We start from the raw sequence: 144,179 nt of genomic DNA, 5'->3' as shown, positions 1-144,179 counted from the left end.
AAAGAAATACAAACAATTATAAGAACATATTATGAGCAACTCTATGCCAGCAAATTAAATAACCTGGAAGAAATGGATGCATTCCTAGAGATGTACCAACTACCAAAACTGAACCAGGATGAAATAGAACACCTGAACAGACCTATAACCACTAAGGAAATTGAAGCAGTCATCAAAAATCTCCCAACAAACAAAAGCCCAGGGCCAGATGGCTTCCCAGGGGAATTCTACCAAACATTTCAAGAAGAATTAATACCTATTCTTCTGAAACTGTTCCAAAAAATAGAAATGGAAGGAAAACTTCCAAACTCGTTTTATGAGGCCAGCATTACCTTGATCCCAAAACCAAAGACCCCATCAAAAAGGAGAATTACAGACCAATATCCCTGATGAACATGGATGCAAAAATTCTCACCAAAATACTAGCCAATAGGATCCAACAGTATTTTAATAGGATTATTCACAATGACCAAGTGGGATTTATCCCTGGGCTGCAAGGTTGGTTCAACATCCGCAAATCAATCAATGTGATACAATACATTAACAAAAGAAAGAACAAGAATCATATGATCCTCTCAATAGATGCAGGAAAAGCATTTGACAAAGTACAGCATCCTTTCTTGATCAAAACTCTTCAGAGTATAGGGATAGAGGGTACATACCTCAATATCATAAAAGCCATCTATGAAAAACCCACAGCAAATATCATTCTCAATGGGGAAAAACTGAGAGCTTTCCCCCTAAGGTCAGGAACGCGGCAGGGATGTCCACTATCACCACTGCTATTCAACATAGTATTGGAAGTCCTAGCCACAGCAATCAGACAACAAAAAGAAATCAAAGGCATCCAAATTGGCAAGGAAGAAGTCAAACTCTCACTCTTTGCAGATGATATGATACTTTATGTGGAAAACCCAAAAGACTCCACCCCAAAACTGCTAGAACTCATACAGGAATTCAGTCAAGTGGCAGGATATAAAATCAATGCACAGAAGTCAGTGGCATTCCTATACACCAACAACAAGACAGAAGAAAGAGAAATTAAGGAGTCGATCCCATTTACAATTGCACCCAAAACCATAAGATACCTAGGAATAAATCTAACCAAAGAGGCAAAGGATCTGTACTCAGAAAACTATAAAATACTCATGAAAGAAATTGAGGAAGACACAAAGAAATGGAAAAACGTTCCATGCTCATGGATTGGAAGAACAAATATTGTGAAGATGTCAATGCTACCTAGAGCAATCTACACATTCAATGCAATCCCCATCAAAATACCATCCACTTTTTTCAAAGAAATGGAACAAATAATCCTAAAATTTGTATGGAACCAGAAAAGACCCCGCATAGCCAGAGGAATGTTGAAAAAGAAAAGCAAAGCCGGCGGCATCACAATTCCGGACTTCCAGCTCTATTACAAAGCTGTCATCATCAAGACAGCATGGTACTGGCACAAAAACAGACACATAGATCAATGGAACAGAATAGAGAGCCCAAAAATGGACCCTCAACTCTATGGTCAACTCATCTTTGACAAAGCAGGAAAGAATGTCCAATGGAACAAAGACAGTCTCTTCAACAAATGGTGTTGGGAAAATTGGATAGCCACATGCAGAAGAATGAAACTGGACCATTTCCTTACACCACACACAAAAATAGACTCCAAATGGTTGAAAGACCTCAATGTGAGACAGGAGTCCATCAAAATCCTAAAGGAGAACACAGGCAGCAACCTCTTTGACCTCAGCCGAAGCAACTTCTTCCTAGAAACATCGCCAAAGGCAAGGGAGGCAAGGGCAAAAATGAACTATTGAGACTTCATCAAGATAAAAAGCTTTTGCAAAGCAAAGGAAACAGTCAACAAAACCAAAAGACAACCGACAGAATGGGAGAAGATATTTGCAAATGACATATCAGATAAAGGGCTAGTATCCAAAATCTATAAAGAACTCATCAAACTCAACACCCAAAGAACAAAGAATCCAATCAAGAAATGGGCAGAAGACATGAACAGACATTTTTCCAAAGAAGACATCCAAATGGCCAACAGACACATGAAAAAGTGGTCAATATCGCTCGGCATCAAGGAAATCCAAATCAAAACCTCAATGAGATACCACCTCACACCAGTCAGAATGGCTAAAATTAACAAGTCAGGAAATGACAGATGTTGGCGGGGATGCGGAGAAAGGGGAACCCTCCTACACTGTTGGTGGGAATGCAAGCAGGTGCAGCCACTCTGGAAAACTGTATGGAGGTTCCTCAAAAAGTTGAAAATAGAGCTACCATATGATCCAGCAATTGCACTACTGGGTATTTACCCCAAAGATACAAAAGTAGGGATCCGAAGGGGTATGCGCACCCCGATGTTTATAGCAGCAATGTCTACAATAGCCAAACTGTGGAAAGAGCCAAGATGTCCATCAACATATAAATGGATAAAGAAGAGGTGGTATATATATACAATGGAATATTATGCAGCCATCAAAAGGAATGAGATCTTGCCATTTGCAACGATGTGGATGGAACTGGAGGGTATTATGTTGAGTGAAATAAGTCAAACAGAGAAAGACATGTATCATATGATCTCACTGATATGAGGAATTCTTAATCTCAGGAAACAAACTGAGGGTTGCTGGAGTGGGGGGTGGGGTGGGAAGGATGGGGTGACTGGGTGATAGACACTGGGGAGGGTATGTGCTCTGGTAAGCGCTGTGAATTGTGCAAGACTGTTGAATCTCAGATCTGTACCTCTGAAACAAATAATGCAATATATGTTAAGAAAAAAAAAGAAGAAGAAGAAGAAGGTAGCGGGAGGGGAAGAATGAAGTGGGGGAAATCGGAGGGGTAGACGAACCATGAGAGACGATGGACTCTGAAAAACAAACTGAGGGTTCTAGAGGGGAGGGGGGTGGGAGGATGGGTTAGCCTGGTGGTGGGTATTGAGGAGGGCACATTCTGCATGGAGCACTGGGTGTTATGCACAAACAATGAATCATGGAACACTTCATCTAAAACTAATGATGTAATGTATGGGGATTAACATAAGAATAAAAATAAAATAAAAAATAAAATAATAAAATAAAATCAGTTAAAAAAAAAAAAAAAAGTAATCCATACGTGATGCCTCCAGGCTCTGAAGTCCTGTCCTGCTTGGTTAGATCCCGGGACAGCTGTGTTCAGGGTCTGTATTCTTGAGCCCTACCGAAACCATCTTCCCTGAGTTACCTCTGAAATTCATGACCTCTACTTATTTAGGGCGTTTTTTGTAAATAATCACCACAGAGAAGACATTTTTGTCTGTTGTATAAAATTTTCAGGATAGATGTTACCCTGGTAGCCAAGGTGGGCAGAATAACATAATGACTAGGAACAACGGATCAGAGTTGTGATGACCGTTCGTGGTCATGTACACATTGACCAGCACTGAATGAACTTGAGACAAGGCACAGAACCTCGCTAAGCTTCAGTGTCTTTTTCATTACACGACGGTAATCAGAATTACCTCTGTTATTGTGAAGACCAAGTGAAAATAAGGTACGATACTATGTATGGCCAGAGTGAGTTAAAAATAAATTTTTATTATGCTTTTGTTCAGTGCCAATGTACATTATCTTTCTAGTCACTATTTAGTAGCAGATAATAAAGTAAAATTTTAAAAATGCAAAAAAAAAAAAAAGAAACTGGAGTATTTTTTTCCCATGTCTTTTCATTTTCCTTCTAAAATAATTCATTAATATTTCCCATTGACAGTTCATTGACCTGGACCCATTTAATGGGTTCTATCTATTAGGAACAGAGTTCTCCATTTAATGAGATGTAGGAAGGATGGCAGTGTGATTGAAGGAGAAGGTTTCCTCTCAGAGTTTTCCTCGGAAGAGATGGGAAACTTGTGGTCCCTCAGTTTCCTAATGTGTAAGAACACAGAAGGTGAAATGAACTCGAGGATGGCTTTCTCCCTCAAGTGACCTTATCCTTGGACCTAAGAGCCTCCTTTCCTCTCATCCCATGGAAGCTCCTTGAATGCTATTCCAAAACATTCAGTGTCATGGAAACACTGAAATATATTTCAAATACATGTATATGTGCATCACCATGTTTCTTTTCTAGGTTATAAAAGTTTTATTTCAGTGGATTCCAAAAAGAGTTCATGACAACAGCCCCCCTGCTATAGCTGAAGAGACACTGTCTACTTCCTAGCTGTACCTAGAAAAGGTTATATCTTAGAGTAGTGAAGAGAACATATTCTGGATTTAAACTCTTGGATTTCATTTCTACTATTTTTATTTATTTATATTTATTATGTTCAGTTAGCCACTGTATAGTACATCATTAGTTATTGATGCAGTGTTCAATGATCATTACACCCAGTGCTCATCACAACATGTGCTTTTAAAACACTAATTTTCTGACCTTGCACAAGTTACAAAATGTCTTTGTCTATCAGTTCTCTTATCAATTAAAAAGGACTAAAATAAAGAAAATTCTGTTTAAGGTTCTTTCTAAGGTTTAAGTGAGATTCTGTAGGAAAATGTTTGGCACATGCTGAACACTCAATACTATTTTTATTTATGTTTTAAAATAAAATGGCCATATGGATCACATCATGTGTTTACCTTTTGAATATGTAAGTAGAAAATAGACCTTCAATAAATATGTGTGAAATGCATAAATGAATGAATAGACAAACTAAGGCTTTTGATTAGGTCAGTAAATATCTAACTTTGATCAAAATCAGAGATGAACCATCTAGTCCCAAGTTGTGCTGACGAGTGAAGGATTGTTAGAGAGAAAACTGAAAATTCTCAGTCATTTTCTCTTTTTCCCATTTCTTTCCCTAGTACCAAAACTCTCAGGCAATCTTACCATGTAAACAAACAGCCAGCTAAAAATCATGTTTTATTTCTTTGCACTCACAAATATAATTTCTCCCAAACCACTAACCCAAATGGACTGTCTAGGTAATGTTTTTTATATGAAAACAATCGTGGATCACTACATCAAAAACTAATGATGTATGGTGATTAACATAACATAATCAAATAAAATTAAAAAATAAATAGCTTAGACTAATGTCCCTAGTACATACTCTATTTTGAAGCTTTCTTCCTCAATTTTCTCATTCAGAATGTTCATTCAAGGTGCTACCCTGATGCATTAATACCTGTAAAAATGAGGATTAAAAAAAGTGTGTGTTTTGTTCTTGTAGACTAATTGAGCACTGTTACTATTTCAATTATTAGTAGTAAGTGCTTAGCAGACATCTGTTAATGCTGGAGTTTTCAGTAGCCTTGTTCTGTAACAGCTGGAGATCTGAAATAATGATCTCTGAATACTAAATTCACCTTTGAAGTGCATTTTGTACTCATCCAATTTGAGGCATTTTTTACACATCTTAATTATTCCAGACTTGAGACATGGTTTGGGTACATTAGAAAGAGCCAGACTCAAGGTGGTCATAGCTCTAGTAACTGTTCCTCTTCTAATTAGCAGTGAGATTTCTGAACAACTCTTACAATTCCCAGACCTTGGTTTCTTCATTTGTAAAATTAAGGGTGGGAGTAGTTGCCTAGATGATCTCTATGTTGTTGGCCAAATAATCCTGTGATCCTACCTCTGTAACTTAGTGACAAGAAGTTAATAACTTGAGTATTTTTTTAAAAATAAGTCCCATAGAGTTCCTGTTAAAATCAGCCTGGGGCACCTGGGTGGCTCAGATGGTTAAGCGTCTGCCTTCAGCTCGGGTCATGATCCCACGGTCCTGGGATCGAGTCCCACATCGGGCTCCCGCCTCAGTGGGGAGCCTGCTTCTCCCTCTGACCCTCGCCCCTCTCATGCTGTTTCTCTCTCGCTCGCTCTCTAAAAAATAAATAAAATCTTTAAAATCAGCCTGAAGACATCCACATGTTTTCTTTTGTTTTTTTAATTCATGGATGCATTTCCATGAAATAGCTTAACACTGACAAATGTTACTTTTAAGTAGTTACTCAAAGGAAGCCTCATGTTATCCAAGTCAGGAAAGTATGCCAATGGTAGGTATGCAACCATTTTATACCTAGCTTGATACACTTTATATTCCTCCATCAAGCATTTGAGGAACACTTACTACATAGCAGCCATAGAAAAGAGAAGTAAGTCTCATATAGTCTCAGCCCTTAACAACCCAGAACACTGGGGATTTAGGATAAAGCTCTCAGGTTGAAAACAGTAAGACGGTGAACTAGGAAGACCCAGACCCTCTTTTTCTCTACAGAGACATCAATTCAACAATAGTTAGGGACCAGTTCCCTTTAAGCAAAGTTCAGAGAATAGTTAAGAAGCTCCTGAACGCCCAGATGAATGTGAAACCAGCCACACTGAAACCAGGAGGAAAACTTGTGGTACTCACCATGGACCACCCTCCCAACTCAGCACGACATAATTAGGAGGTAACACCCTAGCTTCCAGGTTCTCTCTGTGGAAGTAAAGAGAAGACCGAAACAAATGTGTAATGTTCTGGCTTCTCAGGAGGATTCCTGAAGGACTGGCTTGTGTTTTATCTGAATCTAAATTCTAAAAGGAAAGGGGCTGTAGAGAACAAGCATGAAGGTTTGGACTAGCATATCCTCACTCATCCTGAAGGTTTGGACCAGCATATCCTCACGCATCATAGCACCTACCATTGACTCAGTATGGAATGAGCTTCAGAAAACCTCCAACTCCAAAGATTTGGAACAGACGTCCAACGTTCCAGCTTTTAGGAGGAGTGCCCAAAGGACTGGTTTCTACCTCACTTCTTTTGGATGCTGACTGGGCCAGGCATATTCTCACCACCTGGAGGCTGCTGAGAACAAGAGAGCAGGGCAGCTTGCTGATGCTCCAGAAACCCTGTGGTTCCATGGAAAGAGAATGATATAGTTCAGGAGCCTATCACTGGGGTAAAAAAAGAGTGGATCACATGTCCAATTTTCCAAGGGCGGAGGAGTGTGCTGACAGACTGGTGTTTGTCTCACCTGTCGGAGCACTGAGGGAGCCTGGCATAATCAAGTATCATGGGACCACTGAGAACAAGGGGGCTATGTGGCAGCTCCAGGGAAGGTGCAGTACTACAAACGGATACGAGAGAGAAGAGGAGATTATGAACTCCTGAAAAAAGAAAACAACTAATCTCTCTAATTGGGAATATACATGTATGATTCCAGAATAGACACATCAACAGAAAAGATCTGAAAGGCCCCCAGAATCTCTAGCCTGGATGAATGGTAAAAATCTTTCCCTGTTCAAAGCCAGTCCATAATGACTTGAAGAGGTGGCTGTTTTTTCAAAAGCACAGATCTCAACAAAATGTTACAAAACACATGAAGAAAGAGGGAGACAGGGCCCAGTCAAAGGAGTAAAATAAATCTCTGGAAACCAACACTATAGAAATGGAAGTATATGAATTATCTGACAAATAATTAAAAATAACCATCATAAAGTTACTCAAAGAGCTCAGAAAAATGATACATGCACAAAATGAGAGTATCAATAAGGAGAAAATATTTTTTTTGAAAAACAAACATTGGACCTTAAGAATATAATAACTGAGTTGAAAAATTCACTACCAGGCATTCAACAATGGACCTTGATCAATCACAAGAAATAATCAACAAACTCAAAGACAGGTCATTTAAATTATTCATCAGAAGAGTAAAAAGAAAAAAAGAAAGAAAAAGTGTAAGAAAGCCTAAGGGAATTCTGGGATACCATCTAAAGGACCATGATAAAGATTGTAGGAGAAGAGAGACAGTAAGGGAAAAAACACTTATTTGGAGAAGTAATAGCTGCCAATTTTCCAAATCTGGGGAAGTAACAAGCCATTCAGATTCAAGAAACTCAGTAAACTCCAATTGGAATGTACCTAAAGTAGTCCACTCAGAGACACATTAAAATCAAATGGCATGGAGGACATTAGGAGAAGGAAGGGAAAAATTAAGGGGGGGGGATATCGGAGGGGGAGACAAACCATTAGAGACTATGGACTCCAAGAAACAAACTGAGGGTTTTAGAGGGGAGGGGGGTGGGGGGATGGGTTAGCCCAGTGATGGGTATTAAGGAGGGCACGTATTGCATGGAGCACTGGCTGTTATATGCAAACAATGAATCACGGAACACTACATCAAAAACTAATGATGTACTATAATGGTGACTAACATAATAAAAAAAAAATACAAAAAAATTTTTTTTAAAATCAAATTGTAAAACGTCAAAGACAGAATTTTTTCAAGCAGCAAGAAAAATGGACTTATCATAAAGGAACCCCCCATAAGATTATCAACAGATTTCTCAGCAGAAACCTTGCAGGACAAAAGGGAGCAGAATGATATATTAAAAATTTTGAAATAAAAGAACTGCCAACCAGGAATATTCTATCTGGCAAACTGTCTTTCAAGAGTGAAGAAGAATTAAAGCCCTTCCCAGATAACAAAAGGGAGTTCATCAGCACTAGATCTATCTTATAAGAGATGCTAAAAATAGTCATTTAAATTGAAACAGAAGGATTCTAAAGAGTGACATGAAAGCACGGTGAAGGTAAATATATAAGTAAAAAATATTGTACTACAATAATGGAGGTAAGAAAATCACCTTGAATTCAAGCATGGAAGTTAAAAACCAAGTATAAAGAAACTATAATTATAAAAATATGTTAATGGTACACAATATAAAAAGATATAATTTGTGACATCAATAACACAGATTGAATAAGAGGAGGAAAAGAGTAGAATTTTGTATGGTACTCAAGTTATTCTAGCTTAAAATAGATTGCCTTAACTATAAGGTGTTTTGGGTGAGCCCCATGGTAACCACACACACACACACACACACACACACACACACACACAGACAAATAACTGTAGAAGATACACAACAGCAGAAAGGAATCAAAATATGTCACTAAAAATAAATCAATAAAACACAAAGAGAAGAAGGAAAAGATCAACAAAAAACTTGTAAGACAGAACACTTAACAAAATGGCAATAATAAGTCCTTCTATGAGTAATTACTTTATATATAAATGGTTTAAACTCCCCAATAAGAAGACTCTATAGAGTGGCTGAATGGATTAAAAAAAAAAATCCAACTCTATGCTATTTACAGGAGTCTCACTTTAAATACAGGATACACTTAGGCTGAAAGTAAAAGAATACAAAAATATATTCCATGTAAATGGTAAGCAAAAGAAAGCAGGAGTGGCCATGCTTATGCCAGACAAAATAGACTAACTCAAAAGCTGTCAAAAAAGATGACAAAGGATATATTATAATGATGAAAGTGTCAATTCACAGGGAAGATATAACAATTACGCATATGCATCCATCCTCAGAATACACGGATACATGAAGCAAAGACAGAACTAAAGGGAACAATAGACAGAAATACAATAATAATGGGATGCTTCAATAACCCTCTTAAAATAACGGATAGGTCATTCAGACAGAAAATCAATAAACGGAGGACTTGAACAACACTATAGACCATGTGGATCTAACAGACATATACAGAACATTCCACCCAATAGCAGTAGAATATACATTATTCTCAAGAGCACATGGAACATTCCATAGAATAAGCTGCATGTTAAATCACAAAACTAGTCTTAACAAAATTAAGACAATTAAAGTCATGCTAAGTATCTTACCTGACCACACCAAAATAGAACTAGAAATCAACACCAAAAGGAAAACTAAAACATTCACAAACATATGGAAATTCGACTAAGCAGTCTTGAATTACCAATGAGTTAAAAAGAAGAAATCAAAAGGGAAATTAAAAAATATCTTGAGACAAATGAGAATTTAAATACAACATAACAAATTTCATGATATGCAGGAAAAGCAATCCTAATCAAAGTTTATAGTGTTAAATTCTACATTAAAATAGAAGAAATATATCAGAATGCAACCTAACTTTACAGCTCAAAGAACTAGAAAAAAGACAAATTAAGCCCAAAATTAGAAGGAAGGAAGGAAATAATAAAGATTAAAAAAGAAACAAATGAAATACATAGCCAAAAAAAATAGAACAAAACGGAGTTAATTTTTTAAAAATATAAACGAAATTGAAAAAACTTTAAGAAAAAAGAGCAAAGACTGTAACTGATGCCACAAAAATAAAAAGGATTGCAGGAGACTACAATGAACTATTGTATGCCAAAAAATTAAATACTTAAAAGAAACATATAATAAATAAGAAAATTCAATGAATAATCAAAACCTTCCAAACAAAGAAAAGCCTGGGACCAGAGGGCTTTACTAGTGAATTCTATGAAACATTTAGAGAATTAATGAATCTCCTTTGTCAAATTCTTCCATCAAATCGAGAAGAAGCCAACACTTCTACACTTATTTTATGAGTCCAGCATTACTCTCATACCAAAACCCAAAACACTACAGGAAAAGAAAACAAGAGGCCAATACCCCTGATGAACATAGATGCCAAAAATCCTCCACAATATACTAGCAAACTGAATTTACCAGCATGTTGAAAGGACAATACATCATGATCAAGGAAGTCTATTCCTGGGTTATAAGGATGTTTCAACACACACACAATAATAAATGAGATCATCGTATGAAAAGAACAAAGGACGAAAATCACATGATGCAGAAAATTCCCTTAACAAAATTCAAAATCCTTGCATGATAAAAATGCTCAACAAACGATGTAGAAAAGAGATGTATCGCAACATAGTAAAAGTCATGTATTATAATGCTACAGCTAACATTACCTTCAACAGTGAAAAACTGAAAGTTTTTCCTTTAAGGCCTGAAATACCTCAAAAATGCTCATTCCCACCACTTCTACTCAACATAGTACTAGAACTCCTAATTAGGTCAATTAGCATCTCCCCTAAAGAAAGCACCCAAATTGGAAAGAAGCAAAATTATCTTTGTTCGCAGAGGACATGATCCTCTATGTAAAGAGCCCTAAAAACTCTACAGAAAAGTATTAGAATTAATAAACAAATTTAGCAACATTGCAGAATATACAATGAACAGATACAGCCATCAGTTTTTGTACACTATACAGTAACAATGACAATCCAAAATGCAAAGTTCAAAAACAGCCCCATCAACAAGAGCATCAGAAGAAATAAAATACTTAGAGATAAATTTAACCAAAGAGGTAAAAAGACTTGTACAATAAAAACTACAAAACAGTGCTGAAAGAAATTAAAAGATATACAAATAAATTGGAAGATATTCCACATCCATGAGTTGAAAGACCTAATATTGTTAAAATGTCCATACTATATTAACTACATAGTCAATATAATCCTTATCAAAATTCCAAGGGCAATTTTGCAGAAATTAAAACAAAACAAAAACTAAAATCGGGGCGCCTGGGTGGCTCAGTTGTTAAGCATCTGCCTTCGGCTCAGGTCATGATCCCAGGGTCCTGGAATCGAGCCCTGCATCGGGCTCCCTGCTCCACGGGAAGCCTGCTTCTCCCTCTCCCACTCCCCCTGCTTGTGTTCCCTCTCTCACTGTGTCTCTCTATGTCAAATAAATAAAATCTTAAAAAAAAAAAAAACCTAAAATTTATATGAAACCACAAAGGGCCCCGAATAGCCAAACACAACCTTTACAAAGAACAGAGATGGAGGCATTGCACTTCCTGACTTGAAAACATATTACAAAAATCTACTGATCACAAGTATGGTGTTTGCATAAAGACAGACATACAGATGAAAGGAACAGACCACAGAGCCCAGGATTCATGGAATACAGTAAGATGAAATATGGTGCAGCTACTTTAAATGCTGATGTAAATATACTAACTAACATGGAAAGATAGCCATAGTATTGAAATGGAAAAACATAGTATAAAGATTTACTTACAAAGAAATCTATGGATAAGTCCATCTTTGTTTTAAAATTTTTATATAGAGAAACATTTTTATGTAAGAAATCTGGAATTATATACACAAAATATTAATACTAGTTTTCTCTACAGAGTATAAAATGAGTAATATCTTTCTCCTTTATGTTTTTCTCCATTTCTTGATTTGGCAGTGCACATACATTTGAAACTGGGCTTGCATGTGTGTGGAGAGACACAATAATGCTGTGTAAATTAACAGGCATGGTCTCATGTGAATATGGTGATCTCAACTTGAAAGCCAAGGAAATGGAAGAGACATATTATGAAAATCTCCTTGCATGTCTTTCATCATAGTTTCAGCTTTATCTCCCACTCCCCTTTGCCTCCATAGATGCCCTCCCAGGAGCCCTGAATCTCTCAGTCCTCAAAATATCTGCAGCATTTAATGTTTATATGTTTCGTATGTACTCACGGGCTTAACATCTGTTACCTTCAGTTTTTAGCTTTTTCTCACATGCCTATGTTTTGCTTCTTGAACTAGTTTTTAAGTTCCATGAGGACAAGCATTCATGTCTTGCATGGGGTTTACCCAGCTGTTTAGAGATTTTAAACACTGTTTATTTTGCTCACACTACAGCTGTTGTTTTAATCCACTTCTGATTATTTTGTTTTTTAATCAGTCATTGACCTGCACACCACCATGGCTATGTTCATTGGTGTTCCCTCACCCTAGAAACTCACCTGTCTACACTTTCTGCCTGAAATACTTTTAGTAAGCCTTCAAACCCACCTCAAATGTTTCGTCTTCTCTGTAGCTGTCCTGGACTTCCCTACCTCGCACCATTCACCTCTGCTGAGGTTCTGCATAGCCTTGTCACAGTGCATTATAATTATTTCTACAGTACACTGTCAGCACTGTGAGAGCAAGATGATCTGTCCCTTCACATTCCGTGCCTCGTATACAGTAAGTACTCAATAAATGTGTGAATTGAATGGGGTGCAAGATACAAAGGTACAAAGACTCTGTAAAGGGTAAGCTACCCATGTTTTAGACCAGCCCTGTGCTTCTTCACAACGTGATTCTGTATTTTCTCAGCAATGAATTTAAAAGGTAAAATAGTTCTGAGTTGGGGGATTCTCAGGGGAAATAGTAAACATCCTAGTATTCACAGCTCATCTTTGAGTCTTGGTCCGAACTGATAGAATATCAGGCATACCCTTTTTAAAGTCTCTATCAAAATTTGCACTGATGCCAAGATTATTCCTGAAAAATCAATTGCTTTAAATTAATCACTCCCTTCCATTAGTAAAGATAATTGAAAACTGAAGCCAACCAAAACAACACTTAAAGTACACCCAGAAGATCTGGAAGCATAGAAACACGAAAACTGAGCTGACAGTAGGTGTCCTAATAACTATCATTTCACCAAGATCTCTTTATTACACGTCTGTGAATTGCTAAATGCTGTCAGTAGTCTTTCAGAAAGAAGCACTATGTGGTCATGTCCCTCGTGGGAGGAACTATGCCAGGAACAATACTGCTCATGTCATTAGTGTGTAGTGAACAGATGCTGTGAAGTGTTCACAGGAAAGTCCCTTTGCAACTGGTCTAGTCTGCGTTCTCATTACAGGAGATGCCAAGCAGGAAAGGCTTGGGTCAGGGCATCCCTCATGCTCCTGGAGATAATATCATTGGCAGTTTTGGCCTTTTTCATTCAATAACTATCTTAATTTCCCTTATTCTCTCTTGAGCCATATGTTATTTGACTGTAAGTGGCACATTTACAGGGCAGAAAACTTTCTCTACTTCACTCACATTAATCTGCTGTAAAAAATAATGACTGTTACTTCAGTCTGCACCTTGGCTCTGTTCTCTAATTGAGTTTTCTGAGCAAGAATCAGGGCAGCAGCCTTTTGGGCCACTTTACCTCTGTCTACCCCTAGACAAAATGCAGCAAGGTGACACTGAATTTCATTACTGCAGAGAAAATGGACTCTTAAAGACTCATGGACTTGAGGACATGGGTCACTCCTATAATGTTTAATTCTTTAAAAAATAATAAAGATCCTCCCCATAACAAACTTCCTCTGAAAAGTTTATCTTGGAAGTATTTTATTCAGAGTCTTTTTCAAAATTAACTACTAGCCAAAAAATAATATGATCTCTTCTCAAGCAGTTATAGCACCTCAGAATTTTAGGGCTAGAAGACAACTTAAAAGGAATCTTAATCAATTCTTTTATTTCATAAATGAAAGAGGGTCAATGTGACAGGCTCAATGATTTCCCAACTACCATACAATTTTTTAGGGATAGGACTCAGTCTAGAATTCAAGCCTCCTAACTCTCAGCAGGGGGAGCATCTTCAATTAGTTTTTTGTACCAAAGAGGAGACAACGGCTTTACTACATGACGATATCAGTAGAATCATAATATTCATTTGATTTTAATCTATAATGCAGACAAACAAACATTTACAACCAAAAAAGAATAAACCCTCTAATTACCAGAGAAAAACGGCTAATGTCAGAATAAACCTCTTGCCTCATGGCAGGGGTCAACTTCAGAATACTGATATGGGACACATGTTTGATCAAATAAGTGATTCATTAGATTCAATCAGATGCCAAAAGCAACCACTCAATTCAAACAAATCAGGGAAACAACAATTCCAAATCGTTCTACTCAGAAGAAGTGAATGAAATATATTACTTGATATTCACAAATTAAAGGAGCAAAAGGCAAATAAAAGCATAGCACTAGAATTTTCCCTGGGAAACTATAGACATAAGGAAAAAAGAAAATCATGCAATGATGTGTTTAGACAACTTAGAGCACACATGCTTTTGCTCATGCCCCCTTAACTGTCCCTACCCAAAATATGTGTGCTCTTGTCATGGATGCTTATAAAAACTTGGTCCACCACTCCAGCCATAGTTGACTGTACTACAGCAGGTCACCGGAACCAAGCTAGGACAATCAGTACCCCCTTCTCTAAGAGTCTGAATTAGGACAAGAAGAGTCAGTCTCACTAAGTGACTGGAAGTCTAAGATGACAAGAAAAGATATACACTCTAGTTGGACTGAGGAGTTAGCAGATGCACAGAAAATAGAGTTTTGGTTGTAATAACTGCTTTAAGAAAAATAAGTAAGAAATAAAGAAATCACAGTATCCTGTGATAAAGCAAACTGGAGTGAGAATTGTCTTAAGAGTCAAGGGTCAGGGACATCACTCTGAACTGGTGATTGTTTAACTGAGACCTAATGGGTGAGGAGCCAGCCATGCAAGGAACTCATTAAAAAGTATTTTATATAAAGTGTATAGCATGCACAAAACCATAAGGTGAGTACTTCTAAAGAACTGAAAGCAGCCAGTGTGATTAGAACAGAGTGAATTACGAAGATAGAGAATGAGTTTGAAGACTGTTCTATATAGCAGGACCAGCTGTCCCCATTTGCCTGGGGCACTAGAAGCCTGTCACCCAAGCAAAATTATTCACAGCATTCTTTTTAGTCTCCAGTTGTCCCAGTTTGGACAAGGAATTATATGGTCATCCTATAATTTCTCACCCAGAAGTAAGAATTTCTATTTTCCTCCACAGGCAAGAGGAAACCAATGATGGTTGTAAGGGAGAAGTGTCAAGAGCAAATCCATATTTTGCAGAAATCACTATAGTCAAGAGTATGAATTATAGGTGTGGGGAAGGAGCAAGATGGCAGAGGTGTAGGAGATCTAAATTTCGTCTGGTCCCAGGAATTCAGCTAGATAGGGATCAAACCATTTTGAACACCTACAAACTCAACAGGAGATCAAATAAAAGAACAGCAGCAACTCTCTGAACAGAAAAGCGACCACTTTCTGGAAGCAGGGACCCAACAAGCGGCAGATCCGGGGAGACTTCCCTTCCTTCCCCAGGAGGAACTGCACAGGAGTGCACCACAGGGATCTGCTGGGTTTGGAGACTCCAAAGAGGGTCGTGTGCCAGAGACAGAAACGCTCGGTCACAGGCCGGATGAACACAGATTGCAGCCAGAGACCAGGAAGACAGGAGTGATTGACTGCTTTTCTCTGGGAGCACACTGAGGAGTGGGGCCCCGAGTTCTCGGCTCCTCTGGGGCGGAGATTGGGAGGCCGCCATTTTCACTCTTGTCCTCCAAAGCTGTACGGAAAGCTTGCAGGGAACAAAAGCTCCCGAGAGCAAACCCGAGCAGATTACTTAGCCCAGACCTGGCAAAGACATTTGGGAACCACGGCAACGGGCCCCTCCCCCAGAAGATCAGAAAGAACAGCCAGCCAAGACCAAGTTTACCGTTCAATGAGAACCGCAGAATGCTAGCATTAGGGGAATACAGCACATAGAATTTATGGCTTTTTTCCCATGTATCTTCAGTCTTTCAAAGTTAATTTTTTTAATTTTCTTTTTTTTGAATTTTTTTCCCCTTTTTCAACCAACATCTTATCAATCCCTTTTTTAAAAATCTTTTTTATTTTTCATTTTTAGAGTCATTCTATGCCTTCATGGTAGTTAACCTTATTTTTGGTGTGTGTGCGTATATATATATATATATAAAATTTGTTCTCTCTTTAAAATTTTGGGATACAGTTTCTTCTAACAGACCAAAATATACCCTAAATATCTAGTGTATGGCTTTGTTCTAGTGTCCTGCCTGATCACATTCTCTCACCCCCTTTTTTTAAATTTCTCTTCTATTTTCAATCAACTTCTTATCTTATCAATAACTTTTATAAAATCTTTTATAATTTTCATCTTTACAGTCATATTCCATCCCTTCATTGTATTAACCCTTATTTTTGTACATATATAAGCTTTTCTTTCTTTAAAATTTTGGGAGGCACTTTCTTCTAAAGACCAAAATACGCCCAAAATCTAGTGTGTGGCACTGTCTATTCACCAGCCTGATCATATTCTTTTTTTTTTAATCTTTTTCTTTTTCTTTTTCTTTCCCTTTCTTTTTCCCCGGTTTCAGGTCTGACTTGTTTAGTGTATATTTTTCTGGGGTCATTGTTACCCTGTTAGCATTTTGTTCTCTCATTCATCTATTCTCCTCTGGACAAAATGACAAGATGGAAAAAATCACCTCAAAAAAAAAAAAAGAACAAGAGGCAGTACCGACTGCCAGGGACCTAATCAATACAGATTTTAGTAAGACGTTGGAACTAGAGTTCAGAATGATGATTTTGAAGATACTAGCTGGGCTTGAAAAAGCATGGAAGATATTAGAGAAACCCTTTCTGGGGAAATAAAAGAACTAAAATCTAACCAAGTCAAAATCCAAAAGGCTATTAATGAGGTGCAGTCAAAAATGGAGGCTCTAACTGCTAGAATAAATGAGGCAGAAGAGGGAATCAGTGATATAGAAGACCAAATGATGGAAAATAAAGAAGCTGAGAAAAAGAGAGATAAATAACTACTACATCATGAGGGCAGAATTCGAGAGATAAGTGACACCATAAGATGAAACAATATTAGAATAACTGGGATCCCAGAAGAAGAAAGAGAGAGGGGGGCAGAAGGTATATTGGAGCAAATTATAGCAGAGAACTTCCCTAATTTGGGGAAGGAAACAGGCATCAAAATCCAGAAGGCACAGAGAACACGCCTCAAAATCAATAAAAATAGGTCAATACCCCAACATCGAATAGTAAAACTTACGAGTCGCAGAGACAAAGAGAAAATCCTGAAAGCAGATAGGGACAAGAGATCTATAACCTACAATGGTAGAAACAGTAGATTGTCAATAGACCTATCCACAGAAACCTGGCAGGCCAGAAAGGACTGGCAGGATATATTCAGAGCACTAAATGAGAAAAATATGCAGCCAAGAATACTATATCCAGCTAGGCTGTCATTGAAAATAGAAGGAGAGATAAAAAGCTTCCAGGACAAGCAAAAACTAAAGGAATTTGCAAATCTGAAACCAGCCCTACAAGAAATACTGAAAGGGGCCCTCTAAGCAAAGAGAGAGCCTAAAAGCAACATAGACCAGAAAGGAACACAGACAAAATACAGTAACAGTCATCTAACAGGCAATACAATGGCACTAAATTCATATCTTTCAATAGTTACCCTGAATGTAAATGGGCTAAATGCCCCAAACAAAAGACACAGGGTATCAGATTCAATAAAAAAAAAAAAGACCCATTGATATGCTGTCTGCAAGAGACTCATATTAGACCCAAAGACACCTCGATTGAAAGTGAGGGGGGTGGAAAATCATTCACCATGCTAATGGACACCAAAAGAAAGCTGGGGTGGCAATCCTTATACCAGACAAATTAGATTTTAAACCAAAGACTATAATAAGAGATGAGGAGGGACACTATATCCTACTTAAAGGGTCTATCCAGGGGCACCTGGGTGGCTCAGATGGTTAAGCATCAGCTCAGGTCATGATCCCAGGGTCCTGGGATCGAGCCCCACATTGGGCTCCTGGCTCAGTGAGGAGACTGCTTCTCCCTCTCCCTATGCCTCTCTCCCTGCTCATGCTTTCTCTCTCTCTCTATCTCTATGTCTCAAATGAATAAATAAAATCTTAAAAAAAAAGGGGGGGTCTATCCAACAAGAATATCCAACAACTGTAAATATCTATGCCTCTAACATGGGAGCAGCCAAGTATATAAACCAATTAATAACAAAAGCAAAGAAACACATCAACAACAATACAATAATAGTAGGGGACTTTAACACCCCCTTCACTGAAATGGACAGATCATCTAAGCAAAAGATCAACAAGGAGATATACTTTAAATGACACACCAGACCAAATGGACTTCACAGATATAGTCAGAACATTCCATCCAAAAGCAACAGAATACATTCTTCTCTAGTGCCCATGGAACATTCTCCAGAACAGATCACATCGTAGGTCACAAATCAGTATCAAAATATCAAAATATCAAAATCTGATACTGATACAGTATCAGATATCAACTGGTATCAAAAGATTGGGATCATTCCCTGTGTATTTTCAGACCACAATGCTTTGAAACTAGAACTCAATCACAGAGGAAAGTCAGGAAGAACTCAAATGCAGGAGGCTAAAGAGCATCCTACTAAAGAATGAATGGGTCAACCAGGAACTTAATGAAGAATTTAAAAAATTCATGGAAACAAATGAAAATGAAAACACAACTGTTCAAAATCTTTGGGATGCAGCAAAGGCAGTCCTAAGAGGAAAGTATATAGCAATACAAGCCTTTTTCAAGAAACAAGAAAGGTCTCAAGTACACAACCTAACCCTACACCTAAAGGAGCTGGAGAAAGAACAACAAATAAAGCCTAAACCCAGCAGGAGAAGAGAAATAGTAAAGATCAGAGCAGAAATCAATGAAATAGAATCCAAAAGAACAGTAGAACAGATCAAAGAAACTAGGAGCTGGTTCTTTGAAAGAATTAATAAGATTGATAAACCCCCTGGCCAGAGTTATCAAAAAGAAAAGAGAAAGGACCCAAATAAATAAAATCATGAATGAAAAAGGGGAGATCACAACCAACACCAAAGAAATACAAACAATTATAAGAACATATTATGAGCAACTCTATGCCAGCAAATTGGATAATCTGGAAGAAATGAATGCATTCCTAGAGATGTATCAACTACCAAAACTGAACCAGGAAGAAATAGAAAACCTGAACAGACCTATAACCACTAAGGAAATTGAGGCAGTCATCAAAAATCTCCCAAAAAATAAAAGCCCAGGGCCAGATGGCTTCCCAGGGGAATTCTACCAAATATTTCAAGAAGAATTAATACCTACTCTTCTGAAACTGTTCCAAAAAATAGAAATGGAAGGAAAACTTCCAAACTCGTTTTATGAGGCCACCATTACCTTGATCCCAAAACCAGACATAAAACCCCATCAAAAAGGAGAATTACAGACCAATATCCCTGATGAACATGGATGCAAAAATTCTCACCAAAATATTAGCCAGTAGGATCCAACAGTACATTCAAAGGATTATTCACCACGACCAAGTGGGATTTATCCCTGGGCTGCAAGGTTGGTTCAACATCCGCAAATCAATCAATGTGATACAATACATTAACAAAAGAAAGAACAAGAATCATATGATCCTCTCAATAGATGCAGAAAAAGCATTTGACAAAGTACAGCATCCTTTCTTGATCAAAACTCCTCAGAGTATAGGGATAGAGGGTATATACCTCAGTATCATAAAAGCCATCTATGAAAAACCCACAGCAAATATCATTCTCAATGGGGAAAAACTGAGAGCTTTCCCCCTAAGGTCAGGAACACGGCAGGGATGTCCACTATCACCACTGCTATTCAACATAGTATTAGAAGTCCTAGCCACAGCAATCAGACAACAAAAAGAAATAAAAGGCATCAGAATCGGCAAAGAAGAAGTCAAACTCTCACCGTTTGTAGATGATATGATACTTTATGTGGAACATAAAGACTCCACCCCAGAACTGCTAGAACTCATACAGGAATTCAGTAAAGTGGCAGGATATAAAATCAATGCACAGAAATCAGTGGCATTCCTATACACCAACAACAAGACAGAAGAAAGAGAAATTAAGGAGTTAATCCCATTTACAATTGCATGCAAAACCATAAGATACCTAGGAATAAATCTAACCAAAGAGGCAAAGAATCTGTACTCAGAAAACTATAAAATACTCATGAACGAAATGGAGGAAGACACAAAGAAATGGAAAAATGTTCCATGCTCATGGATTGGAAGAACAAATATGGTGAAGATGTCAATGCTACCTAGAGCAATCTACACATTCAATGCAATCCCTATCTAAATACCATCCACTTTTTTCAAAGAAATGGAACAAAGAATCCTAAAATTTGTATGGAACCAGAAAACACCCCGAATAGCCAGAGGAATGTTGAAAAAGAAAAGCAAAGCTGGTGGCATCACAATTCCAGATTTCAAGCTCTAGCCCCATCAAAACTTCTCCATACCTCACACTGTTCCCTCAGAACACCAACGTCATGGTGCCTGTACATGGATTAATCAATCCTTCCAATATGCTAAATCTTTCTGCATCTCTCTCTTCTCTATCAGCAGCTCACACTCTTCTAACAAACTTGCTCCACATAGATCAATGGAACAGAATAGAGAGCCCAGAAATGGACCCTCAACTCTATGGTCAACTAATCTTCAACAAAGCAGGAAACAATGTCCAATGGAAAAAAGTCTCTTCAACAAATGGTGTTGGGAAAATTGGACAGCCACATGCAGAAGAATGAAACTGGACCATTTCCTTATACCACACACAAAAATAGACTCCAAATGGTTGAAAGACCTCAACGTGAGACAGGAGTCCATCAAAATCCTAGAGGATAACACAGGCAGCAACCTCTTCGACCTCAGCCGCAGCAACTTCTTGCTAGGAACATTGCCAAAGGCAAGGGAAGCAAGGGAAAAAATGAACTATTGGGACTTCATCAAGATAAAAAGCTTTGCACAGCAAAGAAAACAGTCAACAAAACCAAAAGACAACTGACAGAATGGGAGAAGATATTTGCAAATGACATATCAGATAAAGGGCTAGTATCCAAAATCTATAAAGAACTCTTCAAACTCAACACCCAAAGAACAAATGATCCAATCAAGAAATGGGCAGAAGACATGAACAGACATTTTTCCAAAGAAGACATCCAAATGGCCAACAGACACATGAAGAAGTGCTCAACATCGCTCGGCATCAGGGAAATCCAAATCAAAACCTCAATGAGATACCACCTCACACCAGTCAGAATGGCTAAAATTAACAAGTCAGGAAATGACAGATGTTGGCAGGGATGCAGAGAAAGGGGAACCCTCCTACACTGTTGGTGGGGATGCAAGCTGGTGCAACCACTCTGGAAAACAGTATGGAGGTTCCTCAAAGTTGAAATAGAGCTACCATACGACCCAGCAATTTCACTACTGGGTATTTATCCCAAAGATACAAAAGTAGGGATCCGAAGGGGTAGTTGCACCCCAATGTTTATAGCAGCATTGTCCACAATAGCTCAACTTTGGAAAGAGCCAAGATGTCCATCAAGAGATAATGGATAAAGAAGAGGTGGTGTGTGTGTGTGTGTGTGTGTGTACACACACACACACACACACACACAGAAAATGGAATATTATGCAGCCATCAAAAGGAATGAAATCTTGCCATTTGCAACAACGTGGATGGAACTGGAGGGTATTATGCTGAGCGAAATAAGTCAATCAGAGAAAGACATGTATCATATGATCTCACTGATATGAGGAATTCTTTATCTCAGGAAACAAACAGGGTTTCTGGAGTGGTGCGGGGTGGGAGGCATGGGTGGCTGGGTGGTAGACATTGGCGAGGGTATATGCTATGGTGAGCACTGTGAATTGTGTAAGACTGTTGAATCACAGACCTGGACCTCTGAAACAAATAATACATTATATGTTAAAAAAAAAAGAAGAAGAAGAATATAGTAGGAAGGGAAAAAATGAAGGGGGGAATTGAAGGGGGAGATGAACCATGAGAGACTATGGACTCTGAGAAACAAACTGAGGGTTCTTGAGGGGAGGGGGGTGGGGGGATGTGTTAGCCTGGTGACGGGTATTAAAGAGGGCACGTACTGCATGGAGCACTGGGTATTATACACGAACAATTAATCAACACTACGTCAAAAACTAATGATGTATGGTGATTAACATAATAAAAAAAAGTGCATTATATAATATCAACCTGAAAAAGTAGTAACATAGAATTGTGATAGTATACAAATATTGTTCCATTTCATTAGGTAACTGTGTACCTTTGATATCCTAAATTGGCTCCATGAACATGGGAAGAACCCAAAAAATATTCTGTGATCTTGAGATTATGTCTATAAGAAAGACAAAGATTGGGAATGAACCCATGTGTATGAGCCAGAGAACAAATCCCAGAAGAGATACAGAAAATGAAGTAGTGTTTGTTACAGTGCGATCTAAAGTCCACCGCTATAGTGGTTGCGCAAATGAAGATCTTGGAACCCTTCATGAACCTAATAAATCAGATTCTCTGGGGATGCGCCCAAGAATGTAAATACAATTATATTGTTCTCCTTCTAAAACCTCTTTAAACAAAATGAAATAAAATTTAAACTCTTTACCAGGACCTACAACGTCCTACTCAATCTGTCACTTGCTTGCTTCTCCTCCCTCATCTCCTATTCCCCTCAACACCGCCCTCTACCACTGTGAACACACATACCTCATTCTTCCAGTAGGCTCCAGTTTCAGCTTTGGAAAGTTTTCAATCAACATCCAAGCTAGCATAGCCTCCCACCACCACCACCACTTTCTACATCACTAATCTATTTTTTTTATGGTATTATATTCATTTTCTACTGCTACAGTAACAAATTCCCAGAAACCTGGTTGCTTAGGACAACACAGATGGATTGTCTTATAATTCTGTAGATCCGAAGACCAACATGTGTCTTACTGGGCTAAGATAAAGATGTAAGAAAGCCTGCATTTCTTTCCGGAAGCTTTAGGGGAAATCCATTTTCTTCCTTTCCCCGTTTCTAGAGGCTATCCAAATATTTGGCTCATGATCGCTTTCTTTCATCTTCAAAGCCAGCAATGTAACATCTCTCTGATCCTTCTTCTGTAGTCCTATCTCCCTCTGACCACATCCAGGAAAGGTTCTCATCTTTTAAAGACTCATATTATTATATCAAGACTACCAGGTTAATGCAGGATAATCTCTCCAACTTAAGGCCCTTACCCTTAACAAGATATGCAAAGTCCCCTTTGCCATGTAAAACAACATATTCAGAGATCCTAGGCATTAAGACATGGATATCTTTGGGAGCCATCATTTTTGCCTACTCCAAATACTTAACACTATCTGAAATTGTTTTATTTGTTTCTCTATGCACTTACTGTCTTCATAATCTTGCTGAAACTAAAGCTCACCACTGATTCAGAGTGCCTAGAAACTAGGTTAGCATATAGTAAATATGCAAAATTATTCCATATATCAATGACTGAAAGAATGACAGACTTTCATAGCAAATCCCTGAATGATTGTTACACATACTTTTCTATTAATCACTGCACCACTCTTCTATTCTTATTGAAGCTATAGTCTTCAAGTCCACCTAATAAGTCAGATTTTCAGTAATCTCTGACATAGTCTGATCTATAATACATATATGGAGCATCTAGTCTATTTGTTCTAGAAATGTCTCGGCTTTACTGGAAAGTACCCATAATGGAGAAATGCTTTACGTCTAACAAAAATCTTTTTTATTGTCACTGAAGCTCCTTTCCTCTACTATGGTTTTGAGGAACAGAAAACATACTCTTCTCTCAATACACTTCAAGTGATGCAAAATCAAATGGTTACAGAGGGATATACAGGAGACAGCAGTGAGTGAAGCTAGAATGGTGAAAGACAATACAGAGTGGTGAAGATTATGTGTCCTGTAGTATGCCTGCTGAGTTGAAAGGAGTAGGGATTCTCTGCTGCCAGGGCTTGTTATTTTCAAGTGCAAAAAAAAAAAAATCTAAATTTTCATGTGAAATGTTCTGATGTCTAAAATAATACACAGGTAAGAATTCTTACAGCTTCAAGCTGTGATGGAGTAGCACATCTCACTAAGAGCAACTAAAAATCCAAATAGAACACAGAGACACACACGATCTGAAGGCAGAGTAAAAATGCCAATGCAGTCAGGATTTATGAGATCAATGTGTCAAAAAAAGGAAGCTCACTGAGGTGAGATATACATTCTGAGTATCACTTTCCTACTGGGAGAATTTGCCACTTTTTGCAGAAGATGAGAGGTTGAGAAGCCAAAAGGCAGAAGGAAGCAACTATAAAGAGGTAGATAAGTCAGCAGAGTATTTTGGCAGTTTCCCAGAACTGGGGAGACCAAAATTTAAGTTTAAGGCTGCCGAAGCTTTTAGCATGAGAAGAGACAAGATTCCTGAGAGAAGGGAAGGTAGAGGCATAAGCCTAAAACTCAACATGTTTTCCTTTGAAGCATATGCCAAGTCTTAAGCTGTGACTTATTTTATGTCTAACACAAATCCATTTTACTGCCACTGAAGCTTCTTTCCTCTATTAAGGAGAATATCCTATTCTTCTACCTGATTTCAGGAGACAGAAATCAAATGATTACAGACAAGGACCATGCAGCTGATAAAAATGAATGAAGCTATGAACACAGGGTTCATATATCTTATCAAATTAGCATTTTTGTTTTCTTTGGGTAAATACTCAGTAGTAGAATTACTGGATCGTATGGTAATTCTATGTTCAGTTTTTTGAGGAACCTCCATACTGTTCTCCAGAGTGGCTGTACCAATTTGCATTCCCACTAACAGTGCAGGAGGGTTCCCTTTTCTTCACATTCTCATCAACACTTGTTATTTCTTGTCTTTTTGACACTAGTCATTAGCACTGGTGTGAGGTGATATCTCATTGTGGTTTTAATTTGTATTTCCCTGGTAATTAGTGATGTTGAACATCTTTGCATTTGTCAGAAAAATGTCTATTCATGTTATCTGCCCATTTTTAATTGGATTATTTGGGTTTTTTGGTGTTGAGTTGTATAACTTCTTTATATATTTTGCATACTAACCGTGTACCGAATATATCATTTGTAAATATCTCCTCCCATTCCATAGGTTGCCTTTTTGTCTTATTGATCGTTTCCTTTGCTGTTGAGAAGCTTTTTATTTTAGTGTAGTCCCAATAGTTTAATTTTGTTTTTGTATCCCTTGCCAGAGGAGACAAATCTAGAAAAATGTTTCTAGGTCTGATTTCAAAGAAATCATTGCCTATATTTCCTTCTAGAAATTTTATAAAGAAGATGTGGTACACACACACACACACACACACACAGGAATATTACTCACCTATTAAAAAAAAGCCCTTGCCATTTGCAACAACATGACAGATCTAGAGGGTATAATGCTAAGTGAAATAAGCCAGTCAGACAAAGACAAATACCATACAATTTCACTCATACATGCAATTTACAAAACAAATGAAGAATAAAGGAAAAAAAACAGACTCAACTATAGAGAACTAGTGGTTGCCAGAGGGGAGGTGGGGAGGGGGATGGGTGAAGTAGGTGAAGGGGATTAATAGTACACTTATCATGATGAGCACTGAGTAATGTATATAATCTTTTAATCATTATATTGTACACCTGAAACTAATATAACACTGTATGCTAACTATACTTGAATAAATATGTATGTATAAAATTTAAAATAAAAAAACAACAACAGTGAAGCTAGTTGAGTGTGTAACAACAGTGAGGGGAGGGGTTTGCAGTGAGCTGGAAAGTGCATGCTGCATCTGAAGAAGAAAGGTGTCACTGAGTACAAAACAATTCTTGCCTTTCAGGAACAAGAGGTCTGTAGGTTCAAAACAGGACAGATTTTTCAGCCCTTTTCAGTAAGAAAATTAGAGTTCAGGATCCCAAGGAAGAGGGGCCATAATAAGAACTCCAGGCAGTCAGTTAGAACCCCTGTAGACCTACATCCTAGGAATACGGATTTTCACATTCATTCATTCATTCATTCATTTATTTAATGTAGTGTTCCATGATTCATTTTTTGCGTGTAACACCCAGTGCTCCATGCAATACGTGGCCTCCTTAATACCCATCACCGGGCTAACACATCCCCGCACCCCTCTCCTCTCTAAAACCCTCAGTTTGTTTCTCAGAGTCCATAGTCTCATGGTTCATCTCCCCCTCCGATTTCCCCCTCCCCCCTTCATTTTTCCCTTCCTATTATCTTTTTTTTTTTTTAACATATAATGTATTATTTCAGAGGTGCAGGTCTGTGATTCATCAGTCTTACACAATTCACATTGATTTTTAAAGAAACTCTCTCCTCAGAGTATTGAGTATATATACCCTATTCTAGCTAATAGCCAAAGGAAAAGGTAAATAATTTTTTTGAAGAATTTAACATCATCTAGAACCTCTACAATTCTCCTATAAGTACTTACTCAAAAATCACCGAGCAGGACAAGAAAAGTGTCTAAGACAAAAAAAAAAAAAGGCAATAAAAACCAGCCTACAGGTAACACAGATATTTATGGTATCAAGCATGGACTTTAAAATAACTATTATTACTAAGTGTGAAAAAATAGATAACAAGATAAAGACTTTCACCAGAGAAATGTACCCTTAAAAAAAAAGTCAAATGGTATTCCAAAACTGAAGTATATGATAACTGACATTACTAATGAACCAGAAAGTGAGTCAGGAAAAAACACCAGATAGAAGCACAGAAAGATGTTTTATATACAAATATACATATATATGTTTGTTATATATATGTTTGTTATATATATGTTTTATACACACATACTTGTTTTATACACATACATGTTTTATATACACATGCATGTTTTATATACACATACATGTTTTATATACACATACATGTTTTATATATATATATTTAGAGAGAGAAAAGGGCTTAAGAAATGTTTGGGAATGGTCTAATACATGTATTACTGGAGTCTCAGGGGAGAAAGAGAATGAGATACAAGAAACACTTGAAGTCAAATGGCTGAGAATTTGCTAAAACTGGTAAGATTAAAAAAAAAAAATCAACCCACAGCCTCCAGAAGCTCCACAAACCCCAGGTAGGATAAATACAATGAAACCATTCCTGGGCACATCATTGTCCAAGTGTAGAAAACAAGACAAAAAAAGAAATCTTAACTAGAGAGAAAAAAAAGATGCTAGCTTTAAAGCATCAACAATAAAACCAACAGCTTATTATGTAACAGAAATAATGGGAGCAATAAGATAATGGAACGATGTTTTTAACCTGCTGTAAGAAAATAGATGAACAACAAAAAAAAATGAATAACTTGGAATTCTGTACCTAATAAAAATATCCTTCAAAAACAAGGGATAAAGACTTTTCCAGAAAAACAAACAAACAATAACTGAGAAGATCCACTGCTACCAGACCCAGATGCACAATTACAGTAGGACTTGATCTTACCCCATTTCGTGGTTCTCTAGTCCTTTCCCTTGACTTATTTTTCAAGCAATTTATTAGGAGTGGTAACTGCAAGAAGATTCAAGTTCTATTTTTACAATTACGAGTTAAGTAAATAAAAAGATCTTTTCCAGCAGTTCTAAGATTGGGTCACATTTTTAAATTAATCACTAAAGCCTAGGGATTCAAGGTTTTGATTACATAGCCCTTGGTCCCATGGCACATGTAACTAGGGGTCAGGTTGGCTCACTCCAAACATGTAGAATAGAGGACTCTCCAAGTGAAATAGAGTGGAAAGACAAAGAGACAAGGAGTACATGCTCTTTCCTTATGACAAATTTACAGGTTCCTCTAGAACATTCCCTCTAAAACATTCCCTCTTATGTAAATCAGCAGCTCTGGAAAGGTTTGATGGGTTTGTTAAGACTGCAGCCTCAAATCATGTCTCAGATACAAATTCAGGGAGCACATCTTACTCTTATTTAATCCTGTAAGGTCTGCATGTGGCCATCTCCTAGTCTGCAATAATCTGTAACTTGTGGAAACACACATTTGCCTGAATCTCTCTTCTTTCCTTTTCTCCCTCTCTTTTCCTCCCTACTCCCATCTTCTTTCTTGTTCATTCCCCCTCCCCCTAGGTTTCTTTTCTGCATTTATGTGTCCAAAGTGGCTCCATCTGAACTCAAGATTTTCTTCTAGAAACTTCTAAATTCAACTTTTAAGTTTACTACCTTTAGGTATTTCATCCTGAATGTACAACCTTCTTGAATTTTTTAATGTCTGTAACTTTCCCTGATTTTCCATTATTTTAGATCCCTACTCATATTGTTTAATCTCTCTTCTATATGCACATGCCTTCTTCATTCATCAGGATTATCCTAGCAACCTCCCATTTATTTTCAATACCCAATTAAATTTCTGTTCCTTTAAAGACTTTTCTGAATTTCCCAAGAATTAACGTTGAAATCTACAACTTTCATCTCACTTATCAGATAGCATTGCAATCATGTGATACTATTTCCCTTCCCTAACACTTTCTGATTACCTCAAGAGTAAGGGTTGCATCGTATTATTATATCCTCAGTACTTTCCAAGCGCCCAGTGCACATTACATGCTCAATACATGTTGGCTGAGATGCGTAGAAAGGAGAATAAAGGATTCTAGACTAACTCTGTGAAGCAGAAGTTCTTATTTCTCTAAATCATTTTGACATTCCTTTCACTCCCTTCAACTCTCTCTCCCCCTTTAGAATTGCTTTATGAATTTTCTGAAATGTCAATTTATGAAACAGGGTAATATGATAGTGAAGTCTTTTTTTTTTTCTATCAGATCTTTAGGCCATTTAAAAAGTAATTATATGAACCCACAGTGTTATTAGTTATGTTCACTGAATTGGCATTTCCATTATGAATCCATTTTTAACTACATTGGACACATTTCATCAATATTTCTTCTGAGAGCAGCAGAATGTATAATGGCGCTTGCAGAGACATGTGCACCAGGCTAAATGGAAAATTCTATACCTGTGCAGTTATGCCAGCCATGATTGGAGATTTGATAAGGCCTCTGAAGAACCTCATCAACTTAAGTGTGGTCTGCACTCCAAATGAAGCAGAGGAAAGCAAGGGCACATGACCTTGGTAATGCATGTTGTTTTATCAGTCAAGACCCTTTTGGCTACAAGTGTTAGAACCCTCATCAAGTGGCTTTAGAAGAGCAAATAGGATTTGCTGGCTTATGTAAATGAAAAGGCAAGGGTTACATCTTGCTGGATCTAGGAGCTTAAATAAATATATCTTTACTAGTAGCCTAATCCAGGAGTTAGCAAACTATTTTCCATTAAGTACCCAATAATAAATATTTTAGGCTTCAAGAGCTTCATCAGCTCCATATTGCATATTCTTGGGGTTTTTTTGTTTTGGTGCTGTGTTTTCTCAACACTTTAAAACATAAAAAACCACTCCCAGCTCATAAATACTACAAAAGCGGGCCCTGGGATAGATTAGGCTCACACACTACAATTTGCCAATCCCCGACAACCCAGCGTCCATGTTCAAAATTTTATTAATTCTTGCAATAACATCCTTTATAGCCATTTCTTTTTCATGTGTACAACCCAATTCAGGGTAATACATTGTATTTAGTTGTCATGTCTCTTTTAAAATAGACAGTACTTCAGTTTTCTTTCTAACCTTCGTAATGTCAAAAAGTACATTCCAATTATTTTGTAGATTATCCCTCTATTTGGATTGGCCTAATGTTTCTTCATAATTAGATGAAGTTTACTCATTTTTTATAGGAGTACCAATGAAGAAACATTGCATCCTTCTCAGTACATCATGACAGAAGGCACTTGATGCTGATTTGTCTCAATGTTGGCGATATTAAATGTTAGCTTTTATCATTTCAATAAGGTGGTGTCTGCCAGATGTTTTCATTGTAAAGCTACTATCTTTTCCCTTTTTAATCACGAAGTAACCTGAGGTTTTTTGAAACTATTTAAGTATCCTGTTCCTTACCAAAATTATACTTACAAATTCCAGTTACTATTGATGATTTTTAAATTTCAAGTATATTAGCTGTAATCCCACTATGAGAAAGAACTTTTCCTATTTGAGTATAAAATCATGTAATTCTTTAATTCATGGGTTATAATACATTGCTATCACAATTTTGACATTGAAGTATTCAAGATTTGATCACTGTATGCCCATTCAAGTGGGCTCCTGTGTCCTTTTTGCCATGTCTCCTCACTACTTTTTTATAAAATAAGATATTTTGGGCTCATCTTACCCCAATCATGGAATCAGCCAAATCTCCAAGAAACTTTCTTCGTTCTTTTTCATGCAGAATGGCATGTAACACACATAACAAGTAATTATATGAACTCACAGTGTTCACACAATTTGATGTGTCGGTGAAGGTCATGTGGGAACAGTAACAAGCCATCTTTAACCTTCCCAGCCATGGTGATATCCCCAAAGAAGCCTGTTGAGGAGTCTAAACTCCTGCCTTCTACCAAGATTACTAAGACATGAACACATTCAGGATGCCAAGGATGCTGAGTGGGGAACCTGGACCACCAACCCTAACCGACAGCAACCAGGTGGTGGTCTATGTTGCCCACGGTGCAGTGTCAGAAGGGACTGCTAAAGCAGAAGATTTAAATTAGATTAAGAGTCCCATGACATGATAGATAAAATGTACAGAATTCAATAAAAAAAAAATCACTGATATTTCAAAGAACCAGAAAGATCTCAAAGACAATAAAACAAATGCTACCCTGAGATGACAAAGATGTTAGAATTAAATGAGATGGATTGTAAAGCAGCAAACAAAAATATGCTTCCATAAGCAATTGTGAACATGCTTGAAAGTAATGGTAAAACAGTCTAAGAAAAAAATATAAAGAAGGAAATGAAAAATGTACTTTAGAAATAAAAAATAAAATAACCAAAATTAAAAAACAAAAAAACATATAGATGAGCTCAACAGCCAAATACAGCAGAGGGAACCGTCAGTGAATTCCAAGATAGAACAGAAATTATCCAATGACACAACAGAAAGTTAATAGACTAAAAATCAACAGAGTCCCAGAGACCTGTAGGACCATCACAGAACATGTAACATTTGTGTCATGGGAGTTCCAGAAAAAAACAGAGAAGGAGAATGGGGCTCTAAAAAAATATTCAAAGAAACAAGGAAAACAATGGCTGAAAATTCTCCAAGCTTGATTTAAAAAAAAAAAAAAGTACAGAAACAAAGAAGTGAGCAAATCCACAGTGGATATTCAATAAAATATCATGAGTAAACATCTACTGATATTCAAAGGCCTGTAACAAAATCTGAATAGATCTGTTAGTGATGACTTAATGTAAAGGGTCCACAGTATGTCCACTGGCTGCCTTTATCTCAGATTCCAACAACCTCTGGCCAGGAGGGAGGGGATCTCATTGTTCCAAATATGGATTTATGTATGAGGATTCCCTTGGGGCTCTGTTGGTCAGAGACTATAAGCTGCAAAGGCTCTCAGAGCATGATGCCTAGCACACATGTTTAATACTCTATTGTCATACATTACAAGTCAGAGGTTTCTGATAATCACTGCTGTAAAGCTAAACAAAGTTTGACAATTTACTTGTAATATCCCTTCAGACTGAGAAGCCCTGGGTGACTTTGTTTGACCCTTGGATGTTTCTCTTTGAAGTTTTATTACCAGATTTATGCCCAATGTGACAGGCCTCACATTAATTAAAAGACTGATGTTCAAGGAGATAAGAGTGAGGGTGCACACAAGTTATTCTTTGGGAAAATGGTGACAATGAAAGGAACAACAGGAAAAAAAATTAGGGCAGACACTGCAAAATAGGTAATATTTATAATGCTTGTTAAGAACAATGGTCATATCTTAATTTCAAAATTTTTCACTCTGTGTATATTCTTGTACCATCTCCCAGGTGGTGGTCACCAATGTAAAAAGAATAAATGAGATATTACTAAAGGCTCTCAGTTCCAGTGCCCCCTTGGGAGTGAGAGGCAGGCAGGAAGGCACTGTATTAAACATGTGGGAGAAGAGAATGGGGAGGAAGGATGAGGTCAGCCTGCCATCTTTCTCTGTATGTGCTGTCCTTATCTAGGACATTGAGGAAATCCATATGATACTCCCAATAGCACCGTTATTCTCAGGGACTCTATAGACATTAGTATTATGGAGGAAAATTACTCTCCTTAGGGGAGTTATTTCTGTCCATTCATTGAGCATGACTAACAGAAAAGTTATATAAAGACTATTATCAGTTAAGCTAAAGCTGCTTAATTCCCGTTGGCCATTAGACATCTGCCTTTTTGGCACTAAATAATCTGCTAATAGATGGAAAGCACATGATTCTTTGAAAGAAGAGTATGTCTTTCAGATTTTCCCATCATAAAAACATTAATATAGTATTTTATGAAGGGGATGCTAAAAATAAATACTAAAAAACAAAAGCCTGGAAACTTAAAGGTCAGATACATACTAAGAACTAAGACACATGTCAGAAGTGCTGGGAGTTTCATTCTCATCATCCCAATCATTCTTATGTAACTCAATGAGGTAGTCAATATCATTTTCCTATTTAATGTATGAGCACACTAGGTCATGCAGCTTGCAGGATGTGGAGCCACAGTTTAAATTTGATTCCACTGCCCAAGCTCTTAAACACTATGCAGGAACCTAGGCTTCATGATCAAGAAAAGGTTTTAAAGTTACTAGTTGGGGCCCGACCAAGATGTCTTTGAATACCCAAATAAGGAGTCTATATTTTATTCTTCAGAATGTGGGAATCATTGAGAATTTTGAGCAAAGCTGTGGCATCATTACAATGATGCTATAGGAGGGGGCACCTGGGTGGCTCAGTTAGCTGAGTGTCAGACTCTTGGTTTTGGCTCAAGGCACAACCTCATGGATTGTGGGACCAAGCCCCCCTGCGTTGGGCTCCACGCTTAGCGAGAGTCTGCTTGAAGATTCTCTCCCTCTGCCTCTCACCCCCACTCACATGTGCTTGCTCTCTCTTGCTCTCTCAAATAAATAAATCTTTAAAAACAAAACAAAAACAGAAAACAATGATGCTGTAGGAGGATTAATGTGAGTGTAGTACACAGAACAGACTAAAGAGGAAGAAGAGATATTCAAAACCATATTATATCTACCATTTTTATTAGGCACCTATTACATACCAGGCACATGTTATCTAACTTAATGAATGATATAAGGCCTGGGATAGAGGGAAAAAGGGGGGGGGGAGACAGGATTTAAGCTAAGTGGACAAGTATAGAGAATATACAGTAAGTAAAATCAGTGGACTCAGCAATTGATTAGCAATGAAAATCAGAGTGTGATACCCATAAAGTTCTCAAATAGATTTAGAATAGCTCATTCCTCTTAACTGTAACATCAAGAGGGGGGTGGGGGATGGGTGAGCCCAGTGATGGGTACTAAGGAGGGTACATATTGCATGGAGCACTGGCTGTTATAGGCAAACAATGAATCATGGAACACTACATCAAAAACTAATGATGTACTGTATGGTGGCTAACATAACATAATAAAAAAAATTATTAAAAAAAGGGTGTTTATGGCAAGATTGAAAAGCACTGGGAAAACAGGACACCAAGCTGCAAAATAATCAGCCCTATTTCCTGACAGAGCCCATCACTCAATGAAACCAGTGTTGGGGGTCAGCCTTGGATAGATCTATTTCATAGCCTCAATCAGCTTCATTGACAACATAGGAGCATAGTCTACACTTCCTCCATCAGCAAACAGCATTTATTGAGAGCTCACATTGTGTATAGCCCCAAACCTGTTGCTGTGTATCTATTCTAATAAAATACCCAGTAGCAAGTAGCACATCTCCATTGTGAAAAAATACATATATTTAATAATTTATATAGCACCATGAGAATATCTGTATAAAACTTCAGAGCTCACCTCAAATTCCCTCAAAGAGATCCTTTTTTCTTGGATCTGCACATGAATTTTGCAGCATTGGGGCTTTGAATAAAAATGTTCAAAATTCCAAAACTTCACGAATAATTTTGATGTAAAAGATTTTTGAAGCCCACTGAACTGAACATATTAAGGATTTCATTTACTATCTCCATTTTAGGGTTGATCCTAATTTACTAAAAATGCTAGCTTGATGTTAGTCTCTAGAAATTATTCTAAATTCTACACTGATTGTTTTCTTTGCCCACCCCATCCTCAGTACCAGCTCTTCCCACTGTAATATAGCACCTTCTCCACCAACGGTTTCCAAGGATTAAAAGTGTATACAAAAAATGCCTTTCAAGTGAGAAATTCACATCTGAACTGAGGTCTGGAAGAAGAGATGTCTTCGATTAGGGGTGAAGGGTTGTATATTGGTTATGGGAGGGAGTGAGTTATTTGGCTTTATTAGAAAGAAGAGTGATGGAAAAAATGGTGCAAAAAGGAAATGTTTCTATTTAGCTATGAAGTATTATTTATTAACTATACTCCACAGGAGAACACTTAGTACTTATACATCACCTTTGGGGCCTGTATGACCCATTTATGATTTGGAAGACATAAAAAAAATTGGTTCTACAATGCAATGCCTTTTGTGTGGTTATACCAGCTAGTTAATTTTTTTTTTTTTAGATTATTTTTCAACAGAGAGAGAGACAGCAAGAGAGGGAACATGAGCAGGGGGAGTGGGAGAGGGAGAAGCAGGCTTCCCACTGAGCAGGGAGCCCTATGCGGGGCTCCATCCCAGGACCCTGGGATCATGACCCGAGCCGAAGGCAGACACTTAACGACCGAGCCACCCGGGCGCCCCAAACTCTTTCCATTTTTCTTTACAGCACGTATCACGTTCTGTACCTCTTTTACTTACTTATTGTTTAACTATGCCCACCAGAATGCATGTACAAAAAAGCAAGGACTGAGTATATCTTGTTCACCTCTATACCCCCAAGGTCTGAAACAGCCCCTGCTATATACAAGTTGCTCAAGAGACACTTGTCAAATAAATGGATGGTTGCCTTCTGTACCAACTGGAACAAAGGTTAGAAACATCTGGTGTACTTCTGCCCTGGCATTTCTAGTAGCAGATTAATAGACCACATTCCTTAATTTTAGTGAATACTGACTCATAAAACAACATCAAGGCATCTATTCTGTCACATTACAAGTTCATTGTAGTGCAAGTATTTAACAAAATATAAGCATTGTCACCGTGTTAGTTTTATGATAGCTAACTACAAATCTTGTGCAACTATTGTAAGTCTCAATTGATGAGCTTTGTTCATATAGATATATTTTATTCACTTACCTCTCTTACACTAGAACAAACAATACAAAGAAAAACAACCCAATTTTTCAAGTATTTGTTGAGTAGTTACTATGCAGCAAAGCTTTTGGATAAAAGGATTTAGTAATTACTCTGTGATTTAAGGGCTGTATGTAAAGTCAATCTGCATCTTTTGACAAGACTCAATATAAATGTTTTTGTTCATTTGTAGACCGGACTCATGATACAAGAATGGATTAGAACTCAAGCTACAAAATATTCAATTTTGAATGATCTCAAAGTCTGACATGTTATTTCAGTCATAGTCACAGGAGTAAAAATTCTAACCCTGATTAAAATGTATCAAGGTTCACAGCAGGCCGGGCCTTGGGATATACAGCATCCCTGTTATCCTCATTACTAGTCCAGGGGTGGGTAGGTGCTACCATCATCTCTGTTTCACTTTTACAAGACTGGGGCATAGAAAAGTTTGTTCTGCAAAGCCAGAGCTTTCCAATATCAGGACCTGTAAATATCTGATCTTGGAGCTTAAGTTTCTAGTCATTACATCATGGAGAACTACCATACTTACGTTTTTGTTTTCAAACAAAAAAAAATCTACTCATTTAGTTTTGTACCTAGTTGGTTTATGATTCACATTAATATCTGTTATTAAGAGAAGGTTGTGTTGGAGCACCTGGGTGGCACAGTGGGCTAAGCGTCTGACTCTTGGCTTTGGCTCAGGTTGTGATCTCAGGGTCATGAGATGGAGCCTGTGTCTGGCTCCGTGCTTAAGGTGGAGTCTGAGATTCTCTCTCCCTCTCCCTACCCCCTGCTCATGTGCGCGCATTCTCGTGCTCTCTCTCAAATAAATCTTTAAAAAGAAAGAGAGAGGGAGAAGCTTGTCTGTCTACTTTATCATAGACTTAAATGCACAAAGAATCATTGCAAATTCATTTGATACTGAGCTGGAATTCTGCTTTCATTTTTGAGGTTCCTGTGGGGACCTCTGAAGACACAGTGAAAGTAAAAATGATAGACATCACAGGGCCCTGATTGTGTCTCAAAGCAATTAAAGATCAAAGTCCTACTTACACTCCTCTCTTGACTTTACTTAGCCAGCACTTGCTAACATATTTATATCACATTATGAATGAGTTAATTTGAGACAGTATTATGTGTTGTTTCTTCTAGTTTTTAAGCCATCCTCTCAGATTAGGTGAAAACACTGTTAAGCCACTTAATACTTTCTCTCATTTTTCCCCTCCTCCCAGGCTCTAGTGATACATCATAAGAATAATAACTTAAAGCGATAGATCAATAATCCCCAACTGATCTGGCTTTGAACTAAAACCTATTTGTTAAAGAGGCCTTTGTGCAAAGTGAAGTGTTCAAAGACATCGGCACTACACAGACCTTTGTTCAATGGCAGGCCTGACTCTCAACCATCTATATGTCCTAGGGTATATAGGTTATTCTTCACTGTCCTCAATTTCTCCTATTCTAAAAAAAATTAAATTAAATTAAAAAATCTCCTATTAAAACAAACAAAAACAAGGTGTGCTGATACCTACTCCTCAACTTTTTTTTTTCCTAATTAAAGAACATGCAAGCAGAGTGTTGGCCATGAGATAGGCACTTACTAAATAGTAATACACTATGATGGCATAGCCAAGAACAAACTTAACATGAATCTTTAGGGTAAAATTTCCATCACCCTTTACCCTGTAGTTAGCCCAACTGAACTACTATTGGACAGAGCAAAGGAGGTTGAGGACCCAATGAAATTAGTTCTTTTCCTGACAGACTCTGATCCCTCCTATATTCACCACAGTGGTTCCAGCCATAAGATTTAGTCTCCTTACTCCTATCTTCTTGTCTAGACACAAATCTGACCAAAGGACAAAAGCAGAGAGCATATCAAAAGAAAGCTCTTTTGCTTGGGCTTTGGACCAACCATCACCCATCCATCCATCCATCCATTCTTGGCACTCAAGAGCTGTACCCAATGGTGATGAAGGATAGATGGCTAAATCTTTGTACTGCTCCCATTAGCTACTTGACTACTGAGTGATTAATGATGAGCAGTGCCAAATTTGAGCACCAAGATTCCTAGAATCTCCAGTGTTCCCCATGGGTATAGCATAGTCAAAAACACCCAAGAAATATTTGTATCCTGTTTTCTTAGACAGTGATAACTTCATTGTATTTTTGTGTGTGTATGTGGCATTAGGAGATAAGCTATCAGTCCTATGTGTTTCTTTATTTAAAAAAAACAAAACAAAACTTTGAACAAATCTTATTAAGAGCTTATTTGGATAAGAAGAAAAAAATCTCCCTGTGGGTACAGCCTGTATGGAAACAAACCAGAAAAAAAAAAAAAACACTAAAACATTTTAAATCAGCTTCTATGTTTCAAGTAATTCATGTCCATTTCTTTTAATCATACGCTCCTTTCAAAACAGTTAGCCAACAGTGCTATCTCCACTGGAACAGGGAATATTATCTGGTTTTGCAGCCTGTACTAAAATTAGCAGTGCTTGTATATTAGAAAGAGGTTAGTGACTGGGTCTTATTGATTTATGTAAATACTAGACGTTGTTTGGGTTCCTCAGCAGTGTGGCCACAAACTCTCCATCTCTGCTTCCCGATCCAAAATACTGCATGGAAATGTGATTCAAATCTAAAGGCATGAGTAACAGACAGGGAGGCCAGATGACTGCACTAAGGTCGGGAGACAGAGGCTTTGCTTACCAATCAACACCAGGTTTTAAGTAGTGACATTCTTTCCCCGCACAGCCACATTAATTTTGTTAGCTGCGTGCTCTCTAGTGGCTGGCTTTTTAGACCCAAATAACTCATTTAAAATTTTATGTTTTATCCATTTTTACATTTTTAATCCAAGCAATCATCTAGGAGACAAAAGTGCTTCCCCGAAATACATGCATACAACCATACCCAAATGCCCTTGAACTAATACTAACTAGGAAACATGCCACCAGTTGACGCTAATCATTCCAAGTTCACTAACCCACGTGTTATGGTAAGCTGTGCTTACCCTGGAAAGCCTTCCGTATTTCACTCAAGCTGGTCCCACCTGCTCTGTGCTCTCATAGCAATTTCACTTGGAGTTTCAATTTGTGAAAAGTTATGAAAAAGATATAAAAGTCTAACCTTACTCATCCTAAGCTGATGCCTATCAAAATGTCTCACTCATCTTCTAGTCAGAAATTCCACTAAAACACCAAATTCTACCAAAAAAATTTTTAAAAAGCCTTAGAATTCTAATAAGTTGACCTATTATACAATTTGATTCAATCTACTTTGTATCCCTAATTTTTAACATGCTGTGTGATATATAGTAGAAGCTTATGCTGTGCCGGTTGAATGAACAAATGGTAACCTTGCTTGAGATTCTCTCCCTCTTCCTTTGCCCCTCCTCCCACTATTTTTCTATTAAATACATGAAGCTTTTAAACACAAAAACTAAGATACAGACACTTTAAATCACCAATATATAGATATAGCAACTTAATATGTTATAAATTAAGCAAAAATTATAAATAAAATTCTACCAGAATATCTCACTATCCTCTTCATTCCTGCCCGAGGGCCTTGGCTCACACTCTAGCTGTGTATGAAAGGAGTTTCCTCCTCCTCCTGCCTTCTCTGATCCAACTCAAAGCCACCTTTTCCACAAGTTTTTTCTGTTTATTCTAGCTTTTGTTGAGGCTTTTCTTCTCAAGAATCTGCTTTCATGAGGTCCTCATATACTTATTGATCTTTTTAGTTCAATATTTGCTCTGGTGCTGTCTACTTCATTATTCTCCAACCTAAGAGAAGTTTAAGTAACTACATCAGAAAACAAAAGGACTAGAAGCAAGAAAGGATGAGAGGGAGGACAAAGGTAATGTAACCTTTCTTTCATTTTATTTTTTATACCAGCACCCTGCAGCTATTTAATAAAACCAGCTACTTGAGGTCATAAATTACTTGCAAACTTTATCAACCCTAAATTGCTTCTCAAAGTTTCTAGCTGATGATGGCAGCAATGTTTTGTGGAGATTCAAACAAGGTGATTTGGCAAAGGAGCTCAACTTACATTCGTGCATCCCTGAAATGACAATTTTGGTGGCAGAGACTGAGAAATGAGGTAAATGTCCCAAATACATAATTTGTCACTTTGTGTACTTGTGCTGCCTGAGTTAACTGCAACATAAAACGTTTAATGGTCAAAGATATTTAACCTTCATTACTGCTTGGGGGACCATTTGCCAATATTGTTTTAAGGCTAAAGAAAAAAAAAAAAAACAGTTCCATGCAGATAGCTTCTGATCACAGTGTCAGTGGGCTTTTGTGGTTTTGTTTAATGCCATGTCAAAATACTCCAGGGAGAAAGGAGAGGCAAGAAGTGAATACTTCATTCTCTCTCACTCACACATACACACATCCAGCCTGTTTCTCCAGGGCAACAGCCTAGTAAAAATGACCTCTTTGGTTCTCCTGAACCTAAGCTGAACCACCATCACATGACATCTTTATTTTAAAGTGGAATGTAGTCACCGTGTCATTAAATTATAAGAATGATGATACTGAGGAATCAAATAGCATAAATACTTGTCCAGTTCTTACCTTGGCTTCTGCCTTTTTGGCACATTTCCTCCTATTGAACCAAGTATTCAGCTATGCCTCAGGTAAAAGGATTGAGTTGCAAGAGCTGGATTCAGACCAGTGCAAGGATACATGCCTATTTTTTTTTTTAAGTCTTTATCAACAAAACATACAACATTTTGGATTTCCTGGAAGCCCTTCAAGAGTAAGTAGCTGGTTTCATCAGAAACTGTGTGGCTCATGTACGGAAGAGGTGGTTTTTCATGCTTGGGCATCTTGTGTGAAAACAGATAATTCCCTAGGGAAATCACCTGCCTGATACAGCACAGATCCCCAGGGAGCAGCTTTATAAACTAAAGCAAAAAGCTGTGTTTCTGTACAGGGCTGTTCTGGCTGGTAGGGCTTTGCAGAAATGCAGCTGAAACTCCAGAGATGTCCACAGTTCACAAATGTAGATTCTAAATTGCTTAGTTTCACCAACCTGTTGCAATTCACTCAATCAATAAATATTTTAGAATATCTCCTACTAGAGCCATTCATTTTGTTAGACACTCAAGCAATGCAGTGGGTATCAAAAAACAAAAACAAAAACAAAATCTCTGCTTATAAGGTTATATCCTGGCAGAGGAAGTAAACATACAAATCAGATTCTTCTACATTATTTTAAGTGCTCTAAAGGAAACACACAGGGTAGGAGATACTATGAAACATGGAGTGAAGAGAAGCTCCATTAGACTGATCCAAAATGTTCTTTATGGAGATCTGAAGGGGATACCTTTCAACAGTGAGCTGAAGAATGAGAATTCATCAGATATACAGATATGGGAATAAAGCAGAAAAGGGAACTAGGATTGGGCAACACTAAGGTAAGAGCATGTGCACAGATTTGAAGACCTTAAAGAAGTGGGAGAAGAGCATGACAACTTACAGAGATACACAGGGATCATATAGATCATGTTAAGGGGTCTAGATTTCCCCCTGTTGGAGCACTGAGGAATAATGGGTACTTTAGTTCACTGATAAATGATTTTCAATCCTTTTTTCAGGTGCTTATTGGTCATTCATATGTATTCTTCTGTTAAGTGCACACTTAAGACTTTTGTGATTTTACTGGTAATTTCTAAGAGTTCTTCAAATATTCTGGATGCGTGTCTTCTGTTGGATTTGATTTTTCTTTCCCATTTTGTAGCTTGCCTACCATCTTCTTAATGGTGTCTTTTGATGAACATTCATCTTGAATGATGTCAAATTTACAAATTTTGAATTTTGTGGTTAATGATTTTTTTCCTATAAGAAATCTATATCCACCCTAATGTCACCAACATATTCTCCACTGCTTTGTTCCAAGTAGTTTTATGTTTCTAGCTTTTAAGTTTAGATATATTATCCATCAAAAAATAATTTTTTGTGCACAGAGTGTGGTAGAGCTCAAATTTTTATTTTCTCCTACATTCTTATTATCCACTTAATGATGCCACCATTTGTTTAAAAACAAAAACAAAAAGCTTTGCAATTCCCACTGAATTCACTTGGCACCTTAATCATGCTTCAACCACATGTAGTCTTCTTTGTTACTTTACTGTTTCTTTGATCTATTTGACTATCTTTATGACAATAATGCACTGTAATAATCAACATATCTTTATTACACGTCTTGAAAGTAAGTTTTCCAGCTTCTTTTGTAAGATTGTTTTGACTATTCTATATACTTTGTATTTCTACATTTTAGAATCAGCTTGTCAATTTCTAAATAAAAACCTTGTGTTTTGACTGAAATTAAATTGACACCACAGATCAATTTGGGGAAAATGAACATCTTAGTAGCATTGTCTTTCAATCTACGAACAGAAAATAACTAATTACTTGTCTGTTTTTGTTTCTCTCAAAAATGTTTTATTGTATTACATTTATTTCTAGGTGTATAATTGTATAATATTTATTTCTAAGTATATAATTTTGATGTAATCATAAAATTTTAAATTCATTTCCCAATTGTTTAATGCTACTATAGTGAATACCATATTTTTTTCTATTGATCTTGCATTCTGTAACTTTTCTAAATTCACTTATCATTACTAAAATTTTTTGTACATTCCATAAGACTTTATATGTATATAATTATGTCAGCTGTGAATTAGTTTTTTTTTTATTTCTATTGCTTGTCTTTTCACATCGTCTAGGACTTCCAGACAGTGTGGCATATCAGAGATTGGACTTAACATTCTTGCTTTGTTCCAAGTCTTAGAGGAAAATCACTCAATGTTTTACTACTAATTATGGTGTTAACTGGAGATTTTTCACACATTTCCTTTGTCAGATTGACAAAGTCTCCTTGTATATGTTTTTGTGTATTTTAGTTTGCCAGGTAATTTCTAACATGGATGGATAATAGATTTTGTCAAATGTTCTTCCTGTATCTACTGAGATAATGATATGATTTGATCCTTTTTTTATGTTAATCTGGTAAATTGCATTCAGGGTTTTTTGACAGTTAAAAAGAACAACTCTGCATTCTTGAAATAAATCGTGCTTACTTATGACAGTTTTAATAAATCACTGCATTTAATATGCTCATATTTTGCTAAGGACTTTTGGCCCTTTTTATTGACTGATACTAGCAATGCATCGTCTATTTTGTTTTGGTGTCAGAATTACACTGAATTCATAAAACAAGTACAGAAGTGTTCCTCCTCCCCCTGATTTCTAAAACAATTTGAATAAGACTAGTATTACTTCCCTTAAAATTTTAAAAGAATTCACTAGTGAAGCCACCCGAGCCTCAAGTTTTCTTGCTTGGAAGGTTTTCTTTTTGCTTTTGTTTTTGTTGTTTATGAATTCAGTGACTTTGCCAGATACAGGTCTACTTGTGGTTTCTGTATCTTCTTGCATCTATTTTTTTTAAATTGTGATTTTCAAAGAATTTGTCCATTTTTTTTTATTTGAGAAAGAGAATGAGAGAGATAGCATATGAGAGGGGGGAGGGTCAGAGGGAGATGCAGACTCCCTGCTGAGCAGGGAGTCCGATGTGGGACTCCATCCTGGGACTCCAGGATCATGACCTGAGCTGAAGGCAGTCACTTAACCAACTGAGCCATCCAGGCGCCCGAATTTGTCCATTTCATCTAAATTTTCAATTTGCATAAAGCTGTTCATAATGTTCCCCTATCCTTTTAATGTCTGCAGAATATAAGCATGTGAAACAGCAACTTTCCCTCCAACTATACACACACACAATTTTCTTGTGATTTATTTTGTGACTTGTGAGTTATTTCAAAGATCTTGCTGAATTTCCAAATAATGGAGAATTTTCTACCTATCTTATTATCAATGATTTCTAATTTATTATTGCTGTAACCTAAAACACACACTACGTGATTTCAGTCATTTACAATTTGTTGGGAATTGGCTGTAGCCCCATATAATTTATCTTGGTGAATAATCCATATATATTTGAAAAAATTTTGTATTCAACAGTTTTGGACTACAGTGTTCATAAATGTCAAATAGGTCAAAACATTGATAGTATTAGAATGATTATTATTGCTCCTGGCCTGAAGTGCTCTGGTTCATTTTGTTCACTTTATTTTTCTCCAAATGTTCCCATGTGGATAATCTTCAAATTTCCTTTTTGTTATGTTCAGTCTCTGTCAAGACCTTCAAATTAATTTTTCATTTCTCCTAACACTTTATTTCTACTATTTCTATTTGGTACTTTTTATAGTTTATTACTCTTCTAAAATTCTCAGTCTGTTCACACATTTTCTCCACATTTTCCATTGTGCTTTTTAACATCTATCTTAGTTATTTTGAAGTCCTCATCTGCCTATAATTCCAATCATCTGAATCACTTTTGTGTCTGCCTCTGCTGACACTTTCCTTTCTTGACAATGTTTCACATTTTCCTGCTTCTTTGTATTATGTTTTTAATTTAATGCTGGATATTGTGTGTAGAAGAACAATGGAAAGTAAAGCAAGCAATATTACACCTGGAAAAAAGGCATGATCTTTCTTTTGTCAGGTAGCTTATCTGTGACTGACTGAAATTTGACTTTTATTACAGCTTTACTAAGATTCAGTTCACCCTTGCCTTCCAATGTTCATTAGGGAAGCATTAGAACTTCCCTTTCAGGAATGATTGAGGTGTAAGTGCTGATTCTCCAGGAATCTTCACATGTAACAGGCTATCCTCCATCATGTCAGGGTTTCTAGGGAGTTTTCTTAACTTTCTCTCCCTGCCCCAGATTTAGGCACCTCAACAAATCTCTCTCTACATTCCTGTCCTGCCTGGCCTTTAGCAACCACCAGCTTATATATGATGAAGGAGAACAGTGTCTTAAAGTGTCATCTCTAAACTACCTCAAGAGGACAATGAGAATTCAGCAGAGAACTTTCAGTGAGTCTAGGCAACCCACCAGAGATTTTTCTTTTTTTGCAATGTTTATTCCTTCTCAATGGAAATGAGGAAGATAATTTACACTTTCCCAAGTAATGCCTGAAAATTTTAACATCTAAGATACTAAGTGCTTTGTGATCAGTAGACCTTATGCATATATTTGTTTATTCCAGTTGAGTGCTGATGTAATTGGAATTGGTAGATAGAAAGCCAACAGTTGTCAGATCTCATCAATTTACACTACAGCCAAATTAGAGGTATACAAAAGACAATGCATCCAGCAATTGTAGCACAGGTGAACCCACACATCTCACATTCTTCCCTATATAAAAGCTTTTCTCGTATTTTAAAATAAATATACACAAAACATCAGGAGTTCCCTGGGGGTTGAAGCTAGAGAATACCCAGACACAGTGGAGTCCACTGCAAGCATTCATTTTGATACTGAGACAGAGGTCAGCAGGTTAATTGAAACATACAATATGCTGATGTGAACATCAATGAAGCTTGACAATTCTCTAACTTTATTAACTCTTTTGCATCTTTTGTATTTGGTCATTGGCAACATAATTCACTGTTCTTCATATTTTTCTTGAGAGATACAGGAAACCCACCCTGAATTTTCTAATAATAATGTTTTAACAAAAGGGTACCATTGTCATTTATTTTTGAAGAGTAACTACTAGAGTGCATAAAAATCATAAGCGGATGACACTAAAATGTAGATTCCTTGGTCTCTATCCCAAAAGATTTTGATTCAGGGTATAGGTGAAGCTCAGGATGTGAATGTGAAGACTGAAGCCCTATTGGAAGCAATGCCTTATAATTAACTCCAAAATTTACAACTTTACAAAGTCCAAATGATTCATTACACTCTGATAAGGGCATGTTCAAGGTCTTTACCTCCCTAGTTTCCTCTTACCTTATTCTCCCCTCAACACTTCAGCCACACTATCACTCAACGTCTATACAACTCCGTATTCTTTTCTGCCTTTACACCATCACATATGCTGTTTTTTCTGCTCAGAACCCCCATTTTTTTTCTCAGACCAACTCCTTCTCATTCTTGGCTCTCAGCTTAAATGTTTCTCTAGTGCATAGATTAGGTAAGCCTCCTTTCTCTAAACCACCCTCCCACCTCTTCCATTAGACATTTCTTTTTTTTTTTTTTTTTTTTTAAGATTTTATTTATTTATTTGAGACAGAGAGAATGAGATACAGAGAGCATGAAAGGGAGGAGGGTCAGAGGGAGAAGCAGACTCCCTGCCGAGCAGGGAGCCCGATGCGGGACTCGATCCCGGGACTCCAGGATCGTGACCTGAGCCGAAGGCAGTCGCTTAACCAACTGAGCCACCCAGGCGCCCCATTAGACATTTCTTTTAAAACTTGTACTTCTTCACAGCTATTTATAGAGTTGTAAATATGTATTCATGTTTTAAAAATATAGCACTGGCTTTCTTACTAGTAGTTTAAATGTAGCATGGACATTAAGCTTACTGGTTATGTTCACTAATGCTACATACGGACTCTCAGTGCTTAACACAAAACAGGTACTCAGTACTACTTGTGGACTGCCTGACACCTAATGAATGCAAAAAAGAGCAATGCCAGCCATTAAACCTGTGTTCTTCTACATTGCTAGTTTTATTTTGTTGTTGTTGTTGTTGTTGTCGTCCAGCCATCATCCCTCCTCTTTGGGGAACAGATCCTCCCCAGTTTGACTCCATCCACATGGTTACTTTGGGGGTCATCCTGTTGATTGACTTTAATAACCTCTCCACCTGGCCACTGTTGGCTGATCCAAGCACAGACAACTATAGCTCTTATATAAAAGTTTAGGATTTGAGTGATTATGTCAGGTTCATCAGGATGATCCAATATAATCTCATTTCAAGGTCCTTAACCTTAATCACCTCTGCAAAGTCCCTTGTGCCAAGAAAGAGAACATATTCACAGGTTCTGGAGATAAGCACATAGACATCTTTGAGGATCAACATTCTTCCTACCACACTTAATGTCCTTGAAACAAATTCCCCTGTGTATATCAAGTACATCAGGCTAATTTCTATAATAAAAAGAGTCCCCTCCAAAGCCCCTCTTATGTTTTCTGTCTAGATTAGTGGCAATAAAACTCCTAGGTAGAAACCCAGAGCTTTCTTCAATGTCTTATATTCCTAACATACACATCCAATCATTAACTTACTCCTACACAATTTACCTCTAAAATAGACTGACTGAACTTTTTTCCCTTTTTTGCCCCCTGCCCTTTTTTTTTTTTTTGCCAGTGTCCTAGTTTAGTTTAAATCCCTTTCTACCTATATTACAACAGCCTGGGTTATAGGGACCGTCTCTGAAGAAGTGATGCTTAAGAACACCTAGGAATGATAATAAATACCCTACAATGTTAAAGCCTAAAAGAAGATAACTCAAAATAAGACTAGCTGTGCAAAAGCCAGGTTTGGGAAATAAACTTGGTTTATGCGACAAAGAGGAGCTAGGTCAGTGTGGCTAGAACAGAAAAAACAGAAAAAAAAAATGGAAGAAGAAAAGAAGGAAAATACAAATCTACAATAGCCTTGTTCACTGTGACAGAGTTTGAATAGTATTATAAGTGCAAAAGGAAGTTATGGGGAGGTTTTCATCAGGAAATGTGCAATCTGATTTGTGTTTTAAAAATCTCACTTTGTTATGGAGGGAATGGATTTTAGGGGTGCAAGAAAGGGAGACCACTGCAGAGGCTATGGTAAGAATGCAGGCAAGAAAAAATTATTGGTTGGGATAAGGAAGGTGACAGGAGATATGGTGAGAAAACACTGGATTTGAGACATATGTTGAGGACTGAGTGACCAATCTTAAGGAATGGAATATAAAGACAGAACAGGTCTAAGTATTGAGCCTCAGGTGGCACACCGGGGTGGCTTAAAACTTGGGATGTAAGATACAAATCAGCCAAAGAGATTAGTAAAATACAGCAGGCCAGATAGGGAAAAGAACAGGAGAGCAAGGCATCCCAGAAGCCAAGGCTGGAAAAAGTTGAAAGAAAAATAAAAGAATTCGCCATATCAAAATAGGCTGATAGAAGGAGGAGGAAAAGAGGATGTTAAAAGACACTGTTACCCTCCTAGGAGTCATTTTATTGTCAGGACAAAAACTACTGGAGTAGGTGAAAGAAAAAAGTGATGAAGATTAGGAGCCAGCAGGTATAGCCTATTGTCTCAAAAGTTTTTCTGTGAAAGGAAATAGTAAAATCAAGTAGTAGGTGAAGGTAGACATAGTTTTGGGTCTTTTTAAAATTGATCTTAAGATGTGGGATTTCTGATAGTAAACTTTATTATAATGGGGTTGACTCTACTACAAATGTCAGTAACATTCTGGGTAAGTTTTCTTCAAAAGCTTAGTATTATAGTTAGTAGGTAGCAAACACTTTAATTAAAAAGTGAAGCCTATAGAGGTACCCTGACCCTGCTATTGGTAAATATGAGTTTAGACTAGTTAAAGTCTCTGAGTTATAATTTCCCTACTTGTATAAGGCATATGACAATTTTTATGAAGAGGAAGTGTAATAATGTATATAAAGCATAAACATAGTTCCTGAGACATGGTAATCACTCAATAATTGAGAGGAATTATCACTACTATTTAGTACATGACTATTAACACCCTCTATAAACACTAATATGGCCTATTAGGATATAAGCAGCACCAAAGATAACAATTTCTGCCTTGACGTCCTCCCCCTTTCTGTACCTCTTGTTTCAAACAGACTCTAATGCCCTTTCCCATTTCAAAGTACAGCAGGGGATATAGCCAAGGGACTGGAACAGCTGTGTGCCAAACCCCACATGGAAACCTAGTGAGTTAATGTCATTTTAAACATGGTTTTCTTATGAGTAAATTAGCTTACAGATTTGCAAGCTTCCTACCACTAATTACTAGATTAGCTAGAGTTGCCCTGCAGGGAAAGCAGCAATGAGGAAGACAAACACAGCATTCTTATGTGAATGCTCATTTGCATAGTTCATACAACTCTAGGCTTGCAGGAAGACAGCCCCCTGCCTCTCCCAGTTAAATCTAATATGACATTTACAGTTTTACACAAGAATACTAGGCAACAAATTAGCCCAAAGCTGCAATTAATCACAATCCAGAGTCAACCCCAGGGAACAGAGAACTAAACAAATGAATTTAACATTTAGTTCTCTTGACCCAGGCATGTGGACCAAGATAATGTCCTAACTTAAGAAACGCTGGAGGAAATTGCCATAGGAACTGTTGCTAACAAAGTTGTGACATGCACACTTTCACATATATAATCACTTGAAATCAGTACCTGACTTCAAATGTCAATTCTCATTAACTAACTTCTTGGATGGAATAAATCTGTCCACCAAGACAATCTTGGATGCAAGAAAGGGAAGGATGCCCAATTCAAACAGCTTAAGCAAATACATTGGCACGCCTAAAATTTAGGAGATCAAAAAACTTCAGGCTTAACTGGATCCAAAGGCTCAATGCATATTATCAGCAACTGGTCTCCTGCTTCCCTGTCCTAAGGTTCTGCTTTCCTCTCTGTGCCTCATCTTCACTGTTAGCAGTCCCAGAAAAGAAAGAAATTCATTCTTTCTTCAGAGCTTGAAAGCATCGCTAGAAATGAGTCACATGCCTACCCTAAACCAATCACAGTGACCCATAATGTTCATTGGCCAGGCCTGGGTCACATGCCTAATACTGACCACAGGGTGGAAATATCTTCACTTAAACCACACCAACAGAAAACACAGGTGGTTTTGTTTCCCTAGAGAAAGTTGGAATGCTGTTACTACTCTAAGAAGAGTGAGTTGAAGCTAGGAGGGAAAATGTAACAGATGCTCACTGTTACAAATGATTCAACTGCTCATCGTTCAGTTATCATATTTGCAAAAATATAAATAACTATAATAGTATCTGCCTCTTGAGATTATGAATGTTTGTGTAAATTAAAGGCTAAAGAACTGTGTTTTATTATCATTGCTTTCTCGAAGTTATGCAGTCTCGTTGCTATTGACCATAACAGCTGAAATCACTTTATCATTCCACTGCTATAAATACAAATACACTATGTGTTATAAGTTAATTGTATTATCCTGGTTAGCAAGTGGTTCTTGAAGCATAAGAATTGAAGTGATTCCCAAAGCCCACACATCATTATAAGCATTTCTAAAGTTAGCCTTCCAGTCATTCAAGTTCAGAGATAAGTATCTCCCCTTAGATTAGTAAAGAGAATTTTGTTGGACTAAGGGAAGTTAAACACCAGGATCCATCACCTGTAAAACTTCTGATGATACATCCCACATAATGGTCAAGTATAGATACAGTTTATTTTTGAGATACCAGCTGCAAACTGCACCTCGATCACCTTGAGAAAAGTTGGCCAATTCCTTACTATTTGAGTGTGCTTAAAACAATTTCATACTTTATTGTGTCCCAGAGAGGGAAAAAGCAATAGTCCCACAAACTCTTCCCTCAAAATGATATACAAATTTCCATTACTGTTAGTGTTGAAAAAATATCACAAGAGATTTTCATCCTCACTTTAACAATATATACCCAATAAGCTATAAAATTGTAGTTTATAAAAAACCCATCAGGGGCGCCTGGGTGGCTCAGTTGGTTAAGCGACTGCCTTCGGCTCAGGTCATGATCCTGGAGTCCCTGGATCAAGTCCCGCATCGGGCTCCCTGCTCGGCAGGGAGCCTGCTTCTCCCTCTGACCCTCCCCCCCTCTCATGTGCTCTCTGTCTCTCTCATTCTCTCTGCCTCAGATAAATAAATAAAATCTTTAAAAAAAAAAAAAAAACCCATCAGACAACTCAGGATGCAAAGAAAAGTTGTAAGTTCGTCATAGAGAAGAAACAGGTGGAAACTATTAAAAACAAAAAAAAAAATGCTAGAAATTAAAATTTTGCTATTTGAAATGAATTCATTTGGTAGGCTTAGTACCAGACTCAAAAGAAAAAAAGTGAAAACTTGGAAAAAAAAAAAAAAAAGAATGAAAGAAAAAAAGTGACAACTTAAAGACTGGTCAAAACCAAATATCCAAATGGAAACACCAAAAGAATGGGAAGGAGGAATTAAAAATCAGAATGTCTATGGGACAGAAGACTGGACATAATAGGAAAGGATCAAGAAGTTTGAAGATTATCCAAATGGAAGCATTGGGAGAAAAAAAAAAAAAAGTGAACAAAATGAACCAGAGCACTTAAGGCCAGGAGCAATATAATATTTATATATATTATTTGGAATTCTTCTGTAAAGAAGACTTATCTCTTCTCCCTCATTTATTTATTCAACCATTTAGTTTTTACTTTGTGTTACAATCTAATGTTACATTATTAATTTTGTTACTTAAATTTTTCCAGCTTTGGCCATTGTGAGCTCTTTCAAGTGTGCTCTTGTGTCATTTTGATAAGCTTCATCCTTTTGATTTTCGACCATTTTTCTTACATTTAACCGCTACAAGAAGCTCTTGGCTCATGTTACATTTTCCCTTCTCTAGCCCTGGAATCAACAATTTCTCCAAGAAGCCCAGGTACCTTTTATTAGAGCACGGTATATAGAAACCAAGATCTGAGCCCTGGCTATTCTCATTTCTACTGGACTGGTACTGTTTCTAGGCTCCCTTGGTGGACACAGCTAAGACATTTATGTATGGCCATTAACCCATATATACAGCATATCTATAATTATTCCTGGGTCTCTTCATTTGTATCTATGGTAACTTAAACATGTTAATATCTTCTACTCTAATCCAGTACCATATAATTAATTCTAGTCATCCCCCCTCCACCGCCTTGCTTTCTAACTTTGCTATCCAATAAGGAGAAGCCTATCTCTTATCACCACCCATATCCATTTAATTATTTGTTTGACCTCAGTATACATGGCATTTTTAAAATTGCTAACCTGTATCTCACTGATAAACAACCTTTCCAACTAGAGCACACAATTAATGTTCAGTTCATTTTGTCTAGCTCTGTAATTTCTAAATATCTCTTTTCAAGAGTTACTTAGGTCAACTCCTGTTTCCCCATGTCCCTCAGTAAGATTATGTCATACTTAGGTAACATACATTCTTTTATCACAGCGAACATTTCATTCCGGGATTTTCCCCAACCTCCTGGCTGATTTTTCATTTAATTTCCATACATTCAAGTTTACTCTCTGTACTGTAAATTTCAGTGGATTTTGAGAAATTCATATAGTCATACATTCATCACCACAATACCATATAGAATGGATCCATCACCCTAAAATTTGTTTCCCCTATGTAATCAACCACTCTCCCTCCCTCCAACCCTTGGCTACTACTGATCTGCTTTTTATTCTTTCAGTTTCTCTTTTCCCGAGTATTATGTAAGTGAAATCATATAATATGTAGCCTTTTGGATTTGGGCTTTTTCACTTAACAAAATGCATTTATGATTTATCCAGTTTCTTGTGTGATTTAATAGGTCATTCCTTTTATTGCTAAATAGTGTTTTATTGTATAGATATATACTCATTCACCAATTGACAAACACTTTGGTTGCCTCCAATTTGGGGCAATTATGAATAAAATTTCTATGAACATACACACCTACTTTTTGCATGAACCTGAGTTTCCTGAGTTTACAGTTCAAGTGTATAAATAACTAGGAATATGCTTTGGGGTCATATGGTAGAGTCTGGTTAGCTTTGTAAGAAACTTGCAAACTGTCTAAGTGGCTGTACCATTTTGCATTCCAACAAGCAGTAAATCAGAGTTCCTACATCTTTATACCTTCACCAGCATTTGGAATAGTCAGTTTTTTAAACTTTCTTATTCAATGTAAGGATCTGCATACAGCAAATATGAATAAATGTAATTCCATGACTGAAGTCAAACTGTACTGACTAGGGTCAATTGTTAGAGGTATGCTTAGAGCAGATACCTTAAGAAGGATTCTGAGGCTACACCTGGCTTCAATGAGAAAGCATGCTGAGAACAATTAGCAATGTCTATTACAAACAGAGGACAAGGCACTGGGGCACAAGAACATTTAGTTTCCAAGGTCTGGGCTAATTCAGCGGCACCTAATTAAGGTCCTCCAAAAGGACTTCCTGTGATAGGTAAAATTATGGCTTCCAAAAAATGTCCATAACCTTATCTATCCTCAGAACCTGTGACTATGTTATGTTACATGATAAGGGAGAGTTAAAGTTGAGGATGGAATTAAGTTTGCCAAAGAGTTGACCTTAAAATAGGGAGATTATTGTGGATTATCCATTAGGCCCCACATAATCACAAGTGTCCTTAAATGTGGAAGAAGGAAGCAGAAGAGTTAGTCTCAGACTGATGGGATATTAGAAGGACTTGACTGGACATTGCTGATTTTAGAGATGGAAGAGGCTGTGAGCTCAGAAATGCAGTAGCCTCTAGGAGCTGGATAAGTCAAGAAAACAGCTTCTCCCTTGAGCCACCAGAAAGGAATGCATTGCTGTCAATACCTTGATTTCTAGCTCAGTGAAACACACATCAGAATTCTCACTCAAAGAACTTTAAGATAATAGATTTGTGTTGTTTTAGGCACTAACTTTGCAGGATTTGTTACAGCAGCCATAGAATACAAATACAACTCTTTTAATAATTAGAAAGCAAAAGACAAAGATGAAAGTGTTAACTTCTTAGCATGAAACCAAAAAGTTTAGAGTTTACAGTCCTTAAAATTTTTAGGTGGGTTAGACAGTTTCTCATCTATCAATTCATTTCCTAAAATATTACAAAAACATAAATTTCAGACTTATTCCTATCCATTTAACACGAATTTGGAGTTGATTTCGTATAAAATAATGAGGTTTTTCTGACACTACTAAAACAGCCATTCAGAGCAACTCAAAACTTCTAAAGGCATTCTATCAGAATGGTCTGCAAGCATACGGGCCAAATGTCATTGGAGGAACACTGGGAAGATGGGAGGCATCATCACTGTTGCCACGGCTTAACTGCTCCTGGGTTGATGGAAGAAAGCCATCTGTCTGGACTCCGTCTCTGCCCATATACCCAGCTCCAGGGTAAGAGCAGAATGCAGTTCTGAGTCAGCCAGCCCTGCCATTCTTTTGATAATCTCTCTGCCTTATTTACAACTCTGGGCTGTGCATCATGAATGCTGCTATTATTTTCCAATGGGCCCCCAGGTGCTGGTGGGTTCTACTTGCCTCGTATTCATGACTAATTCTCCATCCTCCCTCACCTCTCATTCCACACCTCCCTCTGTTTCTCCTTCAGATGGTGATGGGAGGTATGGGATCATGCTGTAAGCATATACTTCTTTTTTCATAGCTGTGAGCTGTACCCTTTTTATTAAATTCAAAATTGTACCTAGGGGAATAAATGCAGCATAATGGTGGGATGAAGCAAGTGCTGCTTTCTTCACACATAATAGAAAATAAAGTCCACAAACTACGTACACCAGTAAAAGAGCATCTTTATGGTAACAGGTAACATTAAAAAAAAAGTAATAGCCTCAAAATTACAATTGGAGGCTATGCTCAAGTAAAGTAAGTTATTAAATAGATATCTAAAATGTAAAATAACAGGAGTGCATAGGGGAAAAAAGGGAGGGATTTTTTTTTAACCCCTCCAACATGGCTCAAAAAGTTTCTGGGTTTTGTTTTTTTTTTTTTTATGTTTTGTTTGTTTTTGCCTCCCACAGAGCCAGTCAAGAATAACAGGAGCATTAACGTAGCCCCAAACCAGGATTCCAGTGGCAGGGGGAAAGCATCAGGGGAGCTGTACTCTCTTCTGGGAGGCAGGAAGAAGTAAGAGAGCCTCAGGCCAGAGGAGCATCCCACAGAGATGTTAAAAGCTTACTTCCAGGGGAAAAAAAATTTCCTTTTGATCTTATGGTTCATATCCAAAGGGATACAGTTCTAGCTACTGAAACTTTTTGATTTTTTTGTTTTTGTTTTTTGTTTGCCAAAAGTATTCATGGAAAATTTTTACCCTAATAACATGCTTGGGTTCCTCACTACTGTTTTATATCCTTGACAAAGAAATGACTGACGTTATCTCATACCAATGTCATGAAATTTAAAATGTTGCCTAAATATTGAGATATAGAGCTTAGTACACAGTAAAATGCTAAATATTGAGAAGTTCCAGGTATAACTTTGTTACCTCTTCCGAAAAGCAGAACACCCTTAAGTATGCCCTAAATTATCATTGGGATATTCTAAAGGGCTTAAAAAGTAATAGTCTTGCTAGTGTGTCATAAAAAGATGATGCAGAATAGGGCAGAAATGTTTAACTTACAAAAAAGTATTATCTGGTATTTAACAATATTTAAGTAAAAGAGTATCACTTCCTTAAGTTTCTGATTCTGTGTAATCAGGCCACATGTGACAAGATAGAAGTACTGAAGGTAAAAATACAGACTCCGACTAGAATTACAACACTAATCATCACTAGCAGAATGAACTCTGACAAATGGCTTAAACTCCCTGTGCCTCTGTTTCTCATCTGTAATAGTCAGTGACCATTAATGAGAATGCCTGGCTCATACTAGGTACTCAGTAACAAGTTATTGAATGACTGAATGAAAAATGAATGGATAAAATAAACAAACGAACTCATTTGGAGAATTCCAGATCTTCCTCCCCAAACTGCTCTACCCACAGTGTTCCCTGTTTCAGTAGAAAGCCATGATGTTGTCACACTTCACATCAAATCTGTCAGGAAATGTTCATCTACATAGAACTCGACCTTTTTGCACCAACTACACTGCTACCCCCCATCGCCCCAGTCTGAGCCACGTCTGGGATTTCTAATAATCTAAGATTTCTCCACTTCTAACTTTGCCATTCTATATATAGTCCAACCTCAGGGTGTCTCTTTTAAAATAAGGAAAGGTTAAATCCCTCCTCTGTTTAAAATCCCACTTCAATCAAAATAAAAACCCAAACTCTTACAATATCCTATGAACCCTGTGTGATCTCGCTCCCTGCTTTCCCTAACCTCATCTCCTTCTGGTCTCCCCCTTCATCACTTGGCTTTTGCCCCAACGGCTTCAGCTGATTTTAAAACTTGTTGGGCATGCTTCTGCCTCAGAGCCTTTACACTAGTTGTCCCTCCACCTGGAACATTCTTCCCCCAACTGTTATGTGTGCAATTCCCTCACCACCACCCTTCCATCTTTGTTTTTACCTCACTTTCTCAGGGATGCTTGCACTGACTATTCCATTGAATACTGCCGCCAACCTCTGCCCCATATTTCCTATTTCTTACTGCTTTACTTTGTCCCATTTTTTTAAAGATTTTATTTATTTATTTATATGAGACAGAGAGAAAGAGACAGAAAGCACAAGCAGGGGGCAGAGGCGGAGGGAGAAGCAGACTCCCCATCGAGTAGGGAGCCCAACTGGGCGCTTGATCCCAGGACCCCAAGATCATGACCTGAGCCAAAGGCAGACACTTAACCGACTGAGCCACTCAGGTGGCCCTGCCCCTGCTTATTAATGTCTTAATCCCACTAAACAACATAGTATTTCTGTCTATGTCTCCCCCTGCTAAAATGCAAGATCTCTGAGGGTTCATTGATATACTCTAAGAGCTTGGAAATACAGCATGTATTCAATAAATACTTGTTTAATACTTATTATTATTGATAATACTATCATATAGTAGTCACATATAATGGTCCTCTGTACTAACTTTTTACCTTCCTAAAGGACAATAGTGACAAAAAGAAGTTGCTTAGGACACGAGACAGTTTTTGACATCAGAAGTTCTGTTCCTCGGGGATAGAGACTCATTTTCTCTTCCCTGGCAGGTGAAAATCAAGCAGTTGTCTTTTGATGCATATCTCCAAGGTTTTAGACAGAGCACCAATCAACAAACCAGGAAGAATCCAGCTAATGAAATCAAATAACACATCAGTATCAAAGTCATCTCCAGAAAGAGAAAAAAGGAGGAAAACATCAAACTTTTGACATGAGGGGAAAATTTAATAAAGAAAAACTAGTGAAAACCTCAGGGCAAAATAAGAACCAGAACTAATTTTTTTCCCCAAGTTAAAAATATTTTATAGAATTTTTTTCCCACAGACCTGATAATTTGCATGCTTAATGGAGTGAAACCAGTGTACAAAGATCTCCTTATGGGCAAAGATAAGTTAGTGCCCCAAAATTTCACTGGGATGGGAATTATCCAAGAGTTTTGTTTCTAATGATCCTATGACCCAAAGAGTGATGACCAGCACAGATTCTTGCATCAAACTTTCTGGATTCCCAGTGTGATTTTGGGAAATTAGATTTCACAGTTCCTTCATTGGTCATATGGGGATAGGGTTCTTGTAAGGATAAAATTAGGTAATGTTCAGAAAGCTCTAAGCACAGCACTTACACATAGCGGTTTTCAGTTCTAGCTTCTGCAAGGCTCTCTCATGTTTTGTAAAGGCAAGACTCGGAGTCTTAAGCAACATGCTGTCAGTACAGCGCATTCTTTGGTCCCAAGGAGGCTTTCTGCAATGAAAGTGGCAAAGGGAACGTGCTTAGTAATCAGATACTACAGCCTTGGGCAAGCAATATAAACATAATGAGACAGTCTCTTCACAAATTAAATGGGGATCATAATACCCACCTCATAGGAGTTTATAGTGGAGATAATACACACAAGGGCAGTGCCTGGCACATAGGAAAAACTTAATAAGTGGTTATTTTTGGTATTATAATCACATCCACTAAAAGAATATGTCTCCGTGACTGTCTTCCCACCTGTTTCTAAATATAGATCCCCTTCTTCCCTCCTTTCACCCCTTTTGAGTTGTTGCTGGGCCTCTATGCTTTCCACTCACTGCCAGCACTTCTCTATATGTTGGCCAGATCTACAGTTTCAGCCAGAACTCTCTGCCTTTCTTCTCGGCTCTTCCACCAATACTAATGCTGCCGGCAAAACCCCAACTCTTGCCCTAACTCCAATCTTTGCTTCCCTGTCCACTTAGAGGGCTTTCAGCCTCTTAATTCCAACTCTTCCTAATAAAGGAAATCCCAGGGGTCAAGAAGCATGAGAAGATCTCCGTCTACCTTACTTTTATGTCCCTGTGAAGATCCATCATCAGCGTTCCCAGCAAACATTTGTTATGTTTGCCTGTCCAGCATCCATTTCCCTTTATTTTATAAATAGGGTAGTAGCACATTAGTTTTCCTTCAAGGAGTCATCTTCCCTCCATTTCTATCCTTGTGATGTGGGTGGGAATTGCCCTACCACCTAGGCCAAAAGGGGATATGTAATTGCTTTAATATCCACACAAGAAAAGCTTGATGAGAGCAAAGCAGATAGAGACAGAGCAGAGAGATGGAGAGAGCAAGAGCCAGTCCTAATGACACTGTTGAGCCCCTAGATGAAGCCATGCCTGAAGCTGAACCACCCTTCAGATTCTCATTTATATCAGCATGTTCCTGAAAACCCAAATGTGGAACCTCGTCTTAGTAGGTATGAGAGAAAATTAGCATAATGCAGCTAATCAAGTTTGTTTTCTCTATCTATGAGTCTGTTTCTGTTTTGTTTTTTATAGTCCACATATAAGTGAAATCACACAGTATTTATTATTCTCTGACTTATTTCACTTAGCACAAAATACCCTCTAGGTCCACCCATATTGTCACAAATGGGAAGATTTTATTCTTTTTTATGGCTAAATAATACTTTGCTCTGCGTGTGTGTGTGTGTGTACGTATATGTGCATTTTCTTTAACTTTTATGGAAAATTTGTAACACACACACAAAAAGTCAAAGTAGTATATGAATCCTAATTTGTCCATTATCAAATCATGGCCACTATTTTTTCACCTATGTCATCACCTACCTCCTTTCTCTGTTTTTTATTCTGTATTTTCTAATTGAGGCAAAATTCACATAGTGTAAAATTAACCATTTTAAAGTGAACAATTTAGTGGCATTTAGGACATTCACCATGTTGTGCAGCTACCACCTCTACCTAGTTTTAAAACATTTACAGCACCCCGAGAGCAATTCTGTTGTTCCCACTCCCCACCTTATCACATAAATCATTTTCAAATACTCTTTTCCGTTTTGTAGGCTGCCTTTTCATTTTTCCTGATAATGCTCTTTGGTGAAATAAATTTTTAATTTTGATAAATATATCTTAAAATATATTTTATGTAATAGTTTATGCAAAATTCTCCCATTTACAATGACCTGAATCCTAGTATCCTTGGAATTCTTTTGTTCCTTGTGCTTTTCATGACATATGTAAGAATCTGTTGTCAAATTCAAGTGCATGAAGATTTATCCCTATGTTTTCTTCTTCTAGTAGACTTATTGTTAGAGCTTATATTTAGGTCATTGGTCCATTTTTCCCCTAATATCTTTGAACACTTATGAAATAGTAGGAACTTAACACAAATTATCTCTTAATTCTCACAAGAATCCTCCAAAAAATTAAAAAATTAAAAAGAAAAAAAAAAAAGAATCTTCCAAGTACCTTTGAGTTAAGTACTTTTATTATCTCCATCTCATAGATAAAGCAACAATACCTCAGAGTTTAAGAATTTGCCCAAGTGTACAAACCTGTTAAGTAGGAGCCAGCAGTTTGAGAGCTGTGTAACTCCCGAGCCTGATTTCCTTACCACTTTCAAAAACAAACAAAAAACACAGAACAAAATGAGAATCGGGAAGCACTGAAGAGGAAAATAGGTTGTCAGTTGCTCCACACTCATCAATGTGTTTTGTGTTGCTCTCACATTTTACATCCGGGGTTAAGGGAAGGATATATAGACATCCTCAAGATCTTCCTTGTCTAGAAGTAAAGATTAGGGAGGCAATCCAAACCAAGAAGTAGTCTAATATTCATGATGATATAGATCCTGAAATTCTCCCCTAAACTTTTGGAGTCTCTCACTATAAGGTAACTCTCTCATTACACCCTTTGATCATTGTGCACCCTTTCCTCCTCTTTTCTGTGTACTGGGTGTGGACCTTTATGGATTGAATCACCTGGGATCCTTTGTTCTGGACCTCCCTGGAGTCTGACCAATTAGAGGAAATGACAGAATATCAAAGGATGCAACTGGGATATTTCTTCTCCTGTGTTCTCTTTTTCTTTGAGCACTGTGTTTTAACAGTGGGCACATCCCTTCATGACCTCAACTCCTTTAGGTGGCTTGCCTTCTACACTCTAGTTCCCAGAGGGCACTAGTAATGTTATTTTCTCTCCCTGCTTCTTCAGACCTGGAGATGGTAACAGGAATGGGTAGTAAAGAACCCTAAACACAGTGTGATTTATTCTGTGATGCAGGTAAATCAAAGCTGGTGAAATGTAAAAGAACCTAACCATCGTGTTTGACAGTGTTTCTATGGGAACTGACACTCTGGATCTCAAAAATTACATGTGAGCTTCTGCTGGAAAGAAATCCATGTGTTGGAATGGGGTCCCTCTGCTATTTGTTTCTCTGCCTTTCTGTCTCTCTCTCTCAGCAGCCTGTAGGAAAGAGCACACTGTACCTTCTCCAACAAGAAGTTGCCTTCAGAGAATGAGCTTGAAATAGGTCAGCATTGCATGAAGTTAGAAGAAACTCTAATTAGCACAGCTGTTAATTTGGTGACATTAGATGGTTTAAAATTAATAGGACTAGAAGGAAACATGATAAATACCTACAAACTCTAGGAGTAAGGAAAAACTTTGTAACAACAACGAAAAAAATCTAGGAGCCATAAAGGAAAAAAATAGTTAATTATAAAAATATCTTTAAACTTTTGCTTGGAAAATAAAACACTACAAGTAAAGGGGAAAAACATATGACAAACTTGGGAGGGGCAACTGAAATTTATAGTATAGATAAGCAACTAATCTCTTTAATATATAAAAAGCTTTTAGCTAAAAATCAAGAATGACAATCTGACAGAAAAAATTGGCCAAGAGACACAAAGAGACTTTTCACAGAAAAAAAAAATTCTATCCTATCCCTTATAATAGAACTGCAAATTAAAATCCACTAAAATGCCATTTTTTAAACCAAAGAGATGGGCAGAAATTTATAATCATAATATACTATGTTGGTAAGAATAGAGAGGAAGCATGTATGCATATATGCTATTAATGGGAAAAAGAATTTGAAAAGATGAATCAAAAACTAATAAAAATGGTTATTTATAGGAGGTGGTAGAATTGGTGTAATGGGAACAGAAAAGAAAATGAGAATTGTCTGAGAATACCATTTCATATAGTTTTTAAACCTTGAACCATGTATTTTATTTATTTAAAGAAATAGTGAACAAAAATATAAGAGGGAGAGAAGTAATCATTTTGAGGGCCTTTAGAATATAGTTCTTGAACTGAACATACAGAGTGAGACCTACACTAAGAACCAACAGAACTGCAAAAAATAAAATTCATTATTTTTAACTGTAACCTAAAAATGTTTTACAGACATGGTAGGAATATGTAAGTAATGTTTATGTAATTAGAAATCATGGATTTTCAAAACAAGAGAAAAAGTGACGGAGACACAAGTGTAAAATCCGAGTAGTTGACTAAAAACTCAAAACTGATGTAATTATTTTTAAACACATAAATACATATGCATATGTAAATGTATATATATTAAATATTTTAGTTTTGTCCACTAAGAGAGCCTAAAGGCAATGCTATTCCAACACCAGAATTTGGTCTCTAAGCACCATCCCTATTCATAGAAATTTAGCTCCTTGGAGAAATAGTTGATTTCAGCTATGAAGAGAGTAAAAGGTCTTAGATGTAACAGGGACATCTTTTGCCTGAAAGCAGTAATATTTTCAGAGACTAATTTGGTTGAACTAAAAGAATAGAGTTGATAAAAGGAAGGAGATAATTCAAATGAAGTAAGTGAGTATTAAGAAAAAAAATCACTAGTTTATTAGAACATATTAATACATTAAAATCCTTTATATTCTATGTTTATACTTAAAAAAACCAAAATTGAAAGAAATGCACAAAAATCCTCATTTGTTACCATTACTCTAAAAAGTTATGTTTAAATGAAAATCATTGTTTATCTTGCCTTTATAATAGATACTAGAATTCAGGGTAACCAAACAGCCCTAGTGTTTGGAGGAAGAAATCATCACAGATGAATTATAGTTGATAAGTGTGGATAGTATTAAAAACTCAATGCCTAATAAGATAATCAATTCCAGAAAAGAATATTGATGAATGTAAACAATTAAATAAGAAGTTACTGGAGAATTACACATTCACAAAATGCAATCATCTTTCTGGTGTCAAAGTAGGAAATTTGAGTTTATAATAGAAGGACATAGCCTTTACCACCTGAACGCAGGGCACAATCTTATAACTACTACTAGTGGGAAAACCATGTGCTATATGCCTTCTCATGTGTTACATTATGAAATTAATAGAATTTCCTACAAACATTTCCAACAAAAATGTTTTACTTAAATTTAATACAACCTCTAGATCTAACCTACATTTACAGTAAAAGCAAAAATAAGATGAGAAAAGAAGGAAATAGTCAAGCAAGTACAGAAAGTGGGACATTTCTAAAAGATAATAGGACTAACCTTTTCAAGAAGTCTATTTTGTGGAGTGGGGGATGGAAAAGGTGGGAGGGAATGTGCTACATTGAAATTTTAAGAGACATATTATTCAAATACAGTGTGTCATCACTGACTACACACTAATTGGAATAATCAAGGTGAAGAAGTCATTTCAGAGATAATTATGAAAATATGATTTTGTTAAATATAAATGTATTTAGGTTATACAGGAAAATGTCTTTGTCTTTAGAGATGCACAGTGATTAATTTAGAAGGCAGATGTTATGAATTCTTTATCTTAAAATACTTTAGTAAATACATATATGTATACACACATACACATGTAATGCATGTACACACAGATCCATATACATAAGTGGAAAATTATTAAACCTAGGAGGTGAATATATGGGTGATAATTTTGTACTTCCATCTACTCTATATTCAAAAATACTGATTATAAGTTAATGTAGAAGATGGGGACAGAATAGGAGGATTCTAGGCTCATCTTCTCCCATGAATACAACTAGATAACTATCAAATAATCCTAAATACCCCAACAATTGACCTGAAAACTGGCAGAACAAACCCCACCATTAAAGGTAGAGAAGAGGCCACACCAAAGAAGGTAGAAGTAGAGAGACCCAGTTTGGCAGAGAAACGGATAGTGGCTGCCGCAGCAGGGAGAGAATAGCGGTTGTGGAGAAGGGTGAGAGAGACTAGCACACACGTAGGATGAACCACCATAGCCATTGACTTGGAAACTGAGAGGAACCAATCTTTTTGAGTTCTTCAAACTAGCAGGGCTTAAAGACTGGAGTTTTTAAAGTAAATATTTATGTGCCCAACATGGGAGCATCCAAATAGATAAAACAGTTAACAAACATAAAGAAACTAATAGATAATAATACAATAATTTTAAGGGACTTTAATACCACACTTACATCAATGGACATATCATTTAAGTGGAAAATCAACAAGGAAACTGTGGCTTGAGATGACACAGTAAAGCAGATGGATTTAACAGATATATTCAGAACATTCCATCCTAAACCAGCAGAAAACACATCCTTTTCAAGTGCACATGGAACATTCTCCAGAACAGATCACATATTAGGCCACAAAACAAGCCTCAACAAATTTTAAAAAGACTGAAATCATACCATGCATCTTTTAGGACTACCATGTTGCGAAACTAGAAGTCAACCACAAGTAAAACTCTGAAAAGACCACAAATACACAGAGGTTAAATAACATGCTACTAAATAATAAATGGGTCAACCAGAAAATAAAGGAAGAACTAAAAAAAAAAAAAAATACATGGAAACAAATGAAAATGAAAACAACAGCTCAAAATCTCTGGGATGCAGTACAAGCAGTTCAAAGAGAGAAATTTATAGCAGTACAGGCTTAAGTCAAGAAGCAATCTCAGATAAATAACCTAACCTAACATGTAAAGAAACTAGAAAAAGAACACCAAACAAAACCCAGAACCAGCAGAAGGAAATAATAAAAATTAGAACAGAAATAGATGATATAAAAACTAAAAAAACTGGGGCACCTGGGTGGCTCAGTCAGTTAAGCATCTGCCTTCGGCTCAGGTCATGATCTCAGGGTCCTGGGATCGAGTCCCGCATCAGGCTCCTGGCTCAGTGGGGAGTCTGCTTCTCCCTCTCCCTCTCCCCTTCTCTCCACTCATCCTCTTTCTCAAATAAATAAAATCTTAAAAAAAAAACTAAAAAAACAAAACAACAACAACAAAATAGAACAAATCAATGAAACCAAGAGCTGGTTCTTTGAAAAGATGGACAAAAATTGTTAGACCTCTAGCAAGACTCATTTTTTAAAAAAGAGGATCTAAATAAACAAAATTACTAATGAAAGAGAAGAAATAACTACCAACACCACAGAAATACAAACAGTTGTAGGGGAATATTATGAAAAACTATACGCCAACAAATTGAACAACCTAGAAGAAATGGAGACATTCCTAGAAACATATAAACTATCAAAAGTGAAACAGGAAGAAAGAGAAAATCTGAACAGACTGATAATCAGCAAAGGAATTGAATTAGTAATCAAAAAAAGTCCAGGAGCAGATGGCTTCACAAGAAAACTCTACCAAACATATAAAGAAGAGTTAATACTTATTCTTCTCGAACTATTCCAAAAAATAGAAAAATTCCCAAATTCATTCTATAAGGAGAGCATTACCTGGATACCATCATTACCAAAACCAGATAAAGACACCATTGAAAAGGAGAACTACAAGCCAATATCCCTGATGAACATAGATGCAAAAATCCTCAACAAAATACTAGCAAACCAAATCCAACAGTTCATTAAAAAAAAAAAAATCATTCACCACAATCAAGTGAGATTTATTCCTGAATTGCAAGGTTGTTTCAATATTTGCAAATCAATGGGGAGATAAATCACATCAATAAGACAAAGGGTAAAAACCACATGATCTTTCCAATAGACAGAGAAAAAGTGTTTGACAAAGCACAAGACCTATTCATGATAAAAACCCTCAACCAAGTAGTTTTAGAGGGAACAAACCTCAACAAAATAAAGGCTATCTATGAAAAACCCATGGCTAACATCATCCTTAATGGGGTAAAACTGAGAGCTTTTCTTCTAAGGTCAGGAACAAGACAAGGATGTTCAATCTCACCAATTTTATTCAACATAGTACTGGAAGTCTTAACCACAGTCATCAGACAACAACAACTACAACTACAAAATATAAAAGGTATCAAAACCAGCAAAGTGGAAGTACAACTTGCACTACTTAGAGATGACATGATACTACATATAGAAAACCCAAAAGATTCCACCAAAAAACTGCTAGAACGGACACATGAATTCAGTAAATTTGTAGGATAAAAACCAATGTACAGGTATCTGTTGCATTTCTATACCCCAATAATGAAGCAGCAGAAAGAGAAATTAAGAAAACAATCCCATTTACAACTGCACCAAAAATATTAAGATACCTAGGAGTTAACCTAACCAAAAAAGATCAAAGACCTGTACTCTGAAAACTATAAAACACTCGTGAAAGAAATTAAGATGACATGAAGAAATGGAAAGACAGTCCATGTTCATGGATTGGAAGAAAAAATATTGTTAAAATGTCTATACTACCCAAAGCCATCTACAGAGCTAATGCAATCCCTGTCAAAATACCAACAGCATTCTTCACAGGGCTAGAAAAAATAATCCTAAAATTTGTATGGAACCACAAAGACCCCAAATAACCAAAGCAATCTTGAAAAAGAAAAGCAAAACAGAAGGCACCACAATTTCAGATTTCAAGTTATATTACAAAGCTGTAGTAATGAAAACACTATGGTACTGGCACAAAAACAGACACATAGATCAAGAGAACAGAATAGAAAATCCAGAAATGAACCCACAACTATAAGGTCAACTAATCTTTGACAAATCAGGAAAGAATACCCTATGGACAAAAGACAGTCTCTTCTACAAATGGGGATGGGCAAACTGGACAGCAACATGTGAAAGAATGAAACTGGAGAGCTTTCTTACATCGTACATAAAAATAAACTCAAAATGGACTGAAGACCTAAGTGTGAGACCATAAACCATAAAAATCCTAGGGGAGCACAAGCAGTAATTTGTCTGACATAAGCAATAGCAACTTCTTTCCAGGTAGGTCTTCTGAGGCAAGTGAAGCAAAAAGAAAAACTAGTGGGACTACATCAAAATTAAAAGCCCCTGCATAGCAAAGGAAACAATGTACAAAATGAAAAGGCAATGTGTGGAATGGGAGAGATATTTGCAAATGACACGTCTGATAAAAGATCAGTATCCAAAATACAGGAAGAACTTACACAAATTAACACCCAGAAAATAATCCAATTAAAAATGGGCAGAAGACATGAACACACATTTATCCAAAGATGACATACAGATGGCCAACAGACATATGAAAGAATGCTCATCATCATTTACCATCAGGGGGAATGCAAATCAAAGCCACAATGAGCTATCATCTCACACTTACCAGAATGGCTAAAATCAATAACACAAGAAATGACAAGTGTCGACAATGATGGGGAGAATCATAATCATTGTCACTGCTGTTGGGAATGCCAGGTGGTGCAGACAGTGTGAAAAACTGTATGGAGTTTCCTCCGAAAGTTAAAAATACAACTACCCTGATATCCAGCAATTGCATTACTGGGTATTTACCCAAAGAATGCAAAAACACTCATTCAAAGGGTTACATGCACCCTTATGTTTATAGAAGCATTACTTACAAAGGCCAAATTATGGATGGAACCCAAATCATCTATCAATTGATGGGATAAAGAATATGTGATATATATGTACAATGCAATAATACTCAACCATAAAAAAAGAATGAAATCTTGCCATTTGCAGTGACATAGATGAAGCTATAGAGTATAACACTAATGGAAATATGTCCATCAGAGAAAGACAAATACCATATGATTTCACTCATGTGGAATTTAAGAAACAAGCAAAGGGGGAAAAAGAGACAAATCAAGAAAGAGACTCATAACTACTGATAATAAACTGATGGTTACCCATCAGAAGGTGGGAGGGATGAGTGAAATAGGTGATGGGATTAAGGAGTACACTTTCTGTGACTAGCATTGGGTGATGTATGGGATTGTTGAATTACTATATTGTATACCTGAAACTAATATAACACTGTAAGTTAACTAACTGGAATTAACTTAAAATATATTAATTATAAATATTTATGACTGGAGGGTGGGGAAGTAGGAGAGCGGTCATCCAGCACAAATTCTACCATGCTTTGTGCTAGCTGTAAAGGTCCACTTCCAAGGAGGTCATGTAATATAGTAACATGGAGTAGGACTTGGCTTAACCACACTTTATGGCCTTGGATGAGGAACTTAAATTTCCATTATAGTTTCTCGATTTGCAACTCTTTTTATAGGATTAAGAATAAATGAGATAACACCACATGCTTAGCATATGGCAAACCTTCAATTAATTTTAATTGCCATCCTCCTCCTCATCACCGTGCTAAACTCGTCTTCTTCCACTAGCTGTGCTATCTCACCTATCAAAGAGCTAAATTAATCCTGCTGCCATTTGCAAAGGTGGATGAATTTTCTAAATGGCTAAATTTAGCTCTAATTCTCTAGGCCAGAATTTCTCAGGGTTTATGTTCTACATGTAACTGATTTTAGGAGATATCAGTAGATGCATCACAAATAAAAATTCTAAAACAAACATAACAAACTTCTGTGTTTAAAGAAGTTTGAAGAAAGTATCTCATAAACAAGGGACTCTAAGAAATCTGCAAAAAGACAATTGTACATTTGTGTTTATTTCCATTTAACTCAGTGTTTCCAAACAGAAAGCATGAAAGTCTCCATTGCTTCCTGATTAATATCATGGAGGAAAATGCTCCATGAACACCAATTTGGAAAATGGATCAACATGAGGAATGTAGAATTAGCTGTAACTGAGGTTTTGAATTTCAGGGTGATCATTACCCATAAAGCTCCAGTAGCTTAAGTTCCTACTGTCCATGAAGCTGTTTTCCAAGACCAACTATGAGCATGGATTCATTCAAGTATCTATATTGTGCTCTCATTTTTTGTTGTTGTGGTTGTAGTGAGAATACTTGACACATAATCAACCTTAAATTTTTTTTTAATATTTTTTTAAAGATTTTATTTATTTATTTGAGAGAGAGAATGAGAGAGAGCACATGAGAGGGGTTAGGGTCAGAGGGAGAAGCAGACTCCCCGCTGAGCAGGGAGCCCGATGCGGAACTCAATCCAGGGACTCCAGGATCATGACCAGAGCCGAAGGCAGTCGCCCAACCAACTGAGCCATCCAGGCGCCCAATCAACCTTAAATTTTTAAGTGCTCAATACTATTTGTTAACTTTAGGCACTGTGTTGCACAACAGATCTCTAGAACTTACCTTGCTTAACTGAAACTGATACCCATTAAAAATTAACTTCCTATTTCCTCATTCTTCCAATCCCTAGCAACCTCCATCCTACTCTCTAATTCTATGAGTTTGTTTAGATACCTCATGTAAGTGGAATCATACACTACTTGCCCTTCTGTAACTGGCTTATTTCACTTAGATCATGTCTTCCAGATTCATCTACGTTGTTGTAAATGGCAGTATTTCCTTCTTTTTTTGTGGCTGTATGCAGGTAACACACTCTCCTGAGCTCTTATTTTAAGTCAATATTCAAAATAGCTCTGTTTCCTTTATTAATATGTTGCTTTTAGACATTCATGTATTTATTCATTCATTTACAACACATTATCTAGAATAACCATCATGAGCAAGACACTAAGTACTAATGGTTCTGACAGAAGTTAAAAAGATGTATTACTTATTCTTTGCCCTGAAGAATTTTGTAATCTAGTTATTTTTACCTAATTGATACTCTATAATGTTAATTTCAAATGTCATTTTTTCTCTCCCAAAGTACATGAATCAATCAGCTTAACAATTAGTTCAAAATGCACACCAAGAGAAAAAAGAAAATCTAAACTCATTCCAAGCCCAGAAATACTTTAATATTTAATTATAATCAAGAGTTGATTATCCTGGCAGAATATTCCATTTTAGGGTTTTTTTTGTTTTTGTTTTTTTTTGTTTTTTTTTAATGAACAAGGTAGTTTGTTTTATGTTTGTGTAAATAGGTCTGGGAATTTTTCCCAAAAATTTATGAGTATTTCACAACATGTAACACATATTTTAAATGCACTATTGAGCACAACCAAAGGAAAATACAACTTCTAGCTGAATTCCAAGATCAAAAATAGATCCTTGAACACATCCACTTTCAACCAACAAGCCATACTACCTCACAGTGAAAAGAAAAAAAAAAAAAGAGGGTTATTTTTAAGTCTTCCCTAACATTAAATACCATTCTTCCATTGACATAAGGCATAGGTTACGGGGAAGACTGGAAACACAAAGTCTGGGATTCAACTAGGTGAACCTCATATGTCACTTCAGAAAAGCCACTTGCTCTATTTCTCAGGTTAGTTAGAAAATGAGTAAAATCTAAAATTATACTGATAAAATTTGCAGTTCAACTGTATTTTCTGTGGAGACATTTGTTACAGTAGTCTAAATCTGCCATTGGTCTCACAATGATAATGATGGTAGGGTAATAGAGTTATTCTGCATTCAATCTTATTCTACCAGAGCAGCGTTCCACTTACAGTGGCTACTCAATGAATTCTCTCCAAGGGAAGCATTTCATTGGAGACATAAAATTCTTGATTATTAATTGAAATTTAAATGCCTCATCCTCAGAGTTCAAAGATGATGGTAAAAGCTGGCTGTAAAGTAGAACCATAATTTGTTTTAAGATAGATAGCCTCTCATCAGCCAAATATTTCTTGCAGCGTTGGAATATAGAAACATATCATCAAACAACTTAATTTTCATCACGTGCATATCAGGTAGTTATGCCCTAAATGTTTGAAAAATATGCATCTAACCTGCATGAATTTTTATGACTATTATATCTTTAGAAAATAAGTCTTGAAATAAATTGGAACTTTTCCATTTTCCAATTAAGAGAGCAAGTGTTTGAGTTGTGAGATTTGGGATGAGGAAATGTGAAAAAGCTCTTCATGAAGAAAAAAAATACTTTTGAGTTGTCAGTGTCTAGGAATCCTCATTTTCATGCCATAACTATTGCACAGTGTAAAAACCAAAGTGAAACACATATTCCGGTGACTACAGCTTTGCATGCAACCTGAATTATAAATGCTCTAAGCCTTCATCAGAAGAAAGAGTGCAGAAGAAAAAAATATACAGACACCAATATTCTACTACATTACCCCTGTCCCATTTAAAGAACACTTCTGTACACATTTTATATATGAAATTATAAAAGTAACATAGTATTTTCTTTTCTCTCTTGCAGGGTCTTAGCAATAAAATACACACATTAAAATGTTGGTAATATTTATGAATCCTTTTAAAGTTGGTAGAATTTCCTGGATAGATTTCAATGGACTAATGAGATATTTTAGGATGTATGTTTGAGAAAAGGTGAAGTCCAATGTAATGCACTAAAAAAAAAAAAAATGAATTTAGAGTAAAAATTTTAAAGATTCGCTATAGCTTAAATATCTTTAGGATAAATCTAATAGTTATCCTATTCTATGAAAAATACATGTAAGGAAAGATTATTAACTGTTTTCTAGCTCTCATGAAGCAGACACAGATTGAGATGGCTGACTCTTTGACACTATTTCCCAGTCCTGTGCGGCCACCCCATTCCCTTTGGTTACTTTTGATAATACATTCAAACCCCAGGTTACAGGTATCTTCAAATGATGGGATCACAGTACATTCTTTTTCCCTCATCACACTTACTGCTCCAATTATCTAAACCAAGTCCATCAAACGTTTTGCCCAGATTTTTCAAAATCAAGCCAGAATTGGGAAAATTGTCCTTAAACAGACAGAAACATGAAGTCATGGCCCCTCCTGTGTAGAGAACATATACTCCGAAGAGATTAAAAAGCTAATATGCAGAGATCAGCAAAGAGAGGGAATCATGTTGACTGAGTCCTACTTATACTTGATATCAGTTCCCTAAACAAACCTACATCAACCTCATTCATGTTCAATTTCTGTCACTTGTACCCAATATCATCCTCTCTCATACATTCAACATTTTAGAACTGGTTGTTAGTACTGGCTAAATCAAGTATAAATTTTAAGCAATTACATAGATCTTTTTATAAAAACCTGGGGTGTGATTCATTATCAGTAGTAATTAAATTAACAGGGAAATCACATTAAGTTAGCACTCCATCATTATAGCTATTTTTAAAAACTTAAACCTTAACTCCCATTCTTACATACACTTTTGGTTTTTTGTTATATTTGCAATTATACTTATTATCTCAATCCTCCATACAGTCTAAGTCTTTTGGTTTTAGAGTCTTTTGCTCACTCTGATCTATATACTTAAGTCATTAGAAAATAAATAATGTAAGAAACTATATATAGTACACTATTAATAGCAAGTAGTGTAATGAGTACTAACCATGAGCCAAGTATTTGCCAAGCTCATTTTACGCCCTGTTGTGGTTGTCTCAAATTGTTGTAAACTGTAAACAAACTGAGGTACAAAAAGTTAAGTAATGTCCTCAAAGTTATGCGGCTAGTGAATGTGAAAACTCAGATAATTTCACTCCAGACTTAAATAGGACATATTTAAGAAGTATTTGTAAGATGGGTTCTGAAGTGCAAAGTAGTAGAAAACCATATATATATATAGATATATACTATATCTATATATACACATATATATATATGGAGAAGGAGAAGAATAAAGGTAGTTCACTATCATCATTCTCTAGCTCACTCCCATTCCCATAGGGATTGTCAAAGTGATATTGTGGCAGTTGTTTAAAATCTCATCCCCTCTTATAGTTTCTTAGTTTTTACAGTATTCCTAGTGCACAACACAGTATTTAGGACATAATATTTGATAAAAACAATGAATGAGAGAGTAGAGTCATTAAATGAATTAAAGAATCTAGGGGAAAGTGAGAGCAGAAAACAAGGAGAATATGCAGAAAGATTAGAGCTGTGAAGGGCACTGAAACAATTAAATCCCTCCAAAAGAACTCAGAATCAGATTGCACTCCATCTTTCCACTAACCACAAGACCACACTACTGGGTCATTTTCTCTCCTCTTTGGAATGTTGAAGAGCTTCAGGGATATCATATTCCTAACTCCCCTTCTTCCCTCCAACACTACTTTAGCAAGGACTGACTATGTAGATAGAGGGTGCCTATTTTAAATACCGCTTTCTGGCTTCCCAGCTACAAGCTTCTGTAGACCAGCTTGTTTCCTGCACATTTAATGAAGCCCACAGGCAAGTAGAAAAGCCACATAGAAAGGAGGTCAGGCCAAGATCTGTTGTTTTCTGTTTGTTTGTTGTTTCCCCCTTTAGCAGTGTGGTTTAACTGTGAGAGCTAAGAGATAAGGAAAAACTTAAGGTACAGAGTCTTTATTTCCCCTTCTTAGTTTCTTTGCCAGTAGGACATGGGTGTTACATTAAGGATCTGTTCATTGCTAGACTTATCTTCTTTATTTGTCATTACTGGGATCAGGGAAATAAAACTTGGAGATAGAAGGGTGGGTCAGGAAAGAGAAACTCCATCTAGTTCATCACTAATTTCTCAAGTACTGTCTTTTTCTGAATTTCATGAGAGAAGACAATTCAATTATGTGTAAGCTGAATTAACCATTGACTCTCCTGCTTTCTGTTAACTAATTACAGCAAGTGATTTTAATCTTCTAGGTCAGAACTCCCATTAGTACCCTATGCTCTCAAACTAGTGGGCAGAAGTATTTTGTTTTCCTGATATTGTCTTTTAAAATATTGAACCATCATTTTCAAATTGAGAGGTTTTTCCCACTAAGATCAGGTAACAAGGCCAAGATGTACCTTATCTCACACCACCCATTTTAATAATTGCACTTTAAGTTCTAGCTAATGCAGTAAGATAAAAAAAGGTTATAAAGGCCATACAGATTGCAAAGAAAGGAATAAAACTGTCTTTGTTTGCTGGTGACAGGATCGTGTATTTAGAAAAATCTCAAAGAATTAACAACAACAACAACAAAAACCTCATGAAACGAGTAAGTGATTACAGCAGGGTTACAGGATACATGATTATATACAAGTTAATCACTCTCCAATATACCAGCAATGAACAAATGAATTTAAAATTAAAACAATACCATTTACATTAGCTTCCAACAAAATGAAATGCTTAGGTATAAACGTAACAAAATCTGTAGAAGATCTATATGAAGAACTGTAAAACTGATGAACAAAATTAATGAAGAACTAAATAAATGGAGAGAAATTCCATGTTCATGGAGAGGAAGACTCAATATTGCCAAGATGTCAGTTCCTCCCAATTTGATCTATGGTTTCAACCAAATACTAATCAAAACTTCACAAAGTTGGGGTGCCTGGGTGGCTCAGTCATTGAGCGTCTGCCTTCGGCTCAGGTCATGATCCCAGGGTCCTGGGATCGAGCCCCACATCAGGCTTCCTGCTTAGCAGGAAGCCTGCTTCTCCCTCTCCCACTCCCCCTGCTTGTGTTCTCTCTCTTGCTGTGTCTCTCTGTCAGATAAATAAAATCTTTAACAACAGCAAAAAATTCACGAAGTTATTTTGTGGATATTGACAAATTGATTCCAAAGTTTAAATGAAAGACAAAAGACCCTAAACAGCCAACAAATATTCAAAGAGAAAAACCAAATTGGACAATGGAAAAGAATGCAGAGCCCAGAAATAGACCTACAAAAATATAGGCAACTGATCTTTAATGGAGAAACAAAGACAATAAAATGTAGTAAAGAAGTTCTTTTTATAAAATGATGCTAAAACTGGACATCCACATACAAAACAAAACAAAAAAAAACTCAATCTAGATACAGACCTTACATCCTTCACAAAAATTAACTCAAAATGAATCCCAGACCTAAAACTATAAACCATAAAAATCCTAGATGATAGAGTAAGAGAAAACCTGTCCATTGGCAATGAACTTTATAGGACAATGACTTATTAGATACAACAGCAAAGCCACAGTCCATGGAAGAAATAATTGAGAGACTGGACTTCATTAAAATTAAAAACTTTGCTCTGTGAAAGACAATGTCAAGAATGAGAAGACAAGTCAGACTGGGGGAAAAATATTTGCAAAAGACATTTCTGATAAAGGGCCGTTATCCAATATATACAAGGAACTCTTAAAACCCAATAAACAACTTGATTTAAAAATGGGATAAAAACCTGAACAAACATCTTACCAAAAAAGATACACAGATGGCAAATGAGTATATGAAAGATGCTCCACATCATGGATCATCACGGAAATACAAACAACGAGATGTTGTTGAAGAGCTTCGAGGATATCATATTCCTAACTCCCCTTCTTTGCCCCCAGCACTACTTTAGTGAGGAGATATCACTACACACCTACTAGAATGGCCAAAAAAACAGAACACTGACAAAACCAAATGCTAGTGAGGATGTGGAGCAACAGGAATGCTCATTCATTGCTGGTAGTAATGAGTGCAAAATGGTACAGCTAATTTAATAGACAATTTTATGTCTTCTTACAAAACTAATAACAATCTTACCATATGACCCAGAATTGTACTCCTTGGTATTGACCCAAAGGATTTGAAAACTTAAGTCCCCACAAAAACTGGAATATGAGGTTTATAGAAGCTTTATTCATAACTGCCAAAATTTGGAAGCAATCAAGAGGTCCATCAGGAGGTGAATGGGTAAGAAACTGTAGCGCACCCAGACAATGGAATATTATTCAGTGCTAAAAAGAACTGAGCTACCAAGCCTTGAAAAGACATGGAGGAACCTTGAATGTATAATACTAAGTGAAAGAAACCCATCTGAAAAGGCTACATACTGTATGGTTCCAAATATGTAACTTTCTGAGAAAGGCAAAACTATGCTGTTAGTAAAAAATATTAGTGACTGCCATTAGGGGTGAATGGAGGAATGAATAGAGAGCACAGAGTATACCTAGGGCAGTGAAAATACCATGATGAATGTCATTATAAATTTGTCTAAAACAATAACGTGTGCAACATCAAGATTGAGCTATAAGGTCAACTACAGTCAACTATAGGTGATTAGGATTTGTAAAAGTGGGTTCATCAACTGTAACAAATAAACCACTCTGGTGGGTAATGCTGATAACGGGACAGCTATGTGGGGTAGCAGGAGGTATATGGGAAATGTCTGTCCCTCCCCGTCACTTCTGTGAAACTACAACTGCTCTTTAAAAAATTATCTTAATAAGAAAAACTAAGAAGCTTCACAAACCACTCAAACTAGTTCTCTTCCAAAATCAAGCAGTTTTTCTCTTTAAAAAAGCTTAGCAGTATTTGTCCTATATTTCTATAAGGCAACAAGCAACAGAAACTGTAAAGTGGCTGCCATACTCCCTAAGAAACTAACTCAGAGTCACTTGGATTTGTCACTAAGCTTACAAGGCTGTTTTTCTCAGAGTAGAGAAATATCTTTCTCTATCAAAAGTAGGACTGTAAAAAGGATTAAGAGGGCAACATGGCTCCTTATGCCCACCCAAACTTACTCAAACCCCACAGAATTTTGAGTTTATGAGCCTTAGATATGGATGGTAAAATGATGCCTATTCATGGAGAAAATACCAGAGTAGTCACAATGAAACTCATAACAGATAGCATTTAATTGAGCACTTACTCTTAACTAAATTCTTTATATCCAATGCATAATGAATACTGTTATCACCTTTATTTTACTAATGAGGAAATAGGTTAGAGAAGTTATTTCTCAAGGGCATAGAGCTCATTAGAAGTTGATTGAGGAATCAAACCCAGGATATTGTGGTGTCTGAGGCCATACTTTAAGCTAACATGTAGACTAGTTCCAAAAAATATAAAATGTTCAACAATTATCCAGAGACTAGTGCTCTTTATCTTACATGCATGATTCCCATGACCCTAAGATTTCTACATGAACACTGACTGAGAAGAACATCATGTAAGCTCAGCATGCAGGAAAAACAAAGCCTAAGAAATACGTATCTAGTAAGTTTCCAATATTGACTCTTTTGCCTGATTATTTACTATTTTTGTTAATCAGTTATACTATGATGTGTTTCACTGGGTTACCAACAACTTCTACCTGGATTGAAATGGCTTCTTCCAGGCCTATCAGTTCAGAGATATTATTTGAAATGTGGTTAGATTTCTTGGGCCAGAATCCAAGGGTTGAATCTTTGAACGCTACAGCCTTAGACAACCAGCAAGAGTGTAAAAATACACACCTCCGCATCACTTGGAATCCTAGAAACAGATGGTACACACAAATTGGGTAATCTAAGGAGAGTCATACATGTAGGCAGGGTATTGGGAAACCACAAAGTATTACATTATTATCATTCCTAAAGTGTAAGTGAGCAGTTCCCAGAATCTGGAAATAAAGAGCTCTGTAGAAAGCACTATAGCTTTGGTTAAAGGAAGCAGTCAAGTCATGGTGATGTCGCAGGGATGAACCCAGAGAAATGAATACCTGCACCATATCCTTCAGGCCTCCAGTCTCTTACCAGCTCTTGGCATCAGCCAGAGGGAAAGAGAACCCACTGATGTCATCTACATAGGTGAGTCTTTCCAAAGGACAGAGCACGGTAGATAAGGGCAGAGGGAATATCTAGAGTGGAAATGGAAGATATTCAGCACACCCACCCTGACTAAAATGACCAGACATATGCTGACATATTTTCAAATATAAATCATGGGCAACTGTTACTCATCCTGCATTTAGCTGAGTAATGAAAAAGGGTCTCATAGAATTTTAATGGAGGAAGTAAGCTTAGAGGTCTAGTTTTATCCCCTATCTAAAGCATGAGTTACTGCTAACAATACTAACAAAGTGGTCTCAAACATCCTTAGGTGTGACCATCTAAAATGATCAAGACTTTGCTTATCACTAACTTAGACAGGATTCCTTAAGTTTCAAGTGACAGATATCCAATTTCGACCACTGACCTAACTGGGACACTTCTTTGTGTGGCATTCATGCAAAGCTGAATCCAGGGGTTCAAACCACATCATCAGAAGCAGGGCTTTCTCTGTATTAGATTCACTCTCTGGCAGGATCTTTTATCATGTTGGCAAGATGGTTGTCAGTAGTTCCAATCTTGCACTCTACCCACTTCAGATGCAAAGCTTCAGCAAAATTCATCACTTGAATTTCACTGGACTGATCTGTGCCATGTTTCCATTCCTGTCCCACTGGCAGGGTTGAGGAGGATAAAGTAATTTAATTAGTTGGCCCTAGTCAAGTGCCCACGTTGAAGGTGGGTGAGGAGAGTTTATCCCATCCAAACCACGTGGATTTAGTTAGGAAGAGCTAGTCTCAGAGATAACTCAGGGAGCTATTGTTCTCAGAAGGAGGGGAAATGGGTACTGGGCAGGAAAAAATAAAAAAGAAGTCTACCATACTTACATGACTAGAAAACTCTTGTGAAATCTTCTTGCTGGTTACATGTATTTGTCCTAGCTCTGTCTGGTGGAATCATGGAGAGATTATCTACACCTGCTTCTGCATAAAGTTCTTCATGTATCTGACAATATCCCTCATACTTCTGTATTACTCTAAGTCCTCACTAGTCAAGACACCATCAGGAGCCTTTATCTACTCTTCATGGAACGTGTTTTCTAAATCTCATGTCATCCTGGATACTCTCCTTTGTATTCTGTGCAGCTTATCAATGGTCCTCTTAAAGAGTAGCTCCCAGAGAAAGACACCAAATGGGTAACACACACAATAATTTAATGTTTATCGAATACTTTCCATTTTCTAAGCACTTAGGAAATGCTCCAAGAATATTACATATTTTAACATATTTAATCTTCACATCAATCTTCTGGAATAGGTGCCATTATTACCACCATTTTATGAGGCATTGAGAATCTAAGTAACTTGCCCAAGGTTACTTGGCTAATAAATGAAATAATTTAAATTCAAACCCAAGCAATTTTGCTTCCCATGTTCATACTATGATCCACTTCAAGAATCAAAAGGCAAAGCATTAGTGTGTAAGGTTTTGAGGGAAAATTTTTCAATCATATTAGTAAGTCAAGAAATGGAAATTCTCTCAACTTAAGAGACCACTTTCAACTATCAAACTGGCACGTTGTAATATCAGCCAAAATTAGTCAGAAATGCAAATTATCTTATGTTGGTGGTATAAGCGGTAAAATATTTCTGTGAAACCATTCTGCATTTTGTTACCTAGAATCACAGAAACATATCCTTTAGAAATCTATAACCTATGGATGTATTCAAATCCGTAACTACCCATGATGTAAAATGTTATAAATAACAGCAAGCACCAGAAACAACCTAAACATTGAGCAATTAGAGATTGGTTAAACAAATTTTGAGATACCCTTTCAATGGAATATGAATCAATATTTAAAATGCTGGTATACGGGGTGCCTGGGTGGCTCAGATGGTTAAGCGTCTGCCTTCGGCTCAGGTCATGATCCCGGGGTCCTGGGATTGAGCCCCGCATCGGGCTCCCTGCTTGGTGGGGAGCCTGCTTCTCCTTCTCCCTCTGCCTGCCGTTCCCCCTGCTTGTGCTCTCTAGCTCTCTGTCAAATAAATAAAATCTTTTTTAAAAAATGCTGGTATACAATGGTTAATAATACACAAATGTTTTTTTTTTTTCTATTTCACTGAATGAGTTCCCAAAAAACGTTTATTAAGAGAAATTGGAGTGGAAGAGGAGGAGCTAATTATCTTTTATAAGGATTCTGAACAGAATGAATTGACATAGTAGCTCCCTCAACAATTCAATTCATAGAAGTAGGACGCCTACTAATTGTTTTAAAAAAGATTTTATTTATTTATTTGATAGAGAGAGCAAGAGAGCACAAGCAGGGGGGAATAGTAGAGGGAGAGGGAGAAGCAGGCTCCCCGCCAAGCAGGGAGCCCAATGCGGGGCTTGTCCTGACCTGAGCTGAAGGCAGACGCTTAACCATCTGAGTAACCCAGGAGCCCCCCAGTTTTTTTTTTTTAACATTTTATTTGAGAGAGAGCGCTCATGAGAGGGAGGGACAGAGAGAGAGAGAGAGAGAGCACGAGCAGGGGGAGGGGCAGAGGGAGACGGAGAAGCAGACTCCCCACTGAGCAGGGAGCCCTACTTGGGGGACTCTATCCCAGGACCCTGGGATCATGACCTGAGCCAAAGGCAGATGCTTTACCAACTGAGCCACCCAGGTGCCCCCTACCAATCATTCTAGATGCACATCTATTACAGAGGATGAGTATATCTGAACTGAGAGTTAACTGTGCTGTACCCCACATTGGCTACAACCACTTTTTATCAGATTGTGTTAACCTCTGGTGGATACCAGCATCTCAAGTAAAGGAACATTCATCTTCTACCTTCCTCCAGCAGTTGTACGTGAGTAAAAATCTCTATTAGATCTTTTTATGCTACTTTTGGACAGAATTTCCAGCTTCTTTATCTCTAATCTTTTTAGAAAAGGACATCTGGAGGCATAAAGAAAATTATTTCTGTCCTATATGAGATCTTCCTCATTTTCCCTCTGAATTTAGTTGAAAAATAAAGTCCCAACCATATGTAGAAGACTTTTCCCTCTGCTTGTACTAGCCAAGCCATGTAACTTGAAGCACAATATTTTTGTCTATAAAATACCATGTTCGTTGTGGAAGATGTAAAAAATAGGACCAACTTTTGAAAAATGAAAGAAGAGAAAATAATCCATAATCCTACCACTACAGTACCACTTTTAACATTTTGTCTATTTCTGGAATTTTACCATAGAAACACATACGTGTGCTTTAGACAGAGGTGAAATCACACTCTGAATCCTGTGCTGTGGCTCTTACATAATCACTGAAATAACAAAAATATCTTTGCCTATCATTGCATATCCTAAAAGCAGAAGGTTTACCATATAGATTCCAATTTGTTAAAAAAGAAAAGTTAAGGATTCCCAAATGAAGAAAACAAGAGTCTTGATACTTTCGGTATGTGCTAATACTACAGTTACCACTAAAAGCAACTACAGATGAGGAATGAAAAGGGAACAAAAGGGATCTAATATTTATTATTAGTAAGATCTTTTACTAAGGACTTTACATTCATGAACTCATCACAATCATAACCCCTTGAGGTAAGAATGTTTATCCTCCTTTTCCCATATGAAGAAATTGAGACTCTGAAGGTTATATGTGTTGACCAAGGTTACGTTACTATAAAATGGGAAGCCAGGACAGAACTTGCTTCTGTCTGATTCCAGTCACGTTACTATAGAATGGGAAAACCAAGATCCAAACTCGGTTGTGTCTGACTCCAAAATTTTCATGCTATTTACACTTTACCACTACTTCCTGGAAATCCTTTACACACGAATTCATTTAATTTTTCGGACAAATATCTATTAAATGCTTACTAGTTTTCTAGGATCAGAAACTGTGCATGCAAAACTAAATAAGCCTGACTAGGTACCTCTCTGATGAAATTTACATGCCAGAAGGGGAGACAGGAAATAGACAAACACATGCACAACTAATATCAACCAATAGACCCTCCCTCCCTCCCTAATAGTCCCATAGGAAATGAGGTCCAAACTTTGGGCTTTTCTAAAAGGGGTCTCTGAGTCAAATAGCTGTGTCCTGGAACCATTAAGCATCAGGTCAGTTCAGACTGCAGGGCTCTCACCGGAGAAGATGAACTATTTCAGCTTGCGTTCTCCTGGTACTGGCTGACGATATGCACCCTGCACAGAGTTCAGTCATGAGGGGTTTTCCTTCCAAATCAACAGTCATGAGACTCTGGAGTCAAAAGACAGGAAAACACCATAGCCTATACTGTCACAGTACACAGCATAATGCTTTAAGAGCATGAATTCTGGATCCAGACTCTGTGGGTTGAAAGCCTCCACCAGTAACACCAGATGAGAGGGCTTGGGCAAGCTATTCAACTACTCCTGGACGTGATCTTTTCAATTTACAAAATGAACGTAATAACAAGGAGGAGGAGGAGGGGGGGGGCGCCTGGGTGGCTCAGTCGTTAAGCGTCTGCCTGCGGCTCAGGTCATGATCCCGGGGTCCTGGGATCGAGCCCCGCATCGGGCTCCCTGCTCAGCGGGAGGCCTGCTTCTCTCTCTCCCACTCCCCCTGCTTGTGTTCCCTCTCTCACTGTGTCTCTCTCTGTCAAATAAATAAATAAAATCTTAAAAAAAAAAAAAGAGGAGGAGGAAAAGAAGAACTTACCTGATAGGTTATTGTGAGCAGTAAAGGAATTGAATTATATGGAGAACCTTGAACAGAGCCAGACATGTAATAAAGGCTTTATTAAGTTCCATTACTATAGCATTGTGATATGATGCCCTGGGATCCGTGGTACTGGAGCACATCTCAACATTATGAGCCCCAGAGACAACAATGTAGGCATCATTTGGGCCCTACCACTCACTGCCTGAAAGATACCAAACATTTCTCCGAATTTCATTTTACTCAACCTTAAAATGGGGATTGCAACAATACCTACTTTAAAATATTATTTTGAAAATAAAATGAGATAATTTAAAAAGGTATGGAACCATATGCTTAACATATGGTCAGATTCTACAAAGTGTTAACTATGATTAAACTTACAGTCACAGAACATATTAGAAAGTCACGCTCTCACCCACCGCTCCACCATGCACCGAGCTAACCCTCTTACAGGGACATCAGGGTCTTTGGTTGTGCTCATTCACCTAGGCCTCCCATGGTGAGAAGAAAAATATCCGATTCTATCAGGTGAGGTATTTTCTGTAAGTGAGCCAAATCAGGAAGCCGAGCCATGAGAATTTTGAGAGAGAGAGAGACAGCCAGAGACAGAGAGCAGGAGTGAGCATATGTTAAGAAACAGATGACCCTTACGGTCTGAGAGTGCACCTCTAGGCTTGCAGTTTACTTACATGTTGCTCTCTATTGTCATACCACTTTTTTATTCCTCTGGGTATATTATAGCATCAGTATCCTGTTTTGATATTCTAGAACTATTATGTAAACTTAGAAAAGAAATGAGTACTGCCATGAAATTTCATATGGTGCTTTCCAGGTGTCCCCATTGAACTGTGTTATGCTAAACCTGGAGGCCAAGTTCCTACTGATTCCAAGTCAGGACTTTGCTTTCTTCGCTATCCTATTATGCCAGGAATGCATTTTCCCTTAGAGTGTCAGACAGCCTCTGATAATTGAGCACAAGTCTAGCTCTTGTTTTGGCTTTTTAACATTTCCCAGCTTCCGGCACAAATTCTCAAGTATAGATATAACTGATATGCTAGGAAACTAAATTTTATATGGAGGTATCAGAAGCACCTGCTCCCATGGTATTTCTCCTCACTCCAGTATTCGCTGGCACGTTCAGTAAGTTTACCGAGTGCCTACTGTGTGCACTGCCCTGGGGATTCGGCAGTGAACAAGATATGTGAGTCTCGGCCTTACTGACTGTACATTCCAGTGGGGGAGAGAGATAAATTACAAAAATGCAAATAAATGTGAAAAATGCTATGCAGAAAATCCAAAATGAAAGTGAATGAACAGAGGTGAAAACTGCCCGAGAGGAGTATCAAGAAAGACCTCTCAGCAGAGATGATACCTGAACAGTCCTAAGACTTGGATGTAAGAAAGACATAGCAAGGTAAAATCCAAAAGAAAATGAGCCAGAAAAAAAGTATAAAGTGCAACATCCTTGAAGTGGGAATAAATTTGACGTATTAAGGCACAAAAAGAAGGCCTGTGTGGCTGCTGCCTGGGGAGCAATGGGGAATGAAGGGAAGGACAGATCAGAGAGGCACGCCAGTCGTCCTCCTTGCTTATGACTTAGAAAGAAGACTGGTCCGTGGTGTCTTGTTTTTCTCATTTGTGAACAATCAAGTGGTTGGAGGTGAAGTGAGGACAAGTATACAACACGATTTTCTACGGCTAATACGACATAATCATCCATCTAAATTGGAGTCCACACTCACTATCTCACAGTATGATCTTCAAAGGCAGAACATAGAAAACTTACACTTGAATGGGCTTCTTCCAAGCCTGAAGTTCTTTATTTGCAAAAGGGGACTAATAATAGCAGCCTATCATTGGAAGCACAGGATATCCACAGGACCAAGCTGCAATGGATAAAGACATTAAGACCAAAGAGTTATCCATACTGCAGTGTTCACTGCAGCACCATTCACAATAACCAAGATATGGAGGCAAGCTGATTGTCCATCAATAGAATGAATAAAGAAAACACGGTATGTATTTACAGCCGAATACTCCTTAGCCTTAAAAAGAAGAAAATCCTGGGCGCCTGGGTGGCTCAGTTGGTTGGGCGACTGCCTTCGGCTCAGGTCATGATCCTGGAGTCCCTGGATTGGGTCCCGCATCGGGCTCCCTGCTCGGCAGGGAGTCTGCTTCTCCCTCTGACCCTCCTCCCTCTCGTGCTCTCTGTCTCTCATTCTCTCTCTCTCAAATAAATAAATAAAATCTTAAAAAAAAAAAAAAAAAAAGAAGAAAATCCTGCCCTAAGTGACAACATGGATGAACTTGAAGGATATTACGCTAAGGAAGTAAGCCAGTCACAGAAATCATGCTTGATTTGACTTATAAGAGGAAACCGAAAGAGTCAAACTCATAGAAGCAGAGAATATAAGAGTGGCTTCAAGGGACTGGAAGGTGGAGAGTATACAGAGCTGTTATTCAATGGGTACAAAGTTTCACTTACGTTAAGAGAATAAATTCTAGAGATATGCAATACAACAGAGCATCTAGAGGCAACAATATGGTATTTAGCGCTTTGAAATTTGTTAAGAAGGTAGATCTCATGTTAAATGTTCTTACCACATACAGACACAAAGGGACATAGGAAATTCTGAGAGATGATGGATAGGTCTATTATTGCCTTGATTGGGGTGACGATACCATGAGTGTTTACCCCTGTCCAAAGTCATCAAATTGTACACATTAAATATTTGCACACTTTTGTAGATCAATTATATCTCAATAAAGCTGCTTTTAGAAATGACAGCTAGACTGTTTAAAAAAAAAAAAAAACACAGAAACAAAAACCTAGAGACACCTGACTGGCTCAGTCACTAGAGTGTCCAACTCTTGATCCAGGGTTGTGAGTGCAAGCCCCATGTTGAATGTAGAGATTACTTTAAAATCTTAAAAAAAAAAAAAAAACCCTGCATGTCTGAGATAACGACATGTTAATCTATATTTTGCTTTCTGTAGTTACACAGCAGCTGAGAAAACTGCCTTCCTGGAAATACAGTCTTGTGTTTATGGGCATGAATGACTCCACGATACATTTTCAAGGCATAAATCATTTTCTCTTTACTTTTTATGCTTCATAATGATGCTAATGGCTGAAAGGTCACCAATTTCCTGGCGGTTTATAGTCAGCAGGGTTAATTTTTTCAACTGGTCAGAAAATGTCAAACCCATCAGCAACATTATTCACTTCATTAGCTAATACAGAATTTAATGTTTTGGGGATCAAAGAAAAGACGCATTTGAAGAATACCTTGGAATAAGATCAAGAATATTATTCAAAAGGGAAATTCTCTACTTAAATTATCATCAACCCTACAGCTGATTATCTTTTTCTCAGAAAATGACCCCATACGTCTGCATGTCAAATGACTGTATATGTCATTTTTCCAAATAGCCCTGAGCAATGCTTTAAAAAACCTTTAGAATCATTATATAATCATTCCAATAGCAAATATTTATTAAGCCCTTAATATGTGCAAGTCTCTGAGATGAACATTTGAAATAAATTGCTTCACAGAATACTCATGACATTCTCATGAGGAAAGAACTATTGCTCTCATTTTGCAAATGAGGAAATGCATGCTTCCAGAAGTCTAACTGGGGGAAGGTCACCACGTCTCTGAGGCCTCACCCCTTGAGGTATTTGGGTGTGAATATAGGCACTGGCCTTGGCTGGCTCTGATTATAGCTTGAAGTCAAGGAAAGGGCTACTTCAAGATTGAATGGCAGTAGAAGAACACGCTTCGTGCCCAGTTCTGCACTAGCTTTGCAACCAGCCTTCCTTGTTTCCCACACATCTGTTTTACTGGAACATTCATTATTGAGACAAGAAACTGGATTACCTAAAACCTTTCCTCTTTACACACCTTGCTCCAGCCACCCTAGCCTCTGTCTCCGGATCATGTTATAATGCTAGCACATGGTAAATCCTCAATAAAAATGTGTTAAATGCATTATAAAATCGTACAGTTGAAAAAAAACATAACCTGGCTAGTTACTTGATATCCCCTAATTAAACACAGTTTTCAGAACTTTATTTGTATCCTCATTTGAGTATCACATCTACGGCATTGAAATTAAAAAAAGGCAAAGCAAGATGCACAACTTGTTCAGTTACTGACACTCTAAATGAAAACTCATCCTTTACATAATGTGACAGGAAAGGAAGTGATAATAGTGACTTGAAATCAATAGGAAATAAACCTGCAAGTAAGACATCCTCAGTTCAACATCATGGAAACTTTCAGCTGTCTCAAAAGAAGTCAGCTAATTTCCTCACTAATTTTACATAGGATTGCCAGAATATCTTAACAGGGAAAAATCATTGTGATATAACTCCCACGGGTAAAGTAACCAAAAATAAAATAATGTTAGAGAATAGTATCACTTTAACGATTCCTTAAATAGGTTACGTAGATACTCCAGCAACATTTGTCCCATTTTTTCACTAATTATTTTTCCCCTGCTGATAAAATGCTAAACCCTAAGCCTTTGAAAAGTTTTGTTGTGTTTTTTAATCAATGCTATTTATAACCCAGTAAATCTAATATTCCAGAGCTGATGCTAAAATGTTTGCCCCAACAAAGCAAAAGGCGAATTCTCTGCTTTCCTATTTCAATGATATAAGCAGGGGCAGATCAGACCTAAGTGCCTAGAGATGGCCAACCCCACAGGATAGGAGGGCACCAAGGTGGCCATGAGTGTCAAAGGAATGTGGGAAGAGAACCTACCTATTTTTACAATTTCCCCAATAGCTAGCCCTTAAAAAACTGATGAAAAAAATGGGTTTATGGTTAGATCTATATTAAAAGTAAAAAGGGGCAAAGGGAGAAGGAGTAGGAAGAGGAGGAAGAAAAAGAAGAGGAAGAGAATTAATAAGAGGAGGAGGAGGAAAAAGATGAGGAGGAAGAGGAGGACAACAATGACAACCCTGGAATGTGGACATGGTGCCTTGTACATGGTATTGAGAGACCAGCAAGCCTACGGTCTCAGTACCCTCTCTGCTAATTACAAGGGTAAAGCTTAGGAACAGATTTGAAACTCTCCAGGACCCAGCTTTTAGGTCTCTAAAATAAAATTATAATGATTCCTATCTCAGAAGCATGTTTAGTGATAAACAAAACGAACTACTTAGGAAGAAAGTTCTCTGTAGAATAAAATGCCAAACAATTGCTTTTTGTGGCAGTTTCCATAGCAGTTAGGAATGACTAGAATTGGTTCATTTTTGCTGAAATCCCAGGCAGTGAGCTGAATGACTTGGGGCAGGTGACTCCCGCCCTCAGAACCCTAGTTTTCTTATCTATAAGATGGGAATAAGACCATGTTTGTGCTAGCTGTTTTCTATTACCCCTCACAATTGCTCTCCGTGTTTGCCCGTCCTGCTCTCAGCTCAGAAGAGGACTCTGTGGAGCCGCTCAACAGGCTACCTTGAATCTGACTTCCAGTTGGATGTGTCCAGTGGCAAGCACAGATGAACAGCGGTGGGGTCTATTCCTCTGGATCCCTCCCTAGTAGGGAGGGCTTCTCTGTTACTCACTGCCCAAGTCAAAGCTCCAGTTAAGTGCCCTTCTCCTATAATCACAAACACTCTCTGGGTTCTGCTAACAACTCCCTCTCCTTACCCCTGCAGGTCTAGAGGAGGTTACGAATACTGCATTTGCAATAGTTAGCGTGCTTCACCACCCCCTGTTCATCTTCTCTCAGTTGTGATCACAGTTTAGTAAATAGTCACTTTATTAAAATGTCTTTAGTCTGTAGGAATGTCTCATTGGTTTCCTGCCAAGACCAAAACCGTAGCTGGTACACTAGGAAGGGCCTGAGGAAATAAACCCTCCTGATGGAATCCTGAGATTAGGTTGCTCAAGTATTTAAGAAGAGCATAGAGACTTTCTTTGTAGGTGGTAAACAAAACACTGGTATTCCATGTGGCACAGTGGCATTGTCATTGTTTGAGGTCTATATAACTGAAGACGGCCTGGCATGAAGTGCAAATAGAAGGCAAGAGACTGGGAGATTAAGTGGCTGTGGCACTCAGTTTCTATGTTTAGAATGTTTGGGGGGTTAGTTAGCTGCTTCTGACAGTCCCGGCGAGCTAACAGATGCCCTGAGAAAGGAAAAATTGGGCTTTTTAACTGCCCAGCTCATAACTCAAGTGGAAAATCAGGAAGCCATGATGATACCTGGGTTGTAGCGTTCTCCAGTGGTCATAGGGCTGCTATGTCTGGGACTGACTGCAAGTAACACTGAGTTGGGATGCCAGTTAAATGCCTAACAGCACCAGATCTTGTATGTAATGGCTTTAATGGAGAAGCAGGGAGACCATGCTACATGAAGAGGCTACACTGAGGCAGAACAAAGACGAGGCTAAGAACCCAGCATCCCTGAGTCTCCTGGACAGAAACAGGTATCCTGAATCAAATACATACATACATACATACATACATACATACTAAAAAATAAAACAAAAAGAAAAGAAAAGGTGACTCCTAGCATAGCCAAGACAGGAATTCAAAGCCTGGTCCGGGAAGAAATAGCATATGTGTCAAAAACAACCAAACCAAACCAAACCAAACGTGGGACATTGCCAATTTATATAAAAGAGTAGTAAGTTGGGGTAGCATGTATGGGAGTGGACACTAATAGTGTTAGACCAAATACGTCAAAATATGAAACTTCATTTGGGGCAAATTTATTGATAAGAGTACAATCACCTCACAGGAAATAAAAGTAGGACTGTGCTTGGTTGGCTAAGTCAACTGTGATTCAAGAAGTGCCTAAAGCTAATGAAGTTGAGAGGTCAGATCTTCCCTGGCATATGTGTAGGTGAAGGACTCAGAATACTCAGGGAGATGGCATTGGCAGAATAAACCTTGTATTTAAGCTCCTCCACCATGCCCTAACCACCATAACCCGAGGGGACATTCCCTTCACTAAAATATTTTAAAAATGCATCCATAAGGGGGCATTGGTCTCCTTTGAAAACAATATATTGGCTGTGCTCCTAGGCTAGAAATGACTAGAAGTATTGCAAATGAAGTTGCTTTCCTGACCTCAGTGGTAACAATGGGGTCCTGGAGGAGTAGAGGGAGGTTATAGGAAATAACTACTATTACAATGTATGCGGGAAACATAGCACTTGAGGGTTTTGATGTATAGGAAAAAAAATGGCAATGATTAATGAGCTATCATATCATTAGGCATTAAAAAAAATGGGCAGCTTTCTAAGTTCTACTTTACATATGTGAGTAAGAAAATTCTAGGTATTGGTGATGTGGTAAGAAATCTAACTCGCATCTTTAGGGCTAATCATGAACTTTAATACAGGATTTAGACCTAAGCTAATTCAAAAATCTAGACTCTCTTGATCTTGGTGGAAGATACCTCCCTCTGAGGACAATCTCAAGCAAGTGGCCATTGAGTTGTGCTATAAATATTCATACAAATCTTCCTTAAAAGGATTCTGTGGACATTTATCCGACTCAGAGTTATTTGTTATCAACTCTGTACTGAAATTGATTCCCAAGACCCTAAAACACAACTATAATCTACCATTCTTAATGGAAGTCAGGTGATTGATTCTTGACCCAAAACTGTCTCACAGTGGGTTCAGTGGGAAACTGACTGATGTTGTTTTTTTCCTCTCATCCAAGAACTTAGAGTGGAAAAAATATACAACTTCCAATTTTGTTCCTTGACCCACTGAGTAAGAGTTACCATGGTAAGAAGTGGAAGTCTCTGGAACTTTTCCCCACTCCAACCTTATTCTCCATGGGGTTACTGCAGAGATTAGGATAGAGGAAATAAGATTCACCAAAGACGTGACGTGTGTTTAATAGGTATTACTAACTTACCGGTGTCTAACTCCAATGTTTGGCCTTAGCTAAACCTAGGGTAATGATATTTAATTTCACAAGCATGTGAAGTTATGACACCAAAAATGTTACAGCAGCAATAATAATCATGTAAAACTGATGTGGCTTTTTTATTGATCACCTAAAAGCCCTAACGTGGGTCAGGGTAGAAAGGTAACCAAATCAGCCAGCTGAATAGAAGCTTGTATTGTGGAGGGTAAAAAGGGAGACTTTAAAAATCTATTTCCCAGATGTGTTCAACAAATATGGACTAATATTTGACTGGGGTCAATAAACCAATATTCCCCTTGCAATGCTAAGCTCAGCAGCTACCACAAGAGGACCTTCCATAAATGGATCATTCTTCCTACAATCTGATTTAGTTCTTAATAGTAAATATGAAACCTAAGGAGGAGAGCAATGACTTTAGATAGAGTGACATGTAACTTAATTCCGCAGAATTCTTTTTTTTTAATTTCACCCAGTGAAAGACCCAGGAACTCAGATATTTGAAATCTACCAATATTACATAAGGTTATCCACCCAAATTTGTAGTTGAACTTCATCAGTAACCTAAAGCCTATCAATGTTTCCTCCTTTTACCCTGGGATCTTTACTAGCACATTTCCTTGCTACCAAGTAGCAATTAGATTCACTTTTATCCGCGTCTTAGTTTCCACATTTCCAAAGTGGATTAGTGACTTTTTCAACCATTACTTGGTATCACTGGAGAATTTTCCTTTCCTGACCTCCATCTTCCTGGAGAACTCTGCCTCAGGTACTGCTGCCTCATCTTCCCACATGAGTCAAAGGGGCTTAGAACAGTTGACCTACTTTCTGGTGATAGCTTGGTTTCTCTGGAAATGAAGTCCTTAATCATGTGGACGGTCTCTGAAAGCACATGTCCTGTTAGGTAATCCATGACATCTCAGATGTACCAAGAGGAGGGAAAAAAAAAAAAAAAGGATGGCTTCTTTGCTAGAAAGAAAATACAAAATAAACAAAACACTCAGAGTCCCAAAGCTAAACCTTTCAAGGTTATAAATGAATGTAAGTTTCAGGTATCAGGAAATTCTTCACAGTTGCTAAAAAGCACAGGCTTTTAAAAACAAAGGTGAGTGTTAAAAAGAGGTTTGGACCAAATCCTCAAGGTAAACATAATATTAAATGTTTCATTTCTATTTTTCTGTAGAATCCAAACAGCTTTTAAAACCTATGACCTGAGCTACTTTAGAAATTGGGAAGGGAAGGGAGAAGTCATTCATGCAAGGATAAAGGTGGGACCCCATTAAGGTAAGAAAATGCTGATCTCCTTAGACACTATCTATTACCAGTGCCCATCCTGGCACTTGACGTACAGTAGGTTTTTAAAGCATGTTGCTTGAATGAATGCACAAAGAGAAAAAAGACAGGCTGAAAGTTTTCCCAAGATAATCCTCACCTACATGATTCACCATCTCCCCATAAAATGGGGAAAAATACAGCTCTTCCACACCCTTTTTTTTTTTTAATTTTGCTTGTAACTCAAAAGGAAACAAAGAATAGGCATGCAGGATCAATTACTATCTTTGATTATCTGTCTTAAAACAATTGTTCTCCATAGAATCCTCTCCAGGATTTCATCCAGGAAGTGGTTTATTTGTCTAATATATTAAATTGTCCAGAAAACAAAACAAAACAAAACTTAGGGCAATATATTTTATTGAGTGTTCCAATTATATCCCTTTATGTTATATTAAAGTAAGTTTTTCCATCCTCTTTCCTACATCCTTTCCCTTCCTCTTTTCTGTCTTTTCTGTCTTTCTCCCCCAGTCCCAGGCTTATCAGCTCATTTCCTTCCCATCTCTATTCCTTTATTTGTGGTAAAACATTTCCCATCTCTTCTGCTTCTTTGATTTAAATATCATCCTTGTCTCCTTGATAAAACAATTTAATTACCTTCTAGAAAAAAGCCGTATCTAATCTTAATTTTCCCCCCTTCTTCATAATTGGATAATTGCACATTTGGTAGCTTAATCAAGTTAATTGCGCATGTGCAAAAAAATGCTTTAATATGTAAAAGACACTGCTTTATTTAGATGTTAGCAAAAGGAATTAATGTTTGGGTTTAGAGAATTTGTGAATAGATTACTTTATAGCTTCCACATCCTGTTAATGGCACCTGGGGCCAATATGACTTCTGTTCTTAATGAAGGAATGGCTTCTTACAGAGTTTGCATCCTAAAGAAAAACTGAATGAAGCATATTTCTCAGAACTAAAAAGTCTGTGCTTTTACTGGCATGGGGTCACTGTGGTAGCTTCTGAGTGGACTGTCCAAAGCGGCAAAATGGTAGAAAGTAAATGGAAGTGACATTTAGCACAAAGGTCAAAGAACTTGCTCAAGACCTAAATTATAAAGGGTCCTTATTCAAGTTTTATGACTGAAGACCCTGGGGTCTAGAAGTTAATTAGTTTTTTTTCTATCCACCATGGGTAAAACGTTAGCAGAAGTTTTTAAATGGATCCTCCCAACACTAATCTTTCACCCAAGGAAAGGTTTCTATAGGAAATGGACTTGAAACCAGTGGCTACTTCACCCCTCCTTGTGGTCAGCATATGTAAAAGTGAATGCAGATCATGAGCATCAGGTTGTTTTGATGAAAAGCTGATGCCATACTGTGGCTTTAAAAAATTTGTCCCCACTCTAATACACTCCCTGCTTCTGGAAGATGCTGAAGAGGGTAATGGGTTTGTTACTCAGACTCTGAAATTCCTCCACACCATAATAAGGGAAATTCTATTTTCTCTAAGGTTTAATAAACTAGACACCCTTGAGGATAATGCCTGTCTCTTATTTGTCTTGGGGTCTCTAACATTAAGGACACACAAACATGACCAATCATCAGTACATGACAAGACTGAAAAAAAGCAGAAAGAAAAAGGGTGACAGGTAAGCAGACAGGAAGAAAGGAAGATGGGAAGAAAAGATGGAAGGGTGAGATTAGAAAGAGAAAAAAATGGGAAAACAGAAGGACACATAAAAATTATGCAGGGTCAGTGTAGTAATTAGAACCTAGCAATCAGATATACTTTATTGTAATTACTTCTTCATCTGGAAGCTGGGGCTAATAGTATCTAGTGTGTGGAATTTTTGTGACCATGAGAAATAATTTATTTTAAGGGCCTTTTTATATATTTTTATATATTGGCTCATTTCTACTCTGGACAGGGTAAAACTTCACTTTTCCCCTCTCTTATTTAGGTTACTCCTGAAAGTCTTTAATCCCAGCTGGGGTAGAGAAACATTTATGAATTTTCTGGGCTCTTGGAAAGGAGGTTGTTCAAAGGGGATATGCCAGATAAGGGACTGCAAACCATTTAGGGGCAAAAAACAAGCATCTACTGGGTAATTAGCTGGTCAGTGGTTACAACTGAAACTCAATGGAAAGTCTCAAGAAGAACAATCTGGTGCAAACACACCTTCCTCCTAACTCCCCCCAAAGGGGCAGTCCTTGCTCCAGGGACACGGAGTCTCAAAATGTTACCTTCTCCTCCCATAGGATTTTTCTTCCTCTTCCTCTCTTTGAATTTAAATCTTTGTCACTTGCTTAACCCAGTGAGTTTTGCTCATGCGTTTGATTGATAACTGTACATTTGCAGTGTTAGCTCCTGCCTTGCTAGTGGGGTACTGAAGCTCACTTAACTGTTCACTGTGAGGGCAGAAAATATCTCAAGGTACAACAGATTCAGTGAGATGGGGGGAGGGGAGAAAAAAAAAAAAACACCTTAATGCTTTAAAACTTTTGCAAGTGTCATGTAAAACAAGCAAACACATGACAGATACTCAGTCAAAGGTAGCTATTATTTGCAAAGACAGAATGAACCATGATAATATTGATACAATATTCAAACACAAAAATAAGTAACTGTTAGGGCTATCTGCGAAGATATACATACCCTCACCCACAGAAATGGTTCTGATATCAAGACATGATCACACACACACATACACACACACACACAGGTAAGAAAATGTTACTGACATAATTAAAGTCCCTTGGGAAAGCAGGGAAGCCCTCTCAAGGCAGGTTTGAAATGGCTTAACAGAGCAAGGAAAAGAGACATCTCAGAGAGTGCGCCCCACTACCAAGTCAGAAGCTAATACTGCAAATACACAACCATAGAGCAAACTCAACATCCAGACCAAATCGTTGGTGGAATCTGTCTGCCTATGTAGGTGACTATCACGACAACCACTGTAAAGTAACACAGGGGAGTGCCAAAGAAGAAATGGGAATTTGTGGTACGGTCAATAATTTTTGTAAGAATTGAAAGAAGCCAACATTCCCCCATGAACTAGAATTGTTAGAAAATAATATGCATTGGATATTCATTCCAAATCATCTGAGTCAAGCCCTATGCCAGGCAGCATGGATAGAAAATTAATATGTGACACGGATGTCCTTCTAAAGGAATCTAAAGTCCAGAAGTAGACTAAAAATTATACAACTATAGAATATGTTTATTATTCATAATTATATATAGCACATATTCTATACATAGTGAGAGTAATTACCTATAAAATGAGCATCAAGATAGTAGTATAAAGTTGGTGCATGAAAGACTCACTGAGTTACTGATTCTAAAAGAGTGTAACTGGGAAGATAATCTGGCTGAGCCTAAGTCCTTGACATGAGCAGGCTCTGGCAGGGGTAGAGCACTTCTGCTGATCCCAGGTCAGTATGTCAACTCAGGCCACCCCTCACCATAACCCCCTTCAGCTTCTGGGACAGAGTCAGTGTCGAAAAATAGGCAAAAGGAAAATTATAATATCCCACTTCCCCCAACTCAGAAATATGTAAGGGCACATTAGTATCCTGACAAGAGCCAAATCCTCTGCTTACGGAATAAACTTGACCTCATTGCAAAAATCCTTGAATTTAACAGGTATTTTAAATGCTATCTCTTAAAACCTCTAAAATTAAAACTCTAACATGTGTCTGTATGTTTGTCGCTATCCTCATACTGACTCACCCAAGTGCTCTTTTTCTCTAGAGGTGGTCAAAAGAAAAGCAGCTCTAAAATACTCTCCAAGTTCCCACTGATCCCAGTATTATCATCTCATCTCTTTTAGACACAGAAATGGTTTCAAATTACAATTTCAGGATTGTACTAGCTAGCCACTTCATAATCTTACAATATTGCCTTGTATTACTAAAAATGCCAAAAAGAAAGTCTAACAAAACTGCTTCTTATTTCCCCAACTACACACACATCAAGAATCAGAGCCAAAGAGAACATATGAATTAGGCAAACAAAACTTAGGCCACTTGTCCCAAGATCCATAAGCATATGGAATAAAATGATGAATAAAGATAGTTACAAAAAAATCAAATTCTGTGAATAATCTAGTCTAATATTATTAATCTGACAATAATGTCTGTTACATTGAGACAGAAAATACAGTGAGTGACCAGGGTTAAATCCCTTTGAATATCCCAGAAATTTATAAACAAAAAGACAAAGATCAAGGGAAATAACTATTCACTGAGCTGAACACTAATGGTCTCAGTCAAGTTCTGCCTGAGGGTAATGGAATACTCTTTGCCAACTCTTTTAAGATTTCATTTATTTGACAGAGAGAGCGCGTGAGATCGCGCGCGCAAGCAGGGGGAGCAGCAGAGGGAGAGGGAGAAGCAGGCTCTCCGCTGAGCAGGGAGCCCGATTCGGGGCTCCGGGGCTCGATCCCAGGACCCTGGGATCATGACCTGAGCTGAAGGCAGAAGTTTAACTGACTGAGCCACCCAGGCGCCCCTCTTTGCCAACTCTTACTGAAGGAAAGGGGGCTGCATTTTTCACCCAATCTCTCCTTTCTGTTACCCCACAATACCCTCAGTTCAAACAAGAGAGGATCTATTTACAGACACATCATCAGCAGTGGGCCAGGATGTTTGGTTCCTTAGCTAATGCCTGAGAGGCCTGCAGTGACAGGTGAAAAACGCCACTAAAAGTAAATCAGCAAATTAGCAAAAGCAATTCAATGAAGGATGGGTGGCCTAGTAAATGGTGCTAGACAAATTGGATATCCATAGGCAAAGAGAAAAGAGTTGACTTAACAGCACACCTTATATAAAATCTAATGCAAAATAGATCATAAACTTCAACGTAAAATATGAAACTATAAAGTTTACACACAGGCACACACACACACAAGCATAGGAAAGAATCTTCCAGATCTATGAATAGGTCAAGAGTTTATACTTGATACCAAATGTGTAATCCATAAAAGAATAAAATTTAAACATTGGACCTCATCAAAACCTCTTGCTCTGTTAAAGATCCAATTTAGAAAATACAAAGACATATTACAGTCTGGGAGAAAATATGTGTAAATCAAATAGCCAACAAAGTTCTTTTATCTAGAATACATAAAGAACTCTCAAACCTCAACACTGAAAAAAAAAAAATTAGAAAATAGGCAAAATCCAGGAAAAGACATTCCACTGAAGAGGATATGCCAATGACAAACACACGAACATATGTTCAACATCATCAGTCATTAGAGAAATGCAAGTAAAACCACAGTGATATATGAATGCATACCTATCCGAAAAACTAAAATTAAAAATAGTGATTATACCAAATACTATTAAGATGCAGAGAAACTGAATCACTCATACACTGCCAATGTGAAATGGTAAAGTCACTCTGGTAAGTAATTACAGAGTTCCCTTTAAAACTAAAAATGAACTTACCATACAAGCAAGCAATTCCAATCTTGGATCCAATCTTCCAGAGAATTTAAAACTTATTTTTACACAGAAATTTGTACACAAATAGGTCTATCAGCCTTTTTCATAACAGTCAAAACCTGGAAACTATGCAAGTGTCCTTCAATGGGTGAATGGTTAAACAATCCGTATATTCAGTCTATGCAATACTACAGAGCAATAAAAAAGGACACACTCTTTCTGCACACTGTAACTCAGATGAACCTCAAGAAACTTTTGCTGAGTTAAAGAAAAAAAATTCCCACCTCAAAAGGATAAATACTTCATTATTCCATTGATGAAACTTTTGTGAAACAACACAATTGTAGAGACGGAGAACATATCAGTGACTGCCATGAGTTAGGAATGAGCGAGGAGTAGATATGCCTATAAAAGATGCAGACTCTTCTGATGATGGCAAAGTTAAGTATCTTGACTACAGTGTGGATTACATGAAGCCACATGGGAGAGAGAACTACATAGAACTACGTGTGCACGCGCACTCGCGCGCACGCACACCCACACACACACACACACTACACTTAACAAAGGAATGCATGTGTAAATGGTAAAATCTGAGTAAGGGCTAGGATGTACCAAGGTCAAATTTTCTGCTTTGATACTGTAGTAGAGTTATACACAATATTACCATGGCAGGAGGCTGTGTCAAGGGTCACAGAATCTCCCTATACATTTCTTTGCAATTTCCTGTGAATCTTTAGTTATTTCAAAATAGATCTTTTTTAAAGTAAATTGGAACCTTCGGTCCAGACGCTATACTATATAGACCCATTTGTACCCCGCTACTCCTCACTAGTGACAACTGTACACCCTAAAAATGGTGTAAGAGAAAAGACAGGTGGTAGTCTGAGTAGAGCTGAGAAGGGGAGCTGGTTTGGGAGAGCACGAGTAAAGGAGCAGCACTGTGGTAGGGAATGTTGGTGCCCCATCCAACAGTAGAGCACACAGACCTGGGGTTCCCCAACCCCTCACTCAGCAGAAGGCAGCCCATGTGGGCTCATTCCTCCCCCAGATGGAATGGCAGTCCCTTGATGATGTCAGGCAAACCTGAACCAAATAGCAAGGGGGATCCATTAGGAGTCTCACCAAAAATCAGCATCCTGGGAAAGTACCCTTCTTCTCATCCTGGTCTGAGATTCCCTCTTTTTGCCAAGTGGTACCCAGGTGGCAAATACTACTTAGTAAGAGAGACGAAGCAGCGCAGTCTGCAGAGCCACTTTGTCCCTTCAGGCCCCCAAACTCCCATCCTCCTCCCAGAGACAGTGGTTGGGGCAGGTGGGATGGGAAACAAGGACCAGTCTCAGCAAGCAGCCTGGAGGAGGAAGTTGCTCTGTTTTGTGGCCAAGCCAAGGTTTTCATCCCCACCAAAGACAAGGAGGAGGTGGGCAGAACTGAAAGGAGGACCCAAATAGATCAAGCCTCCTAATTCAAGAAACCTCAACAGTAAACCAGCCAACAAACCGAAAAACCCAAAAACACACACCCAACAACAAAAATAACAGCAATAAAAACAGTATGATTAACGAGTGGAGAAAATAAACGGGTATTTCACTGAAAAAGACATACAGATGGTAAATAAGAACCTGAAAAGGCACTCAACATTATTAGCCACCAGGGAAATGAAAATTAAAACCACAAGAAGAAATCACTGCACTCCTATCAGAATACCTGAAGTGAAAAAAAAAAAAACAAAAAAAAAAAAACAGGGACAACACCAAAAGCTTTCAAGGATGTAGTCAACCTGAATCACTCATATATTACCGGTAGGAATGTTAAGATCTTACAGTCACTCTGGAAAACAGTTTATTAGGTTCTTATTAAATGAAGCATGCAGCTATACCATAGGTTCCAGGAATTGTACCTTTGAACATTCATCCCAAGGAAAGGAAAACTTATGTTTCCACAAAAACTAAACAAAAGTAGGTTTATTCCTAGTAGGTCCAAGCTGGAGCCAACCCATATACCTTCAAAGGGTGAACAATTAGGGGCGCCTGGCTGGCTTAGTTGGCAGAGCATGCAACTCTTGATTTCGGGGCTGTGATTTTGAGCCCCACGCTGGGTGTAGAAATTACTTAAAAATAAAATCATTACCAAAAAAAAAAAAAAAAAAAGGTGAACAATTAATTCAACTATGGAAGACCAATAGTATGGAATACTACTCAGCTCTGAAAAGGAATGGAATAATTATACATAGAACAACTGGCTGAATTTCCAGGTAATGATGCCAAATGGAAAAAGTAAAGGTCCTGGAAAAATGAAGGGAATATTAGTTACACAACTGTTTATTAAACACCATTTTATAGTAATCCCAGCTCTGTGCCTGGCACTGTTGAGAGTCTTGGGAACCAGCAGGGAACAAAGTCCCTGACATCGAGGAGTATATATTCTAGTGCAGAGAGGCAGACAACCAATGTATGTACAAGGTGCCTGATATTGCAGATGTTGTGAAGGGAATTAAAAAAAAAAAAAGGCAGAGTAATGTGACATAGTTTAGAATAAAATCATTAGGTTGTATGTAGAAGATGGGACTGATGGGAGAGCTCTTGGGATTTTACTGTTATCTTGTAACTTATAAGACTTGTGAAGGGTGCCTGGGTGGCTCAGTCATTAAGCGTCTGCTTTCGGCTCAGGTCATGATCCCAGGGTCCTGGGATCGAGCCCCACATCGGGCTCGCTCCCTGCTCATGGGAAGGCTGCTTCTCCCTCTCCCACTCCCCCTGCTTGTGTTCCTGCTCTCACTCTCTCTCTCTGTCAAATAAATAAATAAAATCTTAAAAAAAAAAAAAAGACTTTTGTGAAAACCTGTCTGAATAATCAGGGATGGCTTGGGTCCTTGTTTCATTTCTTTGCATGGTATGGAGGACATCAGGCTATGAGGACTTTATCACAAATAAAAAGTGTTCTGTTTATGATTCCTATGTCCTCGTTTCTCTTGTGTTGAATCTACATCACCCTTTAGGCTTTCAAATCATTTCCCACCCCTTTCTCCACTTCTCTGTAAAACTAAAAAGAAAAGGATAACTGCTTTCCCTGGCACCATTTGCCTTGAACTCACCACTTAACATTTCTTGTCCCCTTCTATTTCCAACCAACTGAAGAAAGATGCAGCTGGCCACTGTTACGGTGGATTTCTTGTCTCTGTTCCCCAACCTTTCAGAGTGCAGCTTCCTCTTCCTGCTAAAGCTACTGCTCTCTATTCTGTTTTTCTGCATGAAATGTCACTTGATCTTCTGCAGTCTCCTGCTCCAGGAGATTTTTATTAATGTTGCTGAGATTATCAGAGGCCAATGATGTGAAAGGTGAAGACATTCTATTGATGTTCTCTTAACTAATATACATGCATCCCCTGGGGAAGATTTTTCTTATCAAATTGCTTCCCTGTGCCTTCAAAGGACAAATGGAATGAGCTGAAACAATTATTCAGGAGCTCCAGAACTTAAGAGCAACAACTGCTACTGATAATGAAGTAGGATTTTGTTCTGAAATATGTCACCATTAATCACGTTTCCTAGATAAGTTCTTGACTCTCTTCTTGGCCTTAATGGAAAGAGACAGTGAACAGGACACCAGAGATGGGAACGAGTAAGAGACATAACTCAGTGATTTAACAAATCAATGGAAGTTACTTTTGGATTTCAGCCTCTGAATATAGCAATGATGACTGATACCATGAAACAATTCATTTTTCTGATAATTACAAAGCCAAACAAGAGCCATGTCTCTCGTCTGCCATATTTGGAGCATTTTCTTTTTTTTCCTTCTAAGATTTTATTTATTTATTTGAGAGAGAGAGAGAGAGAGAGAATGAGAGAGAGAGAACACATGAGAGGGGGGAGGGTCAGAGGGAGAAGCAGACTCCCCTCCGAGCATGGAGCCTGATACCGGACTCGATCCTGAGACTCCAGGATCATGACCTGAGCCGAAGGCAGTTGCTTAACCAACTGAGCCACGCAGGTGCCCTTGGGGCATTTTCTTAAGCTCCATATATACAAACTTTTAAAAAGTAAAATAATGAGAAAAAAAAAATGTAAAGCAGTTCTAACCCGTTAATTATTTAGCTGTTCCAGATAAAGTGTTTGGGCGACCTGGAATTGCTTGCTTTCTCCACTTCATGTGACTAGAAATAACCAGTGCTCAGAGCCAGAAATCAGTCAGCCAGCATTCCCTGGCACTGAAGAACAGACCTATTCAGATGATGGTATATACTGCTTTTTTTTTTTTTTTTTTTTTTTAAAGATTTTATTTTAAATAGGTACTCTACTAGGTACTGGGCATGGAGCCAGACAGACAAGATCTCTGCTGCATGGAACTCATATTCTGGTGATGAGAAAAAACTATGCCAGTAAGTAACATGTAATTAAGAAGCTTTCAGATAAAGAGAAATATGGAGATAATAAAACAGGGTGTTACGACTGAGTGACTTTGCATGGAGTGGAAACAGGATATACAGTGTGTAAGGTCTCTAAGGGGGAGATACCTGAGATGTTAGGTTACTGAGCAGAAGGAGATGCCCATGGACAACTGTTAGGAAAATTCCTGGTAAAGGGGACAGAATGTGTGAACACCTTGCAATGGGAAGAAGTTCTGTGTGTTCCAGGATCACAAAGGCCAGAATAGCAGTGTCAAAGCAAAAATTGCCCTGGTCAGAGTTAAATAGGTAAGACAGACGTGATTCAAGGCCATGGCACATGACGAGAAAAGAGAGAAGATAAGAGAGACCACTAGGTGGTCTAAACTCAAATCCACTCAAAGGGCAGAAGAATTTTTTAAAAGCTGGGGTTGGGGAGTTGTACATCATCTGTGTTTGCTAATTGGCCTTACCCATGGTAACAATAAACTTTCAGCTATTTTCACAAGAGGAGGTAGTTTTACAACTTGGACGAAGCGCTCTTACCCTCCCACAGAAACTGAGAGAGAGCAATGGCATCTTCCTGGATTTTATTTCAAAGGAATAGCTTCAAGGTCCCCGAGAAAGGCCGTCCAGTTTTCAAACTAACGAGAGACATTTTAAAAAACTTACATCTCAAAGGATCAGAGAAGAATTCACAAGTTCTCTAAAGAAGCTGTTCTAGGAAAAGGGAGGTCAGGCCCTAGAGTGAGGAAGAAGGCTATTTAAAGTTTAGTCAAGCTGAGAAGAATGTGAAGCCATCTTGGTCAGTGGAGAACCAAGGGAAGAGTGAAATGAAAGGAGGATATACAGACAAGGGGACACCACGGAGTTCCATGGTAGTGACAGGAAGGTTGACTTCACTCCAAGTGCAGCCGGAAGTCACTGAAGGTATTAAGCAGGAGAAAATAATTATTCTTGGCAACTCTCATTTATACAGTAAAAGGAACTAACATGTATCAAGTACTTACAATGTGTACCACATGCATTATTTTATTTAATCCTTATAACCTTGATGTTACATTGAAAAGACAAGCCTGGGTAACTTTAGGAGTTGTGGGTTAATTATCTGGCCATCTAACTATTAGCCCCATTTTGGAGTTGAAAGGATGGAAGCTAGGAAATGTTAGGTAACTTGTCTGAAGTTACCAAGCTACTAACTGGCACCTCATTTCACCCGATACTTAATAATGAAGAATCCTGATGATTTCCACTTTCTATCAACATCACTTCACCAGTTCATTGGTGATCTCATCCAGCCTCACGACAAAATGTCATTTCTGTGAGGATTTTGAATGTTGACCTTCCAGCCCACATTCTCCCTCACAGCTGGGTGATGATAGCATGTGATGTAGATATAGTCCCTGAGAAAGAGAACAAAGTCTTTCAGGGGGAATTCTTCAAAGTCATTTCTATTCTTTTTTTTTTTTTTTTTTTTTTTTTTTAAAGATTTTATTTATTTATTTGAGACAGAGAGAATGAGAGAGACAGAGAGCACATGAGAGGGGGGAGGGTCCGAGGGAGAAGCAGGCTCCCCGCCGAGCAGGGAGAAGCAGGCTCCCCGCCGAGCAGGGAGCCCGATGCGGGACTCGATCCCGGGACTCCAGGATCATGACCTGAGCTGAAGGCAGTCGCTTAACCAACTGAGCCACCCAGGCGCCCAAAGTCATTTCTATTCTTATAAAGAGAGATCTATGAGGACAACTTTATGGACAACCTCATTCTTACTTTCACATTAGGTAAGGATGGGATGACCACTATTATGTGATCCTCGCCAGCACACGGAGGATAATAGACTAGAAAGATGGGGACACCCTGGGTCTTTGATGATTACTGAGCCAGTACAGCAATCCAGGATCACTGTTCAACCAATTTTTTTTATTATATAATGGAATATTAAATCATATTTAAGTCTCTTTTACTTGGTTAGTCTGTCAGTTATACTAAAAGCAACCTAGATTATAGGTTGTCATATGATTAATTAGACCCTGTGAACTAGCCAAACCAGCTTCCTTACTGTTTAATATTATGATTGCACAGTTTACTTACTGAAGCACATTCAAAGGAAGTCCAACTGCCGGTCATATCAAAAGCCCCTTCTAGAGGAAATAACTTCCGGGTGATTTTTTTTCCTATGTTAATTTAACACACTGACCATCTGTTCTATGCCAGAAAATATTCAAGGCTCTGGGGGATACAGCAGCTGTGTACTCAACAGGCAAACATGCCTGACCTCATGGAATTTACATTCTAGTAGAGGAAAACAGATCATGCATGGTTAGCACTTCTAGGGCTCACATATACACAATTCTCTTTCTAGCCAAACATATATTGGTACCCATAGCAGAAAGAGCCACATGACCAGTTCTGACCAAATCTTGCTAACACTTTGTGAGCACAACTGATACGTGCTCCTTCTGAGCCAAAACATTTCATTTTCAGTAGAAAAGACACTCTCTTCTCTTGTTTTCCATGCTTAAAGGAATATATTTTGAGATGGTTGTATCTCAAGAGGTCTGAGTTTCAAAGTCATCTCTCAGAGAACACTTATTCTGGAGAATCATCCTGATCCCTCAGTTCGCTGTGCATGAGAGACAAACTTTACCATGCTTGACCACTGAGACTTTACGGCTGATTTTGATTGTCTACCCTAACTTAACATGTTAGATGGTATATTTGACTTTAAGTCTCTTTTTTTAAATGTAATTTTCTCACATAAATGCAGCTTGTATAAGCATTTACAATTTTTTCTCAGCTACATTTAGAAGTTATCCTCTCTAAACAACATGTATCATTTCAGTTACAGTGTGTGATACACAGATACACAGAGTAAAATTATTACAAGCAAAGTCAGATTCTGATTCCTACCACTCATTCATCACAGCTTCCCTCTAAAATTCTTCTCTTCCATTGTAAAAATCACCAGGTATCAAATTTAAAAGTCCATACCTTTTTAAAAACAATCCAGGGCAATGGGGAAATATATTTTTTAAAAAGCTAGACTAATTAGTTCATATTTAGGATAGAAATTGGAATCAGATAGATGAACAGAGAATTCAGTCTATTTGCAGTAGAATGATGAGTGCATCCCCACCATATTTTTTCAGACAATCTCTGAATGTCCCAGGAAACTAAATGTCCGTCTGTCATCCCAGGAGATTACTGTGTTGTGAACAGTGTTCTTTTTCAGCTGTTTTCCAAAGTATTTGCTCTAGATTTTTTCTATTGCTATTTACCACTGTAGTCTTTCTGCAAAAATTCAAGTACCAAATTCATCATGTCATAATGTGTTTTTAAAATGGTTAGTAGATTAAGTCTCAATAAGACACATTTGATACTATCATTTTTCTTATGAACAGGATTTTTTTTTTTTTTTTTCAAAAAATGGATAAAAGTTCTCTCGGTGCTCTTCTAGAGTGTCCTCAATAGGATGTCCCTTTAGAAGACTATGGGCTGTGGCTTTATGGGCATAGGAACCATGCTTGCATCATCCACTGCTTTATCCTCAGGGCCCAGCTTAGTGTGTGCATATAGTAGGTATTCAATAAAACTGGTTATGTACTAGCCCATTTCAATTTCCCTTAAATGATTAATTGTATAAATACCACAATCAAGTTCATGTAGTAGTGCTCAATTAATGTGTTAAATGAAATAAAAAGATGAATTAAGGTATAAATTTATATCTGAATTGGAAGTCCTTTGTCATTAGTTTCATTTTACAGCATCCTAGGCCAATTTTCCAAAACTAATAGACTTCTAAAAAATACTAAAAATTTAAACAGAAAGCTCACTCCACATCTCTGGAAAGTTTAGGACATACAGTTGACCCTTAAACAATGCAAGTCTGAATTGCACAAATCCATTTATATGCATTTTTTTCCATCAATACAGCACCATACACAATTAATGTATTTTGTCTTCCATATACTTTCGTTAATAATCTTTTCTCTAGCTTACATTAATCATAATACAGCATATATACATACAAAATGTGTCCATCAATTGTTATGTCATTGGTAAGAGAAAAATGGACTATTAGACGTTAGATTTTGGAGGAGTCAAAAGTCATACACAGATTTTCTACTAGGCAAGAGGTCAGTGCATTCCCACCCCCTTTTTTGTTATTAAAATGTTCTTTATTAGGTTTTCAGCTGTTTATGATGTATTCAATTTCCATTGTCTTTGGATTTATTCTGCTTTTTCTTTGAGCTTTTTGGATCTGTGCATTACATTTTCAATTAAGTTTAAAAGATTTTTAAAATTTTTTTTTTCCTTTCCATTCTCCCTTTTTCCTTTTCTTTTTCAAGTCCAATTACATGTATGTTCAATCACTTAACAATGTTCCAGGATCATTGACACTATTTTGTGAGTTTTTTCTGCCAACATTTTCTTTTTTACTTTAACAATTTCTACTGCCCTATAAACTCACTGATCCTTTCTTCTTAATTTCATAATCTGCACTTAAACCCAATCACAGCATTTTCTTACTTCTAGGATTTCTGCTTGGTTCTCTTTTAGAATTTCTCTGTCTCTCTTAACATTCACATACATTTGTTTTTCATTTTAAGTAGACTCCACACACAGTGTGGAGCCCAACATGGGGTTTGAACTCATAACCCCGAGATCAAGACCTGAGAGGGGATCAAGACTTGAGATTAGATCAAGAGTAGGTTGCTTAACCAACTGAGCCACCCAGGTGCCCCACATACCTTACTTTAATATGGATATTGTTACATATTGTTATTTTGAAGTCTTACCCCAGATGTTGAAATTATTAGACAATCTGTGGATTTGCTTCTATTGATAGTTTATTTCTTCCATAGTCCACTGTTGACTTTTATTCTGTCTAGGAATTGTGTGCGTGCACACGCGTGTGCTACACATTATAAGTGATGCATTGTAGGTACTCCAGATTCATTTGAACCATGTGGAGTTTTGTTCCAGGAGATAATTAATGATAGATTACCTTTATCCTCTAACAAGCGTGGTATTAGGCTTTATTGGTGAAGGTCTGCTTTGGATTTTTCCTTAGTCCTAGAGCATAGACTTTAGTTTTATCATGTAGTTCTTAATCCTAAAACATGATCCTTTGGGGATTTTACTCAAAAGCCCAAGGTGTTTACTATTCTAACTCAAGGAGGATTGCACCTCAAACTCTTTCCAACCCCAGCAAACTGTTCAATTTTCATTTCTTTCACCCTTGTAATTTCTTAATTTCTTGAAGCCTTACCCCATTCATGTCCAATTTAGAAATCTATCAAAATTTTGAGAATATATATGCAGGTTTTGGAGCTTCCACCCTCTGTGACTTTTCTCTTTCACTGGATTCCTCTTTCAATTTTCAGCCATTCTTGCAACTAGGGAAAAACCATTTAAATGTGGAGTCCAACTATTATGTCCCTTTTCCCAAATATTTACTCAAATTTCTGCCAGCACAGTGTCACTCTGCTGTTTTTAAATAACTTATATACATCTTGACATTTATTATTAATAGCAGAAATATTAGTCTAAGTACACACCACCATTATTCAAATTAAGAAACTTTTATTAAAAATACCTGAGCAAAGTAAAAATAAAAGACACACACACCACAAATGAATAAGCATTAAATATAATCAAACCTCTCTATCCACCTACAAGCTTATAGGAAGAAAGGAAAATAAGAAAGCTATGAGGGAATAGGTAAATACATCATGTGCAACATTCTACATGACAAGTGATCTTTTTGCTCTAAGGTATCAGTGGCAAAGAAAGGGAATGAGAACCTATCAGATAAAACAGGCTAAAGACCATTAACAAGAAAATGTTGCAAATGGTCCCAGTTCACAGTTTGATTTTAAAACCTTTAAGAGAATATTTATGAGATAATTAGAGAAATTTTAACATGGACTGGAAATTAGATAATGTTAGGGAATTATTGTTATCTTTATACACAACAATGGCATGATGGTGATGTTAGCATAACTTTATCAGTTACAGACGTGTCCTGAAATATTTACTAGTAAAATGTCACATCTGTAATCTTTTAAAATTTAATAGGAAAGGGCTGCCTGGGTGGCTCAGTCGTTAAGCATCTGCCGTCTGCTCAGGTCATGATCCCAGGGTCCTGGGATCGAGTCCCGCATCGGGCTTGCTGTTTGGCCGGGAGCCTGCTTCTCCCTCCCACTCCCCCTGCTTGTGTTCCCTCTCTCGCTGTGTCTCTCTTTGTCAAATAAATAAATAATAATCCTTAAAAAATAAATAAGTAAAATAAAATTTAATAGGAAAAATAGGTGGGGACTGAAAAATATGAAATAGCATTGGAATCACATTTACATTTTTTATTAAACATAGTTCAAAATAACAACTATAGGAGAATTGGACTCAAGATACTTACTTCAGCCAGGAATAGTCAAAATGTGGTTTATGTGTCACTACTCCTGCATTCTGTGCCTACAGAAGACATTGGTAAACGATGAAGGCACTTTGACTACTCATCAAGATTAACTTTCTGAGCTAAACCATCTGGACAATTACAAAATAATGAATTGACAGTAATATGAAAGATAAAACATCTCCACGAATGTCCTTCTCTTCCATTTTATTTTCTTTCTTTATGAGCCAGCATTTTCTCTAACTCTTTCATGAGGTTTTTAATACGTATGCCTACAAGTCTACTAGAAAGGAGGAGGTTGTAAAAGACATTACTAGAACTCCCTGATATGCATTTCACTTAGGACCCACGGAAAATTCTGAGGCCTCACTGGAACCACAGAGACTTCATCGCTTCTTGGCCTTTTGGCTAAGATCAAGTGGAACCGCAGAGACTTTGGGTCAACAGGATAGAGCATTTTGTTGTATTATACCACTGACATTTGAAGTCTGTTGTTGTGACTTGCCTACAAGCCTAAATTAACTCAGTAAGGGGGCAGAAATGTCAATAATTCTAAGTATGGGATCATCAAAATGGGATGTTTTTGAATTGTACACCATAGCATGTTTTAGAATCAATGGCCCTTTATTAGGTGCTTATTATGTGTAATTCTGCTTATTGTTTTATAACAATTACCTTATGTTCGTTACATGAACTTATAAAAACTAAGAAGGTATTCCATTTTATACACAAGGAATGAAGCTCACAATTAATAATTTCCCCATGTTCATGTAGGTAGGAGTCAAGGAAGCCAGGATTTTACACTAGGTTTGTATAATGTGAAGTCTGTGCTCTGAACCACTCTACTGTAGGCTCTTTGAGGGTAACATGGGACCTTATATTCTTATCATACCTCCAGTGAACCTGATAAAAATATTAAGTCCATATTTTATTCAGCATGATTTAAATATAATGAATGAATACATTTTAATGCCAGAAGTAAAGGAGACAGTTTTAGGTAATAGACTGGGTGAGGGAATTCCACTAGTGAAAAGTTCTCTCTCTTCCCAGTTTAAAAATAATTCATAATAGGTTGGAAATTGCTGGTATAGTGTTACGTTGCTAAGTATGCCTTCTTTTCAAAGTATTTGCAGTTTCAACAAACTGTGTGTGTAAAGCTGAGGAAAGGATTTGGAATAGTAGGGAGAGACTCTACTCCAACTCATTACTTAGGCTGTTCAAAAATACTGGTTTGGTATTGTAAGTATTATATTAATAGAGTCATGGCTAGTATTTATGGAGCACTGATAATGAAGCAGGCAACATGATCAACACTTTTTATGTGTTAATTTATTTAAAACACAAGAACTAGAATAACAGTACTATTGTTATCAACATTTTACAGATAAGGAACACAGGACTCAGGAATGTTAACAGGACTTGCCCAAGGTTTTAGAGGAGTTAAGTGGTCCAAACACTGATCTAAGTCCAGAGTAGAGTATAAGTTCTTAACTACTACATACCTCTGTCTTCACTATGTCCCTTCTGCTTTTCTCTGCCTTCTAGATCAATAGCAAAAATGTTTTGTTAAAAAGAAAAATGCTTCTAGTAGAAGTTGGATTCTGGTAAAAACTATGAAAGATCTGGATTTTTTTCCTTCTTCAAAAGTTCTCCTTTTTGAAAAAGTCATTCCTTAGCATTTTCTCTTCAGCCAAAGTCATGACTTCTTCTGAAAACTATGTCTGAGCATTTCAATGGTGATGAGCAAATTTTAGTAATTAAGGTTTCCATATGATTTAGAGAATTTGGAACTCCCCGTATGAGCAGGTCAGCAAAGTCAAGACTTAAATTAACACTGACATTACCTTCCCACTTAACTTGAGCTTCAGCCAAGCCCTTTTTTAGCATCTGTTGTCCAATCCTGAATTCTAGAAAGATTAGTTGGAAGCAGGAATAAAAGATTTAAAAATAATACCTATGAATCATAACATCTTAGACTTAGAAAGCACTTTACATTATCATCTACTCCAACTTGCTCATTTGTAAATGATAAATCAAAGGATGTTTTGTGACCAAAATTTCAATAGCAAATTAACCTTTTTTTTTTCCCCTGATACACAGTCCAGGGCTCTTTCTACTTCCTCACAAAAGACGGATGGGAAGATGAGTTGTTTAAGGAGGAGCAAACTGAGAGGATGAAATAAATACATGAAGCTTCTTATCAGTAGAGGAGAAAAATAGGCAGCCAGCTTCAGTTTAAGCATTAGAGGATTTCAAATAGGAAAAAATTTTTTAAAAATCCAGTTGTGTGAGATGATTGAGTGCTAAAGAACAGCATGGTGAGTAAAGTTAGTAATACTGGATTACAGACTTAAAAATCTACTTAATATGGTTGACCTCAAGTATTATCATGCACACAGAATTTTAACTATGAGGTGATGGATATGTTAACTGGTTTGATTGTGATAATCCTATCACAATGTTTATGTGTACTAAGATATCATGTTATTCTTAAATACATACAACTTTTATTTGTCAATTATACCTTAATTAAGCTCTGGGGAAGAAAATACAAGTACACTCTGAGATACACACACACACAAAACCTCCTACTAAGAGTACTTAAATAAGGGAATAAATAAGGAAAAGAGTTCAAGAGTTTCTTTCTCTGTAAGCCTGGAAAATCAATGATTTTCACCAACAAAATGACATCCTTATAATCCCCACCACAGCCAAACAATATTCATTCCTTCCTTCATAAATGTTTACGTAGCACTTTTGACCTGCCTATCTGTTTTGTGAGTTTAAAGTTAACACCAAATAGATAGATGACTTCATGAAGCTTACATTTTAGTGAGGTTCTCCCTAAAAAAGATTGTAATTAAAAATACAAACTTAAAAGTATACTAATTAACAAAATAAATGCACTTCATGATGCTATGAAGGACATAAGAGGACAATGAGATAGTAAATGGGAGGTTCCAATATATAAGATGTCATCAAGGAAAGTCTCTTCAGCTAGATCTCATGTGCATATATAGGGTAAATAGGGACAGGGGCAGGAATAAAGCATTCTAAGAAGAAGGAACAGCAAATGCAAGCGAAGAACTGGCTTATATCGCTAAGGAGTATGGCTTCTTGGTCAGCTAACCAACAAAATGATTTTCCTCTGGACTCACCAAATCTTCACCCAGGTATTTCTATTTTCCTACTTTTATCTGCTTAGTTTCTAAATTTTCTTTTTTCCCCCCTGAATTTCTCCAGTGCTTTTAAGTAGATGACCATCTGGCCCAATTTAAAATCTCTAAGGGGACTCTAGTCTTTTAATAATCACCAGAGGTATTCTCTGCACACATTTAGTTCCAGCACTTCTATACTTAACCAGTCTCATTTCTGACACAGGGAAAGAACCAGCATCTCTAGGTGCATAGACAGATGGAAGAGAAATGTCTAATATCCTACCCCACAGAAAATCTCTTCTGTCGTTCCCTGACCACCATACCCATGGGACAACAAGAAAAAGGATTTCATGATCTGAGTACTATTTTGATAGAACACACTGCTTAGCATGGTTAGCATGTATTGTCAATATGTCAGCTTTGATTTTCTACTCTGACAAGCATTTCATTACTACGAATGAGCCTGTTCTAAGTACCATACAGATTACAAGTAAAAACCAAAATTATGGTTCCTTTCTTCCTTCAATATAATATTTTTTGCCTCTGTGAGGGTAGAAAATGGGTTTTATGCTATTCATAGAAACCTGTATTCTTCCTCCTTAGCACATATTTTAACTGTAATTAATAACCTTGTGCATATTTAATATCCTCCACTAAATGTTAAGTTCCTTATAAATAGGAGGCACGTTGGTCCTGCTTATCATTAAATGAATGTACATTTCACAGTGGGTAACAAATAGTAGGTGCCAATCAAATCTTTTGGATGTATAAATAAAGAAATTAAAGTCTGTGTCTTTGTGTCATTCACAATCTAGAAGGGTAGTTGTCTGTTTGGATTTGGAAGAGGCAAGACAAACTCATGAAATGTTTAGAAGGTGAAGCATTAACCATTCATTCAGCAAATGTTTGAGAAACTATGACGTGCTTGGCACCATACTGGGGATAGATTAGTGAGCAAACTTAGAAAAGGCCTTGGTTTTACTGAGCTGTCTGGTTGTGGAACCAGATGCTAGTTAAATAATCCCACAAATAGAAAAGCACATCTCAGACTAATGCCAAGAAGTTGCTGGACAGTGGCTCATTTAGATTTTAGGAGCTCTACACACAGGACTGCCAATAAAGGTGACAACAGCTGCCCACAGCCAAGCAATAAAAGCTTTGCTTTGTCTCCATATTATTAATAGCTTCCTCTCCATCCATGGCCACAGACAAGACAGCACCTGTTACCACATCCGATCCAGTTAGACACTCTTTCAGACTCCATAGCCAACCATCCTTTGGAATCTTCTTATCCAGCTCCCTTACTCCTGAAATCTGTCTTTTCACTTGCCCCCTTTGTTTGGATATCACAGTTGGACACTTGACTTGGTTTTGTTGGACGCTGTATCTTGTTGCCCTCCTCTGGGCCAGTATTCATCCATCCCAGCAACCAACCTATAGCTTAGAATCCCAATGACTGGTTTTTTTGTTTGTGCTAGAGGGAGACTGTGCCTTGTGTCATACTTTCCCACCTCTGTACCTGTATATGCTCCTCCAAACAGCTTCCATCCTTTCTCTCCAGCTTCTCTAAATTAAATCCAAACACTCCAGGTCTAGTTCAAGTCTGATCTCCCCCGGAGGTTTCTGATCACTACATTACTCCTATACTGTACATAGTTTTCTGTCACTTTAGAAGTAAAAGGGATAGTCTTAAAATGTAAATCATACACACACACCAAAAAAAAAGAAAAAAAAAAAACCAACTGTGAATCACTTCATACCACGCCCTGCTTAAAACTCTCTAGGGGCTTTCTTTTCTCCTGAAGATAAAACCCAAGGTCATTACCATGCCCTGCAAGGCCCTACTTGATCTGTCTCTACAGTTCTCTCTGATGACATCCAGTACTTTTCCACCACCCCACTCACAGAGCTTCTGCACACTGGCTTTCTTTGGGTTTCTAAAATATGTCAACCTCATTCCTACCCGGTGGCCCTGGCATTTGCAGTTCCCTTTTCCTATAGAACAGTCTCAGTATTCAGAACACAGCCCACCTGCCTACTTCAGGCCAATCTGTTATTACCTGCTCTGAGAGACCTCCCTTGAGCACCCACTCCCAAGTTACTTCTACTTTACCCTAGTCAGTCTCTATTAAATTGTCCTAACTTATTTTCTCATGGTTTTTAGCACACAAATTGTTCTGTTTACATATAGGTATAGAGACTCTTAAGTATCTCAACTTCCCAGGCAATCCTGATTACTGCCAAGTATGAACACATCTCAACTACAGCTGTCTACTTACTCCTTTCTTGGACATAGGTATCCACTGATACCTCAAGTTCTTTCTTCTGATGTCTGTTCAATCTTCCTGTAGCCCTCTCAGACACACCCCTCCCCTGTGTTTCCATGCATACTACATCCACGAGGAACATTTAAGTATTATATTCCTCAACAAAGTTGAGGGCTGTGGGCCACTCAATACTCCATCACTCCACTACTACAGCAACCAGCCAAACTATCTTTCACTTTCTGGATTTTCCAGAAGGAGTCAGACTCAAGGGTACAGTGTTCTCCAAACTAAGAAGAGATCTTATTAAACTCTGAATGGTCTCCTTAAAGTACCTGTTTCTTAATTTAAAAGGAAGAAGGAGGCAAACCCACCCTTCCCATGCTTAGGGTAGCACTCAAAGAATCCCAAATGCTCTCCAAAGAAATTTTGTTAGAAGACACTACATCCCAAAATTGCAAAGAAAGCAATATATATATTTGAGTAGAGTGAGAAAAGGACTAAAATGAAGCATGTATCTATTAAATGTATGCAGCTGATGAATCACTGAACATCAAAAACAAGATGTACTATATGTTGGCTGAGTGAATTTAAATAAAGAAAATATAGCGTATATACATGGTTCATGCATTCATTTTCAAAATTAACTTATTCTAGGACAAGTAACTATCAGTAATGTCAATTATGTAAATGACACTCAAGGCACAAGTTGTGATGAGCACTGGGTGTTTTACGTAACTAATGAATCATTGAACACTACATCAAAAGTGAATGATGTACTATACAGTGGCTAACTGAACATATTAAAAAAAATAAAAATTAAAAAAATTAAATCCATTTAAATACAAAAAAGTGATACAATTTCATGAGATATATCTAGAATCTATACCCTATGAAAGCAAGGCACTTGTCTGTCTCGTTCACCACTGTATCTTTTGAACCAAAAACAATAGCTAAGCACAGAGTATGTACTCAAAAAACATCAGGTGAGTGAACTGAATAAAAAACACTATGTGCCAGGCAACACTGATAAAAGCTTTACATTAAAACACACACTTCAAAGATAGTTCTTGTTCTTTGTTAGATGAAAGAACTGAAGTTCAAAGCAGTTAAGGGACTTGTCTAAGGTCATACATGACAGTGTCTAAGCTGGAATTCAAGTCTAGCCACTCTGACTACAGAACCCATAAATTTCTCTATCAGACTATCCATTACAAGCAAAGCTAATAGGTGTTGTATACTGCCAGTTTCGAAGGGCTGCAACTAAGCCTGATGCTTCTCATATTTCAATAAAAAGAACAAAACAGGACCCAGATAACTGTCATACTATGTACACAAAATACATGCTTAACAAGATATAGGTATGCTGTAGCAATTCAAGAGAAGGCACTATCAGGGGCACCTGGGTGGCTCAGTCATTAAGCATCTGCCTTCGGCTCAGGTCATGGTCCCAGGGTCCTGGGATCGAGCCCTGCACTGGGCTCCCTGCTCGGCGGGGAACCTGCTTCTCCCTCTCCCACTCCCCCTGCTTGTGTTCCTGCTCTTGTTGTCTCTCTGTCAAATAAATAAATAAAATCTTTAAAAAAAGAGAAGGCACTATCAAACTTTACTGAGCAAGATGCACTACCAGAAGGTTCTTCAAGGTGATGGCTTCTCAGATGAGTTTGAAGAGAAGTTTTTATTTTAATAGTTGTAAATAGGGAACAATGCACTCTAGGAGAATGAAAGGGTGGGGTTGTAGTAGAAACAGAAAGAAGAGAATCTAAGAAGCTAAATCTATCAGTTTTAGTAGCTCATCAGATATGGTATATAAAGAGAAAGAAGGACTATTGATAATAAAGATTTAAGAACTTCAAACTAAAATAAAGACAAAGAAAAAAAACAAACCGACAAACACAAAGAAGAGGTCATTACCATTAAGAGGACAAATAAAAGGTGCCTGGGTGGCGCAGTTGGTTAAGCGACTGCCTTCGGCTCAGGTCATGATCCTGGAGTCCCTGGATCGAGTCCCGCATCAGGCTCCCTGCTCGGCAGGGAGTCTGCTTCTCCCTCTGACCCTCCCCCTTCTCATGTGCTCTCTCATTCTCTCTCTCTCAAATCAATAAATAAAATCTTAAAAAAAAAAAAAAACCTGATTGTGATTTGGAACCAAAACTAAAGGCAATGACAAGAGTCTATAGGATCGATACATACGCCAAAAAATTAGCTAGATTCTGAGGACTGCTAGTGGACTTCAAAAATTTGTGGTGGACCCAAACAGCATCTTTCAAGAGATGAAACTCTGCTCTGGAAAGTGGGGAAATAGATAATAGAAAAGCCTAATAAACCTATTAATATAATTAATATGCATCTATTATTAGCTTTTCAGAGAAAGCAAAAAATGATAACAGGTCCAAAATAGTCATTGTGGTTTCTGGTAGGTCATTACCATCTCTGGGCTCTTCATTATAGTATTTGGCAAGTATACAAGACCAAGCTTAGCTTCTTGGTATCTGGTTGCCTGAAGGTTATGCACAGCCATGCCCCTTTACATGTAGCTACAGGAGAAAATCCCCATAGGAGGGGTTGAGAATTGTCTGTCCTACCTGTGGACAATGTGGAACAGACAGAGGAAAAGCTAGGAGCAATAACATATATTTAACATTTTAATTTTCACACAATACTGATTTCCAGTATCATTCACAACAGTATAGTTAAAAATCATGAGGCATTTGAGCTTCCATATATCTTTCTCTATTCATCACTTGAGATGTGCTTCTAGGTCTTTATTCTTTTTCCAGAATACTGAACAGGGATTTATTCCTTAAAGTGCTTGAGTCATTTGAATTTGTCAAACCATGGAAAGATCTCTGCGTCACCAAGGACACAACAAAATGGTAAGTATGGCCTGACTGTGTTTTAGGATTCACCTCAGGGTCTCTGGTTCCAGAAATAAAATGTCTGTGGTGCTCAGTAGCCAGCTCCAAACTTAACTGTTCAAATGGGAGCAGCTACCCTTCCCCCAATTAAGAGGAGATCTCAGCATGTTTACAGTTGTTTTAAGGGATAAAAGTAGAAACTTTGGGGATTTTCATGGCATTCTTGGCCTGTTCTTTGGCAGTCAGTGACATCTGTCTAGTACCTCACATTAGGTCTATGAGAGCAACAAGAATGCATGGCGTAAAAGCTGACCCCAAGGTTGACAGGTCCCCTACCCTACTTCTGCCACATGAGAGAGATGGAGTGGAGAGAGAAAAACCCAGCAATCAGAGAACGCAAGTCCCAGTTCCATATCTGCAAGGTGGGAATGATGGGTTTTATTCTGCCTATTTCCTGGGGCTGTTCTGGGAATTAAAAAGTTGACAGAGGATACAAAACTGCAATAAACAGAAGAGTTGTATCTGCCCACCTATTCTTTTCACTTATCCGTTCAACAAATATTTACTGAGTATAAGTTTGTGTTAGGCACCATCCTATTCTCGGGGTACGCACTGATGGGTAAAACAGAAATCGTCCCTGTCCTTACAGACCTGTCCACCTACTGGTCTATCTACACGAGGTATCAGAATTGGTATTGTCATGCACAGACTTCATCCTAACCTAAGAATCCAACATATGGATAGCTGTATGTGTATATATACATGTGTATGTATATTTTAAGCTCTGACACAATGTATGTATGTATGGACATATGTGTGTGTACAGGCGTATGTATTTTTTTGAGTTCTGATCAGGGGTTATTCACTTGGGAAGTAAGATTAGAAATGGAGTCTAGCGGGTATTATGCTGAGCGAAATAAGTCAATGAGAGAAAGACAAGTATCATATGACCTCACTGATAGGAGGAATTCTTAATCTCAGGAAACAAACCGAGGGTTGCTGGAGTGGTGGGGGGTGGGAGGGATGGGGTGGCTGGGTGATAGACACTGGGGAGGGTATGTGCTACGGTGAGCGCTGTGAATTGTGTAAGACTGTTGAATCTCAGATCTGTACCTCTGAAACAAATAATACATTATATGTTAAAAAAAGAAGAAGAAGAAGATAGCAGGAGGGGAAGAATGAAGAGGGGGAGTCAGAGGGGGAGATGAACCATGAGAGACAATGAACTCTGAAAAACAAACTGAGGGTTCTAGAGGGAGTGGGAGGATGGGTTAGCCCGGTGATGGGTATTAAAGAGGGCACGTCCTGCATGGAGCACTGGGTGTTATACGCAAACAATGAATCATGGAACACTACATCAAAAACTAATGATGTAATGTATGGTAATTAACATAATAAAATAAAATTTAAAAAAAGAAACGGAGTCTGGGCGCCTGGGTGGCTCAGTCGGTTGAGCGACTGCCTTCGGCTCAGGTCATGATCCCGGAGTCCCGGGATCGAGTCCCGCATCGGGCTCCCTGCTCGGCGGGGAGCCTGCTTCTCCCTCTGACCCTCCCCCCTCTCATGTGCTCTCTCTCTCATTCTCTCTCTCAAATAAATAAATAAAATCTTAAAAAAAAAAAACCTTTAAAAAAAAAAAAAAAGAAAAGAAAAAAGAAACGGAGTCAAGTAGACCAGTATCTGTAAGCAGGCTCTATCACTTACTAGCTGTCAGCTGGGCAATTTACCCCGTTTCTACGATCCTTAGGAATCTCTCTATGTACAGTCAGGGTAACAATAGTTGCTCCATCTTAGCGCTGCTAGAATTTAAAGAATTAAATCTTATTAAGCATTTCTGAAACAGCCGGCACACCTAGAATCCTCTATAAATTATGGCTGAAACCTTTCACTTGGAGATGCTCTTTTTTCCATGCAGCTTCTGGAGATAGATGGTCAGTCCTCCCACTATCTTGGTGAAGCTTGTCACTGAGGGCGACTTTGAGCAATTTCTAAATAATTCACGTGGCCAGAAGCAGGCCCAGACATGGGCACAGGGACCTACTGCTGCCTGCCCGAGTTTATTGCATTCCTATGCACGATTCTGAAGCCCTGATGCCCCCATAAATAACTCAGAGCATGGGGAAGCTACCTCCCCTCGAAGCTACCCTGCCAGTTTCCTGGGAGCCCGTGACCCCAGCTGCAGCCGGAAATGGAGGCAAACGAGTCAAACCCCACCGCAGGGAAAATCCTTGGGAAATGTGGCTGTTCTACTTCCAAAGGAACTAACAAAGGAGCTTCCAAAGCAGCTAACCTTCCATAGGCCCAGCTTCCAGGACCCTGAGTGGGAAAGAGAAATCTGGTCAGCAGCTCCCTGCCCCAGGAGCCTACCTAAGAGGCGATGGATAGAACCCCCATGCCTCACGAGAGCCAGCAAAGGGCCCTCCAGTTGCCGAGGGCCTTCGCGCTGCCGTGCAACCTCCCACCTCAGAGGGCCAATTAGGAAAGGCACCCCGAGTCTGGTTGAGGAAAGATCACTAAAGTGAGTCTGCCAGTGTCAAGGGCTGCTTCCTCAGGGTCTCACTGTGTGCGCCGCACTCTGTCAGCTCCTGCTAGTTGAAAGTAATTGAAGCAGGTGCCACATTAATATTTATCATTCCTCCTTTAAACAGCATTTGATCTGTGTGAAATGCCACGCACAGAAACTTTCTCATGAGCTCATTCCCCAGTGTCCTACTTCTCAGGGACACCCGCTACCTAAAAATTGGAGGCTAGATTTTCTAGTTCATTAGCAGAGGACTTGCTAATTGTGACCTACCACGATGCATTTGATCAAATACCCTTTTCTCAGAGATCTGTTTGCAGTTCTTTTCTGCGGAATCTCAACTACCTTCCAGGTGAAAGGGTATTCGCTTCATAGGGTTACTGTAACGAAGTACCACAAACAGGGTGGCTTAAAATAGGAATTTATTATCTCAAAGTTCTGGAAGACTGACGTCCAAAATTAAGGGGGTCTACAGGGTTGGTTCCTTCGGGGGAAGAAGGTGTTTCATGCCTCCACCCTAGCTTTTGGTACTTACCAGCAATTCTTGGTGCTCTTTGGCTTGTATCATCCTCAAGTCCAATCTCTGCCTCCACTTGCACATGGCTTTCTTTCCTGTAGGGCCTTTTTGTATCTTGAGATCACCCTCTTTTTCTCTATGTATGGACACCAGTTATTAGATTTAGGACCCACCTGAATCCAATATAGCCTCATCTTAATTTTATTACATTTTGAAAGACTATTTCCAAATAAAGTCACCTTCACAGGTCTGGGGAGATAGAACTTCAATGTATTGTTTTGGGGAACACAATTCAAACCACCACAGGGTAGAAGTAAAGAAGATTAGCCAGAGATCCATTCGATACTTAGGTTTCTTTGGAAGGTCTCCTGGTGTTACATACAGGGAGTATGTAGGAGAGCTAGCACCAGAATTCAGGGTCATGAATGCATACTCAGTGACCACAGAAGGTCCTAGGATAATGACACAGTAAATTCTCATTATTCAGGGTAGTTAATGTTTTCTCAAATAGTTACAAATCTAGAACCAGCAAATATTAAACCATTTCTCCTAGGAGAAATACAGGATTAGGTTCTTGTGAGCCCCTGGTCACACCATTTTTATCCACTATATGTAACCTTGTTTTGTATGTCTTTGTTTAAAGAAACCTTATTTCATGCATACTGCTAATTCACTAACACTGAACCCATAGCCAACAACAGTGTAACCCATAACTGAATGAGGCTTTTCTAACACATGGCATTTTTCTCAATAAGGCACATCACAGCCTTCTTGAAATGAGGAACACTAGACAACACTGCGCTTGGGGTCCAATTTATTTTTTAATTTTTTTTAAGATTATTTATTTGAGAGAGCTAGGGAGAGAGAAAGCACAAGCAGGGGGGAGGAAGAGAGGAAGAGGGAAAAGCAGACTCCCCCCTGAGCAGGGAGCTGGGGGGCTAGATAGGGGCTCGATCCCAGGACCCTGAGATCATAACCTGAGCCAAAGGCAAACGCTTAACTGACTGAGTCACCCACCACCCCTGGGGTCCATTTTAAACAGCAACATAGTAAAAAGAGCAAAACTGTGGGGGGAAAATAGCACTATGCTCAAAAAGGACTTGTGTATAGGATGAGAGCTAAAACATAACTTCCCACTTTTTGTTGTTGTTTTAGAAATTATTTTTTTAACAAATACATATTTGAATTACAGTGTGATTGGTTTCTTAATGTTACTTTAATGATTTATTTGAGAGAGCATGCACGCAGGGGAAGGGGCAGAAGTACGGAAAGAGAATCTCCAGCAGACTTCCCATTGAGTGCAGAGCATGACAAGGGGCTCGATCTCATGACCCTGAGATCATGACCTGAGCCAAAATCAAGAGTCAGATGCTTAACCCACTGAGGCACCGAGACACCCCTATTAATGTTACTTGAAATGAAATACGATCTTAAAATTTTCTCAGTCTTACATTACAAAGTGGTTAGTGTTTATAGATAAACCCCATGAACAAAAGATCTTTAGGGTTCTCAGTAACTGGGGACCTGAGGCAAAAACATTTAAGAACCACTGACACAGGGGAAAGAAAAGTGATCCTAGATAAGCAACTGCACTCCCCAATATCAGGTTCTTCTTTCAAAAAATGAGAATAATCCTAAATGCTCACAGGGTCACTAGAAGGAGAAAGTGTGCTGAGGTGTGTGGAGGTACTGTGCAAACTTCACAATACTCACAAAGGTTATTTCCTTACTATTCATGACAACAACAATTTAGACTAAAATTTCATTAACTATGCCAGTAATAACTACTTTCCTGTCATAAAAATGAATACATGGATTTAAATCATCAAGTAAAACATTTTTATCTCATCCCCAAGGCAGGTTCATTTTTGGGGTTTTCATTACTTTTTTAAGTCTTTAAACTTCAGAAATTCTGATCACAGGTAAGACTCATTTGTAAAATTATTTCCTAATCACGTTTTTGGAGTACATGTAGCTACTGCAGCAAAACTCTGGAAAAGATTTGCAGTGGCATAAAAGCAAGGAGTAATGATATGGTTGCATGAACCATCTAGGAGAGCCAAACTACAACACCGAGGTAAGACTCACTGACCACCCACTTCCTGAGGATAGGAGCAAATAATGTTAGTGTGGCAAACAATAGCAACTTCCTCATCTAATGCCTCACCTAAAGCAGGAATCTAAGAATCTGACAATTTCTCCAGTCTCTGTTTAAATACTTCCAGAAGTTGGAGACTTACCACCTCATAAAGCAGTTCATTTTATGTATTACAATTTTTTTTTCATTATGCCTATCTGATTATTTAAAAAAGCGAAGGACCTTCTTGAGTTTTAACAAGTTCCCAAGTGAGGTTGCTGCTGCTGGTCAGACAACAGCCTTCGAGAACCATGGATCCAGGAGTCTAACCACAGTTCCTCACACAACTTACATGGTGTGCATGTTCTGACTTGTATCCAGCTGACTTTCAACAGTGCCCATTGACAGTTCTGAGATGGTCTACATGGCAAACTCTCAGTAACTGCTTCTTAAAAGAAGAGCAGTGGTGTGAATAATCCACTACCATGGATAATCCAAAAGCCTTTTCAGCTTGCTTTTGGAAGGTGTGCAAGTCGGATTTTAATTTTTCAGGATCACTGGATTTGCCTTCTAATAGGTTTTGCTGAGGCCAATGTGAAAATTGAGTGACTGTTTCCTGGGTAAACACATGCTTTCCCCAGAGCGGGGGCAAGCCAGCTAAGCCTAGCATGCTAGCCATGAAGACAAAACTGGCATCCATAACCCACAAGGCAGACCACCTCTGTAGAGCATAACTGAGAGCTGAATCCACACAGAACACTTTTAAAATTGTAGTTACTAAAAGTATGTATGAGAATTGGGAAGTTTGGGGGAAAACTCATCATTTGTTCTATATGGTCCCCAAAATAATTAAACTCAAGCAACGTATGGCATCCAAACTCTTTCCTTTGTACCCTGTGTCCAACCACTCAAGAAACAAACAAAAACCATGAAAACCTGTGTGTGTGTTTGTGTGGGTGTGTGTTTTACCTTAGGGAGGTTATAAAAGAAAACCACCACCCAAAAGCTCATAAATCCCACTGTTGTAACTGATAAAGTTCAAGCATGTGGTTAGAGGTAGCTGTCATCTATAAAAGTAGTTTCCAGTAGTTGACTTGTGGATAACCTGTATCACAACCAACTGAGAACTTATTAAATACAGATTCCTTCCCCTGCAACTCGTCCCTGAAATTCTGTACGGTCTCTGTCTGCTCCCCTCTGACAACCTAGGTTTCCTCTTCCATCTCAGGGTCTCAAATGATACACAGAATCAATCAGCTACTCCTAAACCAACGTGTGAATATTTGGGGGAAAATGGTTATTTAGAGGCTCTGTAAATAAAGTCTTATTCTCACAGAAATGCAAAATAACGCCAGAAAGAGGGGAAATGTTAACACTACCTACCATTTTTTTAGTTCTTATCAGAGATCAGATACTGTGTTAAATGCCACACACAATTATTGTACTTAATCCTCACAAAATGTGACCAAGTGGGTCTTTTTCTTGGCCTCACTCCGCAGGTGAGAATACTGTGTGTCCCCAGATCACACAGAGTGGCACATCTACCACTAGAATCCCCTTTGCCGGACTGAAAGCCCCTTCTTTCAACCACTGTGCAATATCATCCCCCAAATAAACATACGCCAATTACAATATCTCTTTAAGAAAAATGCCTCCTTGCAAATCATCATGTGTACAACAATCTGTTATGCGTTACTTACATAGTAAGATCTTCTGGCCACTGGTGTCAGCCACGCTAACTGTGACCAACTGGACTTCACTTGCCACAGACACAGTTCTAGGGCTTTACATTACACCTGTGCTCTGTATATTGCTCCTCTCTTTCCTCAGGTCTTTCTCTTGGAAAGGAAGGTAATGGATACTGCTCGAAAGTAGGAAGGCACTAATGCCCCATGGAGGAAACCTTGGGACAATGGAAATCTGGGGGGGAGCAAATAAATGGCTTCCTTCTTCCCTTGCAGGAACTGTCCTGAGAAGCAATCTATAAACTTCTGTGAAGACAGCCTTGTAAGTTGGAACGATCAATCCCACTTGATACTAAGCAGTTGCTCACTTGGTAATATGGTTTATATTGGCTCATTGGTCCTTGTTCCTTCCCTGCCTCATACCCCTTTCTCCTTCAGTGTGGCTCTCTGGGACTGTACCCACTTCATGGCTCGGCTTTCTAGAATCTCCGGCTAGGACAACTGGCAACTTGCCAGCTCCAAAGTACATGCAAGTAACAGTGATACTTTCAGCCCTTGTAAGGGGTGGAGCAAACGAGGAAGAAGAAAACTAGGGAACCACCTAACTATGAGATAGTTTTAAAGAAGACAATACAGGGCGCCTGGGTGGCTCAGTTGGTTAAGCGACTGCCTTCGGCTCAGGTCATGATCCTGGAGTCCCTGGATCGAGTCCCACATCGGGCTCCCTGCTCGGCGGGGAGTCTGCTTCTCCCTCTGACCCTCCTCCCTCTCATGCTCTCTCTCATTCTCTCTGTCTCAAATAAATAAAATCTTAAAAAAAAAAAAAAAAAGACAATACACAGTTTCTGGAAAAAGCCTTCCCCTGCTCTCAGCCATGCAATACGAACATTGCCACAGCTTTGTGAGCAAGAAAAGGCATAATGGCAAGTGGGCAAATAATGAATGGTTTGTCTTTCTTTTCCTACAGGAAGATCTTGCTCTTGGTCTGCCTCCAATGTTACACGGAACTCACTGCCCTGGGATCGAGTCTACAGAAGCCAAGCCTTGTTACAGACCCTCCCCAGGAAACGGGAAAAATAAGCCTCCTGGAACTGACATCAGAAACTAGAATGTCCCTTTCAGGCCTCACTCTAAGGGGATTGAAAAATCATGGCTATTTCCCCAGAAATGAACCAGTCTGGGGAAGGTGTGGCTGCAAGCCAGAGTGAGAATTGAGCAGGTGTCCCTCAGGAGACGGGTTCCCAGCACCTTCTCCAAGCGAACAAAATTAACATGTGTTTCCTACTTTTCTATTCTAGGAGAATGTGCCCAACGGACCCAGAAAAACAGAAAATAAAAATGAAAAGAGTTATTTTAGAAATCCTTAGAAAGCATGTATCTATATACACTGAATGAAATACAGAGCTAAAACATGTGTCTGAATAATACAAACTCCAAATATGTTGGCCTTAAATGAGTTTTCAGATGTGAACACACTAGGCAGTTGTGGTCTTTGTTACATGTTCCCACGCTTCATGCATTGACAGCATATGAAAATTCGCCAGAGTTCTCCAGGATCACAATGACCTAAATGCTGACTCAGGATCAGATACATGAGCCGTTGCTAACAGGATTATGCCACAGATAGAATAATGCAAACCCAGGTGTGTCTGTGTGTGTGGCTATGTTCACGTGTGTGCCCATCCAAACTCAATACTTATTTTCTAAATGGATGAGTAACATGTTTAAACGTAGTTAGTGCCCTATTAGGATATAAAGATTCAGGAAATATATACGAAGTTTTGATAACACGGCAAGTCCGATGCTGGCATTGCCTTAGAGGAATATCAAAAGGTGCATAAGACCTAATCCCAACATTAAATGAAATCACAGTGGCAGGAGGTTATGGTGATTGGCACGGTTACACTAATTGAGTATTTAAGGATCTCACTTAAGAAAAAAGCAAGAGGTACAAAGAGTGGACAGCCAAGGGTTAACACTTGGCAGCATTTGAATTCCTGGATCCACTTGTTCCCATCACTTGGTTGCTTACCCGCCTTTTTTTTGTGATGTGTTTTATTCAACCCTTCCCAGAATTCTGTGAGTTAACAAATTCTCTTCTTGGACTGAACTTAAGTTTGTTCCTCTCATGCATAACGCAAAATAACTTATCCTATTACAGCATCCAATGAGAACACAGACCAAAAAGCCACTTTAAAAGCATCAAGTCATCTATGAAAGTACACGCTTCTTTTATTAAGACTCCTCTTTGTGACCAACTTGGACCCTCACTCACGGTCTAACTCACCGGGTCCCGGCCTCATCCACTGGGGAGAGCCCACGTGCCGCCCCGGTGTGCATGTGTACCATCAGGCAACCGCAGGACAGCACCCCCTGCTCCCACACAAACCAGCTCCAGCTGTATTTTCAGGGCCATCACTTTGGGCTGAGCCAAGAGGGCTGCTTTCACTCTACGAAGACGTACCAACAGCCGCCATCCTGCCGTCTCTTGCCTGACAACTTTCTGGGAGGCCAGGCATCAGTTTTGGAATGAGAAGGTTTCTCTTCTATCCTTCAAAAATGAGGAAGGCCTGGACAGGAGAGGTCTATGGCTACTTAAAGGGGTCATCTTAGATTAAGGATTTGGAAACTCATGATTTATGGAGGGAGGGCTTTGTTAGACATCTCATCAATTCCCATAGGTCAGGGCCCTTGGATGCCATTCCAACTTTGCTGCTCATGTCACAGCACAATTAATGAATATTTAAGCCCGGTTTGCTTCTGATGACTAAGTGATATTCTCTGGCCTCTGATCATCTAAAATCGTATTATCCCCACTGCCACCCGGAATCTCAGTTCCATACCAACATGTCCTACTGTCAGTTCTGACCTACACGGACAGCCCCCACTGAGCTTCTCAAGGACTCTGTAAGGCTGGTACTCTTCTCCTTGCTGTGTTAGTTATCCCCTTACTAAATGGAGTGTGCTAGGGCCCTCAGAAAATACAGCTAGCTGGTGGGTTTTCTGTTCTCTTACAGTAGACCCATTCCAGCATGCCACTTCTGAGCCTTCTGACGCCTTCCTCCCATATCAGTCATGGAAGTTCTGCCATCTCTTTGTCACTTAATGTGGGACCAATTTATTCAAGCTTCTAAGCCTTATCCCAGAAACCTGCTAGGCCCAGCTTCCAAAGTCCTGCCACAGTGTCGATCAGGTGATACAGGAGAGAGCCCCCTATCAGCAAGCTCTCCTTATTCAATTTATTATGCTCTCCACCTTGATTCTGCACCCTCAAACTCCAACTCTGCACTTCCAGTTAATGCATGATAGTCAAGTCATGTGGCCCCTTTGGCATATAATTCCTAGGACACCTTAGAGCAGCTATTCCTGCCATCTGTCCCTCATCACTGGTCTGGTAACCAGGAGAGGAAGAGCAGGAAGCAGATTCTGAAGACCAACATTGTTTTATGAAGCACCTGCCTCATTTGAGATTTCTCTATAACTTCAAGCAAAAGGTATGGGGTAGATGGATGGGATGGGCTCGGCTCCATCTTCCAACAAGGGAAAGAGACCCTTCTGCAGGCTCAGAGGGGTCAGGTGCACCTGCAAGTTAAAGTTGCTCAAGTAGGTCTACCCAGTTATCTTCATCCCCACTCCAGGACCACACTTTACTGGCTGTAATTTGACATGGGAGCCTTACACAGGCTCGGAATCAGCTTTCTCCAAAGTTTTGCCAATCTCCCACTTACAGTATCTGGTTATGTCCTCCAGCAGCAGGTGATAAAGTTCTCTTTAAAAGTTGCAGAGGAGGCCCTTTGACCTTCATGCTTTAGTTGAATTTGGTTATTGATTATCCCGAGCTTGCCCACTCTTCTCTTCAAAATATCAAGGGCAGACAGCACAACATCATTATAATCAGGATCTTCCTAGATCTTTCAAATGCTTGGGATTAGTGCACGAGTTGGGGCATCCCTTCCACTTGTATCCTCTATGGGTGCACTGCAGGCCACAGCCTCGGCTTAGCATATGCACTACAACTTCCTGCTAGCAGTTGCTGCTAAGTCCATCTGCCATTGGTTACAGTGTCTTCATGACCAACTGATGGCGAGAGATCCACCTCCAGAAATCCATCCTAGCAGGCTGCTTCCTAGGACCACTCCTGGTACCAAATCTCATGGGTGGGTTTCTTGCCAGCACAAATTAAGAAAGAGCTTAATTACTGTATTAATTACAGTAATTAAGGGCTGTATGAAGGGAGTACCCTCTGGGTTTTCTTCTTTCTGGGATCACATGCTTATGTAGTACTGCTTCTCTACGGATATCAACTGAATTGTCCCCTCCTCCACCATTCTCTCTCTCTCTCTCAATGCAAACTCCCCGTATTCCTATGTGTACACAGCCAAGAAAGACAGTCAAAATCAGTTTAAATCTCTCTTCAAATAAACCAGCAGTTATTATGTAGCATGATTTCTAATTCCAAATTCTAGGCAAAAAAAAAAAAAAATCTTATTTATCTAGCCAAGGTAAAAGCTCATCAGCTTGGCCACAGTGGTTAAGAGGATAATGTGACATAGAAAAGACTGGACTCTTCGGGCCTATTCCTGTGGCAGCAACTCACTGAGGGAAGAGAAAAGGTTAAGCAGATACTGCAAACTTTTCTATTAGACCTTCCTTCTCTTGACAGAGCCCAACTAGCTTACTGACATGGATATTACCACAATTTACAGAATCAAATATACCAATATTTTCTGATAAAATATTTCTCTGGTTTCAGTAAGACATATGAGAAATACCACAACCTTGTTTCAAGACCAGTAGAATGGAAGTTCCACGAGTGTAGGAATTTTATCTACTTTGTTCAGTAATGTATTGCCAGCACTTAGAAAACGCTCTATATCATAGTGAGTTTTCAGTCCATTTCTTAAGTGAATGAGTTAAGAAATGTCTGACGTTAGAAATATCTGTTTTCAAGTCCCAAGTCCATGCATTGGATTCTGGCTGTTTTCTTGTGTATAAAACGAGGGCTAATAACAACATCGACTTTACAGGGTTATTTTGAAGGTCAAGTGAATATTGACACTATCATGAACCCCAGCTCTGAGAGTACAGGAAGTGTTCAGTAAATAAGAGCGATTATTCAGAGAGTCATGCCAGGACACCGTAAGGCGACTGCAACGAAAACAAGCCAGAGAATGCAGAGTAAGTAATACTTTCCCAAGAGAAAGATGCGTCTTCCTTTTTGGGTGAATTGAGATAAAAATACAGATAAGCAATTAGAGCAGAACCAAAGGCAGTCATCCCTGTTAAAGCAGATCCCTTCAATTGGTCACAAAAGAAAAAATAACTAGAAACAACTGCAGCTGCAACCAGGAAGCTTCTAGCATGCCCTGATGGAGCTGCCTCTTGAGAGCCAGTGCCCTGAGCCCCACCTTCTCCACAAAACTCTTACACCTTCCTGTAGGAGTCATTTGAGCAAAGTGAAAGGTACCATAGATGCCTTGTCTACAGAGGCCTTCCGTATACAGGAAGGAGTCTAATTCTGAGCTAATTGCTTCTGGAATGAAGGCTGTGTCTCTTTTCACCAACCCCCCCTTTTTTTTTTTCTTTTCTCCCCACCCCTTGCAAACAGCACAGATGGGGAAGAGAGAAGCAGAGGATTCAAACTGGTACATTACGTGGGCACAAACAAGTTGGGGAAAAACATCTTTGCATGGTGAGAAAAATTCCACTCCTTTCTTGGACAATTTCTAAAGTATTGGAAACCATGGCAACTAATATAAATGTAGCCAGTGCATTGTACATTCTCAGTCTGAAACAATAAAAAACAATCTGTTAAAAAAAATTAAAAATAAACATAATTTGGACAACAGACTCCAAAAAACTTCTTATTCCTTTTGATGAAAACTTATGAAAATCAGACATTTTGAAAGAGAAAAAGTTATTTAGATTAAGTTCCTCTAAATATATATACACATATTTCTACATATGTGTATATGTATTAATACACATATATTACATATGCATTATATAGTATGCATACATATTATGTAGTATATACTAATGTGTATATATAATGTAGTATACAGCAATGCATATGTATTATACATTTTTATTGCATTGTTTTATATATTGTATATTATACATTACATATTACATACGCATGTGTATATATTATATATGCCCCCCCCAAGGCTAAGTACATTCATGGAACATAGTAATGAATAATTACAATTATAAATAAATAAATATAAGTGTGTTAATATATGTAATATGCAATTAGGATCATTTGACAATACTGTTTTAGGAAAAAACTTGGCACTGAGAATATAGTGATGGACCAATTTGGTCCCTGCTCTCTTGGGGCATATAGGCTGGTAGAGAAACAGACATTAGTCACATAACCAACTAAATGAGTATGTGATTAAAAACAGCTCTAGAGCTCATCTGAGTGGTAACGCACAGCCACATGAGTAAGCATGACAAAGGAACTAGAGATGGGTGAACAAGAAAGCTGTATAGAAAAATAAGGAAAGCTTTTGGCAGCATGAAAAACCTTCTGGGTACGGTTCTGCAAACAGGTATGAAATACCACATGGTGCTGAAAAATATTCCATTAGTAGAAGACTGAGGAGAGAGACTGATCCCTAGCTGGCTCTCATTAGAGATAACAAGCAGAGGGATCAATTATTTCTATTAGAGGCAGAAAATGTTAAACCAGGTCCCTGTTACACCATGGAAAATTCTATTTAGAAACTTGGCAAACATCAGCAGAATCATGGCGATGGAACAAGTCACTGATGGAATCAACTTCTCTGGGGAAGCCAGAGGTAGTTAAAGGAAAAGTTATTTGGGGGATTAAAAAAAAAAATTCCTAACAAAAAAAAAAATGAATTTTCTCAGGATCACGAAAGCCATTTCATGAAACACTGCTCCAAAATGTCCTGCAGACCCATGAGCCAATTAATTAAAATGCTCTGCCATCCTGCTTTTTACCTCATCTTGATTTTAGATCTCAAAGCCCAAAACAAACATTCATCAAAATTCCTCTTACAAGGGGGCACTATTAATTGCATTTTTGGAACACTAAATGTAACAAATAATTTGTGTGCATCGTTCAGTTTAGTTGTTGGTTGGTCCAGAAATACAGCCCATATATTTGCATTCTGACTTTTATGTATTAACTAAGATCATGCTCCCTGCCCTACATTGGGAACTAAAAACTTAATGCTGCCTTAAGAAATCAAATAAAAACAGCAACTAAACCATACACTTGAGAAATTATCTTCAGATTATGTTGAGTTTTTCACATCCTGAAACAGCCTGTTTCCTACCTTTAGTAAGTTTGAGTTTGCTGTGCTCAGCATAATTGGACACAGCTGCCTGCATTTTCTGCCAGGGTCTGAGAAAAAGTAGAGTTATTATTAGAGCTTGGTATAGCAACCTGCCTGGCCAATGTAAATTTTAAGATTCAATTGTTTATTGGTTGTGAATTTTCCATTGTAAGGGCACCTAGGAAGCCTCTTCACTAATAGGAGTCCAGAGAAATAAGCTGAAAGCTCCCAGTATCCAATCAGAAAATTAATTGGTTTACCCATCCATAATGTCAGAGTCAACAATAGAGATATCAGACCACACAAAATTGGGTTGTCCTCAAAATGAATAACTGCAGCCAGCAATTTCCAGTATTTGCAAGTGAAGCTCATGAGGCTTTAAGTTAGAAGCTTTTGTAAAAGCATTATTTGAATGGAGGAGTATGTTTGAAATCAGTATTGGTTTAGGTTTCCCCGGAAGCACATTCTGAGATAAGGATTTGGATACAAGTGGTTTACTGGGGAGATGGAGAGAACATCAGCAGGAAAGAGAATACTATCATAGAAAAAGGAAGAGAGCTAGTAAATGTGCATTATTTAGCCAGCTAGCACAATGAGCAAATGTAACTTAACCTCATGGGGAAACGTGCAGATTTTGTTGAATAGGCCTCAAAATTATCCTATCCAAAAAGCAAGAGAACTGGGGTATTTATACGCCTATCTGAAGCAGCTCCCAGGGGAGTTAATTCCTTGGCATTTCTGGCGTGCTAGGAGTAGGAGCAGTGCCACCTTCTGTGACTTTGGAGAAAGCCCTAGGGCACAAGACATGCAGATGTTGGCAGAGGAAGTAACTAAAATGCACTTAAAGGTTAGAAAGATGACTGGGGGCACTCAGACTGCCTCAAAATTCTTCCTTCTGAGGATGGATATTCTAACCAATGAAAACTTGAAAGGCAAAATGCCAACTCCACTAGATTCATATTAACATTCAGGAGTACTGAGTTGATGGGGATTCTAAAGCAGATGGAGAACGATTCTGTAACCCCATAAAGATGTCTGCCATGGGCAAGGTAAAATAGACCATCCCCATGTAAGCCGTGTGCATGCCATCCTTGCTCTACATTAGGTGTCAAACTTTTTCTGTAAGGAGATAGAGTCATATTTTAGGTAAATATATTAGGCATTGCAGGTCATAGTATCTCTGTCACATACTCTTCTTGATTTGTTGTTTGGTTTTTACTTTTTAAAAATGATTGTTAAAACAGTTTTAGCTTGTGGTCTATACAGTAACAGGCTGCTGGCTGCTCGTAGTTTGCAAACAGATAAGTAACCCTCAACTGCCTGTGTGAAGACCCCCTCTATGTCTCTTAAAAAATTACACTTTGAATGTAACTGGGAAGGTCTTAGAAACTACAACTGCCTCCCAACCCCCATCCTGTCCCAGAGGTTCTTGACATGCTAGCTAAAATCCACTTACCCAATTCAAATCCCTTAATTTATAGAAAACTGAAGTCTAGAGAGAAAAAGGGCTTGTCCAACATCAAATGCTTCGTGTGTCATTGCCTAAAAAAAAAATGTTTAGTGGGTGCTAAGGTCCTTATTAAACGAGAACATATAAGAATGTAATATAAAATCCAAATTCCATACTACAGGAAGTATAAATTTAAGACTTCCAGAGCTTAGAGGAAAGGATAAATAGAAGATGAAAAAATAAGAAAAGACTTCATGAATAAACACTCTCCATAGAAAAACATCACTTTTGTAGTAATTCCACAAATATGAATTGAGCCCCTGAATTGTGCCAGGTATACTGTGGATAATGTCCCAGCATTCCAGAGTATAGAGCACTAAAAAGATAAAGGAAAAAAAAAAAGGAATGAATGTATCATGTTTCTGGTTTCGGTGTAGATTCATTAAATCTTGCAGAATGCATTGCATGTAGACCTCAATCATTTTTCAATGAATGAATAAATGAATGGTTCAAATAGCAATTTTGGCTCAGAACACATCACAACTGCAGTTACTCACACACATTAGCAATAAGGTCCTTTGATGTCTTTTGTGTGTCCAGAGTTCACGTATCTGTTTTTAGTGATGCCTAGAACCTGGAAGAGCAAACTGGTATCCTCAGTCTATAGTAGGATATACAAAAGAACAGAACCAAGAAAATGTATCCTGGCTTCAGAAGAAAGCCCTAGCTAACGTTAGCCATTCCTTAATATCTGTAAGTCTAGCCTGTCCTCGACAAATCTAGGGGTGGAGAGAGTCAAGAAAGCTAGCCAATGCACCAGTTATGTGGAGAATAAAACCTAAGTACAGCAGCAGTAATTCATACCCAGTTGCAAAATAATCAGGGAAGGAGTGACATGATTGCCAAGACTTCTTGGGCAGGAAGCCAAGCACAAACATGCAACCCACTGAGCTCAGCAGAATATCAACAAGAGATTCCATATTCCTGTGGCTTTCCTGGAAGCCAAGAGCTCTGCAACAGGCCAATCCCTTGAAACACGTTCATCAGCTTAATGCACGGCACCCTCTGGTGTGGTGTGTGCAACATATGACAAATCTGATTGGTTCAACTCAACAGCCCTGGAATAATATTATCAGAAAGCGAGTGGCTTCAGGATAAGGGTGTGTTTATTTAACTATGATTAACTATTAACTATGATTAAATCCCATTATGCTGGTTATTAATAGCATAAAACAACAACTGTTTGTTATGCTCACAGATTCTGTGAATTGAGAATACAGAAGAAGATACAATGTCTGGGGCCTTAGCCAGCAGCACTAGAATGACTGGTAGTGACACACACACACCTAGGAAAGGAATCTTCTGGAGGCTTCTTCACTTATACATCTGTCAGCAGCACTGACTCATCCTATAGAGCTAACCTCGGCTTGGACAATCAACCAGAGGTGCCTACACAGAGCTTTTTTTTTTTTTTTTTTTTTTTTTGCAAGACTTGGGTTTCTTCAGTTTGGCATCCTTGGGTTAGAAGACTTTCAGGACAGTTCAGGTTTCTATTAACAGATGGTCCATGTAACAAGGTGGAAGCTGTGTGGCCATTTATAGCCCAGTCTTGGAAGCCACGTAATGTCACTTTCTAAGCCCAGATTTAACAGGAGAGAATATGATGTCAGACTTTTCCATGGAACAACTGTCAAATAATTTGTAATCATGTTTTTAAACCACCACACCATTATTGCCTGATCTGTATGAAATGGACTCAAATATTGAAAGACCATAGAACACGGCAACTACATTAGTGCTGGGTTTCAATACCCACTCTACCACTTATCGGCTGTGGTTGCATTACATCACTTTTGGCTGACAGTTTCCTCCACTATAGGAAAGAAGTAATAACTACCATACCTAAATCATAAGGTGACTGCAAGGATCAAATGAATTAATAAACTGATTAACATCTGAAACAAAGTATTATCAATATTAGCATCTGAAACAAGCCAACACTCAGTAAATGTTACTATTGATATGTATTGATTGATTTATCATATACTAATGTAGTGGGCAACTCTGCTCACTGTGGATGTGATGGTCCCTACGAATACAAACATAAATAAATAATAGACCCCTAATAGTGATGGGCTCATACCCAAATTAGAGAGGGGACTCCAAAAAAAAAAAAGATGACAGATACGTCTTATATGTGCACATCCAAGATAATACTGTATAAGGGAAAAACACAGATTGTGGAGTCAGAGGCTAGAATGTGAAACCAGAATCTGACACGTTCTAGCTGTGTCACTTTCTCCATCTACTCAACCTCTCCAAACCTCATTTTTCCTTGGCTACTAAGTGACACTAGTAAAACAGTCTCCACCCATCTCAAAGTTACTGTCAAGACTGTGAAATAGAACTGTAGAAGCACATTCTAAACTCCTATGTGTTGTGTGCAGGTAAGCCACCATCACTGACCAGACAATAATGCTAAACCCTGCATGTTCCAGTTTAATCACCAAGCCATGAGCCTGGCAGAGGAGTTCCCAGACCCAGTCCCCCAACCAATTTCACAGAAGGGAATCTATATCATGACATTTTAAATCCCATAATTCACTTTGTCTATTGGTTTTAAAAGTATGTTTTAAGTAAATATTTCAACTACTTCTGTCACATACCAAAGATTTAATCAACATTACCAATTTGGATAATTTGCTAGCTATAAGAGGATGTTACAATGAACTATATAACTCATTTGAAAGATGTCAAGTGTCATTTTTCATTTTTTATCAGTCATAAGGGATAGGTAAATCTCAGAACATGGCTCCCTGGGAAGGATTAAAAATAAAAATATTAAGGTTACCACTTTGTACTGCTTACACACTTATGACATTACTATCCTGGAGTGGAAAGGAATAGAACTTGAAAGGAATATGCTATTATCAAACTATCAGATATTTCTACATTGCAACACTTTTACAGAATGTTTGCTTAAAGCAGAAATTGGCCTTGGATAGGCTTGTCCGTATTGCTCCTTATAAGAGGTTAAGTCCATCACTGCCTATGATGAAACAGTACTAGATGGGGTGGCTTTCAGTATGAAGAGAAGAGACCCAAAGTGGAGAAGATGGTGCAGTTAAAGGATGCCAAAACACAAAAGACATCTCCAAAAACTGATAGAATTTTGTTACTGGTGGACATGGGAAGAAAGAGAAAAGAGAACTCTAAGATCCTAAGCATCCAAAATAAGAGCCTGAGAGGCATTGTCTATCAGGTGGTTGAGGGAAATGCTGGGATCTCAGGAGCAAGTGCTCAAAATGAAAGATCTAGAGTCAAGAGTCATTACTAAAATTTTCAGAATGGACAAATTCATCAAGGATGAAAATATGGAAAAGTTCATAGAAGCACCAGAGACCACAGGGAGAAGGAAGAATCAGAAGAACTAGTAAAGCTGGAGAAGAATTAATCACAGGTGTGGAGTAGCAGCAGGGAAACCTAGACCTCCAGGCTGGAAAGGGTTTCTAGGATATGGAAAGAAGACTCAATTTCATAGGCTACTAAGGGATGGAAGATCATGAAGAAAGAGTTAAAGATTCCTAGATAAGTTACTTTCAGAAAAATTATTTTAGTAGGAAAAACTTGCAGGTTGAGGGATGTGTGCATGGTAATGAAGAGGTTGCATCACATATATACTACCTTCTCAAAGGAAGGATTTTTTTAAAGATTTTTTTATTTATTTATGTGAGAGAGAGAATGAGAGAGAGAGTATGAGAGGGGGGAGGGTCAGAGGGAGAAGCAGGCTCTCTGCCGAGCAGGGAGCCCGACGCGGGACTCGATCCAGAGACTCCAGGATCATGACCTGAGCCGAAGGCAGTCGCTTAACCAACTGAGCCACCCAGGCGCCCTCAAAGGAAGGATTGAAGCAAATATTCCATCTTAAGAAAAGGAGTAAAAATAAGTTATGTTTCAAGGGAAGGAAAAGGTAACTGATGAAACAAAGACCAAGAGAAAGAACTGATAGAGATCTCTTAGTTGGGAGGACAAATGAAAGGTCAGAGTACAAGTTGGAATGCAGAGCAAGGGAAGCTGGGGGAGGTCATACTAGATTATTTTAGTATTCTCAGTAGAGTGTTCTGGGGTCTTAAAGGGATTAAGAAACATCTGGGGGGCGCCTGGGTGGCTCAGTCGTTAAGCGTCTGCCTTCGGCTCAGGTCATGATCTCAGGGTCCTGGGATCGAGTCCCGCATCGGGCTCCCTGCTCAGCGGGAAGCCTGCTTCTCCCTCTCCCACTCCCCCTGCTTGTGTTCCTGCTCTCGCTATCTCTCTCTGTCAAATAAATAAATAAAATCTTAAAAAAAAAAAAAGAAACATCTGGAATAAACACTATGGATACTCTCCTGGCTAGAGATTAACAAACGATTTCAGACTTTTGTAAAATACATTATGTGCGCAGTTTGTTGTGTATATAGCACATAAAATATAATGTAATGCAATATATAACATAAAATACTGTATAGCATATATTACAGACAAGCACTAGTACCTTGTTCCCTCATTCAGATGATTTCATAGGGATTTTTTAATGGGGAAAAATTCTGACCAGAAATTGAAGTAAGAAAAGTGCAATGAAAACGAAAAAACTCAAGGAATTTCTGCTTGGTGATCTTCAGAAAGTAACAGAAGGAAATAGAAAGGGTAATAGCTTCGCTCATGAGAGAGAAGGCTTCCTAAAGAACTGGAGGACTTCACTCAATCCCACTTACATGCCCTAACCTAGAGCAGAGGAAATGTGGTAATGCAGAACTCAGACTTTGAACGGATGGTAGGACTGCGTCCCAGAGAATGAAACTTCAACAAGAAAGTAAGAAAATGGCCTGAGCTTCTCCCAACTGATGAAACAGGAAATACTCTAAATTTGAAGCACAGGTCAGAAAAAGAGTATCTCCCTGAGAAAAGAAATCACAGGAAACCTCTCTAACACAGCAAAAAAAAAAAAAAAAAAAACCAAAAAAAACACAAAGAAGCATTTTAAAGAATTCTGATGTACTTGCCTAAATGATTTAAGGGAATGTTTTATCTGTGAGACATCCTCAAAAATCAGTAAAGATTTTATGAAGTTTTTTTTTTAATATTGGAATAAACCTCAGGTTAGATACAAATTCAAAAAATTCATAAGGATACCAAAAAATGTTAATGTGATGAAAGGCATGAAAGACAGACGTATAAGAAGAATCAAAAAAAGAGATGGAGAAGAGAAAAATAAGACAAAGATAATAATTAGGAAACAAAAGGGAAAAACAAGAAACAAAATAGAAAACTTTGCTAAGTTGAGGAAGAATACAAATTTGCCAACTGAACAGGCTCTTTAAGTACAACAAAGTACTGTAAGTATCAAGTACCTTAAGTATTATATAGAGACAAAAAACTTTTGCAATCATTTCAAGAATAAAAAGATCTCACCTATAAATAGACAACAAGAAGATTCTACTTGTGTAACACCCAAAAATATTCTTCTTGAAAAACTTACTTGAAGATATATAGCAGCACTCTAGAGATAAAGCAAAACAATTATCTCCAGAAGGGAATGATTATTATGAGCCTTAAGTGTGTACAATAAAACTAATTTGAACAAGATAGCAATGAAATAATTTGTCAATATGGCTTTAAAATGTTAAATGTATGGTTTTAAAATTCCTATCTTAGTGCATTATTTATTTGTTTTGTAGTCTCCAAATCCAACACGACCCTGAGATTGAGTCTTGTGTTTTACCAACTGAGCCAGCCAGGTACCCCATCATAGTCAATTTTTTAAATTTTAGTATCGATTTTAGTAAATAAATGTAACTTCAGTTTATTTAGAAATAGCCATAATTAGAATGAAAGATGATTTAACCTTTATACAAACTAGTGGTTTAGATGCAGTTTGTCCGTTTCTTTCCCAATTGCTCTAACCAACAAATGCCCCATTGGCAGGAGCTTCCATAGTTCCCTTTCGAGACTTTCATCTCTCCAGTAATCTACAAACCCCAGGGCTTTACTCACACCCAAGAAAGTCAAGTCTAATACATACCTAATATAGAATGCCTTGAAGTGAGGTGTGCTGACCACGGCTATCCCTTCCCCACTTCTACAAGTCACTGCTATTGAAGAGTGGTTATTCACAAGCTGTAAAGGATTCTCACCCATCACTGAGAGGCGTCACTGCCCCAAATGTCTTGATTCTTCCAAGAGCATGATCAAGGCATGACTGGACAATGGTACTCCTGTCTTTGGTTCCTAGGGTTATAGCTCTGAGTGCTTTGTTGCCTGGATTTGTAGAACAACCTTCCAGAAAGCCATCTCCACCCTTCTTGGAAGTGCCACTACAGAACAGATCCCAGGCTACCTCTTCCTGGACTCAGAAACACATCCTTCTAGACAAATGAGTTTCTCATCTAACCTCTTATGGAAGATCTCCTCAGCAACTCCAGGGTGGCTTACCAATCCAAGGGAGCCTACCATTAGGAACTCAACATTGGTGTACTGCTAAGGGTGACTATTATAATGACAGATGATTCTTCACCCTCTCCTTTAAAGAATCTAACCAATTATTGTAGTAAAAGAAAAGCAAAAACGTGTGTGTGTGTCCGTGTGATGAACACATAATAAAGATATAGAAAGGGAAAAGAACGAACAAGAAAAAAAATCATGAAAATTACTGTAAGGAGACTCAACTTCATAAGCAATCTGAATATATGTAAATGAATTCAATTTCCTACTAAAAGAATTACAGATGTGAGGGCTGGGGGACCAGGATTCAAATACAAGAACTTATATAAAGATGTATCAGGGGGAAAAATGGGTTAGCAAAATTATTCAAGGAGGATTTAAATCAAAGGAAAAAGGAAAAGAGGGTATTAATTTATATTGACAAGAGTTAAAAACAGGACATTAAAGATGTGAGTCATGAACTTTCAAGTAGAGAATAATATCGAATCGAAGTATAGTAATCAAAAACTGTCAGAATCACAGAAGGAACTTGTCAGCAACACAAAAGAGGTAAGAAGATTTAATATACCATTCTATGCTTTTGACAGAACAAGCAGAAAAAATAATATATATAAACAATATACGGAGGTTTCAAATATAATACATGATTATGTATAGAACAGTTGTTCTTTTTTTCTTGCCAAGAATCCACCTTATTTTCCAAAGATTATGGAACATTTACCAAAATTGGTTATATTCTGTGGCAATAATAAGACCTGCATAAATTTTCTAAGGTAGAAATTATACACTACTTTCTCTAATAACAGTCCCATAAAGGTAGAATTAAGAAATAAAAGTATATTTTTAAGACCTACCAAAGAAAACTTCTTCAAAAAGGTAAAATCAAAACTGTAATTATCAGCTATTTAGGAAATAATGACAATAAGATTACTGTAATATAGAGAATGGCTAAAGCTGAAAGAAATTCATATCTTTGAATTAGCAACTTCTAACTTCAAGATTTAGAAAAGAAACATTAAAACATTTGAGCAAGAGAAAATTAATCAAAAATTAATCACATACATCAAACAAAAGCCAAGAAATGATATAAAGGTCTAAGAGGTGGTTTTGGGGTGGGTGCAGTAAGATCTTAGGTCTGATGAAATCAAGAAAAGAGCACAAAGTCAACAGAGAAAACCCGTGGCCACACATACTGAGTATTTATATTTTGATCTATGTATCTAGATATTACATAGGTAGATACTTATTCTGCATACTAGTATACACCTTCTAAAGTATGTAGTATACGAAACAAGGAAAATTTAAATAAAATAGGACAAGTTCTAGAAAAATAGAATTCTCAAAATCTACCTACAAAGAAAAAAAAAATAGATCACCTGGAAAGAATGACAGCAATGGGGAAACTCCAGAAAAAGATGGTGAATAACTGCTTCAAATATGAATCACTGTGCTTGCCTGGTTTTGTAAATGTTAGTGAATGGATATCTAAGACCGGGAGAACTCCTACTTTCCATCACCTCACACCACAGGAAGGGGAAACAATTTTTGCATTTCATTTTTTTCTTCCCCTTTATAAAATAGCCATTACACCAAAATCTTACTGATGTGTTGAAATATATTTAATATATTTAATAAATTGTTAGTAAATTTGATCCACTAGTACACTAAAATGATGTGACAGTGGGTTATGAAGTCAGTCAGCCTGGTTTAAAACTTGAGTTGACCATGAATGCTCTTTGTGAACTTACAGGACTTAACCTCAGTGAGTCTCCATTTCTTCAACCATAAAATATTAATAGTATTGACTCCATATAATTGTGGTGAGGATTTCAACAGATAATACAAAATATTTCATAATATTTATTGAGGTATATGAGTAGATACTCAATATCTTTTCCTATTGTTACCATTTTTAAGATTTTATTTATTTGAGAGAGAGCGTAAGATAGCACAAGCAGGTGGAGTGGCAGAGGGAGAGGGAGAAGCAGACTCCCCGCTGAGCAGGGAGCCCAATGTGGGGCTAGATCCCAGGATCCTGGGATCATGACCTGAGCTGAAGGCAGACGCTTAACCGACTAAGCCAACCAGGCGCCCCTATTGTTACCGTTTTAAATAGATTTATCTAATGAATGAAACAGGATGGTTTAATTTTAAATGTGTACTAATACATTTTATTGCATTAACATGTCAAAAGATTAAAAAATTGTAAGATCTTGGTATATTCTAAAATAGCATTGATAAAATTTATTGTGCATACTTCATAATATACCCCCAAATGAGAGATGCACAAGAAGCATTTTCTAAATTGAAATGAAGTGAGCATTCTAATACTTCTCTTCCAAGAGGTCATCTAAAAGCAAAAGAGAATGTGCCCATTCTACTTTTAGTTTAAAAGACCGCTGAAGTCTCAAGTCTCAAGATGTGTCAAAGGACTGCCAAAGCCTCAGAGAGAAAAAGCAAGAAACCATGCAGAGAAGAACTGGAGTTAGGTCAGGGCCTCAGATAGTCAATGGCCAAGAGTACTCTCCTGAAGGTGAGAGGAGGCACACACAGGACCAACACCAGAATCCTTGGTTTATACTGGTCCAAAAGGGTACATGGGCAGGTAAGGAGAGGTTTCTCCAGACAGAATTTCCACCAACCAGGACATACACAGAAACTCATCAAGTGAGTAAACCATGTGTTGGAAATTAGTTTATCTCTGTGGAAGCAGAAAAGAAAGGTGTCACATTTGGAACCATGTGTCCACTTCTCTGTCTAAACAGAACTACTCCCAGTTGAGAGTTACTGCTAGAGAGACAGAGAGTAAGTTGACCAAATGGTATTGGCCCAAAAAAAAGCACCAGACTCACAAGTTTCAGAGAAAGTTCTACCAAGTATCTGAGGGGTTAAAAAAAAAAAAAAGACAGATAATTGCAATGCTATTTAAAATTTTCTGGAACAAAGGGAAATATTAGCAAAGTGATTCTATGTATGAACATTGCTCAAAAATATCATTTAAAAATCCTTAACTGACAGAAGCAAGCAACACATTTAAATGTTTACCATGACCAAGTGACTTTTTCCAGGAATTCAAGTATAGTTGTTAAACTTCAAGACACTTACTAGAGAACTTATCTAAAATTACGTTTCTTTTCATAGATGCTGGAAGATTAAAAATCCAAAATAATTTTAATAAGTGTTTAATAATAAAGGAATAAAATGCCTACTTCCTAACATAAAACAGGACCATCTCAACTAAGTCAACATTTTACATAGTAAGTACTTGAAACTTTCTCAGTTAAAAATCAGGAGTCTGACAAAGGTGTCCATAGCCACTGTTATTATGTAACACTGTTCTGGAAGATTAAAACTGCAATTAGCGAACATAAACTGGAGATACAAAAAATAGAAAGGATTTAAAAATACCATTACTTGAAGAGGCTATTTTTGCAAACAATGAGATTATAAGCAAATTAACTGGAAACAATTACAGACATGGAGAATTTAATGAAGAGGTAGTATACAAAATTGAGAGGGAATCAATAGTCTTATACAAACAAGTTAGAATTTATAATGGAAGAATAAATCCCATTTAAAACTGCAACTCTCCTGTCCCTTCAAAGAAAGTTAATACCCAGGGAGGCACCTGAGGGCTCAATGGGTTAAGAATCGGACTCTTGATTTTGGCTCAGGACAACATCTCAGGGTCATGGGATCACGCCCAACATCTGGTTCCATGCTCAGCATGGAGTATGCTTCAGTGTCTCTCCCTCTGTCCCTCCCTGATTTGTGGGCTCTCCCTCTCCCTCTCTAAAATATATAGGTAAATCTTTAAAAAGAAAAGAAAAGAAAAAAAATGAAAGAAAAAAACGAAAAGAAAGTTAATACCCAGGAATAAACTCGGTAAGAAATGTGTAGAATCTAGATGAAGGAAATTTAAAGAGTCTTGAAAGATGTATAAGAGGCCTTAATTTAAAGGATGCCATGTTCTCAGATAGGACAACTTAACCTATAAAGAGTGGGTCCTTTCTAAAGTCATCTAAAAATTTAAGAAAACTCCTAAAACAAAAACTAAGCAAAACTCAATAAATTTGGTGAGGAGAAACTAGAAAAAGTAATCCTAAAATTCAATCACAAAAATAAAGAGAGTAAGAATAACAAGGAAAAATTCAAAAAAAAAAAAAATGGTAAGCGATCAGCTCCATAGTGTGTAAAAGCAGGTCTTAAAGGTACAATTGAAATTCTGTAGTACTGTTAATAGATACAGAAAGTTCGATGGCATTCTTAGGTACAATGTATTAGTTACTGAGGAAGTGCTAACTGAAAGAGTCACTATCTGAACTAGTAATTTTTCAGATAAAGATATATTCAAAGTGCCAAGACTTTAGACAAATAAGAAATGTCATACACTGTCCTAAGTTGATATAAACTAATTAGTAATTACCTAACACTTAAAGCAAATTCATCCATCCTCATTTCTGTATTTTTGTTTAAGATAAAATATTTAAGAACTAAAGGTAGATACAAATATACTAGAATTCTCATCACACTATTATTTAAAATGGTACCAAGTCAATATTATCAAAATATTGAATAGTAAATAGGTAAAATAAATTTTAATACTTCCATATAATAGAATTTTATATAATCTATTGAAATAAAAAGATAGAAATCCAGTTCAAAAATGTGCAAAGGGCACACACAAGCAATTTCTAAACACTACAGATAATCAGACTATCAAGATTCTCTCAAATTCACTAGCATTTAGTGAAAATGAGAGTAACTCATGTAACATCCATTAGATTTCAGCAAGTTTCAAAAGTTGGATATCTGGATTTAATGTGGGAAAATTAGACCCTTAAGCATTGCTTATGGGAGGTTTAACTCGTACAGCTGTCTCCCAAAACTACCTGCCATTATTTGTAGGAATTCGATTTCCATATGCCTTTTGATGGAGAAATCACACTCTGGGGAAACAGCCCAGAGAAATTCTCACTCAATTCCAGAGGGACCGTATTCAAGGATATTCCTCACAATTTGATTTTTAACTATCAAGTGCCTCTCAGTGGAGGAATAAAAAACTAAAATGCAATGGATCGTTATTATGAATACTACGAAGCACTTAAAGGCAGTGAGAAAAATATTCTTATGGATAAACTTTAAAAATAGTGAATAAAAAATATTCAAAATGAGACTGGTCCTTACCACATTATGATTTAAATAATGGAGAATACATACAAGTAATTTATTTTCTTTTATGAAAGAATACCCATATATCCAGGGTCATTCATCAGACAGAGTGGGTGTGTTTGCAGGGTGAGGGAGGAGTAGGGTGGAAAGGGATTGGTGGTCAGGAATGAGAGGTCCCTATCAATTCTGACAATGAGAATATGCCCTGATTTCTCTTGATTCTCTGTGCTAGAGACTTTAAAAAAAAAAATCATGGTGCAGAAAATCATTTAATGTCATTAGAACATGTGTATAAAATTTAAATTAAAAAAATCAGAATACCAAAAACACTATATGGTGTATCTCAGTATTGTTTAAAATATAAAATATATTACAGATGAACAAAAGAGTAACAGGATATTAACGTTATCTCAGAGCTGCATTTTTTGTTCTTTTTTTACTCACATTTTACTTTGTATTAAAACCTTTAATTTTATTATAAAAATAAACTAACTGTTTAAGAAAAAAAATGTGAATGAGTACTAAGGGACTAGAAAAGAACATCTAGTTTCAAATCCTATTTCTCTCTGGGATTAAACTATGTGACTAGGGACCTACATTTTTAAACCTCAGTCTTTACATCTTAAAAATGAGTGCAATCATGCTTTCATTACATCTCAGGATTACTCTAAGGATGGATGAAGGTAGCACAGGTAGGATTACTTAAAATCCATAAAGTTAAGAGGGCATGACTATTCTTTAAAACATCTAGGTTTTTATGTGCTTCAGAATTTGTTTTAGAGACTTAATTGTGTAGGAATAACATCTATTACGTGTCAACCCAAATAGGGTCAAGGGAAGCACCTCATAATCCTATTTCTTCAGTGAAGTATTAATCTTCTAAGAAGTTGAAGGAAATAAACAGCCTCAGGTCCGTTCAGATTGTTGCCAAATTAGTTCAAGCCACACTTGGTTTTGCCACCAAGTAAATCGTAAAAAACAGTTCATTTTCAGAGCGTCTTTTGATGTTAGAATTGCACGTAAGGGATTGAGATTCATAATGTTATTTATCTTGTTTGTGTGAAATGAGAACAAAACAACTCAGCAATTTCACATACATTTACCTAGCTAGAAACCAAGGTGTTTCAAGAAAACGCAAAATGGAGTTTATTCAGAATTAGAGAGGGGCGCCTGGGTGGTTCAGTCGTTGGGCGTCTGCCTTCGGCTCAGGTCATGATCCCAGGGTTCTGGGATCGAGCCCCACATCAGGCTCCCTGCTCGGCGGAAAGCCTGCTTCTCCCTCTCCCACTCCCCCCACTTGTGCTCCCTCTCTCGCTGTGTCTCTATCAAATAAATAAATAAAATCTTAAAAAAAAAAAAAAGAATTAGAGGTGGGCAAAATGGATTGAGCAATAGTTGCAGGTAAAAAAGAACAGATAAGGGAATGAAGACAGCTGAGTGGAGAGGCAGGAGGACCCTGGAAAGAAAGCCTTGCTAGCTTTCAGGTGGAGACCAGGTTTATCTGGGGTGAGGGGAAAGGAGAAGGTTGCTCTGCGGGGGACTTGTTAGAGTTCCAAGCCTTGGATGGGCCTAGGAATCAAGGAAGTCAACTCTGGGCTTGCCACTGAACCACTTATTCACAAGCCTTCCCAGAAAGGCTTAATTGTGTGTTTATCCTCCCAAAAGCGAACACTGACTTCTCCGCTGAGCAATGTTGTCAACTGTCACAGCTGCCAAGCCAGCAGATGGTGTGGGCCTGTGTCACCAGCCGTTTCCAAATGTAAAAATATAGTCATTTAGATGTTTTCTATGTACACCCATTTCTTCATTAATCTTCTAAGTGCAACTGCAAATGGGTGATTTCCATGTGAACCACAGTGGCCTACTGGTCACCTTCATTCTCATGCTTTCCGACTACCTGCCACGTGAGCTGCATTTCCAAGGGTGCAAAGAACATAGGCCGCAGTCCCTCTTGTAGTCTTTTATTTAGTGAATTCATTCTTATTCTAACTGTATTGAAAGCTCTTTGCGGACCCATACTTACTTTTTTATCCCAGGCATCACAGAACAGCACTTAGCACACAGGAATTAATGACTATTTCTAGGAGAGTCCAGGGGAGATGGGAAGAGGTTGTTTAGAGGGCACAAATTTTCAGCATTAAAGTGAATAAGGTCTGAGGATCTCCTGTGTAACGTGGTAACTATAGCTG

Source organism: Neomonachus schauinslandi, chromosome 7 (genome assembly GCF_002201575.2).
Source record: "Neomonachus schauinslandi chromosome 7, ASM220157v2, whole genome shotgun sequence".
In the NCBI taxonomy this organism is placed as follows: Eukaryota; Metazoa; Chordata; class Mammalia; order Carnivora; family Phocidae; genus Neomonachus; species Neomonachus schauinslandi.
The sequence above is the reverse complement of the archived record's forward strand: the minus strand, read 5'-3'. Positions refer to the sequence as shown.